At 65.2% G+C, this 129,201-nt stretch overlaps 11 protein-coding genes and 2 long non-coding RNA genes across 28 annotated transcripts in view; 7 read left to right on the top strand and 6 right to left on the bottom strand.

Moving 5' to 3' along the window:
* The window catches only part of Kcnn1 (potassium calcium-activated channel subfamily N member 1), a 22,307-nt gene extending 846 nt beyond the window's left edge, over window positions 1-21,461 (top strand). Inside the window, exons 1-10 of one of the 5 annotated variants that reach the window (XM_076553127.1) lie at window positions 4-145; window positions 1,584-1,660; window positions 9,432-9,905; window positions 10,256-10,351; window positions 11,557-11,975; window positions 13,922-14,063; window positions 15,642-15,752; window positions 17,333-17,460; window positions 18,720-18,789; window positions 20,323-21,461. In XM_076553127.1, coding sequence (XP_076409242.1) covers window positions 9,513-9,905; window positions 10,256-10,351; window positions 11,557-11,975; window positions 13,922-14,063; window positions 15,642-15,752; window positions 17,333-17,460; window positions 18,720-18,789; window positions 20,323-20,568 — 1,605 coding nt within the window. In that variant the 5' untranslated portion in view covers window positions 4-145; window positions 1,584-1,660; window positions 9,432-9,512 and the 3' untranslated portion in view covers window positions 20,569-21,461. Of the gene's footprint in view, window positions 146-1,583; window positions 1,661-7,933; window positions 8,010-8,084; window positions 8,198-9,431; window positions 9,906-10,255; window positions 10,352-11,556; window positions 11,976-13,921; window positions 14,064-15,641; window positions 15,753-17,332; window positions 17,461-18,719; window positions 18,790-20,322 lie in introns of those variants that run through there. The other 4 variants (XM_076553128.1, XM_076553131.1, XM_076553129.1 and 1 more) reach the window with 4 other exon arrangements.
* Window positions 21,462-23,587: 2,126 nt separating this feature from the next.
* Window positions 23,588-27,680, top strand: Arrdc2 (arrestin domain containing 2). The gene is made up of 8 exons (XM_076553126.1): window positions 23,588-24,008; window positions 24,367-24,433; window positions 24,581-24,728; window positions 25,294-25,396; window positions 25,479-25,735; window positions 25,883-26,045; window positions 26,364-26,515; window positions 27,049-27,680. The coding sequence occupies exons 1-8, from the start codon at window positions 23,735-23,737 to the stop codon at window positions 27,100-27,102; spliced, it is 1,218 nt and encodes a 405-aa protein (XP_076409241.1). The 5' UTR covers window positions 23,588-23,734; the 3' UTR covers window positions 27,103-27,680.
* Window positions 27,681-39,838: 12,158 nt separating this feature from the next.
* Il12rb1 (interleukin 12 receptor subunit beta 1) lies at window positions 39,839-51,257 on the bottom strand. Of its 2 annotated transcripts, none has more exons than XM_076553123.1 (16): window positions 51,055-51,257; window positions 49,749-49,847; window positions 49,045-49,159; window positions 48,454-48,623; window positions 47,202-47,338; window positions 45,613-45,679; window positions 45,198-45,323; window positions 44,766-44,848; window positions 44,024-44,261; window positions 42,851-43,024; window positions 42,431-42,565; window positions 41,517-41,672; window positions 41,002-41,136; window positions 40,642-40,738; window positions 40,447-40,528; window positions 39,839-40,193 (listed from the first exon to the last, which is right to left on the bottom strand). In XM_076553123.1, exons 1-16 carry the CDS (start codon window positions 51,113-51,115, stop codon window positions 39,975-39,977), a joined length of 2,094 nt encoding a protein of 697 aa, XP_076409238.1. In that variant the 5' UTR covers window positions 51,116-51,257; the 3' UTR covers window positions 39,839-39,974. The 2 variants fall into 2 exon arrangements, with proteins under 2 accessions (XP_076409238.1, XP_076409240.1); XM_076553125.1 differs by having other exon boundaries at window positions 49,785-49,847.
* Window positions 51,258-54,668: 3,411 nt separating this feature from the next.
* Window positions 54,669-81,955, top strand: Mast3 (microtubule associated serine/threonine kinase 3). Of its 9 annotated transcripts, none has more exons than XM_076553119.1 (28): window positions 54,669-54,731; window positions 59,492-59,523; window positions 69,400-69,488; window positions 69,564-69,636; window positions 69,773-69,793; window positions 70,403-70,481; window positions 70,747-70,904; window positions 70,975-71,050; window positions 71,466-71,675; window positions 71,953-72,054; window positions 72,145-72,277; window positions 72,565-72,623; window positions 72,979-73,064; window positions 73,210-73,418; window positions 73,665-73,803; window positions 75,437-75,569; window positions 75,652-75,817; window positions 75,915-76,016; window positions 76,227-76,349; window positions 76,894-77,003; window positions 77,148-77,320; window positions 77,590-77,834; window positions 78,006-78,221; window positions 78,350-78,576; window positions 78,744-78,866; window positions 79,328-79,464; window positions 79,552-79,733; window positions 80,186-81,955. In XM_076553119.1, exons 1-28 carry the CDS (start codon window positions 54,693-54,695, stop codon window positions 80,707-80,709), a joined length of 3,966 nt encoding a protein of 1,321 aa, XP_076409234.1. In that variant the 5' UTR covers window positions 54,669-54,692; the 3' UTR covers window positions 80,710-81,955. The 9 variants fall into 9 exon arrangements, with proteins under 9 accessions (XP_076409234.1, XP_076409233.1, XP_076409230.1 ...); XM_076553118.1 differs by having other exon boundaries at window positions 69,561-69,636; XM_076553115.1 differs by lacking the exons at window positions 54,669-54,731; window positions 59,492-59,523 and adding exons at window positions 62,056-62,253; window positions 62,349-62,438.
* On the bottom strand, window positions 59,838-61,276 carry LOC143269006 (uncharacterized). The gene is made up of 2 exons (XM_076553122.1): window positions 60,640-61,276; window positions 59,838-60,323 (listed from the first exon to the last, which is right to left on the bottom strand). The coding sequence occupies exons 1-2, from the start codon at window positions 60,761-60,763 to the stop codon at window positions 60,067-60,069; spliced, it is 381 nt and encodes a 126-aa protein (XP_076409237.1). The 5' UTR covers window positions 60,764-61,276; the 3' UTR covers window positions 59,838-60,066.
* LOC143269137 (uncharacterized) lies at window positions 81,161-85,157 on the top strand. The gene is made up of 5 exons (XM_076553823.1): window positions 81,161-81,243; window positions 81,299-81,371; window positions 82,717-82,888; window positions 82,933-83,702; window positions 85,016-85,157. The coding sequence occupies exons 1-5, from the start codon at window positions 81,161-81,163 to the stop codon at window positions 85,031-85,033; spliced, it is 1,116 nt and encodes a 371-aa protein (XP_076409938.1). The 3' UTR covers window positions 85,034-85,157.
* On the top strand, window positions 85,016-92,047 carry Pik3r2 (phosphoinositide-3-kinase regulatory subunit 2). Of its 2 annotated transcripts, XM_076553120.1 has the most exons (15): window positions 85,016-85,728; window positions 87,817-87,909; window positions 88,080-88,130; window positions 88,215-88,346; window positions 88,480-88,678; window positions 89,140-89,225; window positions 89,384-89,492; window positions 89,576-89,674; window positions 89,754-89,934; window positions 90,017-90,142; window positions 90,397-90,539; window positions 90,611-90,787; window positions 90,981-91,052; window positions 91,180-91,350; window positions 91,452-92,047. In XM_076553120.1, the coding sequence occupies exons 1-15, from the start codon at window positions 85,407-85,409 to the stop codon at window positions 91,654-91,656; spliced, it is 2,166 nt and encodes a 721-aa protein (XP_076409235.1). In that variant the 5' UTR covers window positions 85,016-85,406; the 3' UTR covers window positions 91,657-92,047. The 2 variants fall into 2 exon arrangements, with proteins under 2 accessions (XP_076409235.1, XP_076409236.1); XM_076553121.1 differs by lacking the exons at window positions 85,016-85,728; window positions 87,817-87,909; window positions 88,080-88,130; window positions 88,215-88,346 and having other exon boundaries at window positions 89,334-89,492.
* LOC143269007 (uncharacterized) lies at window positions 92,014-95,603 on the bottom strand. The gene is made up of 3 exons (XR_013045261.1): window positions 95,489-95,603; window positions 92,561-94,552; window positions 92,014-92,125 (listed from the first exon to the last, which is right to left on the bottom strand). It is a non-coding gene; the product is annotated as an uncharacterized LOC143269007 (long non-coding RNA).
* Window positions 93,954-99,272, top strand: Ifi30 (IFI30 lysosomal thiol reductase). Its single transcript, XM_006989146.4, has 7 exons — window positions 93,954-94,088; window positions 95,235-95,417; window positions 95,512-95,586; window positions 95,664-95,756; window positions 98,052-98,204; window positions 98,901-98,954; window positions 99,041-99,272. The coding sequence occupies exons 1-7, from the start codon at window positions 93,969-93,971 to the stop codon at window positions 99,104-99,106; spliced, it is 744 nt and encodes a 247-aa protein (XP_006989208.1). The 5' UTR covers window positions 93,954-93,968; the 3' UTR covers window positions 99,107-99,272.
* On the bottom strand, window positions 98,767-99,897 carry LOC143269008 (uncharacterized). The gene is made up of 2 exons (XR_013045262.1): window positions 99,625-99,897; window positions 98,767-99,540 (listed from the first exon to the last, which is right to left on the bottom strand). It is a non-coding gene; the product is annotated as an uncharacterized LOC143269008 (long non-coding RNA).
* A 1,287-nt stretch (window positions 99,898-101,184) lies between these two features.
* On the top strand, window positions 101,185-103,578 carry Mpv17l2 (MPV17 mitochondrial inner membrane protein like 2). Its single transcript, XM_076553109.1, has 5 exons — window positions 101,185-101,433; window positions 101,799-101,969; window positions 102,787-102,863; window positions 102,983-103,111; window positions 103,204-103,578. The coding sequence occupies exons 1-5, from the start codon at window positions 101,247-101,249 to the stop codon at window positions 103,240-103,242; spliced, it is 603 nt and encodes a 200-aa protein (XP_076409224.1). The 5' UTR covers window positions 101,185-101,246; the 3' UTR covers window positions 103,243-103,578.
* A 53-nt stretch (window positions 103,579-103,631) lies between these two features.
* Rab3a (RAB3A, member RAS oncogene family) lies at window positions 103,632-107,778 on the bottom strand. Its single transcript, XM_006989148.4, has 5 exons — window positions 107,619-107,778; window positions 106,365-106,592; window positions 105,597-105,715; window positions 104,884-105,008; window positions 103,632-104,303 (listed from the first exon to the last, which is right to left on the bottom strand). Exons 2-5 carry the CDS (start codon window positions 106,590-106,592, stop codon window positions 104,113-104,115), a joined length of 663 nt encoding a protein of 220 aa, XP_006989210.1. The 5' UTR covers window positions 107,619-107,778; the 3' UTR covers window positions 103,632-104,112.
* A 2,771-nt stretch (window positions 107,779-110,549) lies between these two features.
* Pde4c (phosphodiesterase 4C) lies at window positions 110,550-118,280 on the bottom strand. Of its 2 annotated transcripts, XM_076553108.1 has the most exons (13): window positions 118,003-118,280; window positions 117,040-117,076; window positions 116,893-116,963; window positions 116,436-116,814; window positions 116,102-116,195; window positions 115,805-115,941; window positions 115,630-115,728; window positions 115,003-115,167; window positions 114,824-114,923; window positions 114,470-114,624; window positions 113,921-114,043; window positions 113,429-113,611; window positions 110,550-112,571 (listed from the first exon to the last, which is right to left on the bottom strand). In XM_076553108.1, exons 4-13 carry the CDS (start codon window positions 116,448-116,450, stop codon window positions 112,350-112,352), a joined length of 1,293 nt encoding a protein of 430 aa, XP_076409223.1. In that variant the 5' UTR covers window positions 116,451-116,814; window positions 116,893-116,963; window positions 117,040-117,076; window positions 118,003-118,280; the 3' UTR covers window positions 110,550-112,349. The 2 variants fall into 2 exon arrangements, with proteins under 2 accessions (XP_076409223.1, XP_076409222.1); XM_076553107.1 differs by having other exon boundaries at window positions 115,003-115,728.
* Between the last annotated feature and the right edge of the window lie 10,921 nt (window positions 118,281-129,201).

Genomic DNA, 129,201 nt, shown 5'->3' with positions numbered 1-129,201 from the left:
ACCGTCCCCAGCGGCCGGGGCAGGGGTCCGCGCTGCGGCGGCGCGCACACCTCGGTTCTCACGCCCTTGCCTGGCCGCCTGTGCACTTGGTTTTGCTCTTGGGCCGGGACGCAGGGGCTCCAGCAGCTGAGGCCGGAGACTGCTGGTGAGTTACAGACCGAAATGGGGGGAGCGGGATGACAGGGTGATGAGGTGGGGGCGTCTCTTCACCGGAGACCTGCGGGAACCACGGGGTGTCCCTTCGTTTCCCCAGACCACCGGGAGCTGAGATTGCCCCAGAACAAATCCTGAGTCCCTGAGGAAAGGGGCTGAGCTCCAGGGTGAGGCTGGGGAGCTGGGGACTCACCCAGCGTGGCAGTCCTCGAGGTCCCCCGTAGCCCCTTCCTCGGGCAGGGGTTCCCACGTTCGGTGGGGATTCCCCAGCTGTGGCGGGTGGGAGCCTCCGAGATGACCCACAGGGTTTTCCTCTCACTTTCTCGGAGTCAGCCCCCTGAGGTGGGTAGCTGGGAGGTCCGGAGAGGGTTAGTATTCACCCAAGGTCACCCAGCAAGGGGGGGGGGGGCAGAGCAGTCACGAGCCTAGTTCCCACGGATGGGGTCCTAGCTGGGTTGTTCCCATCCTGCTTTATCCCTGAGCGTGGGGTGTGAGGCCCCTCAACCTGGTTCCTAGCAATTAGGGGGATTAAGTTAGGGTCCCCAGGGCTCACGAGAGACCTGGCTGCGAAGGAGCTTGGAGGCTGCCGGAAACCTAGGGGAGAAAAGCCCAGGGGCAGGTGTCTAGAGGGGCGGGCAGAGTGACCTTGGCAGCCCCTGCCCTCTCCAGCCACCCTCAGCTCCAAGGAACTGAAACCTGAGCCACCTACCCCGTGGCCACTGCCCCCCATGTCGCCATGGCCACTGCCCCTTGCCCACGTCCTAGGAAGAGACGTGTCACGTTCAAGTTCACAGCACCGAAGGACGGGGGACCAGGAGGGGGGACCAGGAGGTGTAGGGAAAGGGTTGCTGGGAACAGGCAGTATGCAGGGCCCGCGTCTCAGGGGTGAGGCCTCTGTCATGGGCCTGGGGGAGCTCTGAGGACCCCCAAGGCGTCATTGACAAATGAAGCATCTCATCATATTTTGGAAGAAAGTCTCATCAACAAAGCCCTGGCTGGCTTTGAACTCAAAGGTTGGCCTTTCTCTGCACCCTGAGTGCTGGGATTAAAAGCCTGGGCCACCTTGTCCAACTTGGGTTTTTTGTTTTGATTTTTTGTTTGTTTGTTTCTTTGGCTTATTAAATACGATATCTTACTTGGCCGCTCAGGCTGTTTTGGAACCTGAGATCTTCCCGCGTCAAAGGCTGGGCTCAAGCTGGGGGTCTCCACGCTGAGGGATCAATAGATCTTGAGCTGGATGGCGCACACCTCTAATCCCAGCACTCGGGAGGCAGAGGCAGGTGGACCTCTGTGAGTTCGAGGCCAACCTGGGCTACAGAGTGAGTTCCAGGACAGCCAGAGCTACACAGAGAAACCCTGTCTCGAAAAACAAAACACAGAAGGAATGCTGTGGTCCTGTCCCATCTGGTACCCACGTCTGATCCTTACAGGTGCAGAGAAGGAAAGTCACAGGAGGAATTCCACTGCTGAGGGGCAACTTGGAGGGACTGAAGAACACGGGCCTCAGGTGAGTGGCTTCCGGAGCCCCTTGACCCCCAGGGTGAATTTCCTAGTCCTGGTCACCTTTGGGGGTAGGAAAGTTGATAATTGCCAGGTCTATGGTTGCGGCCTTTCATTCTAGCCCTTGGGATTTTAGGTGGGAGACCAGCCTGGGCTACGGATTGATACTTTGTCTCAAAAACAGCAACAGAAAAGAAAGGCAGACCGGAGGCAGCTAAGTGGTGAGAGAGAGAGAGAGAGAGAGAGAGAGAGAGAGAGAGAGAGAGAGAGAGAGAGAGAGAGAGAGAGAGCTGGGGCCGGAGTGTGGATCCGCAGCACACACGGAAGAGCAGTGTGTAACCAGGAGGACGGCAGGGCTCGCTGCTGGCTACCAGCCCAGCTCCAGGCTCAGTGAGAGACCTTGCCTCAAGGGAATAAAGCTGAGAGTGATCGACAGACACCTGACACTCTGGCCTACTCAGAGACACCCCACACACAGGCAGAGAGAGACACAAACACACAGAGACACCCACACACACACACAATAAATACAGCCAGCAGGCTGGGCCCTTTCTGCTGGCGGGAAGTCCCAGCACTGGGCAGTTGGATACTGAAGGCGCCAAAGTCTGAGGCTAGCCCTGACTCTAGTGAGTTTGAGACCAGGGTGACATGAACCTTGTCCCTATAAACAACACACACACACACCCCACAACTGAAATTCAATTAAAACATTTTAAAGAATTAATTTTGACTCTTTTAAAGCATATGTCTGTGTGAGCGTCCGTGTGTCTGTGTGAGCGTCCGTGTGTCTGTTGGTGCAGGTGGCATGATGGGAGGTACGCCTCTCGATGTGGGTGCTGGGGACCCTGGGGGAGCAGCGGGTGCTCTTGCTGAGACATCTTGCTAGTCCTTAATTAAAAAAAAAAAAAAAAAACAAAACACTTTAGGCTCGGTGGCGCACGCCTTTAATCCCAGCACTCGGGAGGCAGAGGCAGGCGGATCTCTGTGAGTTCGAGGCCAGCCTGGGCTACAGAGTGAGCTCCAGGAAAGGTGCCAGGGCTACACAGAGAAATCCTGTCTTGAAAATCAACAACAAAACGTCAAGAGTTTCTTTCTTTTTATGAGCATGCTGTGCATGCATACCTGTGCATCACATGTAGTGCTGTCCTCGGAGGCCAGAAGAGGGTGTTGGATCCCCTGGAATTGGAGTCGCAGCTGCTGGCGAGGTGCCCTGTGGCCATCAACCCTCTCAATTAGATATTTTAAAAGGTCTGGGGCTGCTGCTCACTTGGTAATGCTCTTGCCTGGTCTACACCAAACCCTGGCTTCCATTTCCAGACTGCAAAAACTAGTCACATGGGAGAAGATCTGAGGTTGAAGGTTATCCTTGGCTACATAGTGAAGTTCAGGCCAGCCTGGACTATCTAAGACCCTGTCTTGAAACATGAAAGCAAGGGCTGGGCAGTGGTGGCACACACCTTTAATCCCAGTACTCAGGAGGCAGGAGCAGGCAGATCTCTCTGAGTTCGAGGCCAGCCTGGGCTACAAAGTGAATTCCAGGACAGCCAGGGCTACATGGTGAGATTCTTCTTCTTCTTCTTCTTCTTCTTCTTCTTCTTCTTCTTCTTCTTCTTCTTCTTCTTCTTCTTCTTCTTCTTCTTCTTCTTCTTCTTCTTCTTCTTCTTCTTCTTCTTCTTCTTCTTCTTCTTCTTCTTCTTCTTCGGTTTTTCGAGACAGGGTTTCTCTGTGTAGCTTTGCGCCTTTCCTGGATCTCACTCTGTAGACCAGGCTGGCCTCGAACTCACAGAGATCCGCCTGCCTCTGCCTCCCGAGTGCTAGGATTAAAGGCGTGTGCCGCCACTGCCCGGCTGAGATCCTGTTTCAAAACAAACAAACAAACAAACAAAAAAAAAACAATCAAACAAAAGGGAAAACAAAGGAAAAGCAAAATAAAAAATTTAAAGACCTACAAAAACAATGGCGAAACTCCTGCGGTTTAGGGAACGGCCTGGAGCAGCCTCGGTGCCCTAAGATGCCAGCAAACTCCGGGACGCTCGCTCTGTCCTCTCCGCGGGCGTGGAAGCCGGTTCAGAGAGGTCGGGGACCTGCTCAGTGGCGCACAGCCTGCCGCCCCCCTCAGCCTCCGTTCCTGACTGACGCCTAAGGTCAGCCCTGAGCCGGCCTGGCACACTCTTGTCAGTCAGCAGACAGAGCTGCCATGTGAGGTCCACGGCGGCACTGTGCACGGTGCAGACGGCGACCTTACAAACATCAGGGCCGGTTCTGAGACAGGCCACACCGGAGGTTGGGGGCAGAAATGCGGGTCTGCACGGGTTGCTGAAGCTGTAGCTGGGCCTCTGGGTGACCCGATGTCCAGAGCTGCGCCTGCGGGAAGCCGTCGGTGGCCCGGCACTGAGGTGGGGCCAAAGGGAGACCTGTGCATGCGGGGTGAGGGGCGGGGACTTCAGCGGCCCCGAGCCTGATGGCCACGCTTTGCTCACTGCTGGGGGGGGGTCCTTCCTGGAGCGGCCGGGAGTGCGGGCCTCCCAGGGCCTCCTGTCCCTTCCCAGGGCCTCCTGTCCCTTCCCAGGGCCCCCTGTCCCTTCCCAGGGCCCCCTGTCCCTCCCCAGGCTGGTTCTCCCCACTGAGGTCGGGCGTGTCCCGGTCTGCGCTGTCCCGAGAGTACAAGCTCTGTATGCAGGAGGGCCTGGCGCGCTGATGGGTGACTCCAGACCTCGGAGCCCCAGATACCCTGAATCAGCTCCCCGCGGTGTGCTTCTCCCCTGTGGTGTGCTTCTCCCCTGTGATGTGCTTCTCCCCTGTGGTGTGCTTCTCCCCTGTGGTGTGCTTCTCCCCTGTGGTGTGCTTCTCTCCTCCCTGTGGTGTGCTTCTCCCCTGTGGTGTGCTTCTCCCCTGTGATGTGCTTCTCTCCTCCCTGTGGTGTGCTTCTCCCCTGTGGTGTGCTTCTCTCCCCCCTGTGATGTGCTTCTCCCCTGTGATGTGCTTCTCCCTCCTGTGATGTGCTTCTCCCCTGTGATGTGCTTCTCCCCTGTGATGTGCTTCTCCCCTGTGATGTGCTTCTCCCCCTGTGATGTGCTTCTCCCCTGTGATGTGCTTCTCCCCCTGTGGTGTGCTTCTCCCCTGTGGTGTGCTTCTCCCCTGTGATGTGCTTCTCCCCTGTGATGTGCTTCTCCCTCCTGTGATGTGCTTCTCCCCTGTGATGTGCTTCTCCCCTGTGGTGTGCTTCTCCCTCCTGTGGTGTGCTTCTCCCCCGTGATGTGCTTCTCCCCCGTGATGTGCTTCTCCCCCGTGGTGTGCTTCTCCCCCGTGATGTGCTTCTCCCCCGTGATGTGCTTCTCTCCTGTGATGTGCTTCTCCCCTGTGATGTGCTTCTCCCCTGTGATGTGCTTCTCCCCCCTGTGATGTGCTTCTCCCCTGTGGTGTGCTTCTCCCCTGTGGTGTGCTTCTCCCCTGTGGTGTGCTTCTCCCCCGTGGTGTGCTTCTCCCCCTGTGATGTGCTTCTCCCCTCCTGTGATGTGCTTCTCCCCTGTGGTGTGCTTCTCCCCTGTGGTGTGCTTCTCCCCTGTGGTGTGCTTCTCCCCCGTGGTGTGCTTCTCCCCTGTGGTGTGCTTCTCCCCTCCTGTGATGTGCTTCTCCCCTGTGATGTGCTTCTCCCTCCTGTGATGTGCTTCTCCCCTGTGGTGTGCTTCTCCCTCCTGTGATGTGCTTCTCCCCTGTGATGTGCTTCTCCCCTCCTGTGATGTGCTTCTCCCTCCTGTGATGTGCTTCTCCCCTCCTGTGATGTGCTTCTCCCCTGTGATGTGCTTCTCCCCTGTGATGTGCTTCTACCCTGTGGTGTGCTTCTCCCCCCTGTGGTGTGCTTCTCCCCTGTGGTGTGCTTCTCCCCCTGTGGTGTGCTTCTCCCCTGTGGTGTGCTTCTCTCCCCTGTGATGTGCTTCTCCCCTGTGGTGTGCTTCTCCCTTCCTGTGGTGTGCTTCTCCCCTGTGATGTGCTTCTCCCCTGTGGTGTGCTTCTCCCCCCTGTGATGTGCTTCTCCCCCCTGTGGTGTGCTTCTCCCCTGTGATGTGCTTCTCCCCTGTGGTGTGCTTCTCCCCTGTGGTGTGCTTCTCCCCTGTGGTGTGCTTCTCCCCCGTGGTGTGCTTCTCCCCTCCTGCCGGCCTTCCCTTCCCACCCTGCGGTGACAGGCGCGAGCCTCCGGACCGGCTGATTTCAGAGCGTGCGTGGCTTAGCTGGGGGAGGTGGAGCAGAAGTGCGTGTGGCCAGGCTGCTGAGTCAGCGAAGTCCTCGTGGGAGTCCACGTGAGCGCGGTCAGCGTGGGAGCCGCATCGGCCCTGGGCACCAGGGGGACGGAAGGAGAGCTGGGTGGGCAGTGAGGGCCAAGGCTCCGGGAGGCGAGCAAGGGCGTCACCCCAGCCCCCGGGACCGCAGGTAGCTTGTCAGTGTCCATCGGAGAGGCTGAGATGTGGCTCGGTGGGTGGAGTGCTTATAGCTCGGTTGGTGGAGTGCTTATAGCTCGGTTGGTGGAGTGCTTATAGCTCGGTTGGTGGAGTGCTTATAGCTCGGTTGGTGGAGTGCTTATAGCTCGGTTTGTGGAGTGCTTATAGCTCAGTTGACAGAGTGCTTATAGCTCGGTTGGTGGAGTGCTTATAGCTCGGTTGGTGGAGTGCTTATAGCTCAGTTGACAGTGCTTATAGCTCAGTTGACAGAGTGCTTATAGCTCAGTTGACAGAGTGCTTATAGCTCGGTTGGTAGAGTGCTTATAGCTCGGTTGGTGGAGTGCTTATAGCTCGGTTGGTGGAGTGCTTATAGCTCGGTTGGTGGAGTGCTTATAGCTCGGTTGGTAGAGTGCTTATAGCTCGGTTGGTGGAGTGCTTATAGCTCGGTTGGTGGAGTGCTTGTAGCTCGGTTGGTGGAGTGCTTATAGCTCGGTTGGTGGAGGCCGTCCCTGGTGTTTGTGAATCCCTAGTTCCGCCATTGCTCAAATGGGGCTTGAGCACGTGCCTGTCACCCCAGCCCAAGAGGTAGAGACGGGAGGGTCGGAAGTTCAAGGTCACCCTCAGCCTCAGCGGCGACATGAGACCCGTTCTCCAGGACAAAGACAAAGATTGCTGGGTGGGCCCAGCCGCTGCAGTCGGTGAGCGGGGCCCTGACCACGAGGGCGAGGTGGCCCGGGGCAGGAGGTCCAGGCGCTGGAGGCCGCAGCAGGGTCGCCAAGGCCTGTCACCCCAGGCTAGCCCTGTCACCCCAGGCTAGCCCTGTCTGGGCCGAGTGTGGGGAGTGCGGATGTGGCCGCCACCCTGGACTGGACTCTCACTGCGGCTGCCATAGGAAGAAGCGGCTGGGCCTGGATCTGAGCTGTGGGTGTCGGTGCCGTGGCCCAGCGCGGCCACCAGCTCCGGGCCACAGACCTGCGGGGCCCTCCCCCTCCCACCCCTCCCTGCTCTCCTCCCCCCTCCCCTCCCACCCCTCCCTCTCCTCCCCTCCCCCACCCCTGCCCCCTGCCTCCGCCCCACCCCGACCCCACAGCCCTGCCTGGGGAGCCGACAGGCCTGGAGGGAAGCTTTGCCCGGGCCAGGCCGGAGCCTCCTCAGCCGTCAGCAGTGGCTTGGGGGGGCAGGGGGAGGACGGGCCGCCCCCCCCCCCCCCCCCCGGTCCTCACGGAGTCTTGGGAAACACCTGACACCGCAGCACCCTAGCGAGAAGGCCGAGGCAGGAGGATCTCAGCGAGTGAGCTCGGGATCAGCCTTGGCTGCGGAGTGGGACGCTGTGGAAAAACACAAGAGCACAAAAGCGCGGGCCAGCTGCGTGGGGCGGCCAAGCCCGTCCCCGCCGGCTCGCAGGGGTGCGGAGGGGAGGGGCTGGGTCATCCTTGGCTGCAAGGCCACTTAAAGCTAACCTGGGCTAGCTGGTGAGTTCTGGGCAGCCCGGGCTGCACGGTGAGTTCGAGGCCAGCCTGGGCTCCCTGAGACCCCAATTCAAAACAAAACCTGCACGTGGGAGCGCAGCAGGGCTGGCGGGCGGTGGGAGGCCGCAGGGGTGGGGCCCAGCCCCGACGGCTCCGGGTCCCTGGCGCCCTTCCTGCCCGCCAGGCTGGGGTTCGGGGCGGCCTGTGTGCGCCAGCGGCGGGGCCTCCGGGGCGCCGGACCCCGCGCGCCGCCGCCGGTCCCCTGGGTTCCCGGTCCTGCCCGGCGCCCGGAGGGAGCTTTAAGCGTGGGCGGGGCCTGCGGGGTCACGGGGGCGGGGCCTGCCGCGCTCAGCCAATCCGAGGCGCCGCTCGCCGGGGGCGGGCGCTTCCCCCCCACCCCGGCCGGCCGCGGCGGGGACGCGCTGGTCCAGGTCCCCGCCGTCGCCCGCAGGTACCGGCGCCAGGGCACGGGAGGTCGGCGGCCGCGAGCCCCCGGGCCCCGCGGCTGGGGACGCCGCTGCGGGCGCTGTCGCCGCGGGGTCAGGGCCAGGGACGCGGGAGAGCGGGTGCGCGCGTCCCCTGGTGAGGCAAGGTTGCGAGTGGGGGACGCTGAGTCCACGAAGTCCGTGCACAGAGTGGGTACGGCACAGCCGGTGGCCTGAGCACGTGCTCGCGGGCCGCTCCGAACCGGGGTCGGGGGCTCAGTGACGGCGCCTGGGCTGCCAGCCTGGGCCCAGTAAGCTCCCTGGCAGCCGATGGGCAAAGGGCAAGCGGAGCGGGTCACCCCGAGCAGCCAGTGGGCCTGCTGGGGAGGGACCTGGGGTCCTTCCTCGCCTCGCCCGTCCTCCGGCTGCCGGGGAGGCCACCCCGCAGTCTAGTGTTCCGGGGATTTTCCTCGTTCTCACTGTGGTTCCTGTGCGGGGTGCGGGGTGCGGGGTGCGGGAGGTGGGCCCCTCCTTGAGACTCCCTGCAAGGGGCGCCTGTCGGTCCGATTTTGTTGTATTTTGTTTTGAGCCGGTCTCGTGTAGCACAGGCTGGCCTCCAGGTCAGGTAGCACAGGCTGTCCTTGAGGTCCAGAGCGTCCTGCCTCAGCCTCCCCAGCTGCTTAGGTGGGGTCTGTGTCCGAACCCGGCACAGCGGCTCGCGCCTGCCACCCCGGCGCCTGGCGTGTGCCCAAGGCCATCCTGGGCTGTCGAGCCTGTTTTTAAAGTAAATGAATAAATGAAATCACAGAGGGACGGGGGAGAGCGAAGAGGAAGAAATGGCAGAGCTGGTGTTTCGGGCCAGGTGAGGGAAGGGCACTGGTTAGTCACCGGCCTGGTGTCCCCAGCTCACAGCCCGCCAGGACCAGGCTGGCCCTCCCCCCCCCCCCCCCCCCCGCCCCAGCTTGATTCTCTTCATGAAGTGGGAGCAGGGTTTGCCCTGTGCTGGGCCCACAGACGGTCCTAACTGGAGGCTCAAATGCAGTGAGTCCGGGGCTGGTCGCGCAGGTGAATTCCCTGTGCCCTCTGAGGAGCCTGCGTCCAGGAGGAGGCAGGGACCCAGCGTGGCACCTCCCGGGCTGCGCTTGGCACGTGTGTTGGGCAGCTGAGTCACAGCCCCAAACTGCTTCTTCATCCGCGTGGCGGGGAGAGTGGTGTGCACTGGACTTTCGGACACCGGACTTTCGGACGCACAGGCCACCACCTCACCTGCAGCCGCTTGGACAGGGTGCAGACAGGACATGCTGGTGTCTGAGGGGCTGGGGTACCCGGGACCACAGAAGGCCTCACTGACCTCAGCCCTTTGCAGATGCAGTGTGTTCTGGATTCTCCTGGGCCTCGGGATGGTCTGGAATGAGCGTGGTGACGTTCACTGTCTTCTGTCTCCGCAGGTCTGTTTGGGAGCCCCGCTACTGAGCCATGCCGGGCCCCCACAGGCCGGCCACAAGTCCAGCCCGGGGAGGCCGGTGGCCATGAGTAGCCGCAGCCACAATGGCAGCGTGGGGCGGCCCCTGGGCAGCGGGCCTGGATTCCTGGGCTGGGAGCCGGTGGACCCGGAGGCAGGCCGCCCCCCGCAGCCCGCCCAAGGCCCAGGCCTGCAGATGGTGGCCAAGGGCCAGCCTGCTCGAATGTCACCTGGTGGCCCCAGGGGCCATCTGCAGGAGCAGGAGGAAGAGGAGGAAGAGGAAGACGAGGAGACCCGGCCGGGCTCTGGGAAGCCCCCGACGGTCAGCCACCGCCTGGGCCACCGCAGGGCCCTGTTTGAGAAGCGGAGACGTCTCAGTGACTACGCCCTCATCTTTGGCATGTTTGGGATTGTCGTCATGGTGACAGAAACAGAGCTGTCCTGGGGTGTGTACACCAAGGTAGGCCCTGTCCCCCACATCTGCTCAGCCCGGGGTTGGGGGCCTTAGCTGGGCCCCACGAGCAAGGACGAGGGATGCAGGAGGGAGATGCTGGTGTGGCTGCACGCACAAGTCGCCAGGGGCTGCAGGGGTGTGTGACACTGGGCGGGTCTCTGGCCACTGCCAAGTCCCTTAGGTGGCCCCCGAGGAGCTCTGGGGACAGCGAGCCTGGAGGAGCAGGAAGCCACAGGGACAGACCCCATCTGGGCAGCACTTGGCGGGTGCCTGGGTGGCGGTGCGTGGGTGGCGGTGCGTGGGTGGCGGTGCCTGCGTGGGTGCCATGCAGTCCGCAGCGTCCTCTCTCGGTGCAGGAGTCACTGTACTCATTCGCCCTGAAATGCCTGATCAGCCTGTCCACCCTCATCTTGCTCGGCCTTGTCATCCTCTACCACGCCCGAGAGATCCAGGTTGGTACAGGGAGGCAGGGCCCGGCACAGGGCGGGCCTCTGGGATAGCGCCCCACCCTCGACCCCCCATTCCCACACCTGTCTGTTTTCCGGGGCGTTGTTTGCTGTGTTTTGAGTCAGGGTCTCAAATAGCCCAGGCTGGAAACTCCTGATTTTCCTGTCACCGTCTGGGGTGACAGCGTGCGCTCCGCTGAGACCTGTGGTCCCTCCAGTCGCCCCGTTGACGCTGGGTGACGCCCAAGCAGCCTGCATCCCCCCGCAGGCTCCGACCCCAGGTACAGGGGTGCAGGCTGAGGGAGACCCGAAGCCACGGGTGTAGCTCTGCCTTGCTGAGAAGGTTCCAGAACAGGGAGAGCGCTAAGATGAACAGAGTCTGGGCGCAGGGCGGGGGAGTCAGGGTGAGCGTTCCCGGTTGGCCTGCGGGCAGCGGAGGAGGCATCACCCGGCTGCACCCACCAGCCTGCCCTCCACGGTCCCCACACAGCTCCACCTTCCCTCCCCAGGGTCCGTACAGCACCCAGCAGTGTGGGGCAGATCCCCTCAGGACTGCAGAGAGGCTGCCTGGGGGCTGCCCTCGCCGCTGCAGCAGACGGGGTCAGGGCAAGATGGGACTGAGGTTGTAAAGGGCATTCTCCGTGGTACCGTGCTCAGACCGTGGTCAGACCGGGGCACCGAGGCCAGCACTCCACCGCGCCCGCCTCCCTCCTCTTCCCTTTCACTGTGCGTGTGTGCACAGTGGCCGTCATTTCTTTGGGTTCCGGGACTTGAACCCGGGTCCTCAGGCTTGCCAGTGAGCACCAGCTTTCAGTTAGGACGGGAACTCAGAAACCAAGCGTGCTGCATGGCTCGTGCCCCATCATCCTAGCGCTTTGGGGGCTGAGGCAGGAGGATTGCTGATGGTCCAAGGCCAGCCCAGGTTAAGACCCTGACTCCAGATGGCCAAACAGGCGAGCCAGACGGGGCGTTCCGCACCCGTCACCCCAGCATTTGGCAGACTGATGTGTGAGGATCAGGACTTCAGGGGCATCCTTGGCTGCATAGGCGTTCAGATCCAGCCTGGGCTACATGAGACCCTCTCTCAAAAATACACAAACAAAAAACCTTTGTCCAAAATCCTGAGCTGGGTGAGGCTGAGGCCTAGGCCAGCTCGCCCACTGAGGGGGGCCCCATGCTCACGGGACCCACCCCGCCATCCCTTCCTGCAGCTGTTCCTGGTGGACAATGGTGCTGACGACTGGCGCATCGCCATGACGTGGGAGCGTGTGTCCTTGATCTCGCTGGAGCTGGCCGTGTGCGCCATCCACCCGGTGCCCGGCCACTACCGCTTCACGTGGACAGCGCGGCTGGCCTTCTCGCTGGTGCCGTCGGCTGCTGAGGCCGACCTGGACGTGCTCCTGTCCATCCCCATGTTCCTGCGCCTCTACCTGCTGGCTCGCGTCATGCTTCTGCACAGTCGCATCTTCACGGACGCGTCCAGCCGCAGCATCGGGGCCCTCAACCGCGTCACCTTCAACACGCGCTTCGTCACCAAGACGCTCATGACCATCTGCCCCGGCACCGTACTGTTGGTCTTCAGCATCTCCTCCTGGATTGTCGCCGCCTGGACAGTGCGCGTGTGTGAGAGGTGAGAGGTGACTGACCGCGGGCCTCCTCCTTGAACCCAGACCCCAAGTCCCCCCCTCACTCCAGACAGCCTTCCCATCCCCCAACCCTGACGCCACGTCTCCCCCTCCGTCCTGTGGCCCTGCAGAGTAGACATCACTGGCTGAGGACTGTGTCTGCCCCTGCCCGGGGCCTCTGTGTCCCCAACCTTCTCCAGGGACCCCATGCTGGCCTCTGAAATCAGCCCAGCAGGAGGGGCCACAGGCTCAGGGCTGTCCCTCACCCTTGGTCGCTGTGCTGACACCCCACTCTTATTTCTGGGGATCTGGGGAGGACTCGGGCCTGGGGCCACCAAGTACAGGCTCAAGTTTAATGTTAACTTTCCCGCCCTATCTCTGGCCTTCTAGACCCCAGGGGGAACATGTGAGTCCCACCCTCATCTGAGCCACCTCCAGCCCCTCCTCCTGCAGCCCCCTCCCCCCCCCCCCCCCGGGACCCCCGCCACCATTGTTACTCCATCAGCCAAGAGTTTAAGATTAGCTGCGAGGGAAGGAAAATAGAGGAGGAGACTGAGGTCCTCAGGGGTCGTAGGACATGCTGGGGTGCCCACCCGCCTGACCAGGGACAGGTGCAGCCTCGTTGGCACAGGAATGCCTTGGGGGCTGAGGCCCATCCACCCGATGCCTAGTCGGGAAAGGCCTCGGTGCGAGACCCATGCTCAGCTGCCCACGCCCACTCTGTCTTCCCGTCCTCACGGGGTCAGGCTGGTTCTCAGGGAGTCTGATGTGCCCACTGCTGTCCGTGTCAGCCAGACCTGCTCATCAGAGTGGGACCTCAGGGCTCTCCTGACGCCACCCCTCTGAGAGGGAGCCCAGGAGAGGGAGCCCAGGAGAGGGAGCACGCAGCCTCCTAAATGCCTCTGCCGCCTTGCCCTGCTGCGACCCCACAGCCCTGTCCCACAGCCCTGTCCCTGCATGTGCTCTCCCCACGCCTGGGTCACACGGAGCATCCCCCACAGCTGCAGTCTGGAACGGAGACAGAGCCTGTCATCCCAGCACTAGAAAGATGGAAGCAGGAAGATCAGGAGTTCAAGGTTATCCTTGACTACATAGCAAGCTTGGGGCCAGCTTGGGCTACATGATGCCCAGTCTCAAAAAGAAAAAAAAAATCAAAAACATAACTACAGAATGATCTCTGGCCAGGCGGGGTAGCGCACGCCTTTAATCCCAGCACGCAGGAGGCAGAGGCAGGAGGATCTCTGAGTTGGAGGCCAGCCTGGTCTACAGAGCGAGTTCTAGGATAGACTCCAAAGCTGCACAGAGAAACCCTGTCTCGAAAAACAAAAACAAAAAAAACCAGAATGATCTCTGGAAAACTCAGGATTGTGGGTAAATCCCTCACCACCACCCCCAGAGCCACTACCTGCCATCCCAGCCCCGGGTGGGGTACCCAGTCTCCACAGCTCTAGCAGGTGAGATGTCAGGCTGCCTTTCCTGCAGGGCTCGGCTGTCCGGTGTCCCCACACACCAAGGCCTCAGGCTGGGGACAGCAGGTCCATCAGCACCCTTCTCCTGTCTCCTCACGTTACAGCCACCTGCTGGCTTTCTGTCCCCCCAGTCCTGTCCCTCAGGCCTCGCTGGCTGCGGTACGGGAAGTTCTGCCTAGTGTCTAGCCTGAATGCTTGTCTTCCCTGTGTGGCTGAGCCTTTCGGCCACCTTGGTACTGTCATGGGGTTAGGGAGGGCAGACTTGGTGGGTTACAACGTGGGTGTCAGGGAAGGGAGAGGCTGGAAGGACCACGGGGGGGCGGAGCATGGTGCCCCCATGCCAGTCTGCACCAGGGCTGTTATTGCTCGGCCCCCACCCCGGTCCGTGAGCACCCAGGGGAACAGTCCCCATGCTAGGCATGTGATGGAAGCCGTGGTCAGGGCAGCGTGGATGACCCAGCCCTGTCTATCCCCAATCCCAGGTACCATGACAAGCAGGAAGTGACCAGCAACTTCCTGGGAGCCATGTGGCTTATCTCCATCACCTTCCTGTCCATCGGCTACGGAGACATGGTGCCTCACACCTACTGTGGGAAGGGCGTGTGTCTGCTCACCGGCATCATGGTGAGTGCGGCCCCTGCCTGCGCCCACCCTGGAGACAGGGACCTCGCCCCTTACCTGCTCTGTGTGCTGCTAGGTTCTGTTTAGTGAGTTCTGGGGCCACCTCACCGTGCCCAGAGGCCCCAGCTGACCCCACATCTGATCTCAGCCTGCGTGGCTCATTGGCACCTCTAAAAGTCTGTCTCTAGCAACTCTAGAAGCCCAGGAAGGAAAAGCGCTCATCTTTGGTAGGTGTGGTCCACTTGGGACGTGGGATTTCCCGTTTTCACAACAGTTTTCTTGTCTGTTTGTTTGAGACACGGTCTCGCGGTAACTCTGGCTGGCCTCAGACTCAGAGAGATCCGCCCGTGTCTGCCTCCCAAGTGCTGGGACTAAGGGTGAGTGCTGCTCCCCCCAGGCTGAACAAGTTTGCTGGCCACCCAGCTGTCTGCACCCCCAGGCCGCCATTCCTGTTGAAGCACAGTGATGAGTTCTTGCAAACATAGGACCATCAGCCAGGCATGGCGGCACAGCCTGCCATCCCAGCATTTGGGAGCTCGGACAGGAGGCTGACCCACGCCACATGGGTACCTTGTGAGATGCTGCCTCAAAATAAATCAAACTAAAATTAAAAAGTTCTAATCCACGTAGACCTCAGCCGGCTCTGGCCGGGCCCAGCTCGTGTGCCCCTTTCTCCCTAAAAGGCTTCATGGCGTCTTTGCTAAGTCACTGGCCGAGTTCCTTCCAGAAGGAGAAAGGGGGAAAATAAGTATGGCCCGCCAGGAGACCCGGAGCGGAAGCCTCCCATCCCAGAGAGGCCTGCAGGGAATACAAAAGTACATTCCCTAATGGGCCAGCCCCCTTCCAGAAAGTTCTGTGGTTAACCACAATCCCTTAATGGACACAGCTTGACTCCTGTGAGGCTTGGGGGCGCACGCCTTTAGCCCCAGCACTCGGGAGGCAGAGGCAGGCAGATCTCTGAGTTCTGTCTCAAAAAACAAACAAACAAAAAAGTATGACCCCTCCAGGAAGCTCTAGCCAGCAGCTCGAGCCACACCCTTACTGTGACAGTCTTACTATGGACTCAGGCAATCCTCCTGCCTCCGCCTCTGCCCCACACTGCCTGGCTTGCTGCCAGCTTCCTGTTTGCCTTTGGGGCACAGACACTCACACTTCGGTCTTTCTCATATCCGGCCTCCATCACTTTCTCCTTGAATCTGAGGCTGCCCTGCCCGGCCTCTAGGAGAGAACTCACAGCTGTGTGTTCCTTTGCACCGATCCCTCCCTTTTCCTTTATCCTGACTCTGTAGTATTCCCCACAGGATTTTCTAGCAGCTTGCTTTGACCTTGTCAATATGACTTTTCCCAAAAGGAAGTTTCTGGGTCCTCCAAAGACCAACCTGACCAGGAATGAGACATCAGGGCGGGCTCTGCCCTCGGCCCGCTGTGCCTGGGCTCGGCAGCTGCCCCCTCCCTCCCTGGGTGGAGGGCACCCCTTGGGTATTGGCAGTGCCCTGTTTCACTGTGGCGGAGGGCCAGGGCCGAGGGCTTCTTGGAGGAGGGTGTGCCTGGCGGTGGGACTGACATGCCCTCACCCCACAGGGAGCAGGCTGCACTGCCCTCGTGGTGGCCGTGGTGGCCAGGAAGTTGGAGCTCACCAAGGCCGAGAAACACGTGCACAACTTCATGATGGACACGCAGCTCACCAAGCGGGTGAGCCCTCCCTGCAGGCCAGGCTCGGGGCAGCACTCCTGGCTGTGGGTCACCGCAGCAGCTGCCAGAGCTGCCCCAGGCCCAGCCGCGTGGCCACAGTGCTGGGGTTCGTGGGCACACTGTGGGCTGCCCTGTTCAGGGAGAGTCACTCCGGACTGTGACCGTGGCTCCGGGCGGTAGGGAGGAACCCTTCTGTGACCTGAGCTCTCTCCAGAAGCATGTTTCCTGAGTGTGCACAGAGGTTGTGTTTGGTGTACGGGTTCCCGTGCCAAAGCCCCTTGACCTACTCGGTGTTCTGGGAAGGAAGGCCTCACCCCACACGGCCTGCAGTGCCCAGTAAAAAGGCCTCCAAGTGCGCCTGATAGTCTTGTGACCACTCATGTGAGGGAGGGAAAAATCCCTTCAGAAAGCAGCTCTGCAAATCACAGACAGCAACCACTGTTCCCTCCTGGGACGTCGTCCTCAAGTCCAGGTGCCTTCAACAAACGCGTGCATCCTCCTGCTACCCTGGTGCAGTGAGATGCAGTGGAGACAGCAGTACCGCTCCAGTGTCCCCTAGATACAGCGACTCCAGCAGCCCCCACTACCCAAGGACCTGCGGCTGGCGGAGACCGCATGACTGCAGTGCCGCAGTGCCAGCAGTGATGCAGTGATGCAGCACCACAGTGATGCAGCACCGCAGTGATGCAGCGCCACAGCGATGCAGTGCCGCAGCGATGCAGTGCCGCAGTGCTACCAGCTCTATGCCAGCTGCTAGGTGCATGGCGTGAACTCTTCAGCATTTGCACATTGCCCTTTGCATCCGTGCCTCAGTTTCCCCATGTATACAATGAGTGGGAGCTGGAGCCCAGCTGGCACAGTGCTTGCTTTACATTCACAGAACACTGGGTTCCACCCCGCACCACATGGACTGGGCCTGCCATCCCGGCGCTCAAGAGCCAGAGGCAGGCGATCAAGGCCAGCCTCAGATACATAGTGAGTTTCAGGCTAGCCTGGGCTACATGAGACCCTGTAAAACAGTGACTCTCAATCTTCCTAATGCTGCGATCCTTTAATACGGTTCCTTATGTTGTGGTGACCCCCAACCATACAATTATTTTTGAGGGTACTTTGTAACTATAATTTTGCTATTGAATCATAAAGTAAATATCTGTGTTTCCCGATGGTCTTAGGCCACAACCCACAGGTTAAGAACCACTGCTGTGCCGGGCGGTGGTGGCGCTCTCCCTTAATCCCAGCACTCGGGAGGCAGAACCAGGTGGATCTCTGTGAGTTCGAGGCCAGCCTGGGCTACAGAGTGAGTTCCAGGACAGGCACCAAAGCTACACAGAGAAACCCTGTCTCAAAACACAAAACAAACACAAACAAACAAAAAGAAGCTAGTGTAGGCGGGGCAGCTAAATCCCCATTTCTAGTATTTGAGAGTCGGACCCCAGTTCCGTGAGATGGGGGCAAACACGCCTCTGGCTCACAGTGCAGGACCCCCACGGGTGGTTCTTGGATTTCCAGAGGTTTCTAGAAGTTTGCAGAAGTTTGCGGCCGGCTGATAACGACCCTAACTGTCCCCTTCTGCTCCCCAGGTCAAAAACGCCGCTGCAAACGTTCTCAGGGAGACGTGGCTCATCTACAAACACAGCAGGCTGGTGAGGAAGCCAGACCACGGCCGGGTGCGGAAACACCAGCGTAAGTTCCTCCAAGCCATCCATCAGTAAGTCGGCCCCTCCCCGCCCCTTCCCTGCGCTCCTGGCCCTCAGCCTCGCGGCTGTGCCCTCAGCTGACCCAAGCAATGTTGGTGAACGTTAGAAAAGATTCCGGAAGATGAAGGGGGCGGGGCTGAGAGGTGGTCTGTCCAGGTGGACATCCCTGTGAGTCACCTGTGCCTCAGGGATGGCAGTCGGGTGTGGGTCGCCCTCCCTCCGCGGCCCTTCCCCAAATGCTACGGTAGTTACTGAAGCCAAACAAGACTGGATTAGGGCCTGGGGGGGGAGGGCTGGGAGGGGGAGCCCACTCCAAGGAGGGTGCAAAGCCCAGGCTGAGGCAGGTTGGGGAGTAAGGGCGGCTAAGAGAGCCCCACAACCGACTAGTGTTTGAGCTCCTGGGAGATCAAATAAATGAAACCGAAAAATGAACAGTCCTGGAAAAATACCGTGAGGGCAGGCGTGACTTGGGTGGGTCCGAGTCCATCCAGCCCTGGTGGTCCTCTAGAGGCTGCACCCTGGCCCTCCGTCCTCACGGGCTCCCTCTGCTGGATGTGGATGTGTTCTGTGTGTCTGTCCGCCCCTCTGTCCTGTATTTTATTTTTGCCTGTGATGCTATGATGCTCAGCGGGTGCCAGGGTCACGCCCTCTGGGGGATTTAGCTGTAGGATGTGGCACAGAGTGAGCGGAATCCACCCACAGCAGCGCCCTCTGTGGGGAACAGCAGTCCAGGGGTCAAAGGGCACCAGGCCTGACCAGCAGCCAAGGGATCAAGTCCCGTCCGTATCCTGTGGCGCTGCCCTTGCCCAGCCTGTTTCCTTGTCAGGGAATTTTCTGAACACGCTGCCCTGGGAGGCAAAGCACCCGGCACCTGCCCCTCGCAGGCCGCGGGATGAATGATGGGCAGCTCACCAGGGCTGCCTGAAATCACTGGGTGATGGTACAGACGTGTCCCTAGGGCGTGGTAGCCCAGGACCCCCTGCCAGGCGCTGGGGAGTCGCCCGGGGACGGTGTCTGGGCACGCAGCATGTTGCTACATGGGATTAAAAGTGCACTGTGCTTTTTTCTCTCTTTTTCTTTTTCTCTGCTCTGCCGGCTCCTGTCAGGGCTCAGAAGTAAGTCGGGCTGATTGGAAGACTGGGGACCCATGATGCCCATGGGGAGGGGCACACCACGGGTGTGTCCCTAGTGGGCAGAGAATATGTCCATCCCACGGGTGGGGTGTGAACAGGTCCTTGGGCCTGACCTACCCTCACCCCTGCCTCCCCAGGCTGCGGAGTGTGAAGATTGAACAAGGGAAGGTGAACGATCAGGCCAACACGCTGGCCGACCTGGCCAAGGTGAGCATTGGGCAGGACGGGGAGGAGCGGCGGGGGACCCCGAGGGTCGAGTGTCCCATCAGAGGGGCTGGGAACCCACAAGGCCGCATCAGGTTAAATTCACGATTAATATTCCAGAGGCCCGGGTCCACAAACCGGGGACTCCCGGCCTCTCCAGAGACTGAGGGGGTCAGAAACAGATTAGGCTACATGGAGACCCAGTGCTGAATATATATGTACAGCCCAGGATTGTTAGGGCTCCACCCTGCCCACGCCCCCAGCCCCTCACTGGGGATCCTAGGCGGGGCTCCACCCTGGCCACGCCCCCAGCCCCTCACTGGGGATCCTAGGCAGGGCTCCACCCTGGCCACGCCCCCAGCCCCTCATTGGGGATTCTAGGCGGGGCTCCACCCTGACCACGCCCCCAGCCCCTCACTGGGGGATTCTAGGCGGGGCTCCACCCCTGACCACGCCCCCAGCCCCTCACTGGGGATTCTAGGCGGGGGCTCCACCCCTGACCACGCCCCCAGCCCCTCACTGGGGGATTCTAGGCGGGCCTGCACCTCACAGCCCTGTTCTACCCAGTAATATTTTCTGAAGTTGTTTAATAATTTTTGTTTTTTGAGACAAGGTGTCATGTAGCCCAATATGGCCTGGAATTCACTTTGCAGCCAAGGACAGCTTGGAGCTCCTGGTCCTCCTGCCTCAGTTTCTAGAGTTCAGGGATGTTAGTCAAGGTCATGGTGGTTCATTTCACATTGTTTATTCTAGTACTCAGAAGGTGTGGCGGGATGATTGCTTTGCATTCAAGGACTATGCATTTAGCAAGACGGCATGCCATGTCTGAAAATATACATCCATTCAATAAATAAAAATAAAACTCAATCCAGGCATGGCGGTGCACACCTTCAATCCCAGCAGAGGCAGGCGGATCTCTGTGAGTTCGAGGCCAGCCTGGGCTACAGAGTGAGGTTCAGGACAGCCAGGGCGACACAGAGAAACCCGTCTCGAAAAAACCAAAACTAAATAAATAAAAAGTCGAGCCGGTCGTGTAAACCTTTAAAGCCAGCGCTTGGGAGGCGGAGGTCTGCACGTTTGGGGCGGGTCTGGGCTCTACAGCGAGTCCCAGGACAGCCAGGGCTGGTGGATGCATCCGTGGTGATGCCCCGTCCCAGCAACTGAAAAAAAAAACAATCTGGGGGTGGCTGCAGCCATGGGCGTCCCCAAATGTCACACCTGGTACCCTTAAGAGTGGGGACGGGTGAGGTCCAGCCAGGGCCAGGATGTGGCAGCCGGAAGGACAGTGGCTGGGTCAGAGCGGCTTGAGCACCGTCAGACTCTGTCAGGTCCCAGTGCCCTGCGGCGGCGTTCGCGCCCCCTGGCGGCGAGTGTGGCGTCTGCGGCGGGACCGCGCACCTCGGGCGCCCCCTGCTGGCCGCGGTCCCACACCGGCCGGCGGCTCTAACAGAAGCGCCCCTGCCCCCCCCCCCGCCCTTTTGACCCCGTGACCCCTGGTGGCCTCCGTCACCCCTCGGTCTGTCTCCGTCTCCGCAGGCGCAGAGCATCGCGTATGAAGTCGTGTCGGAGCTGCAGGCCCAGCAGGAGGAGCTGGAGGCGCGCCTGGCCTCGCTGGAGAGCCGCCTGGACGCCCTGGGCGCCTCGCTGCAGGCCCTGCCCGGCCTCATCGCCCAAGCCATTTGCCCCGCGCCGCCGCCCTGGCCGGGGCCGAGCCAGCCGGCGCCAGCCACCCGGAGCCCGCTGGGCCGCTGCCTGCCCTCCGTGGGGTCGGACTGCAGGTGACCGTCGCCTGCCGGGCTGCAGACTGCTGAGTCCCGGCGTCGTGCGCCCGCGGCTGGCTCCGGACCTCTGCACTTGCGGGCCTCGCAGGAGCTGAGCAGGGGGCACTGGCATCGGCTCCCCGAGGCTGGACCGTGGGTCCCGCCGGCCCCCTCGGCTGTCCCCAGCCCCGGAGGGCAAGGAGCAGCGGAACCCGGGAGTAACCCGGGGGTCACCCGGGGGCTGCCGACCGCCTTCCGCTCCCATGGCCCGGGGGCGCGAGCGTCTCCCCAGACGGGGTGGGCGCAGCCTGCGGGCCCCCGGCGGTGGGCACTGCCGGGCACTGCGTCCCTGTCACATGCGACGCCCCTTCCTCAGGATCTGACCCGAGCAGGGAGGCCGCTTGGCCGCAGACACACAGCAGAGGGCGGACAGATTCCCTCGCCGTCCTGAGGTCAAGGGGCGCGTGGGAGGGTCAGACTCGGAGGCCCCGGGGGCCAGGGCTGGCAGGACGGCAGGGGCCCTCCGGGCCTTGGGGGACACTGGGGTCCCTGACAGGGAGGGTGGCCGGCCGGGACCCCGTGTTGTCTGGGGGGACCCTCGCTGGAGGCCCCGCGTGTGGGCGGAGCTGTGGGCCGGGCCTGGGTCCCCGGCCCGGAGCCCGCGGCGGTGCCGCTCCTGGGGGTGCCCACGGGGCGGTGCCGCTCCTGGGGTTGCCCACGGGGCGGTGCCCCTCCTGGGGTTGCCCACGGGGCCCGGGGAGCACGGGCTCGCCCTGCGCCCTGCAGGAGAAGAGCGGGGCCCAACGGAACCGGGAGGAACGAGCAGGGCGGGCGGAGCGCCGAGTCCCTGGCTGCACAGCGGACTTGGGGGGCAGAAATAAAGAAGCCTGGGTGACCCGGGCCCCTCGATGGTGACCACAGTTCCTCAGATCCGCGCTCGCCAAGGTCGGGGCAGGACGGGCGGTGGGCGCGCTGCAGGGGTGCGGGGCAGGGGGGGGCCCTGGGTCGCCCCGGCCTGCGTGCGAGCGCACGAGCTGGGGCAGGAAGCGGGGCGCCCGGTGGGACGAGGGCAGCGGCTTCCCCGCCCGGAGACCGACCTGCGGCCGAGGCCGGGTGAGCTCGCCGAGGCAGGAGGATTGCCAGGAGCTCCAGGCCACCCAGAGTCCCCTGGCGGGACCCCGCTTCAGCACTCAGACGTGAGGTGACACGTCTGTCACCCCAGCACCGGGGGGGAGCCCGGGGCGGGAGGATGGTTCGCGGTGTTTGAGGGTAGCCTGGGCTACAGTACCGGTCACAGGAAACAAGGGCTGCCAGCGGGGGTGACCGTAGGCCCGGCCCATCCCGGCGGAGCCCCGCGTAGACTGCGTCCCCGGCAGGCCTGTGACGCCCCGGACGCTGAGGTCACACGGGGGACCCGTCGATTGAAGTGGGGACTCCGTGCACGCGCTGGGAACCCCGGGTGGGCTACGGGGCCTCCTGTTCAGGACCTCCAGGGGCGGGGGTCCAGTTCTCAACCCTGCCTCAGTTTACCCGGCCGCGTCTGCTGCCCTGGGTCCTTCCGTGGGGCTGGGCAGGGGCTGGCGGGGTTGGTGGGTGGGATGGGAATGTCGCCCGCGGGGCGGGGGCGCGGGGCTGGTGGCGGCCTGCGAGGAGCCGAACCCCGAGCCCCCCGCTCGGCCCCCAGGCCCCCCAGGCCCCCCCGGCCCCCAGCCGGCCCCTGCCTCGGGGACCCGAGACCGCAGGCCCGGGCCGTCCGGGCTCAGTGCGCGCCCCGTCCACCAGGCGGCGCGCGCGGCCCGCCCAGGCCGGCCGCGCTCCTGAGCCCCTCGGGGAAACCGAGGCTCCGGGCGGGTCAGGCCGTCCGCAGGCGCCATGCAGCCCCGAGCTCGCAGTGCCGGGCCGTGTCCCGGATTCCAGCCCGGGGAGCACGCGCTGCACACCGCCCCCGCGGCCCGGGCCCACGCAGGTGGGATCGAGCCCGGAGACGCTGTCGGGGTCCCCTAGCGACGGGGGCCCAGCGTGGGGGAGGCGCGTCACTTCCTGTCCCCGCGATCCGCACCGCCGCCACGCGGTGTGCTTGGCCCCGGGCCCCCTTTCCGGGCCTCAGTTTCCCTGTTGTCCCCGGGTCTGCGAGGCTCGCAGCCGCCCACCGAGGCGCCTCCAAGAACCCAGCCCCCGGCGAGGCCATGCCCCCTAAGAACCAGCCCCCGGCGAGGCCACGCCCCCTAAGAACCAAGCCCCCGGTGAGGCCACGCCCCCTAAGAGCCCAGCCCCCGGCGAGACCACGCCCCCCAAGAGCCCAGCCCCCGGCGAGGCCACGCCCTCTGAGAACCCAGCCCCCGGGGAGGCCACGCCCCCTAAGAAACAGCCCCCCCGGCGAGGCCACGCCCCCTAAGAAACCAGCCCCAGGCGAGTCCACGCCCCCCAAGAGCCCAGCCCCCGGCGAGGCCACGCCTCCAAGAACCCAGCCCCCCGCAAGGCCACGCCCCCAAGAGCCCAGCCCCCGGCGAGGCCACGCCCCCTAAGAAACCAGCCCCAGGCGAGGCCACGCCCCCAAGAGCCCAGCCCCCGACAAGGCCACGCCCCCTAAGAACCCAGCCCCGGCGAGGCCACGCCCCCGCCGTGCTATTGGTGAACATTGTTCCGGTAGGCGAGGCTTCCTCGAGGCCACGCCCCTCAGTTCTGCAGGCCGGAGAGGCGGGGTTCCCAGACCACGCCCCTCACACGCTATTGGAGGAATCCCCTCAGGAGGCCGCGGCTTCCTCAGGCCACCGCCCACGAGGAGCCCTTGGCCCAGTTCAGCGAAGCCAGGCTTTCCAGGCCCCGCCTCCTCGCCGCGCTATTGGTGGAGTCTGTTCCGGGAGGCGCGGCTTTCTCCTCAGGCCATTCCTTCGCCGCGCTATTGGCCCAGTCTGCCCGAGGGGGCGCGGCTTCCTCTCTCGGGACCCGCCCCTGCTGGCGTTTTTGACGGCGCCTCTTCCGGTAGGCGCGGCCTCTGGCTCAGGCCCCGCCCCCGCCCCGCCACATAAGAGCGCGGCCGCCGCGGGCCCTGAGCGGTCCCCGGGTCCTGCGGGCCGGCGTCCTCGCGCGCGTGGGTCGAGCCCGCCGCTCCCCCGGACGCTCGGTGTTCCGCGTCGCGGGTTCGAGCCCCGCGTCGGCCTGCTGTGCGGTTTGCGCCCGCCGGCGCGATGCTGTTCGACAAGGTGAAGGCCTTCGTGGTGCAGCTGGACGGGGCGCGCGCGGGCAGCGAGCCTGTGTTCCACGGGGGCCAGGCCGTGGCGGGCCGGGTGCTGCTGGAGCTGGCGGGCGCGGCGCGCGTGGGCGCGCTCAGGCTGCGCGCTCGGGGCCGCGCGCGCGCGCACTGGACGGAGTCGCGCAGCGCGGGCTCCAGCACGGCGTACACGCAGAGTTACAGCGAGCGCGTGGAAGTCGTGAACCACCGCGCCACGCTGCTCGCGCCAGGTACGGGCTGCGGGGTGTGGGGATCGGGGCCGCGGGGAGCCGGGACGCGGGGATCGGGGCCGCGGGGAGCCCGGCCGGGCCGCGGGGAGCCGGGCCGCGGGGAGCCGGGCCGCGGGGATCGGGGCCGCGGGGATCGGGGCCGCGGGGATCGGAGCCGTGGGGAGCCGGGCCGCGTGGAGCCGGAGCCGGAGCCGGGCTGGGGGGGGCGGGAGCCCGGCCGCGGGGGGCGGGAGCCGGGCCGCGGGGATCGGGGCCGCGGGGAGCCGGGGGGCGGGGAGCGGGGAGCCGGGCCGGGGGGCGGGAGCCGGGCCGCGGGGAGCCCGGCCGTGGCCGCTGAGCCAGCCTCTTGACCCCCTAGACCCCGGGGACGTCGCCACGCTGCCCGCCGGACGCCACGAGTTTCCCTTCAGCTTCCAGCTGCCCATGTAAGCCCCGCGGTCGCCCGCGGTCGCCCCCGGCCTTTCTGCGCCCGGCCGGACTCCCCGGGACCCCCACTGCGCGCCCGGCCCGACTCCCCGGGACCCCGCTGCGCGCCCCCGCCCTCTGCCCTGAGCCCCGCTCTCGCACCCCAGCTCCCTGGTGACCTCCTTCGAGGGCAAGCACGGCAGCGTCCGCTACTCCATCAAAGCCACCCTGCACCGGCCCTGGGCGCCCGCGCGCCGCGCCCGGAAGGTGTTCACCGTCATCGAGCCCGTGGACATCAACACGCCCGCCCTGCTGGTAGGGCGGCCCCGGGTGCGGGGGTGCGGGGCCGGGGGGGGGGTCGGGGGCCGGGGGCCGGGGACCGTGGGGCGGGGGGCGGTCCCGCCCGGCCTCTGATGTCTTCGGAGCTGGGGGTCAGTGGTGCCCGGAACCTGCCGTAGCGGGGCGCACGCTGAGGGCATCCCCCTGCCGTAGCGGGGCGCACGCTGAGGGCATCCCCCTGCCGTAGCGGGGCGCACGCTGAGGGCATCCCCCTGCCGTAGCGGGGCGCACGCTGAGGGCATCCCCCTGCCGGGGCGCCCCTGCCCTCCCTCGGCCTCAGATGCCCCGATTAGCGAAGAGGGCGCCGCGGGCTTGCAGGGTTGTGCTGTGCTGGTGTGCGGTTTGCTTTGGTTCCTCCTCAGTTTTCCGCGGCCCCCCTGTCCCCCTGTCCCCGGCCTCCGCAGGGACCGCGCGTGCGCCGCCACCACGCCTGCTCTTGTTTTTAATCTTTTATTCAACCCGGGACGGGCGCCAATCCCCTGCCCCAGCCATAGAAGCTCCAAGTGTCCGGGTGCCCAAGTGACCCTCAGTGTCCCCCCAGGAGCCCCAGGCTGGGGCCCGGGAGAAGGTGGCCCGGTCCTGGTACTGCACCCGTGGCCTGGTGTCCCTGTCAGCCAAGATCGACCGCAAGGGCTACACCCCAGGTAACGGGGCGGGGGGGGGGGGCTGCTGCTGGAGCGGGAGGCTAGCGGCGGGGAAACTGAGGCAAGCCGCCCCGTGCTGCAGGCGAGGCCATCCCCATCTTCGCGGAGATCGACAACGGCTCCACCCGAGCCGTGCAGCCCCGCGCCGCCCTGGTGCAGACGCAGACCTTCATGGCCCGGGGTGCACGCAAGCAGAAACGCGCCGTGGTGGCCACTGTGGACGGGGCGCCCGTGGGCCCGGGCCACCGCGCGCTGTGGCCGGGTCGCGAGCTGCGCATCCCCCCGGTGGGCCCGTCCATCCTGCAGTGCCGCGTGCTCAGCGTGGACTACTCGCTCAAGGTACCGCCCCCAGCGCCCTGCGCCCTCCCGTTGGGGCCGGGGCGGGGGCCGGGGTGCGGGGCCGGGGGCCGGGGGGGGCCGGGCCGGGGGCCGGGGGGCCGGGGTGCGGGGCCCGGCGGGCAGTCCGCATCGCCGCTGCTCCCCCAGGTCTGCGTGGACATCCCGGGCTCGTCCAAGCTGCTGCTGGAGCTGCCGCTGGTGATCGGCACCGTCCCCCTGCACCCGCTGGGCGGCCGCTCGGCCAGCGTGGGCAGCCGCGCCAGCTTCCCGCGACCCTGGGGCCTGTGCCCCACGATGGAGTGGCCAGAGGGTGAGCTCGGCCGCCGCCAGGGACGCGGGTGGGCAGAGGCGCGCCCCGGGGTCCCTGTGCCAGCGGGGTCTGATCCCAGCACGCCGAGGCCACCTTCCGGGGCAGGGCGTGGGGACGGGCAGCAGCCGCGCCACCGTGCGCCGCTCTGCGTGAGATCTGTCCCCAAAAACAGAAGGGAGCAATAGTCAGAACCAGAGTGGGCCCAAGTCCCCGCGGAGGCAGGAGGATTGCTACAAGTTGCAGGTCGGCCAGGGCAACAGTGGCGCTGTCCCGGGAAGGTCCGGTTGTAACCGTGTCACCGTCCCGTCCTCCCCCCAGCGCCTCCCGAGTACTCTGCGGTGGTGAGGGGGACCCCGCCGCCCCCCGCCGCCCCCGGCCCCGGCCCCGGCGACCCCGCGGCGGCCCTGGCAGGGCCCTACCTGGCCTGTCTGCAGGAGTTCCGCTACCGGCCGCCTCCGCTGTACTCTGAGGTACGCTGCCTGCGCCTGCGGGTGAGCCAGCGGGGTGGACGGCCGGCCTGGGGTCCTGGGGAGGCTGAGGCAGGAGGGTCACAAGATCCAGGCCAGCCTGGGCTACGTGGCAGGGCTTGTCCCAGATAGAAAACGAACTCCTACGCTCATGTCGGGGCCTCACACCGTCCTGGTGACCCCTGACTGCGGTTCCCCTGGTGACCCCTGACGGCGGCTCCCCTGACCCCTGACGGCGGCTCCCCTGGTGACCCCTGACTGCGGTTCCCGTGACCCCTGACGGCGGCTCCCCTGACCCCTGACAGCGGTTCCCGTGACCCCTGACGGCGGCTCCCCTGACCCCTGACGGCGGTTCCCCTGGTGACCCCTGACGGCGGTGACCCCTGACCCCTGACGGCGGTTCCCCTGGTGACCCCTGATGGCGGTTTCCCCCTGACCCCTGACCCCTGATGGCGGTTCCCCTGGTTCCCCGACCAGCCCGGGGTTGGGCCGCCGCTGGGCGGCCTGGCTGACTGGGAACCCCGTCCGTCCGTCAGGAGGACCCCCACCCACTCTCAGAGGCCGTGAGGCCGCGCTGCATGACCTGCTGAAGTGTGAGCGACCTCGGTACCAGGTTCGAGATTCTCCGCCTCTGCAGCCCGGGCTGAGGAGCGGCAGGCGACTTCTGTGACTGGCCGCGCCCCGGGCCTCCAGTTCTCTGCATCCGACCAGCCAGACGTCCCTAGAGGCCTGTGGTCAGGAGAGACAGTGGGGTAAACGCTTCGTCCCGTGGAACCAGAACCAGGGGAGGCAGAAGGCTGCCAGCGGGTGTCCCAGCTGGGGCTTTGGCGTATGAACAGGAGCTCGCTCCGCAAGCAGACAAGACAGGAAAGGGTTGGAGCTCAGAGCCCACCGCCCCCATGTTAGGGTGGGGAGCCCAGGTGTGCAGGGCTTAATCACGGCCACACTGAGCAGGACAGAGGCCCAGGGACAGACGTGTGGGCAGTGAGGGTCCGGGGTTCCGGCTTCTGAGGCCTGGTGACCGGGTGAGTCCAGAGCTGCGCGTGACCCGCCCGGAGAGGCTCTGCTCAGGGACCCGGGCCGTGGGCCGCCCGGTCACCGCCGCCAGGACCCGCCGTCCCCGCGGTGACCCCGCCACTCTGTACATTAAAGGCGACTCTGGACGTGGGGACCGCGTCTCACTGTGCGGCTCGGACCCGCCCGGACCTCACCTGGGCCGCGGCTGCTCCGGTCACCAGATCGGTGCACTTGTGGTTTTCCTGCGTCAGTGCTCAGAGGCGGGAAGGGGCCTCAGGGCCTGGAACCGGGGGCTGCGAGCCGGGGGTGGGGGTGGGGGGGTGCGAGCCCGCGTGGGTGACAGAGCCCGGGTGGGTGGGGCCCGGGTGGGTGACAGAGCCCGGGTGGGTGAGAGCCCGGGTGGGTGAGAGCCCGGGTGGGTGGAGCCCGGGTGGGTGGGGCCCGGGTGGGTGAGAGCCCGGGTGGGTGGGGCCCGGGTGGGTGAGAGCCCGGGTGGGTGGGGCCCGGGTGGGTGGAGCCCGCGTGGGTGGAGCCCGCGTGGGTGCCGGGGACCCGACTGCGCCCCTGAGATCGGTGTCTGCGATTCTGAGGTCCCCAGAGTGTGACTTTCCACGTGTGGTCTGCACGTGATCGCCCCGCGCAGGATGTGAACAGTTAACACCAGCTTCAGCACTTAGCAAGCTGAGGCAGGGGACTACCTAATGAGGCTGTAGCAATAATAACATCGACTCCATTATTATTTAGCCCCAGCACTGGGGAGCAGGGGGGTCTCCTGGGCCCGGGGTCCCGCAGCCGCCCCAGGGCCGCGGTCTGCAGCCCAGGAGGGTCCGTCGCGGGGTCGGGACCCGCTGCCAGCTGAGCCCTGCGCTGTCCGGGCAGAGCACGGGGCAGTTCCAGGGCGACACCCGAGCCGGCGCTGCGACCCGATCCCCACACAGGGGTTTTCGGGGGAGGCGAGAGGGGCGGGCGGGGACCACAGCCGCCTTCCCACCGCCGGGCCTCACCCCGCGGGCGCAGGATCGGGGCCCCGGATCCGCCTGGCCAGGGCGCGGTGTGAGCCCCCGGCCCCTTCCCTGCGCGCCCCGGGTGACAGGCACGCAGGGCGCAGACACCTGCTCCGCGCTGGCAGCCGGCCCGGCCGGGCGGCCGTTCAGGAATCTGCGCCCGGCTCGGCCGCCCTCGCCGCTGCCCTCGCCCTCCCCGGGCACAGTCTGTCCAGCAGGAAGCCGGGGTGCCGGGGAGGGGGCTGCCGGGCTCTGGTTACAGGACACCCTGTCCCCGCCTCCGCCCGCCCGCTGTTCCCGAGCGCGCAGAGCCCCGACCCCGGACCTTCGCTCCCGCGCAGCTCTGACGCCTCCAGACCCCCGCTTGTTTTTATTTTTGTTCGCCTTTGAGACGGTCTCGTGTAGCCCAGGCTGGCCTCGAACTCTGATCGCCCTGCCTCCACCTGTCAGCGCGGGCTGCACGGTGTGTGCCCCCCGGGTGCCAGGCCGGCACTCTGCCCACCGCGCCCCGGCCCTGACCCCTCCGCCCCGGTTGTGATGTTCGGAAAGTCCCCAACAGCTGCGGAGGAAGCGGTGCCCGGCCGGGGCGCGGTGCCAGCCACGGGGGCGGGGAAGACAGCGGGGAAGGGCCCAAGAGAGCAATCCCCCTGCCGGGGTCTGCCCCGCCAGCCCCGCCCACCTCCGGGCTCCGCGTGACCACGGTCTCGCGAGGCCACGGGATTGGCTCCCCGGACCGACGACGGTGCCAATTAGACCTGGGGCGCAGCAGAGGCAACCCTGGGCCGAAACCCATTTGCCCCAGGGACTAAGTCGGTGGCGCGGGGTGCCAGGGACACCGGGATGGGGGCGGGAGGGACAGGGTCCCGGCCACACAGAGCGGAGCTGTGTCGGCGTTGGAGTTTGGACGGATGAAGAGGAGTTTGCCGGGGAAGGGCGTTCCAGCCACAGGGGACAGCCTGTGTGGTCCCCGGCAGACGGCAGCGTCACCTGGGGGGTGAGCGGGACTGGGGGGGTGCTGGGGGGTGAGCAGGACTGGGGGGGGCCTGGGGGGTGAGCAGGACTGGGACGGGGGGGGGGGGGTCCTAGGAGGCCCTAGGGATGCAGCGCAGGCCGGAAGAGCGGGTGTTTCCTCGGCTGTGAACCTTTGGCCCAGGGCAAGATCAGGGGTCAGCGCTGGACTGTTGCCCTCCCCGGCCAAGCGGGCGGCCCCTGGCTCCTCCCGGGGCACTGTGGCCGGGCAGGGGTGCTGCGGGGCACAGGACTGCCTGAGGAATGCAGAGTCCCCTCCCAGGAACAGGCTGTTCCCTGCGTGGGCAAAACAAAAGGCGATGGGTGGGGGCAGGTCAGAGCCCAGGGCGCGCAGGAGGCCGCCCAGGGCTGTTCTCCCGCGGCCCGGCTGCTTCCTGGAGCGACAGGGACCCCGGGACCGCGGGTCCCCTAAACACAGACCTAGATCCAGTTTGGCCACGTCCCTTTCCAGGGCCTTTGTCCTTTTTTCTTTTCTTGATTTTTGAGACAGGGTTTCTCTGTGTAGCCCTGGCTGTTCTGGAACTCACTCTGTAGCCCAGGCTGGCCTGGAACTCAGAGATCCGCCTGCCTCTGCCTCCCGAGTGCTGGGATTAAAGGCCTGCGCCGCCACCGCCCGCTAGGATGCCTCGTTCTTGCTGGCACACTTCTACTCACCCTTCAAAATCCCACGTAGACCCTTCCTCTGCTGCTCGGGGCTTGGCTTCCTCCCTGCCTCGCCCAGCGCCCCCCCCCCCTCTGTCCAGCCTGGCTCTGACCGCCAGGCTCTGGGTGTTTGTGTCTTGTACGGATCACTGTTCCTCCATCCTGATAAGGCTGAGGCGGCTCAGGGGCCCACAGGACAGAGGAAGGTCGAGGTTTCCCAAGCACGCCCACCTCCTGGGTCCTTAGACGCACTCACTGGCCACACAGGCCTGCACATAATTAGCTGTTTTGTTTATTTGTTGAGGCTTGCCTGGAGCTCATGGTTACTCTCCTGCCTCAGCCTGCGGAGAGCTGGGCTCTGGGGCCAGTGTGGGAACTTGTTGATCTTGAGAGACACACTAAGTGTCTGAATTCAGCGCTTCCACGGGCATCGCGGCAGGGCGCCGGCGCTGGCCCTGGTGGAGGCCCTGTCCCACCTTGAACCTGCAGCGGCAGCCGTGGGGACAATGTTTGCCGAGTATCAGGTGACAGCGGCAGCTGAGACTGACTGGGTCACAGGAGTGACGCTGGAGTCCAGCAGCGTGGCAGCCAGCGGACGCCCGTGCTGACGGTGAAACCCAGCCGCTGCGCTGACAGTGAAACCCAGCCGCTGCTGGCCCGGCCCGCCAGGTTGGCTGCCAGATGCCCGAGTCCAGGTGGAGAGGACGCGTGTGACGAGCTGAAGGTGCTCTGCTTGGACGCAGCCTTGTCTGCCATCTGGCTGTGCCACCCTGGGCAGTTCCTCAGCCTCTCTGGGCCTTGGCTTTCTCAGTGAAGTGCAGAAGTGTCTACCACAAAATGCAGGCTGGCAGCTGACTCCGCTTCAGATGAACCCAAGACTTTCTTTTCCTCCTTCTTTCCTCCTGTTTGAGACAGTGTTTCACTGTGTGACGGAGGGTGGCCTGACACTCCCAATCCTCCTGCCTCAGCCTCCTGGATCAAGGTGTGAGGTGCCTGGGGGAGATGGCCTGGCAGGAGTATCACAGCCTCTGCAATCCCAGGACAATTGCATGCTCTGAGTGCTTCCCATCCACAGGCAAGAAGGGGCCGTGAAATGGCTGGCAGCCAAGCCTGAGGACCTGAGTTCGATCCCTGGACCCCCATGGCAGAAGGAGGGACCTGAATCCCACAAGCTGCCCTCTAACCTGCACATGAGCAGCAAGGCATGCAGTCCCTGCCCCCTAGACAAAATAAATAAATATAATAAATAATAAAATGATTTTAGAAACATATTCAGAAGCAGGATATACACTCACACACAACTCAGTCAAGGCCTGCCAGAGGGACACACCTGGGTACGGCCCCTTCCAGAGGCGACAGGGCCCCAGGCAGGCCCTGGGGTTGTAGAGGCTAGGATGCCTTGGGAGGCTGTGTTCCAGCCTCAGTGGTGATCAGGGGCGGAGACCTGGCCTCCATCCACTGAGCCAAAAATGAATAAATAAAGAAGAAAAACCTCCTGGTTTGGAAACTCAAGCTGGAGGTCGCAGTGCGGCTCTCCTTCCCCATGGCAACCCGTGCCTGCGGGCGGTGCACAGAGCCCCAGCGAGCGGACTCGCCCTGTAACAGACTGAGGGTGCAAACCCAGGCATGCCTCAGTTTCCTTCCCCCTGGGTGAGGCAATGAGCTCTCTGACCTGGGTTGGGGTGGGTGACAAAGTTGGGGGGTAACACACTTGCTCTCTCTTTTGTTTGTTTAGGGTTTTGTTACTTTTTGTTTGTTTGTTTTGAGACAGCGTCTCATGTAGCCCAGGCTGGCCTCAGACTCACAGAGATCCATCTGCCTCTGCCTCCAGGGTGCTGGGATTAAGAAATAATGTATTGCCGGGCAGTGGTGGCGCACGCCTTTAATCCCAGCACTCGGGAGGCAGAGCCAGGCGGATCTCTGTGAGTTCGAGGCCAGCCTGGGCTACCAAGTGAGCTCCAGGAAAGGCGCAAAGCTACATAGAGAAACCCTGTCTCGAAAAACCAAAAAAAAAAAAAAAAAAAAAGAAATAATGTATTAATGGGATCGAATAATGATAGTTATCATCATTACTATTGCAACAGAGTCTCACTGTGTAACCCAGGTTGGCTTCTAATTCATGGCAATCCCCCTGCCTCAGCCTCCCAAATGTTCAGACCCAGGTGCAGTTGCCATGCTTCGGGCTGTGACAAGTCAGCCTGGAGATGGACTGAGCGTGTTTTCCTGCCGTCGGAGTCTATTTTAATCTGATCTGTGGCACCAGAGAGTCCGTGTTTCTGCTGGAGACTGGGGCCCTGAGCACCATCAGGGCATCAGGGACAGCCATGTCCCAGCAAGGCCACCCAGGGTCAGCTTCTGGGACTGCGGATGTTCTAGAACCGTATTGGAGCGGAGCAAACCCCAGCCAGGCTGTGGGGGTGCCCAGCATCCTCCACCATGACCATCTGGGACTCACGTCCCGGTAGACGCAGGGATGGGGGAGACATGGTGACCAGAGCTACCGGCAAGGACGTTGATGAGGACAGCCATGCCCGGGCCATGTGAGCCTCGGGCCTGGGTCGGGGCCCCTGAGCAGCCCCCAAGTACATGGGGAACCTGGGGGCCCCCATGCCAGCTGCTGCCTGGGTCCCTGCACCCGAACACTGGGCACAGCTTCTGGGGAGGATGGATCGACATCGTGTCTCTCAATCGCCCACTGCTGTGTTTGTGAAGCAGGGTGTCTCGCTGAACCAGGACCGTAGCAATTCAGCCAGAATGAGCGCCGAACCCAAGGGGTCCTCCTGCCTCGGGCCCCTGGTGCTGGGGGGGTGGTGAGCACCCACCTTTCGCAGCCTAACTCCAGTTCCAGGGGATATGAACTCAGCTCTCCCGCAGCAAACCTTCGACCCCTGAGCCCTTCCCCGGCTCTGTCTGTTTCTTGTAGCCCAGGCTGTGCTGGAACTGTCAATGTAGCTGAGGATGACCTTGAACCCCTGATCCTCCTGCCTCCACCTCCCAGTGCTGGGATGACGGGTGCTCCAGTAACTGAGTCCGGGGTCCAGCCGCAGGGTGCAGGGTTTGGGGGATATGTTGACAGCTGAGGCAGGTCTGCATCTCAGATGTGGCATGTGACCCTGGCCAGTGGGGGGCGGGGGGCTGGGGCATGGGTGAGCACTGTGGCCGGCTTGTTGTGGATCTGGGGCTGGCGGGTGGATCAGAGCGCGTTCCTGGCTTCTGGACATGCCTGGAATTTTCTGTGACGCGGAAAGGTTCAGGATGACCTTGAGGATCCTAGCTAGGCCGGGGCCCAGGGATCCCAAATCTGTCCCAGAGACGCCAGGAGCACAGTGCGGGCAGGATGGGCCGTCCAGGTGGACCCTGTGTGGCCTGCAGGGCCGGGCAGTCTCCGGGACAGCCTCGCACAGTGCGAGCTCTGGGCCCTGCTCCTGCCCACGTGGAGGCCGGGGCCTGTGTGGCCATGCCGGGGAGGTGTGGGTGGAGGCCTTGGTTGTTGCAGGGAGGTGGGAACTGAGGACCTTGGGGCCTTCAGGATGCTGGTGAGGGAGAAAAAGAGGAGGAAGAAAGGGACTTGACTTTGAAATATGAAGTGTTTGAATTACACTAATTTTACTTACTTACTTGTGAGGTGAAGTCCCAGGCACACTGCTGAGATCAGGGACCGCTCTCTAGCATCAGCTCTTGTCCTCCTCCATGTGGGTCCCAGGATCGAACTCAGGTCCTCAGGCTTGGCACGAAGCAGCTTTACCCATTCAGCCATACTGCCAGTCTGGGACTTGCTTTTTATTCCTACATCACCAGAGAAGTCCATCATCAAACCAGGAAAAATTCCATTCTCTACCCAGGCATGGAGGCATAGGCCTGTCATCCTGACATATGGGAGACTGAGGCAGGGGGATGGCTGTGAGTTCCAGATCACCCAGAGAACCGCAGAGTGAGACCTTGTCCCAGACAACGACATCAAAGAATTGGTGTGGTCTGCATCCAAACAGCTGGGACTGGTCAAGGTCATCCTGGGCTACACAGTGAGTTTGAGGCCAGCCTGGGCTACACAGGGAACCCCTGTCTCAACAACAACAAAAAGCTTCGAGCAGGGAGCCGAGGGCGGGCGGCCAGGGCCCAGCACTGGGGAAGAGTGAGGTGGCAAGACTGGTCCTGCTGGACCCTGGGAGCAGTTCCTCAGCCACGGTTACGTCAGAGGGAGGCCACAGGGAGAGGCACACTGGCCGAATGCTGGAATCCGGGCCTACGGAGCCCAGGAATCCTACGCAAGGTGGAGACTTTCTGTCCTGCTGGGGAGGCCACCAGCAGCCAGAGTGACGTGGGCCTGGTGCGAGGGCGCGTGCTCACAGTCCTAGGACTCAGTAGAGGCAGGAGGATGGTGAGTTTGAGACCAGCCTGGGCTACTAGAGGGAAACGCTTTCTCAAAGATCCAAGTTCAAATCCCTAATATACACTTAAAAGCTGGGTGCAAGCCGGGCTGTGAGTTCAAGGCCAGCCTGGTCTACACAGGAGTTCCAGGACAGCCAGGACTACACAGAGAAACCCTGTCTCGAAACCCCCACAACAATAAATAAATAAAAGTTGGGAGCGACTGTACCTCGGCCCTGGGAGCAGACACAGAGGGCCACGGAGGTCAGTACTGTGAGAGACACCGTCCCAAGGAACAGGGCGGGGCTGGCAGGAGACTCAGAGGGCAAAGGTGCTGCCAAGCCTGACCACCAGGGTTCGAGCCCCAGGCCCTACACAGCGGAAGGAGAGAACGGCTCCCGAAAGTTGCCCCTGGCCTCTGCACAAGCCCTCAGGTAGATCATTAAAGACAGCGAGAAGGAGGGTTGGAGCGTCAGGGAAAGACACCAGACGCCGACCCCTTCCCACCCCAGCTTCCACATGTGGGCAGGCGTGAGTTCAAGTGCACACACACATACACACACATACACACACACACACACGCACACACGCGCAGACACACACACACATGCACACACGCACGTGCACACACACACGCACGCACACACATATACACACACACGCACACGCACACACACCACACACACGTGCGCACGCACACACACGCGCACACGCACGCACACACACACCACATACACACGCGCACACACACGCACGTACACAGACACGCACACGCACACACACGCATGCACACACACACACACACACACACGCTAATTTTTAAAAAAATCAGGCCTCTTCGCTCATCACAGGATGCCTTGAAGAAAACGGACGGATACAGGGGCAAAGTAACAGCTGCTGTCTGTGATGCTCTGGCTGAGGGTCTTATGTTTTTCACAACTGTGTGTGTGCACATGAGTTCACTGCGCAAAGAGGCCAGAAGAGGGCGCTGGAATCCCCGTACCCAGAGTCACAGACGCTTGTGAGCAGCCCCGTGAGTGCTGGGAGCTGAACTGTGTCCTCTGCAAGAGCAGCTGGTGCGCTAACCACTGAGCCCCGAGGAATGAAATCTGTAATCCCCGCCCCCCCCCCCCACCCGCAGGCTCCCAAGACAAGCCAGGCCTTGTGTACATTTTTGAATTTTCTCCTTAAGATGGTTTTGTCAGGACGACCTCACCGTAAGCCAGGGGATGTGTGTTAGCTTTTGCCAAGCTCGTCGTTTGGGAAGAGGGACCTCAGCGGAGGAAACGCCGCCACCAGATTGGCCTGCAGGGCGTTTTCCTGACCATGGTGGGGGAGGGCCCAGCCATGGTGGTCCTGGGTTCTGTAAGAAAGCAGCTGAGCAAGCAAGGAAGCAACACTCCTCCATCCTCTGCATCAGCCCCTCCTCCAGGCCCTGCCCTGTGCGTGTGCGTGTGCGTGTATGTGTGTATGTGCGTGTGCGTGTATGTGCGCGTGTGTGTGTATGTGTGTGTGCGTGCGTGCGTGTGTGTATGTGTGTGTATGTGTGCGTGCGTGTGTGTGTGTATGTGTGTGTGTGCGTGTATGTGCGCGTGTGTGCGCGTGCGTGCGTGTATGTGTGTGTATGTGTGCGTGTGTGTGTGTGCGTGCGTGTACGTGCGTGCGTGTGTGTATGTGTGCATGTGTGCGTGTGCGTGTGCGTGTGTGTGTGTGTGTGTGTGTGTGTGTGTGTGAGCTCCTGGACTGTGAAATAACCCTTTCCTCCCCCAGCTGCTTTTGGTCCTGGCGTTCATCACAGCAACATACAGGAAAGCCGGGACAGTGTCTTCCTTCAGTGAAGAACCGCAGACAGCGCACACGAACGCCTATGCCGCACGCGAGGCCCAGGGTTCACACCCAAGGGAACACGGTGGGGACATGGCTGCCAGACCGGAGGATCTGGGGGAGGCCCCCGCGCCCGTTCCCGCCCTTTGACTGGTGAGAGTTTCCCCGTCAGCGCTGCCCCGTGTCCTCCCAGGACGTCCCTGTGTCCTCAGGAGTCACCCAGGACGTCCCCGCAGGCCGGAAGGCCGCATGGACTCAGGCTTCACACCGCGCACCCGAGTTCTGCCGTGGCCCCAGGTCCACGGCCGAGCCCCTGCTCTGTGCCACCCTCAGGCCCTGCACCCCTCACCGCAGGGGGCTGTGACTGGGGGTGTGTGTGACCTGGGGGGGCTGTGACGGGGGGGGCTGTGACCTGTGGGGGGCTGTGACTGGGGGGGCTGTGACTGGGGGGGGCTGTGACTGGGGGGGCTGTGACTGGGGGGGGCTGTGACTGGGGGGGGGTGGCTGTGACCACAGCCCCGGTGGCCTGAGCCGCAGGGGCGTCAGCCACGGTTCGGCGGGAGGGTCTAGAGGTTGGGTTCAGCCTGGGCTACGCGGTGCGCTCCAGGGCAGCCTGGGAGGAGGGCGGTGCTCGCCCCCAGGCTCCCCTCCGCCCTGTGCCCGCCCCGTGCCCGCTCCCTCCAGCACACGGGCCGCCCCATGCGATCTGCTGTGCCGTCTGCAAACCGATACCGGGCTGCAGCCGCCCGTGAAACCGGCCGCCGCTGGTCCGCCCACGAGAAAGCCCCGGGCGGGCCGTGTGGCTGGGCTGGCAGCACCGCCCGGCTGTGCCTCGGTTTCTCCACCCGTGAAGTCCCCGATCCTCTGCTGTCAGGGAGGGCGCGGCGCCGCACACCCGCCCGTGCCTGTGTCCACGGCCTCCCCACGCGGGGCCTCTGTCCCGGTCACCGCCCCGCATCCAGCCTGGGCCCCCGAGCCGCCTCCTCCGGGAAGCCCGCTTGGCCCTGACCCCCGGGGCCGGGCTGTGGGTGGGAGGGTGCGGCCGCCCCGCCTGCGCGCAGCGATCTCACCCCGCACTGGGACTGCGTGGGAAGGGCACGGACTCGGGGCTCGCGGAGGCCACGGCGGCCCCGGGGCTCGGGCCGGCGCCGGGAGCGTCCGTCGGCGCTGGAGGAGCCGGGGGAGAGGGGGGGAGAGGCCGGGGAACTGCGCACCGCGGGGGTGCGGGGTGGTGGGGCTGTGGAGACGTCTGGGGTGGGGCGCAGGGCCGGGGAGACAACCGGGCCCTCGCGGACCCCGAGTGGGCGGGGGTCCCCGCTCCTGTGCGAGGGAAACTGAGGCTGGGAGGACCAGGCCGCTGCCCGCCCGCCCTGAGAGCTCTGCAGACGACTGCACGGCCGCTCCTGCAGGGCCGGCGGAGGGCACCGCGGCTGTGCGTTCACAGGACGGGCAGCGCGGGCGGCCGGGGCGGGGACGAGGGGCAGGACGGAGCAGCGACCTCCGCGGACGCCGAGGTAGGGACCAGGCCTCCTCCCGGGTCACCCCTGCTTCAGTTCCCCCGCCCGGGCCACGGCGGACTCTGAGAGCTGAAGGGCCGGGTGACGACTCTGGGGGCGTGGTCAGGGTGGAGCCCCGTCTAGAATCCCCAGTGAGGGGCTGGGGGCGTGGCTCAGGGTGGAGCCCCTGCCTAGAATCCCCAGTGAGGGGCTGGGGGCGTGGTCAGGGTGGAGCCCCGCCTAGAATCCCCAGTGAGGGGCTGGGGGCGTGGCTCAGGGTGGAGCCCCTGCCTAGAATCCCCAGTGAGGGGCTGGGGGCGTGGTCAGGGTGGAGCCCCAGTGAGGGGCTGGGGGCGTGGCTCAGGGTGGAGCCCCGCCTAGAATCCCCAGTGAGGGGCTGGGGGCGTGGTCAGGGTGGAGCCCCGCCTAGAATCCCCAATGAGGGGCTGGGGGCGTGGTCAGGGCGGAGCCTGTGGAGCGCGGCCTCCCTTTCCCCGCAGACACCCGCGCCGCGGTCGGGCAGGGGAAGCCGTTCGATTCTGCGTCCCGCGCTCTCACCACCCACGCTTGTTTAAAGCCCTCGGTGCGGTCGCTCGCTGTGCACGCGGCACTCGTGCAGGTCCGGGACGTCCTCACCGGATGCCGGAGTCTCCGAGCGGCCATTTCCCAGCGCGGGCCGTGACGGCCGGACCTCGTCCGTCGGGGAGCCCCGGACACTTCCGACCGATGGGGTCGCTCCCCAGCTGCTGTCAATCACCGGTAGTGTCTCTGAGGTTTGCCAACCTATGTCAGTGCCTCTTCCCTTTTCAGCGCTGAGTAATATTCCGCTGTGTGCCTGGAGCACATTTATTTCTCTGCACACATGCGTGCCTTTCCGGTCACTGCGAACCCTGCTGGGGCGATGACAGCCATTCCGTTCCCCTTCCCTGTCTTTTTTTTTTTAAAAAGATTTATTTATTTATTATGTATACAGCATGTATGACTGCAGGCCAGAAGAGGGCACCAGATCTCATCACAGATGATTGTGAGCCACCATGTGGTTGCTGGGAATTGAACTCAGGACCTCTGGAAGAGCAGTCAGTGCTCTTAACCGCTGAGCCATCTCTCCAGCCCCCCTTTCCTGTCTTCTTACACATGGAACCCAGGTCTTCTTTCACCCCCTAACCGGGAGCCACGCCCCCGCCCTCCCCGGGTCCGGGGCTGTCACTCTGCCCCCGGCCACGCCCCCATCCCCTCATTGGTGGATCCGAGGCTGTCACTCTGCCCTCTAGCCACGCCCCCTCCCTCCCCGCGGATCCGAGGCTGTCACTCTGCCCCGGCCACGCCCCCATCCCCTCATTGGTGGGTCCGGGGCTGTCGCTCTGCCCTGGCCACGCCCCCATCCCCTCATTGGTGAGTCCGAGGCTGTCACTCTGCCCCCGGCCACGCCCCCATCCCCTCATTGGTGGATCCGAGGCTGTCACTCTGCCCCCGGCCACGCCCCCACCCTCCCCGGGGTCCCGAGCTGTCACTCGGATGCAGAAGCCCGTTGGACGCCGCGGCTTCTCCCCGCCCCGGAAGCGGACGGAAGTCTTGGTCACCGCGCGCCGGCCTCCCACGGCAGCCGCGCCCCCCGGACTCCCGCCCCGGAGCGGCTGAGTCGGGACGGCGGGGCCGGGCCGGCCTGGGCGCTGGCGTCGGCGGAGCCGTCTGGAGCCCGCGGTCACAGGCCCGTCCGGCTGTCGGTCGCGTTTATTAAGTGTCCGTGCTCCGGGCAGCCCGGCTGGGGCCGTGAGCATCAGGCCGGGCTGCGGAGGGCTCCCCGCTCAGCCCGCGTGTCCCCTGCCGGCGGTCTCCAGGCTCCCCGCTCAGGCCCAGTATCCCCTGCTGGCGGTCTCCAGGCTCCCCGCTCAGCCCGCGTGTCCCCTGCTGGCGGTCTCCAGGCTTCCCGCTCAGCCCGCGTGTCCCCTGCCGGCGGTCTCCAGGCTCCCCGCTCAGCCCGCGTGTCCCCTGCCGGCGGTCTCCAGGCTCCCCGCTCAGCCCGCGTGTCCCCTGCCGGCGGTCTCCAGGCTCCCCGCTCAGCCCGTGCGGGCAGAGGCGCCGTCACGCGGGCCGGGGTGCGTCCTGCCGGCGCTGTGCGGCCTCGGGGAGCAGCGGGCGTCGCTCGTGGGCCGGGCCGCCGGGCTCCGGGCGCCCGTGCAGCCGTCCCGCGGGCTCCGGGACGGCGGGGGCGTCGTCCGCGTCCCGGGCCGCCTCCACCACTAGCGTCCCTCGCGGGCACACCACTTCCGGGAAGTCCGCGGGGCTGCGCCACTGCCAGGCCTGGAAAGAGGCACAGCCAGGCTGTGGGCGGGGCCGGGGCGGGGAAGCCGGGTGTGGGCGGGGCCGGGCCAGGATGAAGGGCTGTGGGCGGGGCCAGGACAGAGTGAAGCTGGACTGTGGGCGGGGCCAGGGCAGAGTGAAGGGCTGTGGGCGGGGTCAGGACAGTGAAGCGGGGCGTGTGGGCGGGGCCGTGCTGGACCGCACCACTGCCGCAGTCCGCACCGAACCAGTCGGAGCCGGGAAGAACCTTTACCTGCTTGCCCTGGCTGCCCGGGAACTCCACAGCCGTGCTGGCACAGGGGGTGGGCAGGGGTGGGCACAGGCGCCAGGCGGCCCTGGAACAAAGCGCGGCAGACCAGGCCTGCGGTCCTCCTCCCCTTCCAGCCCGTCCCCGGCCCCCGGCCCCGCCCCGGCTCCCCGCTCACGTCGGGGGAGAGGGGAGGGTTACCTGCTCAAGCCGACGTACCCGAGGCTGCCCAGGAGGAGGACACTGGCGAAGCTCCCCAGGGACGCAAAAATGATGGCTAACCGGGAAATCCGCACCTCTGGGGCCGGAGAAGTCGGGGTGAGCGGCCCGGCGTCCCTCCCCACCCCCGGGCCGCCCACGGGGGACGGCAGTCTGACCCACGCCCAGCAGCCCGCGAGTCAGGGGGCAGAGGGCGGCTTCCCTGCCACTGGGGTCGGTGGGGCAGCGCCTGGGGAGGGGAACTCACAGCCTGGTTTTGAAGCATGGATAGGAGTTTGACAAGTGGGGGATCGAATATTCCAGGCCGGGCGGTGGGCCGGAGCCCCTCCCCGGGGCACTCACCGAGCGGGAAGCGCTGCGCGGGGCTCCAGGCGCCGGGGAGCCGCGCGGTGTCCGCCCGCACCCGGACCCTGTACGCCGCGCCGGCGCGCAGTCCCCGCAGCGTCACTCGCGTCTCCGTGGGCGGCACGAGCCACTCTGCGGGGGGGAGGGACGAGGGTCGGGGTCATCCCGGGGCCCGTGGGCGAGCCTGACGCCCCCGAGCGCTGGGGCCCGCGCTCGCCCCGAGGGTCCCCGGGCGCGGACCCGGTGTAAGGATCCGCCCGCAGACGGGGCTTTGAGAGGTGACAGAGTCAGGCACAGGCTGCAGGCTCTGTGCAGGTCCGGGGGAGCTGAGGCAGGGGATTGCTCCCGATCTGAGGACAGCCTGGACTGCAGAGCGGGACTCAGCCGGGTGGCGGGGGGGGAGTCCGCTATCACAGCCAATCAGCGCGGAATTAACGCGCGGAAGGCCGGAGCGGGTGGATGGACGGCCCTCGCTGCCCGCGCAGTCCGTCCCGCCCAGGGCCCCGGCGCACCTGACGCCCACTCGCCATCCTCAGCCTCGCAGCGCACGACGTATCGAGTCAGGACCCCCGGGCAGCCGCCCAGCGGGGACGGCGTCCACTCCACGGACACCGAGTCCCCGCTGTGCTTCCTCACCGACACTTGGCGCGGGGTCCCGGCCACGGAAGCTGCGCAAAACCGGTCAGCTGTGGGGCTGCAGGTGGGAAGGCCCCGCCCACCGCGACCACACGCAGACACGCCCACCACGATGACCACCGCTTAGCCCCCACTCACCGCACTGGCCCCGCCCACAGCTCCAGCTCCACCCATAGTTCTGGCTCCGCCCACAGCTCGCTCCACCCACAGCCTCGGTTACCCACAGTCCTGGCTCCGCCCACAGCTCTAGTCCTCCCACAGCCCGGCTCCACCGACAGTCCTGGCTCCGCCCACAGTCTCGGTTCCGCCCACGGCTCCGGCTCCGCCCACAGCCCTGGCTCCGCCCACAGCTCTAGTCCTCTCACAACCCGGCCCCGCCCGCAGCTCCGGCTCCGCCCACAGCCCTGGTCCTCCCACAGCCCAGATTGTGCCCACAGCCCCGCCCACAGACCTTGTATGCCCCGGCCCCGCCCACAACCCTGGTCCGCCCACGGCCCCGGCCCCGCCCACAGCCCCGGCCCCGCCTACAGCCCTGGTCCTCCCACAGCCCCGCCCACAGTCCTGGTCCTCCCACAGCCCCGGCCCCGCCCACAGCCCCGGCTCCACCCACAGCCCCGGCTCCGCCCACAGCCCTGGTCCTCCCACAGCCCCGGCCCCGCCCACAGCCCTGGTATCCCACAGCCGCGGCCCCGCACACAGCCCCGGCTCCGCCCACAGCCCCGGCCCCGCCCCTGTGTCGGTGACTGACAGTCCCCGGCCGTCAGAACACAACCCCGGGGTCGGTACTCACTGTTACCCCCGAAGTAGTAACCGGACAGGACCGTGGACCACAGCAGTGGCTTCTCGGGGTTCTTGGTGGCGAAGACCGCCACGTGGTAACAGCCCTCGTGGTGCAGGCCGGGCGCTGAGCGCCAGCGGTGCGACACTGAAGGACGGCAGAGCGGGCACTGAGGGCGCTTGCGGGCGGACGGGCTCCACACCGGGCCCCGCCCCGGGGCTGCCGGCTCCACACCGGGCCCTCCCCGGGGCTGCCGGCTCCACACCGGGCCCCTCCCCGTGGAGTCTCGGGACAGCCCGGCCAGCGCCCCGCCTCGGCCATCAGCTCGCCACCGGCGGCTGTGAACGGCCACCTCCCCGCGGGGTGCGGCCCGCCCGGGCCTCGGGTTCGGGACCCCGCCGGGGACGCCTGTCCGTCCGCGGAGTGACGTACCCGCCCCGGCCGCGCCCCCGTCCTCCGGCCCAATCAGGGCGCAGTGGGCGTGGCTCCCGCCCGGCGCCCGCCGCTCCACGCAGTAGGTGGTGCCGGGGTCCCCCGCCGCCCAGCGCACGGAGGTCACGTTGCCGTCCACGCTGACGTCCAGGGTTCTCATCTCCGGGGGGAGCTCTGGGTGTGACAAGGGGTCGCCCGCGTCAGTGACCGCGCAGGCCCGCGCTCCGCCCCCAGCCGAGGAGCCAGCCAGAGTTTATTGAGCGCCAGCTGTATGCCAGGCCGGTGCTTTGCAGGAGCCGCCTGTTTACAAAGGGACTCCGCTGGTTTGTTCTGGTTTTCTTTCCAGACAGGGTTTCTCTGTAGCTTTGCGCCTTTCCTGGATCTCACTCTGTAGCCCAGGCTGGCCTCGAACTCACGGAGATCCGCCTGCCTCTGCCTCTCGAGCGCTACCGCCGCCCATTTCACCCCCGGCGCTGAGGCCGTGCAGAGTCCCCGGATGTGCGCACCCACCGAAGCCCTGACTCAACCCAGCCAGCTCCACCAGGCCTGCGCGCCGCCAGCCCGGCCGTGGGTTCCTCGGCCCGGACACTGGCGGCGGGTCGGGGGCGCGGGTCAGGGGTCAGGGGCGCGGGTCAGGGGACCGGGGGGGACACGGCGGGGGGGGACACGGCCAGGGGACCGGGGGGGACACGGCCAGGGGACCGGGGGGGACACGGCCAGGGGACCGGGGGGACACGGACAGGGGATCGGGGGGACACGGACAGGGGACGGGGGGAACACGGCGGGGGGGGGACACGGCCAGGGGACGGGGAGGACACGGACAGGGGACCGGGGGGGACACGGACAGGGGATCGGGGGGACACGGACAGGGGACGGGGGGAACACGGCGGGGGGGGGACACGGCCAGGGGACGGGGAGGACACGGACAGGGGACCGGGGGGGACACGGACAGGGGACGGGGGGGACACGGACAGGGGACGGGGGGGACACGGCCAGGGCGCGCGGCTCCCACAGGGCCCCGAGGGGCGTCAGACCCCGGGCTGGAGGTCGGCGCGGCCCCCGCCCGGCCCTGCGCCCCGTCGGTCTTGACCTCGCCGCGTGTGAGGAGCGGGGCCTGGCGCACGCACGCTCGGTGTGCGGGATCGAACCCGGGCCCCCGCCCCGGCCCCGCACCTGAGACATTGGGGGCGGGCAGGTGCCACGTCCGGTTGGGGCTGAGGCCGAGGCGAGTCTTGGTGAGCACCACCAGGTCGTAGGCGGCCCCGGAGAGCCTCAGCGTCCTGCCCAGGGACACGGTCTTCGAGGTCCTCCTCTGACACGCGCAAGACAGCATGTGCACGCGCACCAAGTGCCGCGCCTGCGCACCAGACTCGTCTCCCCCGCAACCCTCGGGGACAGCGGGCTGCGCGGCCTGCGGAGCAGGAGACGGGTTGGGGACCCGGCACAGGCTGGAGAGCCGCGACGCCAGGGACGCGCCCTGCCTGCTCACACCGCCTGCACAGCTCCCCATACCGACACAGGCCGCGCTTATGTAGCCCAGGCTGGCCCAGGCTGACCTTAGCCACCTCCCCCTCCTGCGGCCACCTCCCCTGTGTGTGGTGACAGCTGCCGGCCACCGTGCCCAGCCAGCCTCGAGTTGACCCCAAAACCTGTGGCCCCTGCCACTCCCGCTCTCCCCTGCCCCGGCCGACCACAGCCCAGGCTGCCCCGCCGACCACAGCCCAGGCTGCCCCCGCCGACCACAGCCCAGGCTGGCCCCCGCCGACCACAGCCCAGGCTGGCCCCGCCGACCACAGCCCAGGCTGGCCCCCGCCGACCACAGCCCAGGCTGGCCCGCCGACCACAGCCCAGGCTGGCCCCGCCGACCACAGCCCAGGCTGGCCCCGCCGACCACCGCCCAGGCTGGCCCGGTCACCTGCGCCTGCATGGTCAGATTCCGCCTTCCACCTCGGCCCAGGGGCCCCACCAGGAACGTGACCTCAGGCTGGGGAAAGGGTTCTGCAGGGACAGGGGGACGGGAAGGCCGGGGTGGCGGCGGGGGAGACGGGAAGGCCGGGGTGGCGGCGGGGGAGACGGGAAGGCCGGGGTGGCGGCGGGGGAGACGGGAAGGCCGGGGTGGCGGCGGGGGAGGCGGGAAGGCCGGGGTGGCGGCGGGGGAGACGGGAAGGCCGGGGTGGCGGCGGGGGAGACGCGGCCGGGGCCTCCCCCGCCCCTGAAGTCGGAAGCTCCTTCCACACCCTCTGTGCACAGTCCTCCCGCCCCGGCCCTCCTGGCGTGGGATGATTGGCGCGTCCCACCCCGCACGGCTCTGCGGACCCTTTCCTGGCGTGTGGCCCGGGCCTCTCACCGGGTGGAACACACACGGAGACGCTCCAACTGCTCCAGGGACCCCCGGGGGCCCCCGACGGGAGCCGCAGCCGCCGCCGGATCTGCAGCTCCTGGGCCAGGCTCTCCGACGGGCAGAGGCAGGACTCTGGGGGGCGGGGTGTGGGGCACACAGGGGCAACTGGGGACGACCACGCTGCGGCTCCGCTGGCCCGGGGCTCTGGCCCCCTGCTCCTCCGCTGGAGCCCTGCCCCCCACCCCCATCCCCCCCACCCCCCTACCCACTCCCCCACCCCCCTACCTACCCCCCAACCCCCACCCCGCCTCTGCCCTGGTCTTTTACACCTCCCTCTGTGGATTACAGAATAGGAATAAACCCACACTGACACAGGGCAGGCTGTGAGCCTGCACACAGCAGGAGATGCATTAATGCTTACCAGAACTGCCGCCATGAGTGTCCTCAATCACACCTGAGCCAGAGCTATCCTGGGGTCCACAGTCACCCTAAAGGAGGAAGAGGCTGGGTGTGTGACTGGTTCTAACCGGCCCAGAGATGAGCTCTGGGGGGGGGGGGGGGCTTTTCTGTTTGGCTCCGAGCCTGGCTGGCACCGGGCAGCTGCACCTCAGTCCGAGGCCTCCCTCCAGCTCCGCCCGAGTGCCGGGCTGAGTGTGGTGCTGCCAGGCCCAGCTCCCTGACCCATTGCCTGTTTATCCGAGAGGAAAACTGAGGCCTGGGTAGGGTCATGGGGGGGGGCATGGGACTGGAGTGGCTGAGGGGTGGGTGGGGGAGGGACTGAGGGGGAGGAGGAAGGAGAGCGGAACCTGGGGGTAAAAAGGGTGATCGACCTCACGCTGCTCTGGGATGCCAGGCTGAGTGTGAGCGGACTGGGCTAGCCTCGGGCACACCGAGGTGCACACGCAAGAGGCTGGACTGCAGGGACCCGGCAGAGAAAGGCAGAGCTTGTCAAAGAAGCTTGGTGGTGATGGTGTGTGTGTGTGAGTGTGTGTGTGCGTGTGTGTGTGTGTGGAGTGTGTGTGTGTGTGTGTGTGTGTGGAGTGTGTGTGTGTGTGGAGTGTGTGTGTGTGTGGAGTGTGTGTGTGTGGAGTGTGTGTGTGTGTGTGTGGAGTGTGTGTCTGTGTGTGTGTGTGGAGTGTGTGTGTGTGTGTGTGTGGAGTGTGTGTGTGTGTGTGTGTGGAGTGTGTGTGTGTGTGTGTGTGTGTGTGTGTGCGTGTGTGTGTGTGTGTGGAGTGTGTGTGTGTGTGTGTGTGGAGTGTGTGTGTGTGTGTGTGTGGAGTGTGTGTGGAGTGTGTGTGGAGTGTGTGTCTGTGTGTGTGTGTGGAGTGTGTGTGTGTGTGGAGTGTGTGTGTGTGGAGTGTGTGTGTGTGTGTGTGGAGTGTGTGTCTGTGTGTGTGTGTGGAGTGTGTGTGTGTGTGTGGAGTGTGTGTGTGTGTGTGGAGTGTGTGTGTGTGTGTGTGTGGAGTGTGTGTGTGTGTGTGTGTGGAGTGTGTGTGTGTGTGGTGTGTGTGGTGTGTGTGTGTGTGTCTGTGTGCGTGTGTAGTGTGTGTGTGTGTGTGGTGTGGTGTGTGTGTGTGTCTGTGTGTGTGTGTGGAGTGTGTGTGTGTGTGTGTGGAGTGTGTGTGTGTGGAGTGTGTGTGTGTGTGTGGAGTGTGTGTGTGTGTGTGGAGTGTGTGTGTGTGTGTGTGTGCAGTGAGTGTGTGTGCGTGTGTGTGTGCAGTGTGTGTGAGTGTGTGAGTGTGTGTGTGTGGAGTGTGTGTGTGTGTGGAGTGTGTGTGTGTAGTGTGTGTGTGTGTGTGTGGAGTGAGTGTGTGTGGAGTGAGTGTGTGTGGTGTGTGTGTAAAAGGATGCCACTGGGGAGGAGGGGGACCTGCTCCAGCGTGGCGGCCACCATCAGACCCCAGGACTGGAACGAGTGGGAAGGCAGAGCCACCACCCCTGGGGATGAAGACCCCAGCTGGGTGGCATTGGTGGTGCTAAGGTGACCTTTGACCTGGGAAACACACTCACCAACGTCCAATTTGTTGTGGGCGTCCGGCGTCTGAACTGCACCTCAGCCTGGACCTCATCGGAAACATTCCAGTCCAGGCGTAACTGGCCGTCCCAACGAGACACTTTGATGTCCCCCGGGGGAGGGCTGGCCTTGGCTGGGGGAGACATGGCCCTGACGTGAGCGCGAACCAGAAGGTTTGCCGGTACCAGCCGCGGGGGCGCCCGCCCCGGTGAGACCCTGCACACCTAGCCGAGGCCGGCATTCTGTACCCAGAGTCAGGGGACGGGGTTTGTCTCAAATTTTGTTTTTGTTTATTCAGTCAGGGTCTCCTTAGCTGAGGCTGGACTTGAACTCATGACCCTCCTGCCTCCCAAGAGCAGGTGTGACAAGCGTGCACCCCTATGACTGACTTATGGGGTGCTGGGGCGAAATCTTAGGGCTCCGCGCATGCTAGGCTCTTGTCTACCTGCTGATTTATGTCCCCAGACAACGAATTTAAAAGATAGATTTACTAAGGCTGGAGAGATGACTCAGAGCTTAAGAGCACCTGGGAGAACCCAGCTTCGGGTCCCAGCACCCACATGGCAGCTCACAACGGTGTGTAACTGCAGCTCCAGGGGCCGCACCCTCTTCTGACCTCCCTGGGCACCAGACATGCAGGCAAAACATACACACATGTAAAAATAAAGAAATAAGCCTCACAGAAAAAAACGCTGGGGGCGTGATAAGATGGAGCCCTGCCTAAAATCCGCCCGTGAGGGGCTGGGGCGTGGCTCCAGGTAGAGTATGAGGAAAAGTCCCATCCTCGGCCTTATCCGTCCCCCCAAACAGACATCTCGCTGGAGTATGTTCCCACTGACAAGTGACCTTCTTTCTGCCCTGGTTAATTTTCTGCGTCTGGGAGTTCGCTCTGCCGTCTAGTGTCAGGGTGCGCAGTCACCCTCACTACCCTGCCCACATCCGTCCCTGAACCTGCCCACAACCCACATCCGCACGCACGCACGCACGCACGCACGCCCAGTACAGGACTCTGTCAAAGATACGCTGAGTCATGAAAACACAGTTCCGGGGGGCTCACAGGACTGTGGGGGGCAGAGGAGCCGCGACACCAGCAGGAACCTAAGAGCCCAGCACTGGGGTATCCCACGCAGTGAGACACAGCGCTGGGGTATCCCACGCAGCGAGACACAGCGCTGCCTAGAGCGCCTTGTGTCACGGGGCTGTGTCCTGGGCCTGGGTGACCGAGGGACAGGAAGACAGAGAGCTCACTCCAGTGGGACAGGTACAGGGATATCGCCGGGGACTTCAAGGTCCAGTTGCCGAGCCGAGACTCCACCCAGAGCGTGACCTTGGACAGCACAGGGACACCAGCCTGTTCCGAGAACTGCACAGTCCTGGACCGGCCCGCAGGGAAGTAGCAGCAGCGCCCACCTCCAAAGCTGCAGGAGAGTCAGTGATGAGTCAGAGGAGTGGGCGGGGGGGTGGGGTGGGGGGTGGCGAGAGAGAACCCTAAAGGGAGTCTGAGAATGAAGAAAGACCAGAGAATGAGTCCGGCATTGTTTAATCCCAGCACCCGGGAGGCAGAGGCAGGTGGATCTGTGAGTCCAAGGCCAGCCTGGGCTACAGAGCGAGATCCAGGACAGCCAGGGCTGCACAGAGAAACCCTGTCTCAAAAGACCAGAAGGAGGAATAAAAGACTAGAAAACAACATGCTCTCTCTCCACCCCTTGTGGTGACATGCTGTCTCTCCAACATCTTAGGTGACAAAGATTGCCAGGAATCACGTTGATCATGAGCTCACATACAGATCTTGGCTGTGGGGATCTGGGGGACATGTGAGGATGCGGGATGGGTCCTCACCAGCACCTCAGGAAGTGAGAGACATTGGCCTCAGAGCCGTCGTAGTGCCAGGAGCATTCGTATTCGGCTCCGGAAACCCGGTAGCAACTCAAGTTCCTGGGTCCTGACAAGGAGCCTGCGAAAGATTATGGAGTCTGAGAAGTGGGGTTCTCCCAGCAGACAGCACCCCACGTACCCAGCATCCCTTGCCCTAGCCCCGTCTCCCAGTTTTCCCTGGATTTTTTTTGTCCAAGACAGGGTTTCTCTGTGTAGCTTTGGAGCCTGTCCTGGATCTCGCTCTGTAGCCCAGGCTGGCCTCGAACTCACAGAGATCCGCCTGCCTCGGCCTCCCGAGTGCTGGGATTAAAGGCGTGTGCCACCACCGCCCAGCGCCCTGGAATTTTTTAAGCAGTGGATTTGGAATGTGTCTATTTGGTTCCTTTTGTGACATTTGTTAATAAATAAAAATGTCCCACGGAGCGAGTACACATAGCAGGTGATTTCCCAAACGCTGGACCACGTGAATAACAGGGACTTAAACCCTGTGGCCAGGCCGCACAGCAGAGGGGTTGAGGGGGCCTGTGCTCAAGGCAGTGCCCGGAAGGGACAGGGGGTGCAGCTGTGGGGGGCTGGGGACCGCCCGCAGCAGGACAGTGGAGATGCGCATGGGGACAAGATGAGGCAGAGCCCGGTGTGGCTCTCAGCCTGGAGGGGCAGTGCCGGACCTGGGGCTCCGTCTGGGTGCAGCGGCAGTGCCGGACCTGGGGCTCCGTCTGGGTGCAGCGGGAGCTTCTCAAAGCAGCAGCTGCCAGCTCTGCAGGAGGCTGAAAGACACGAGACAACGACAGTGTCACAGCACAGCGGACATGTCAGCCCGGGGAGGGCCCAGGGCGAGCAGCAGCCTGCCTGCCTCCTCTCCAGTCACAGGCCCCCGCCCCACACCCACACATCTATCCACCCGTCCGTCTGTCCTCTCCTCAGCCCTCACCCCTCTCACTACCCCGGATTCTAAGCCCCCTCGGGTCCCTGTGGCTCCAGGGCGCACAGCACGCGACAGGGATGGAGGGGGCAGGGCCGCCCTAGAGCACGCAGGGCAGCGGAGGTTGGGGCACCCGCTGAGTGCGCCTGGCTGCTGGCAGTGGGGCCTGGGGACAGTCCCCGGACGGTGCTGCCCTGTGAGCAGATTCACCGTGGTGCCCGGGCCCCAGGGCCTGCCCTGCGTGAGAGTGTAGGACAGACGGGCGAGGGTCTGCCCCACTCTGGGAGCCCCGGGATCCGGGGGTGCCGGCTCGCTCCTCATGTGTCCTGCTCTCTCTGGTGGCCCTCCGTAGGAATCTGGGGTCCCTGCCCCTCGCTGTGCGTCTCAGCACATGGTGTCCCCGGAGGCCTGCGGCCCTTTGGTGTGAGGTTCTCACCACCATCTCCGGCTGTTCCCTCCATCAAGCTGAAGTGGAGGACCAACGAGCTGCAGACCCCTGGCCTAAGAGGAATGCGGAGGCACAGAGAGGCATAGAATGTGCCCAGAGTCACACAGCAGCCATGACAGGTGTCCTGAGAGCCTGCCTGTACAGACCCCATCCATGTAAGTGTGTGTGCAGTGGGCTGTGTGTGTGTGTGCTGTGGGCCGTGTGTGTGCTGTGGGCCTTGTGTGTGCAGTGGGCCGTGTGTGTGTTGTGTGTGTGCTGTGTGTGTGTGTGTGTGTGTGCTGTGTGTGTGTTGTGTGTGTGTGCTGTGGGCCGTGTGTGTGTGTGTGTGTGTGGTGTGTGTGCTGTGTGTGTGTTGTGTGTGTGTGCTGTGGGCCGTGTGTGTGTGCAGTGGGCTGAGGGCAGAGCGTGCCACCTCACACGTGCCTGCCTGCGAGGCCTTGAGCTGTTCTTATTTATGGGCCAGGCCCCTCAGCAGAGGAGAAAAATCAAACCAGTCAGACCCCTGCTACCTCGGCCACGGAGACCCCGTCTGGCAGGCGGCACTCGCCCTGGCCCCGGACCCTGCCTACCCAGGAGATGTGGGCCCGCCCTGGGGAGGACTCACCACTCAGCCGGCAAAGCGGGAGGAAGATGAGGATGTGCAGGCCGGTCCCCCGCAGCCCCATCAGGTCCACGGGGCGCCTGAGGCTCCAGGAGCTTCTGCACCGCCAAAGGGGCCCAGCCACCCCGTCCCCACCCCGGAACACGCTGACGCGAGAAGGGGGGAAAATGAGGAGGGGAGAAAAGAAAAGAAAGAAACACTCACCGTCTCCCCTGCCAGTCAAAGTGAAAGTGGAAGCCAGGAAGACAACCACCGCCCACCCCACCTCACCGCCCACCCCACCCCACCCCCAGGGTTACCCCACACCTGGTTTATGGGGAGCTAGGCATGGAGCCCAGGCCTTCCTGCAAGCTAAGCAGAGGCCTAGAAACCGAGGCCCAGCCTGTGGGTTACATTTTAAAGTCCTTTTCCCAGTGCCTGGGGGGCTGAGACAGGGCCCGGCCGTGGATCTGTGGGCGGCCCGGCCGTGGATCTGTGGGCGGCCGGCCGTGGGTCTGTGGGCGGCCCGGCCGTGGGTCTGTGGGCAGCCGGGCCGTGGATCTGTGGGCGGCCCGGCTGTGGGTCTGTGGGCGGCCTGCTCTCTACAGACTGTCTCGAAAGAAAGAAATTTTAAGTGGTATGACTTTTCTCTGGAGATGTTTTCAGAGCCAGGCACATGCCATGTGCCTTTAATCCCAGCACTCGGGAGGCAGAGGCAGGCGGATCTGAGTTCAAGGCCAGCCTGGGCTACAGAGTGAGTTCCAGGACAGCCAGGGCTACACAGAGTTAAAAAGTCTCCAGATTTCCAGGGCTCCGACAAGGGACACAGATAATAATCTTTTGGGGAAACTGAGGCCATGTGGATGAGCTCATGGTGCTTGGGGAGGGCCCTGGGGGAGGAGCTGTCCCCAGCACAGCTGGCCCTGGGTCCGGCCTCCTGAAGGCTGAGGTCAGAGCCGCGGGGACAAAGCGGCTGTGTCTTGGCCCTGGCACGGAGCCACCTGGACCCTGTGACCCCGCGCAGACCGACTCCGAGGGCGCTGGAGGGGGGGGCACAGGAGGCCGGGGGAGGGGCCGGGTCGGAGAGGGGAGCGGAGAGGCCGCGGAGGGCAGCTGCAGGGACACACTGCGTTGGCTGAGGCAGGAGGATTGCCAGGGAGGGAGGGAGTTCGGGGAAGATTGCAGCTTGGGCTTCGCCCTCCGGTCCTCTCAGCACAGCCTTGGCTCAGAGACGCTGCCACGGCGCCCCACGTCAGAGTCGGGGAAACTGAGTCTGGAAGCCCCAGCTGGAAGCAAGGAGATGGATTCAAGGAGCTCTGGGGGCCGGGCTTGGCTCCTTTGGCCCTTCCGGCCTCCCGGCCTCCGCCAGCGTTGCCTTCACACACACGGGCGCGCGCACACACACTAATGCACACACACTAATGCACACACACACTAATGCACACACACATACACACACGCGCGCGCACACGCACTAATGCACACACACGCGCGCGCACACACATGCACACACACACTAATGCACACACGCGCGCGCGCGCACACACACATGCACACACACACTAATGCACACACACGTGCGCGCACACACACATGCACACACACACTAATGCACACACACGCGCGCGCACACACACATGCACACACACACTAATGCACACACGCGCGCGCACACACACTAATGCACACACACACTAATGCACACACACACTAATGCACACACACACTAATGCACACACACACTAATGCACACACACACGCGCGCGCGCAGACACGCACACACACACACGCACACACACACACGCACATGCACACACATGCCTCAGTTGCCTCAGTTTCCCCAACAAGCTGCATGCGAAGGCAGGCCGGGCTGAGTGGTGAGGGCCGGGTGAGGCGTGGCCCTGTGGCCCCGTCACACCTGTCCAGGTGACAGGCTGGGGAGGAGTGGGGAGCCCGGGCACCCAGCGCTGGGCCTCCCCTTACTGAGGTCGCCGCGTGGGGCGCCCACCCGTGTCGCCCTCCCTCGCACGCTCGGGCTCCTCCGGGTGGGGCCGACTGCCCGGGCGCCCCACTTTCAGGAGCACATGGGGCGGGGGCAGGAAGAAGCCGGTCACAGCCGGAAGCCACATCAGAGGGAACCGCCGAGGTCCCCGCGGCCCCGGGGGCTTCGCTTCCTGTGCCCAAAGCCCGGGGCCCGAGACGCCGCCCCAGGGGCCGCTGCGGGGAGGACCGGGCCCCGCGGTTCAGCGAGCCCCGTGCGCCCCGGGCCCGGGTGCGGGGACCGGGTCCTCCCGCCGCAGCCCCCCTGCAGCCCAGGCCACAGGCAGCCACCCGGCGACGGTGTCCCGTGCTCGGGCTGTGCTCGAACCCCGGCCCGGCCCACGAGCTGCCCCGCTCCCCTCCTGCAGACTCCAGCCCGCGCCAGGCGGGCACCCAGCGCTCGCCGCCGACGTAGTCACTGTTGGCGTTGTTTGCCGGGCGGGCGCTCCGCGAAGCCGACCCCGGGCAGCCGCGCCGCCGTGTGGCCCCGGAGCCGCTCAGGCGTGCATCCAGGAGAGGGGAAAACATAGGCCATCAAAGACGGCCCCGGTTCCGGAACAGCCCGCGGCTACCCCAGGGGAGCCGCGAGGAGCGGCCAGTGGCCCTGAGCGGCAGGGCAGCCGGCAGCGCAGCCCCGGAGTACTACTCAGCCATCAAAAAGGAGGGCGCGCCTGAAAAGCGTGACAGAGTGACAGCCGGCAGACCCAAAGACCCCGCCCACAGGAAAGGGTGAGCGCAGTCAGACCCGGAGGAGAGGGGCCGCCAGGGGCCGCGGGGCCCGACGCTGGGGTCCTCGGGGGTCCTCGGGGACGTTCCGTGCTTAGGTGGCGGTGACGGATGCACTGAGAAGCCGCGTTTGCTTGGCTTTGCGACAGTGTCAGGTAGCCCAGGCTGGCCTGCCGCCCTGAGTGGCCGGAGATGGCCCTCTGGTGCCGGAAGGGGGGTGAGGTCGGGCTGGGGAGGGGTCCCCCCCGTGGGAGGGACCGAGTGCGAGGCGCGGGGCTCCACGCCCAGCAGTTCGGGGAAGGTGACGCCGAGCTGGCCGCGCGCTGGCCGGGCACGCACGGAGCCCCGGGTTCGAGCCCAGCACCGGGTAAACTCGGTCGCGGCGGCCCCGGGGGCTGGGGCAGGGGGATGAGACGTTCAGTCCTCCGCGGCTCCAGAGGAGGCAGCCCGGGCCACTCGGGGTCCTGTGCAGAGGTAAAGACCGCTTGAAAACCACGCCGCGCGGGGGCTCGGCCCGGGGGCTCGGCCCGGGGGCTCGGCCCGGGGGCTCGGCCCGGGGGCTCGGCCCGGGGGCTCGGCCCGGGGTCTGCAGGAGGCCGGCGCCGCGCTCCGGGCCCGGGGCGGGGCCATCCCGGGTCAGCTGACCGCCAGGACCAATGACGCGCGGGGGCGGGGCCGTCTGGGGGCGGGCCTGGGCGGGACGGGCCGGACGAGGGCGGGGCCGGCGGACTGGGGCGGGGCCATCCCGAGTCAGCTGACCGCCAGGACCAATGACGCGCGGGGGCGGGGCCGGCCGGCCGGGGCCAGGGGCGGGGCGGCCGGGGGCGGGCCTGGCGGGGCGGGGCCGGCTGACGGGGCGGGGCCGGGGGCGGGGCCGGCCGCGGGGACACTCAGCCATGGACGAGCCGAGCCTCCTGCGGCGCCGCGGGCTCCAGGTGAGTCCCCGCGCGGGCGGAAGCGCCACGGTGCCTTCGGGGCGGGGAAACTGAGGCCGGGAGCGGGGAAGGCCGGGAGCGTCCGATGGCGCCCTCCGCCCGCCTGCTGCCCAGCGCGTTTTGCGCGCGATGGGAAGGGAGGGGTCTCCGTTAGACGGGTGGGGAAACTGAGGCTGGGCCCCTGTGGTGGGGAGAAGGAGCTCCAGGGTCCCCGCACCACGTCCGCCGGAGGCGCCGAGCTCCAGCGGGTGCAGCCTCTGAGGTGGACAGAGCCAGCCGCCGGCCAGGGTCGCTGCTGGCAGCCAGTCCCCTGCCTCCGGTCCCTTCTACAGATGTGGAAACTGAGGCTCTTGCTAGGCCCCCCGCCCCCGCACCCCTGAGGCTGCCGGGCTGGGATTCCGTCTCTCCAGGAGTCCGTTTGACCGGGACCTGCAGGGTGTGAGCGTGGCGGCTTCTCCGAGCCCCCGTTTCCCGGTTTACCGCGTTCGCGCCCCCGGGGAGCGAGAACGAAAGCGAGTGCCGGGCACTCCCGGTTGTGGGGCTCTGGCAGGCGAGGCCTCTGGCCTCTCTGGGCCTCAGTTTCCCCGTCTGTAACGTCTGCAAAGCTCACGAAGGTTTGCCTGGTTGGGTCTGAGGCTGGGACCGCGCCGCCGGTTGCCCTGCATCTATTGAGCGCCTGCTGTGTGCGAAGCCCCAGCGGCCTTGGGCCCCGGGCGGGCGCGGGTGGCGCTGGCCGCAGGGTGGGTGCGGCCGGGCACAGGGCCGGACACAGGGCCGCGGAGTTTGGGGAAGTAAAGGTTGAGCAAGGCGGCTGGAGCGGGCGGTGGGGCGGGTCCCCCGGAGCCCGGGAGCGGAGACCGGGGGGGGGGGGGTGGCGGTGTCGCCCGGGCCTCCGTTAGATGCGAGCCCGCCCTCGGCCTCTTAAAATAGAGACGCCGCCTCCGGGTGAGCAAACGGGGGCGCGGCTGACGTCAACAAGCGGGACCTGCTCCACGTGGGGGTAAATATTTTCAGATGACAGGTCGGTCCCACGGTACACACGGCAAAACTGAGGCCCGGTGCTGCGGGGCGCCTCTCAGGGTCAGGGAGGACCGGGGGAGCGGCTGGCGGGTGCAAAGGCCCGGGGGCGCAGGGCCCGGGGGCGCAGGGCCCCGAGAGGTGTCCGGAGCTGATGTTGTTTGTAGGGAGAACTAAGGTCTGCAGCCCGCGTGGTGGCGCACGCATTAATCCCAGCCCTCGGTAGGCTGAGGCGGAAGGGTCCCCGAGTTCAGGGGCAGCCTGGGCTCCGTGAGACCCTGCCTTGAAAAACCCAAACAGCAAAACAATCCCGAAAAACCCATTTCTCAGAGCTGGGTGCGAAGGATAGGGGTGAGCGGGCGGCGAGAAGGCTCCAAGGGTCAAGGCGCTTGCGACCAAGCCTGGAGACCTGGGTTCGGTCTCCAGAATGGACCTGGTGAGGGAGAGAGGGACTTCCACAGTCCGTCCTCCGAGGAGCCGGCACGCACACGGACACACACACACACACACACGCACACACGCACACACACACACACGTGTAGCCGGCACGCACACACACACACACACGCACACACACACACACACACGCACACACACACACACACACACGTGTAGCCGGCACGCACACACACACACACACACACACACACACACACACACACACACGTGCAGCCGGCACGCACACACACACACACACGTAGGGTAGAGACGGCCGGACAGGCTCAACGTCGGTGCCACGGCAGGTGCTGGGTCGGGCACAGCCCGCCACTCAGCGGAGACGCCGGAGTAGGAAACATCAACAATCCTACTGTAGACCCCAAGTGACAGCCTGGGTTTCAGACCAGCTCTGGGCCGCCCTCTGCAATCGGAAATTCGGGAGCCACAGCCGACCCCATCCGGAGTCTCCGCCACCCGGAGCGATGGAGGCTGACCCGCCGGAGGTCAAGGGCTCCGTTCATAAGTGCTGGAGGAGAGCCCTCTGGTAGCCCAGGCTGGCCCTGGCGCCTGACCGTCTTGTTTCCAGCAGGCCTGGTTGATGGCGCTGGGGACCGAGCCCAGGCTGTGTGCTCTGGTCGCTGCTGCTCGCCATGTAGACCAGGCTGGCCCGCCGCAGCCTCTGGGGCAGCTGGAAGACAGGCAATGCTCTCCCGTGCCACAGGCTAGCCCATATGGGGGTCTTCTTAGCCCTGTGTTCACGGGGATGACGCATGCCATGGAGCTGGGAAGCTGAGGCAGGAGGAGGCGACAGAGCCAAATCCCCACCAGCCGGGCACCGTCCAGCCGGGCACCGTCCAGCCGGGCACCGTCCGGGGTGGAATCTGGGGTGCGCCGCTCACAGCGGTCGGTTTCCCCAGTTACAAATGGGCTCGGGCGGACTCCGGCCCCGGCCCCCTCCTCCAAACTGCGGTCTGTAGGCTGGGGCTGGGGGGCCGCACTCCAGCCCCCAGGAGCCACGGAATACAACAGTGAAAGGCGGGCCAAGTTGGGGCTGTGGCTCAGTAGATAGTGCTTGTTGCTCAGTAGGTAGAGTGCTTGTGCTCGGTAGGTAGAGTGCTTGTGCTCAGTAGGTAGAGTGCTTGTGCTCAGTAGGTAGAGTGCTTGTGCTCAGTAGGTAGTGCTTATGGCTCAGTTGGTGGAGTGCTTGCTGCTCAGTAGGCAGAGTGCTTGACTAGCACGCATGAGGCCCTTTGGCCCCGGCCCCAGCACGGCTCACCCTAAGTGTGGTGCGTGCCATCCTTCAGGAGGCGGAGGCAGCAGGGTCGGGGGTTCGAGGCCGGCCTGGACTGCAGGGAGGGCCCGGGCGACGGCTGCCTGCGCGCCCAGCACCCTGGAGGCTGAGGCAGGAGGATAGCGAGTTCCGGGCCGCCAGCCCGCGCTGCGCAGAGGCCCCAGGAGAAGTAAACAGCAGGCGGGAGCGGGGCGTCCGCGTGGGCGTCGCCGCGGGAGCAGCTGGCGAGCGGGCCGGGAAGCAGATGGCGCGGGGACGCAGCGGGCCCACTTCCGGGAGCTTTCCGGGCCCGGCACCCCCCCCCCCCCCGAAGTCCTTCGGCATCTTGGAGGGCGCTGAAGATGCCGACGGCGGGTTCTGGGGACCCGTGTTTTCTAAGCGAGTTACTGGGGCACAGAGAGGTTGGGCGGTTGACGGGCGCCACACAGCAGCACCCAGATCCGGAGGAGATCGCCGTGACTCGGGGTACCGGGCTCGGCCTCCGAGTTCAGATCCTGTTTCCGGCCTGGTAGTGGGGGGAGCCGGGGGGAGACACCACCTCCGTGAGTGGACGAGACCGGAGACGCGGGCCCGGCGTGGGCCCAGCCGCTCCGCTCCGGCCAAGCCTGGCCGCCCAGTCCAGCGCCCGGCAGCTTCCGCCCCCCTCCAATCGGCTGTGGGGCCGCGTGACGTCAGCGGTTGCCATGGCAAACGCCCGCCTGGGGACGTGGGTAGCCCGGAGCCCACCGCTGTAAAAATAGTGATGTCCCCAAAGCGGCCGCCCCGCGAGTCGGCCTGTGGGGCGCGGGTGTCTGCAGAGCCGCTCCCCGGCGCTCCCGCTCTGCGTCTGGGCCTCAGTTTCTCCACCTGCATGGCAGTGTCTGCTGAGGCCGGTGCTGGACTGAACCGGCAGGAGTCCGGGCGGCGACAGCCAGGTCCCCGGGTTAGGAGTGCAGCCCTGCTGGCCTCAAGCCCACTGCGCAGCCGGGGAAACCGAGGCACGGCGTCTCCGAAGCCTTCGCAAGGCTGCACGCAGGCCTGGGAGTTAGGAGACTCGGACAGAGCTTTCTCAAAATTTGAGAAAACCTCCCTGACGCAGTTGGTGGCACAAGTCTGTCCTAGCAGCAGCTGAGAAGCTGAGGCAGGAGAATCACAATGAGTTCCAAGCCACCCTGGGCTACAGGCAGAGTCTGTCTCCAACACAGCCAGGGTCAGCTACGGTCAAACCACCGTCACCAAGCTGGCAGCCCGTCCCCTTCCCTGGGACCCACAACGACAAAGGGAAACTCATTCTTGCAAGTTGTCACACATGTCCATGACGCACGCACACACGCACGCGCGCACACACCACAGATTTTCCGTGTGTGCTCAGAAAGGACTGCAGTCCCAGTGGACCCCGAGGCCAAGGTTCTCTTGGCCTTGTGTACAGGACAGAAGCCAGCGTTGGTGTAGACCAATTTGTTTTTCCAGACAGGGTTTCTCTGTGTCGTCCTGGCTGCCCTGGAACTCACTCTGTAGCCCAGGCTGGCCTTGAACTCACAGAGATCCCCCTGCCTCTGCCTCCGGAGTGCTGGGATTAAAGGCGTGCGCCACCACCGCTCAGCTCTTTTCATTATTTTTATTACATTTATTCATTTATCGTGTGTGGGCACGTGCACACACAAACACTTGTGAACGAGGAGAACTCCCAGGGGTCGGTTCTCTCCTTCCACTGCGTGGGTCCTGGGTGGGCAGGTTGGGCAGCAAGCACCACCTACCCACTGAGCCATCTTGCTGACCCCGTTTGTATTTTAGAGTCCCCTCGCCTGCCCACTGGGCTTCGGGCGGCGTGGGAGTGGGTGAGAAATACCCAGGTGGGAGTGAGGACTAGGCTGCTGGACGAGCGTGGCGGGCCGCCTTCGGGGTGAGGACCCTAAGGCCGGGGCAGGGCACGGTGTGAGCAGGTCTTGACGTGGCTGGGCCGGGAGAGGCTGATGTGGGGTGTGGTGGGTGGGAGACTCCCTGGGCTGACCCCACTTTCTCTGTCTCGTTTCAGAAAGAGCTGAGTCTTCCACGCCGGGGGCGCGGGTGAGTGATTTATTCAATGATTAATACAACTACAACATTGCCTTTCTTTTGTCGTGTGTGTGTGCGTGTGTGTGTGTGTGTGGTGTGTGTGTGTGCGTGTGGTGTGTGCGTGTGGTGTGTGTGTGTGCGTGTGGTGTGTGTGTGCGTGTGGTGTGTGTGTGTGCGTGTGTGTGTGTAGTGTGTGTGTGTGGTGTGTGTGTGCGCGTGTGGTGTGTGTGCGTGTGGTGTGTGTGTGTGCGTGTGGTGTGTGTGTGTGCGTGTGATGTGTGTGTGTGCGTGTGGTGTGTGTGTGTGTGTGCGCGCGCGTGTGTGTGTGGTGTGTGTGTGTGCGCGCGTGTGTGGTGTGTGTGTGTGTGCGCGCACGCGCGTGTGGTGTGTGTGCGCGCGCGCGTGTGTGGTGTGTGTGTGTGTGCGCGCGCGTGTGTGTGGTGTGTGTGTGTGTGCGCGCGCGTGTGTGGTGTGTGTGTGGTGTGTGTGCGCTCACAAAACTAAAACCAACCAAACAAAAGCCGCCGTCCACCTGAGTCTTTGAGGCAGGGTCTCTCAGTCAAACCCGGAGCTGAGCAGCGTGCTCTGGCGATCTGTGATGGCCGCGGCCCAGGCCGGGATTGCAGCTGGCCGCAGCCCCCGTGGGTTCTCCGGCTCTGAACTCCGGTTCCCATCGAGCACAGCAATCACTCTAACCACTGGGTTCCCCAGTGTGCCCCTCCTTTTTCCTTTTAAAAGAATCTTCCTAGCTTGGGATCCAGGCCAAGCATAGGTGGTGGCCACTGCCTGTGATCCCAGCAGCACCCTGGGGTCTGAGAAAGGAAAACTGACAGTTCCAAGCCAACCTGAGCTACGCGAGACCCTGCCTTAAAAAAACAAATAAAAATAAAAAGCCACTATCTGCAGGGTTTTACTCCACCGTAGCAGACTCGAAAGCCTTAGGCTCTTGAGATTGCTCAGTGCGGGAGGCAATTGCTGTTGTTCTCGGTGCCCAAACGCGGTCGCACAAGTCGTCCTCCGACCTCCAGGAGTGTGCAGAGATGTGTTCCCTTCCACTAAATACATAAATACACAAAAAGAAAAAGATTTGATCCTCAGCTCTAGGGAGGAAAAGTTATGAAAAATTACCTTCTGCCCCGAGTCCATTGGATGGGCTTGCGAACCCCGTGACAGGGACTCGCTTCCTCCGGCGCCCGCCAACAGAATCCATGAGGCTGGCATCATCTGGGGAGATGCGGAGCTCAAAGAACATTTTGTTCTGTGCGTCCCGGGTTTACAGATGGATAAACAAAGCGGGAGGTGGGGCTCGCCTCCTGTTCACTGGGAGCGCACAGCCCGGGACACCCCAGCTTCGCAGGCTGCGTGCGCCGCCGTCGGAGACCGGGGCGCTCCATGTTTGATCTTGTGCTGGGCCCTCCCTGTTGGAGGAACGGGAAGGAGACGGTTCAGCCGCTCTGGCTCTCGGGTTCTTAATGGGGACACAAGCGGTGAAATGTGTGTGTTCAGGGGAAATTAAACAGAAAGCGACGGAGAGGCGCGGGGGGTGCCGTGGAGGAGGTGAGGTTTGATCCTGGAGAGGACGAGCAGCGGGAAGGGGAGGTCAGTGTAGGGACAAGAGCGTTCCAGGGGGACCGGCGTGGGCAAAGGCAGTGGGGTGGAGAACGAGGCGTGGGGTCTGAAAGTGGGGTCTCTGTGACCCCCAGTCATGCGCACTATGGCTGGGCCGGGGCGGGGCCGGACCTTGCCCTGAGTGCACCGTAAGAGCCCGGGGCGGGAGGAGCGCAGTGCACCGACCTCGAGGGTCAGGTGAGGGCCAGAGCCCTCGGGAAGCTGCCAACCCCGGCAGCCGTGCTGTGCGTGGCTCGGCCGGGGCTGTCAGGGACCAGGTCTGTGCGGCAGCGGCGATCGGAGGCCACAGGCCGACGCGAGCCGGGTGGGAGGTCCCGGTCCGCAGGGCCCAGGCCGCCTTTCCTTCCGCGCGTGGCTGGGCGAGCTGAGTGTCCCGGGACCGGGGCAAGGAGGCTCAGTCTGCAGCCTCCCCCGCGGCGTGCGGGTCCCGCCAGCCTGACTGCGCACGCGCTCGGTCGCTTGGCGCTCAGCCCCGCCCTACTGCGAGAGGCCCCGCCTCCGTCCCCACCCCCAGCACAGTTCTTCGGTGTCCTGCGTTCGGACAGTCCCAGGGGCCGGTCCCGAGGCCGAGCCCACTCGGGCCCCTGCCCCGAGTCCTGCAAATTGGTCCCATGCGCCCCGCCCATCGAACGCATCGTGAGGCCACGCCCACCGGCACAAGCCGTACTCAGCTATGCGGCACTAGGCTCCGCCCTCCTTAGAGTACGCTTTTCCCCGCCCCGCGGCCCCGCCCCGCGGCCCCGCCCCGCAGCCCGCAGCCCCGCCCGCGGCCCCGCCCCGCAGCCCGTAGCCCCGCCCCGCTCCCTTACCACAGACCCCAGAAGCCCGGCGCCGCACCCACAGCCCTTCCCATAACCCCGCCCCCAAGCCATAGCCCCACCCACACATGCAGCCCCTCCCGGGCCTTTAGTCCCGCCCCTCGGTCCACCTTCTGCCCCGCCCACGGCCCCGCCCCCGCCCGTGGCCCCGCCCCCGCCCGCCGCCGGTGCGCGCCTCCCTCTGTCCATAGTCCCAGCGCTTCTGCTCGCGCCCGGTGCCACCGGGCGTCGGTTCCCTCGGCGCCGCCATGAAGTCCCGCAGGGAGAAATTGCTGATCCCCGCGCTGACGCTCGAGTGAGTACCGAGGCCGAGCCCCGCGGTGCGGCCCCCGGGAGCCCGCGGGGGTCACGCCAGGTCGCCGCGGGGTCACCGCCGCCTCTGTCTTGCAGTCTGTCGCCGAGCAGCCAGAGCCCCTGCCTGCTGAGCCCCGGCAGCCCGTGCAGTCCGTGCAGCCCGTCGCTGGGCCTGCAGCCCTGGAGGTGAGTGGCGCCGCCCCGCACGCGCGCCCGCCCTCCGCCCGGGCCTTTCACACCCCCTGGCCGCCCCTGGCCGCCCCAGGCCGCAGTGTCACCCCCGCTCGGTCCCGACCCCGCGGGAGCTCGCAGCTGCAGGCTGGGCGCTGGCAGGTGTCCAGGCGACGCCAGAACTTGAGCCCAGCGACTTCCCGGGACAGGTGCGGGGTTCCCAGGGCCCTGCCGGGCTGTGACCTCGAGGACCCGCCGGAAACGCCTCCCTCTGGCCACACACGAGCTCAGCCAGGCTGCACTGGTCCGGAAACAGCCAGGCACCGAGGGCCGCCCTGCCCGGGCCGTGCTCCCCAGCTGAGGAAACTGAGCCTCGGAGGCAGGCCTGTTGTGACTCCACCACACCCTCCCGAGAGTCAGCACCCCTGGGTGACCACCGGCCGGGTTCAGAGGTTTCCCGAGAGGGAAGCCAAGAGTCCTGACTTACCTGGGGGCCATTCACACCTTAGGACGCACGAGCTGCTCAGCGCGGTCTGTGGTTTTGAGTGGAGGAGACCCATGGCACCATGGGGTCCACACTAATTCTAGACCATGGTTCCTTCACTCACTCAGCAAACACTTTCCAGGCGCCTACCAGCATTCCGGGTAAAAAGTGCGTAGTGGAGAACGAGAATGATGGAGACCCTCAGAGCGTCCTCAGTGGGCTGGAGGGGGTGGCCAGGGAACAGGATGACTAATGCATGTGTTCAGTGCTGGCCTCTTGGGGAGGTGACTGGAGATGTGAGCAGATGTAGGTGAAGAATAGCCCCGGGACTGCGTGTGCAGTGGTCTTGGGGCAGGGTGGGGTTTGTCTTTAACCCGCCTTTTAGTGGAATAAAGGCCTTGTGGGGACTGGGACGTCTGGAGGGACGCTGGGGTGCCTGGAGCTGGCTGGGTTTGCTGTCGCCGCACTGACTGGGGAGCAGGGAGAGAGGCCCAGGGGCGCCCTGGGAGGCAGTGCGAGGACAGATTCATCTCCGAGCCCTTGGCGCCAACCCATGGGAGGGCGGAACAGAGGGAGGGACCCTGCGTTGGGGATGCCTGCGACTGAACAGGTTTTACCTGAAGGAAATGGAGGAGGCACTGGTGGGGATCCAGGTAGTCGCAGTCCCCACCAGAGGGCGGCAGAGCCCCTGCGCCGGCGGCCACACAGCCTGGGCTTCTCTCCCCTGCACTGGACCAGGGTGGATCTGATTTGTTTAGCGCCCCTCTGGTCCAGGCGCTGTAGGGAGAAGATGCTCCTGTGTCCCACAACCGCAGATCTTGTGCAGCCCACCCGCCTCTCCATCTCCGTCTCCGCGCTTGCCTCTGCTCTGCTCAGAGCTCTGCTCCCTCCTTCTCACGTTTGAAGGCCTCACCAAGTCCGCAGGATGATGGAAGCTTCCACGAGCGCTCCATCCTTCCGTACAGCGGCTCACTAAACTGAAACCACTCAGGGCTGACTTCCTTGGGCTTTTTGCTTCTTGATTTTTCAGATGCTAGGTAAAGGCTCTGCATTTCAGCCACGCCCCCAGCTCCTCACTGAGGATTCTAGGCGGGGGCTCCACCCCTGAGCCACGCCCCCAGCCCCTCACTGGGGATTCTAGGCGGGGCTCCACCCCTGACCACGCCCCCAGCCCCTCACTGGGGATTCTAGGCGGGGCTCCACCCTGAGCCACACCTCTGATCTTTGGTTTTTTGAGACAGAGGGTTTGTTTTGTTTTGTCTATTGTTTTTGTTTGTTTGGTTTTTAGACTTTTAACTCAAGGCAGGGTTTCTCTGTGTAGCCCTGGCTGTCCTGGAACTCGCGCTGTGGACCAGGCTGGCCTGGAGCTCAGAGATCCCCCTGCCTCTGCCTCCCGAGTGCTGGGATTAAAGGTGTGCGCCACCACCGCCTGGTGAGAGAGCAGTTTTTTGGACAGCTTAGGTTGTAGACCAGCCTGGCCTCAAACTTTCCGTGATCCTCCTGCCTCAGTCTCACTAGTGTTGGTGGAAGGGGTGCGCCCTGCCGAGAGCTCTGCTCTTCCTGTGTGATTCTGAGCGCTCGTTTCCTTCAGAACTTTGAGACCCTCAAAGGCTTGGCCTGAATCTTTGTGCTCGCACTGTATGCTCCGGCAGGTATGCAGCAGGTGCTTACATGATGCTCTGGTGCGGATGAATGGGAAGCAGGCAGAGGGGCTCTGCTGTCCTTCGGGGGGAAGACCACCTCGAGTTGGCCCCCTAGGACACAGAGACTGCCCCGGGCCTTGGAGGCCAAGCACTGACGGGAAGTAGATTTACCTGTGGAGCCAGGACATGGGGCTGGGGGACAGTGGCCGCGCCCTGTGCCGGGAGGGAAGAGGTGACAGGATGGGTTGGTCAGCGTAAGACACACCTAGGCTTTTGCCAGTTAAGCTGCAGCCCCAGCAGAGAGGTCACGGGTGGTATCGGACCCTGCCCCAAGAATGCTTCCTCCAGGACTGGGGCCCTGCCGGAAAAGCCGCAGGGAGCTGTGGAGCAAGTTGAGCAAGCGGTGCACTCAGCCGCTCACGCTAGGCAGTCACCCTGGATTGGCATAGCCAGGTTCTCCAGAGCTGGAAACTGAGGCCAGGGGGCTGGGAGATGGGGCGGCCAGGGCAGTGGGGCCGTGGGGTGGGCAGGGCTCTGGGACTAAGGTCAGGGGTGAGGGAATAGCTGTGTGTGGGGTGTGTGTGGAGGTGAGCCCCCAGGCACAGGGTGAGTGGAAAGCTCTTCTGGAGGGGAGGCCTGTGGAACCCAGGGCCATCCCCATGTGGGTCCCCAGAGTCAGGAGGCTCGGAGCCTTTTGTAGGGGATTAAGACCTGAGGCCCAGAGTCACAGTAGACACTGTAATCCTCTTTGTCACATCTGGCCCCTGCAGGCCCGTCCTTGGAACTCAAAACATGTGCTCTAGCCCACCCACTTCCCTCCAGGGCCCACCATGATGTGGTCCCCAGCTTTTGTCCCGGGAAGCCACCCAGCTTCTCACTGGAGTCTTCGTCCTCCAACTTCTAAAGGGCTTTGCTTTCCAGGACAGACACGGGGATCTCAAGCACCATGCACAGCACCCTATTGCTCTTTCAATTAAACTGAGTCCCTAATGCAGCGGTGTGGATAGCTCTCTGAGCAGCACCCCAGTCCGTGATACCTTATCCTCATTCTCTTCGTTCTCAGGGCCGAGGTCATGTGCCTGTCTGCCTGTCTGTCTGCCTTCTTTTCTAGTTCTTGAGAAATATAATCCAGGCAGGCCTTGAGTTCCTAGTCTTCCCTCTTATGTCCTGTGATGAAGGTGTATGCCACCAATCCCAAGAGCGATAAGGTGCTGGGGATGGAACCCAGGGCCTCCTCAGGCCAGGCAAGCACCCTCCAGCTGGGCTACATCCCCTCTCTCTTTGAAATTACTCTTGAATTTCTTCATTGTTTCCTGTTTATTCTCTCTCCCATCTGAGACCCCTCCCCCAGGTCACCCCTGGGTGTCCCAGAGGCAGGCAAACTGTAGGTGTTCAATAAATGTTTTTCGCCGGGCGGTGGTGGCGCACGCCTTTAATCCCAGCACTCGGGAGGCAGAGGCAGGCGGATCTCTGTGAGTTCGAGGCCAACCTGGTCTACCAAGTGAGTTCCAGGAAAGGCGCAAAGCTACACAAAGAAACCCTGTCTCGAAAAAAAAACAAAAAAAACCAAAAAAAACAAAAAAAAAAAAAACAAACAATAAATGTTTTTCGAGTGAATGAATGAGTGGGTATGGGTTTGTGCTCCAGCCAGCAAGGGTGGAGGACACCAGATGTGGCAGTGTCTGGGTGTGCCTTGGGGACACCCTGGGCTCCTGCGCCCCGGCTTGCTTGGCTATCTTCTTGTCCCAGGTATGGGGCCTTGGCTTCAGATCCCAGCAAGGCAGGGATAGAAATGTCTAATGGTCAGGATGAGCCGCACTGGCTGCCCAGGGCCTGAGGGAGAAGGACGTGTGTGCGGCTCATCGCCTTTGCAGATGGCTTTTGTGGCCGCGCACGCAGGGCCTGTGTGTTGCCGCCACGCCAGGTTTCAGATGGGAAGGAAGGGGCGGCGCCGGCAGGGATGATACCCCAGGGACAGGGACAGACCCGCCGCGCCAGTGCCGCCAACCCCCCACCCCGCCGCCCATGCCCTAGCAACGCCCCGCCCTCACTGCGCAGAGCCCTAGCAACGGCCAGGTAACCCCGCCCATTCTGCTCAGAACCCTAGCAACGCCCTGCCCATGCTGCTGAGGTCCATAGCAACGTCCCACCCTCACCAGGAGCCCCTCTCCCTGTGGCTGGAGCCCTAGCAACAGCCTGCCTGTGTTGCCGAGGCCCATGGCAACGCCCCGCCCTCGCTGTGCAGAGTCCTAGCAACGGCCGGGAAACCACGCCCCCTCTGCTCAGGCTCCTAGCAAAGTCCTGCCTGTGATGCTGGGGTCCATAGCAACGTCCACGTTCGCTCCGGAGCCCTAGCAACGGGCCCGCGCCGTCCGTCAAGGCCCGCGCCACGCTGGGCGCCAGGCGGGTTCTGACTGCGCTGTCTCAGCGCTTCCGGCAGAGCCGCAGAAACGCAGGCTCCCTGGCGGCAGGCCCTGGCAACGCCCCGCCCCGCCGCCCTCCTCCATAGCGACGCCACGCCCCCCGCTCCGCCCCTCGGCTGGGCGGGGCCCCGCAGAGCTTCCTCCTTGCCGCCCCGCGCGCTCCCGGTACCCCGCGGCCGCCGGGCCGCTCCACGGGGCTCAGGCTGAATCCGGCCGATCCGGCCGAGGCCCCGGCGCGCGGGGGGAGGCAGCATGTCGGACCCCAGCTACTGGACGGCAGTGGCGGCTCCCGGACACCGCAGCCGCTTGGCCAAGGGTGCGCTGCTACAGCGTTCCAAAAGGTAGGGGCGGCTGGGAATGCGGGGTCCAGCTGGGCGCGCCCGGGATTCGAACCTGGGACTCGGGCTGCGCAAGGCGAGGACTGTGGGAAGAACGAAGCGGTCTGTGCTGGGCGCTCAGCGGAAACGTTGGCGCAGAAGCAAATACTCAGGGCCCAGGCTGACGAGTGGGTGGCGGGTCTGCAGCCAAGGCATGCCTGGCTTCTGCTCGGCCCAGGTCCTTCTCTGCAAGGTGCAAGGCCGAGTGAGAGATGGTGCCTCAACTAGACCCAGCGTCGTACTACCGTGCTGTGTGACCCCAGGGAGTCCCCCAGCCTCTCTGTGCTTGGGTTTGTCTGGATAGGCACAGTGTGAGTTGCAGGAACCATGAGTGCTGAATCCAGAGCTTCGTTTGTGCCCGGAGATGCTGTGGTGCCCTGCATGGCCTACAGGCCCATTAGAGCTTGCATACACGGAGCTGTGTAAGCAGTCGGCGTCTACTGTGTGCTCATGTGGGATGGGTCCAGGTTCTCTGAGGCGTCCAATACGGTTGTTGTCGAGGCCTGGCCTGTAAGCATGAGGGAGAGGAACCAGCCAATCTCATTGGCCGCCGCTGCAGGACGTGGGGGGCAGGGGGAGGGTGTGGCTGCCTGTGTGTGTCGTGTGCAGGGGGGGGCGCAGGAAGTCCTGCAGGGACCTTTGGGTTCCGCTTCTGCACCCACACCTCAGCCGAGGGGCCATTTCTCGGTATCCGCAGCCCGACTCCGTGTCCCCGAACTCGGGGCTGGTCGCTGCTGCTGTGTCCCACACCCGTGGCTCAGCCACTCGGGGGTGTGGCCTCCCGCACCCCGCGCGTGCGGCCCCCAAGTCCATTCACGGGCCGTGCTGGTTCTGTGGACCTTCGGGGTGCCCGGTGGGGAAACCGAGGCTCCGCGTCAGCGCCCTGGCTCCCGGGCACCCGCTGCCCGTGCCCTCTGCGGCTCTGAGGCCCCACTCGGGCTGCAGGCTGTGCCCCTCACCGCCCTGCCTCCCCCGGGCCTGCCTGTCGCTCCCTCTGACTCTGCAGAGCTGCGTTGGCGACGCTGTGTGGGCCGCTCTCCCTGGCTGTCAGCGCCACTGTTGCTGGGTGACTGGAGGGGCTGGGAGGGGGCAGGGACCTCACAGCTTCGGCTCTGCCAAGGTGGAGGCGAGACTCGGGGCCCAGTGGGCAGAAGGGGCCAGAGGCCTGGGCTGGGGCCCGGAGCAAGTGGCCGAAAGGGACGTGGGATCAGAGGAGGGAGGGGTGCGGAGTTAGAACAGGGACGGTCCTACCCGAGAGTCGCCATGCTGACTCTGGGTATTTTCACTGGGTCAGACTAGCTCTTTGTTGTCTGTATGTAGCCCAGGCTGGCCTCCAACGCACGGAGAATTTGTTATTAAAGGAGTGTGCCGCCACCCCAGGAAGTAGTCAGCTCCTTGGGGTCTCAGAGGTGGGGACAGCAGTTCCAGGGACAGAAGGAGGACCTGCTTCCCACAGCCATGCATGCTCGGGGCCATCACCGGCCTCCCCCGCCGACTCGCGGTGCCAGGCAGGGGTCATGGTGTCAGGTGAAGGAAGAAGGCTGGAAAGTCTGTCGGTGTGTCCTGGTCGTGGGCCAGTGTCCCCATGAGGCTGGACAGGCTTCCTCCGGCTGTGTTCTCAGTGGATGGAGCTGAGAAGGGAAGATTCAAACGCCATCTCAGGAGAGCAGGCGGTGAGAGCGCCCTCCCGAGTCCCAAGGCCAGCCTGTGCTATGTGAGAGAGACTCTGCCTCAAAAATAAGAGATGTTTGCGCTGGGCATGGTGGCGCACGCCTTCAATCCCAGCACTGGGAGGCAGAGGCAGGAGGATCTCTGTGAGTTCCAGGCCAGCCTGGGCTACAGAGTGAGTTCCAGGACAGCCAGCACTGTTACACAGAGAAAGGGATGTTTGGTGACCCCAGTGGGTCTCAGAACCTCCTGCTAAACCGAGGAGGCAGTGCTTGGTCTAACGCGGCCTGCAGCAGCCCGAGTGCACTCCATGCCGGGCGCCCGGTTCCGGGTCCCCTGGTCCCCCAAGGTCGCCATCTCACCCCGTCCTTCCCTCCACAGCTGCCGCAGTGGTAACCGGAAGAGCTTAGTTGTGGGGACGCCCTCGCCCACCATCTCCAGGCCGCTGTCCCCACTGTCTGTCCCAACCGGTGAGTGGGGAGACCCAGGGGAGACCCCGGCGGGTGGCTGGTCCCAGCGGCACCCTGACCGCCCGTCCTCAGCAGGTAACAGCCCCGTGGACAGCCCCCGGAACTTCTCGGCGGCAGCAGCAGCCCTCAACTTCCCCTTCGCCCGCAGGTGAGTGTCCGGGGGGACACAGGGCCGGTGCCCTCGGGGCCAGAGCCGCGCCCTCACTGATGCCCTCCCTGTCCCCCCCCTGCCCGGCTCTGGTGGCCCCCGCGGCGTCGGCCCTGGTAACCATCACCCTCCACAGCCACCTCTGTCATGGTGACAGGTAATCCCGAGTCCCGTGGAGGACGAGGGGCCGCGGCTGTACCCAGAATCACTCACTCACTAACCGCCCCGCTGTACCCAGAATCACTCACTCACTAACCGCCCCGCTGTACCCAGAACCACTCACTCACTAACCGCCTCACTCGCTCACTAACCAAGAACTGACTGGTGTGCCCAGGGCCTCAGCTCCCTTGGGTTGTTGGGGGCTGTGACCCCCGACACAGCCGACAGGTCAAAGCTTGTGTGGCGCACGCACCGGGGGGGCTTCCTGGAGGCGGTGCCTGCGGGTCCCTGGTCCGGACAGTGGGGCTCTGCGGGTCCCTGGTCCGGACAGTGGGGCTCTGCGGGTCCCTGGTCCGGACAGTGGGGATCTGCGGCGCGGCCTGCGGGTCCCTGGTCCGGACAGTGGGGCTCTGCGGGTCCCTGGTCCGGACAGTGGGGACCTGCGGGTCCCTGGTCCGGACAGTGGGGCTCTGCGGGTCCCTGGTCCGGACAGTGGGGATCTGCGGGTCCCTGGTCCGGACAGTGGGGCTCTGCGGGTCCCTGGTCCGGACAGTGGGGATCTGCGGGCGCGGCCTGCTGCCCTCCCACCCGCCCCTGTCCCCTCCAGGGCCGACGGCAGGAGATGGTCGCTCGCGTCGCTCCCGTCCTCCGGCTATGGGACCAACACTCCCAGCTCCACCGTGTCGGTACTGACGGCTGCCGGGCAGGCGGGGGGTCGGGGAGCCGCGGGGGCTCAAGGGGCGGCGGGGTCCGGGGGCGGCGGGGTCCGGGGGCGGCGGGGTCCGGGGGCGGCGGGGGCAGGGGGTCCGGGGGCGGCGGGGTCCGGGGGCGGCGGGGGCAGGGGGTCCGGGGGCGGCGGGGTCCGGGGGCGGCGGGGGGCGGCAGGGGGCGGCGGGGGCGGCGGGGTCCGGGTGCGGAGCCCGCGGTGACCCCGGCCTTCTCCCCGCCCAGTCAAGCTCCTCTTCCCGGGAACGTCTACACCAGCTTCCCTTCCAGCCCACGGCGGACGAGCTGCGCTTCCTGTCCAAGCACTTCCGCAGCTCGGAGAGCGTGGTGGACGAGGACGGAGGCCGCTCCCCGCGAATGCGGCCCCGCTCGCGCAGCCTCAGGTAGGCTTGGGCTGGGGCCGCTGCACCCTGTCGGCCCTTCGTGTCCCTCACCCGCCTGTCGCCTTTCCAGCCCTGGACGCACGTCGGGAACCTTCGACAACGAGATTGTGATGATGAACCACGTGTACCGGGAGCGCTTCCCCAAGGTGTGCGGCCCGCCCCCGCCGGGCCCGCCCCCTGTCCATCACCAGGGCCCCGCCCCCGTCCGTCACCAGACCCCGCCCCCGCCGGGCCCACCCCCGTCCGTCACCAGACCCCCGCCCCCAGCGGGGCCCGCCCCCGCCAGTCACCAGGACCCCGCCCCCTGTCCATCGCCAGGACCCCGCCCCTGTCCGTCACCAGGGCCACGCCCCCAGCCGGGCCCGGCCCTGTCCATCACCAGGACCTCGCCCCCAGCCGGGCCCGCCCCCGTCAGTCACCAGGACTCCGCCCTCTGATCGGTCACCCCAGCCCGGGCCTGCCAGCCCACGTCGCACACTTTCTACCCCGGTCACCCCGCTCGGGTCCTTCCCCTCCCGCCCTCCCGGCCCCGCCCCTGCCACTCACCCCCGCCCCCCGCAGGCCACCGCGCAGATGGAGGGCCGGCTGCAGGACTTCCTGGCAGCGTTCGCCCCTGGCGACCGCCTGGCGCTGGCTGACGGCGTCCTGGGCTTCATCCACCACCAGATTGTGGAGCTGGCACGGGACTGCCTAGCCAAGTCGGGCGAGGCCCTGGTCACCTCCCGCTATTTCCTGGAGATGCAGGACAAGCTGGAGCGGCTGCTGCAGGACGTGCGTGGGGGCGGGGCCCGGCGGGTGGCCACGCCCACGGGGGTGGGGTGTGTTTGGGCAACGCCTTCTTGGGCGGGGCGTGCAGAACCCCAGCCGCTCCCCGGGGCGTGGGCGGGGCTCCGTCTGCTGTGGGCGGGGCCGTGCCCGTGGGCGGGGCGCCTCCGCTGTGGGCGGGCCTCCTCCGCTGTGGGCGTGCCCCCTCCGCTGTGGGCGGGCTCCCTCCGCTGTGGGCGGGGCCGCGCCCTGGGCGGGCCTCACCGGTGCCCGCCGCCCGCAGGCGCACGAGCGGTCCGACAGCGCCGAGGTGGGCTTCATCGTGCAGCTGGTCCGCAAGCTGCTCATCATCATCTCGAGGCCCGCGCGGCTGCTCGAGTGCCTGGTGAGCGGCCCCGGGGGGTGCGGGGGGCACGGGGGGGGGCGGGGCTCTGGGGCCCGGCGAGAGCCAGGGCTCACGGCCGCTCCCGCGCAGGAGTTCGACCCCGAGGAGTTCTACCATCTGCTGGAGGCTGCGGAGGGCCAGGCCCGTGAGGACCAGGGCGTGAAGACCGACCTGCCGCGCTACATCATCCGCCAGCTGGGCCTGGCCAAGGACCCGCTGGAAGGTGAGCGGCGCCCAGAGCGGGGAGGATCTGGGTTCGAACCCCAGGCTCGCTGTGCCTCGGGGTCTCGCTCAGCCTGATTCTGCTTCCCCGAGACCCTGCCCCTGCACCAGGGGTAACGCTCCCTAGACTCACTAGAGCCTGCCAATCCCCGGCGCAGGGAAGTACTGGGTCTACTCCAGCGGAGGAGCACCCGGGCGGCCTTTCTAGGAGACTCTGTCATTCTTGCTACTGGACTATAGAGTGAAATTCCATCTAAAATAAAAAAGAAATGTTACCTCATTTGACAGAGATCCAGCCTCTGAATGACCTGGATGAAGACCAGTCCCCAGCCCCTGGACACCCTGAGGTGGGTTAAAAGCTGAGGCAGGCACGCTTTATCCTTTCCTGGGTGGCTGGAAGGGGGTAGGCTCTGAAGCAGATGCTGAAATGGGTGTGACTGCCCCTTCATAGAGGTCTCCCACGCATGGGCTCAGCTGGGAAGGGCACTGAAAATGTGGGTCTTGAAGGATGTATAGGAGTTTACCAGGAAACAGGCTTTATTAAAAACAACAACAACAACCAAAAACAAAAAACAAGACCCTAAGCAACTGGCGTACTGGTTTGACCAGTTTGGGAGAGAGGAAGTAGCCTGGTCAGTGAGATGGCAGCTTAACTTGGGAGCAGCTTTGCAGGGGGGACCCTGAGCTCCCTCTTATGTGTAGAGCCAAGGCCTGGGCGGTCTGTCTCGGAGGAAGCCGTGCGAGAGCGACTTTGAGACCATCAAGCTCATCAGCAACGGAGCCTATGGGTGAGTCCTGGGTGCCCGGCGCGGCCTGGGCTCGGTGCGGCCTGGGCTCGGTGCGGCCTGGGCTCGGTGAGTCCTGGGTCCCCGGCGCGGCCTGGGCTCGGTGCCGTGCGGGTGCCGCCGCTCAGCTGCCCACTCCCGCGCACAGGGCCGTCTACCTGGTGCGCCACCGGGACACGCGGCAGCGCTTCGCCATCAAGAAGATCAACAAACAAAACCTGATCCTGCGCAACCAGATCCAGCAGGTGTTCGTGGAGCGCGACATCCTCACCTTCGCCGAGAACCCCTTCGTGGTCGGCATGTTCTGCTCCTTCGAGACCCGCCGCCACCTCTGCATGGTCATGGAGTATGTGGAAGGTGCGGCCCGGCTGCCCGTCCCCCGCGTTCCCACCCCGGGCTCCGGGAGGAGCGGGGTCCCTGGAGAGCAGGCTGCGGCCAGGCCGGGAGGGCGCTGCAGCAGGTGGGGAGGCCGCTGGGCAGGGGCCCCCTGTGTGCACAGGGCCAGGGTGGAGCTCAGCCTTGCTGGGCGGAGCCTGGAGACCCCGCCCCACGGTGACCTCGGCAGCCTGGGCGGAGCCCGAGCCTGACCCAGGTCCCCTGCAGGAGGCGACTGTGCGACGCTGCTGAAGAACATGGGCCCGCTGCCTGTGGACATGGCGCGCATGTACTTCGCAGAGACGGTGCTGGCGCTGGAGTATCTGCACAACTACGGCATCGTGCACCGCGACCTCAAGCCTGACAAGTGAGCGGCCGCGGCCGGCTGGAGCTGCTGGGGCGGGGCTGCTGGGGCGGGGCTCTGGGCAGCCTGGGGCGGGGCCGGGTGCTGCTGGGGCGGGGCTCTGGGGCGGGGCGGCTGGGGCGGGGCTCTGGGCAGCCTGGGGCGGGGCCGGGTGCTGCTGGGGCGGGGCCGGGTGCTGCTGGGGCGGGGCTCTGAGCAGCCTGGGGCGGGGCTCTGAGCAGCCTGGGGCAGGGCTGCTGGGGCGGGGCTCTGGGCAGCCTGGGGCGGGGCCGGGTGCTGCTGGGGCGGGGCCGGGTGCTGCTGGGGCGGGGCTCTGAGCAGCCTGGGGCAGGGCTGCTGGGGCGGGGCTCTGAGCAGCCTGGGGCGGGGCTGCTGGGGCGGGGCTCTGAGCAGCCTGGGGCGGGGCTGCTGGGGCGGGGCTCTGAGCAGCCTGGGGCGGGGCCGGGTGCTGCTGGGGCGGAGCTCTGGGCAGCCGGGGCGGGGCTGGTGCTGCTGGGGCGGGGCTGGGGTGCTGCTGGGCGGGGCCGGGTGCTGCTGGGGCGGGGCTGGGGGGCTTCTGGGGCGGAGCTCTGGGCAGCCGGGGCGGGGCTGGGTTCTGAGCAGCCTGGGGCGGGGCTCTGCGCAGCCTGGGGCGGGGCTCTGGGCAGCCTGGGGCGGGACTGCTGGGGCGGGGCTCTGGGCAGCCTGGGGCGGGGCCGGGTGCTGCTGGGGCGGAGCTCTGGGCAGCCGGGGCGGGGCTGGGGCTGCTGGGGCGGGGCTGGGGTGCTGCTGGGCGGGGCTCTGGGCAGCCGGGGCGGGACTGGGTGCTGCTGGGGCGGGGCTGGGTTCTGAGCAGCCTGGGGCGGGGCGGGGCTCTGAGCTGAGTTGGGGCGGGTCTGGGGGCCTCAAGGGCTGCCTGAATATCCCAGTTTAACTACTTTAGCATCACAGAGGCCCTGCAGCCAGAAGGCAGGGCAGACACACACACTGAGCACCTACTCTGTGCAGGGTAGGGGTCGCTCATTTGTTTAGTGCCAGCTGTCTGTGAGGCAGGACCTGCTGGTGTCTCAGCTATTTGCCACGTGAAGTTGTGAGCCGAAGCTTCAGAACCTTGTGCTGTTTGCTCTCGGCTCAGCTGGTATATTTGGCACCTGCTGTTTAACTCGGAGCGTGATGTTCTGTGCAGCTGAAACAGTGCACACACACAGTAGTCACAAATACGTGCTTCTCACGTAGCCCAGACATGCAGGAGGAGCCACATGAGTGAAAAGCTGTGCATACAGAAAGTGAGCTTGGGGGGGGGGGAGTATTTTTAAGCAGATGTATTTACAAGGTGCATAAAAATATAAGGTCATAGCAGGACATGGTGGCACCCATCTGTTGTCCCAGTACCCACAGGACTGAGGCAGGGGGTTAGGAGTTTAGGGCTAGCCTGAACTACCTAGTGAGTTTGAGGCCGCCCTGGGCCACATGGGGGGAAAAAGATTTTTTTAAAAAAGGACGTACATGCCGACATGGGCTACCTACCTAGTGGGAACTGGTCTCAGAACAAAACAAGAGCGATACGTCCAGTGGGTGCTTCAGTCTTGGCCACCATGCAGGGCTCTGGCCCCCCTCCCGCCCCCCTCCAGCCTGGGTGTCCTGGCCTTGCCCACAGCCTGCTCATCACCTCCCTCGGCCACATCAAGCTGACGGACTTCGGCCTGTCCAAGATCGGCCTCATGAGCATGGCCACCAACCTGTACGAGGACCACATCGAGAAGGATGCCCGGGAGTTTGTGGACAAGCAGGTGGGATCCCACCCAGGGGCAAGACTGAAGAGCCCACCTGGCCAACTTCCCCAGGCCCACCTCATTTCCCTGTTCCGCACAGGTGTGCGGGACGCCCGAGTACATTGCACCCGAGGTGATCTTCCGCCAGGGTTACGGGAAGCCGGTGGACTGGTGGGCCATGGGTGTCATCCTCTATGAATTCCTGGTGGGCTGTGTGCCGTTCTTCGGGGACACGCCGGAGGAACTGTTTGGACAGGTGGTCAGCGGTACGTCTCGGCCAGGCGGGCTGACCACAGCGCTGAGCACGTGGGGCGGACTTGTTGGAAGGTGCTAGAAAGGGCGTCTGTCCCCCCCCCCCCTCAGATGAGATCATGTGGCCCGAGGGAGATGAGGCGCTTCCCGCCGACGCCCAGGACCTCATCACGAGGCTGCTGCGCCAGAGCCCAATGGACAGGCTGGGAACTGGTGAGTCAGTGGGGTGGCCGTGGAGGAGGGGCCTGAGCAGGGTTTTGAAGAGCGCGCAGGAGTGGAGTAGAAACTCTAAGACTGAGGACAGTAGCTGGGTCTGGGTCTCACCGTTTCCTTGACCACACTCCTGGGGCTGTTCTGGCCCCACCCAGTGGAGAGGGAGGCAGCCAGTGGGGGGCACACGGGGCTCAGCCTGCATGTCCACAGGGGGCGCTCACGAGGTGAAGCAGCATCCCTTCTTCCTGGCCCTGGACTGGGCGGGGCTCCTCAGACACAAGGCGGAGTTTGTCCCCCAGCTCGAAGCTGAGGACGACACCAGCTACTTTGACAGTGAGTGGGGTCCTGGGGTGCAGACCCGCCCCTCACCCCGCCCCACCTGCCCCTCACCCCGCCCCAGTGGGGCCCTCGGGTGCAGACTCGCCCCTCACCCCGCCCCAGTGGGGTCCCGGGGTGCAGACCCGCCCCTCACCCCGCCCCAGTGGGGCCCTGGGGTGCAGACCCGCCCCTCACCCCGCCCCAGTGGGGCCCTGGGGTGCAGACCCGCCCCTCACCCCGCCCCACCTGCCCCTCACCCCGCCCCAGTGGGGTCCCGGGGTGCAGACCTGCCCCTCGCCCCACCCCAGGACTCACGGCTTGTCAGGGTCCTCCCTGTTTCTCTCCTCTTATGTAAAATGGGAACGTAGCTCAGCATTGACATCTACACCTCACTTTAGATGCACACAGCTTTTGGGGACACAGTGGGACCTGCTGAGGTTGGAGGTGCCTGGCAGGTTCCAGCTCAGCTTCCTGTGCTGGCTGGGCCATCCCCCTGTCCCTGCGTCACAGCACAGGCCTGGGCCCCCAGGGTGTCCCCAGCTGCTCCCTCACTCCACAGCGCGCTCTGAACGGTACCGCCACTTGGGCTCTGAGGACGACGAGACCAATGACGAGGAATCTTCTACGGAGATTCCCCAGTTTTCCTCCTGTTCCCACCGCTTCAGCAAGGTGGGCTGCCCAGCGACCCTGTGTGGTTTGTGTCTGAGACAGGGTCCGGTCCCGCTGTCTGCCCTCCTGCCTGCCGCCACCTCCCGGTGCTGGGGTGACAGGCGTGTGTCACAGCCCCCTTCCTGACACTAAAAACCCTCACAGGTCTACAGCAGTTCCGAGTTCCTGGCCGTTCAGCCCACGCCCACCTTTGCCGATAGGAGCTTCAGTGAGGACCGAGAGGAAGCGTGGGAGCCAAGCTTGGCCCGGGACCGTGGCCGCCGGCTGAGCGCCGACCTCCGGCTCAGCTCCGACCACCGGCTGAGCGCCGACCTGCGGTAGGTGGGCTGAGGAGTCAGGGGGAGTCGGATCACAAAATCTGATGTTGAAGGAGCTTCCCACTGGCCGAGTAGAAAAGGGTGAAATGTAAGTGGTCTCTGGCAGAACGGCTCCCGCGGCCCCCTCTGTCCAGAATGGACTTAGCCAGCGAAGGCCACTCATCCTTCAAGTTCCAGACTCAAGAGAAACTGTCTCTGGAGAGTGGGGATCGGTCGGAAACTGGGGTTTCCTCTCAGTGTGGCTGAGGCGTGGCTCCTCCCTCCAACAGGCTGCGGTCCTGGACCGGCGCCTCCTCCGGCCAGCCCTCCTCCTCCTCTCTGCCCGACCGCGGCCCCAGCCCGTCTGTCCTGGGCACCATCAGCTTGGACACGATGCCCAAATTTGCCTTCTCTTCTGAGGACGAGGGAGCAGGTTCAGGGCCTGCTGACCCCAAGAAGCCCGTCTTCATCCTGGGGGAGCCCGACCCCGCGCCCCCAACCACCCCAGTGACACCCAAGCCTTGCAACCTCTCCGGTAGGTGGGCCTGAGGGGGTCCTCCAGAGCTGGCCGTCGGGGACGGGCTTTGAACAGAATCAGACTTTCGTAGTAAGGCCGCCCTGTACCCCGGGCCGTCGGGGACGGGGGCCTCACACGGTTGGGGGTCAGAGGGGAGGTCAAAGCTCACGCTCACCCTTTGTCCCCCAGCTGACACGGCGGTCCTCAGCCACGCTCGCCTTCGGAGTAACAGCACCGGCGCCCGGCACCCGACCCCTCGGCCGCTGGATGCCGGCAGAGGCCGCCGCCTGGGAGGCCCAAGAGACCCCGGGCCCGAGAAGCCCCGGGCCTCCGCTGGCGGCGGGGGCGGGGGCCGAGTGCCCAAGTCGGCCTCGGTGTCCGCCCTGTCCCTCATCATCACGGCAGGTGAGGGTCGCCCACACTGTCCCGGGTGGCTCGCGCCGGGGCGGGGTGGGGACGGGGTCTGGTCCGGTGCCCGGGGCTCCGGGGTGGGGCCTGACGGACAGAGACCCACTGTCCCGCCCCCCCCACAGACGATGGCAGCGGGGGTCCCCTCATGAGCCCCCTGTCGCCGCGATCGCTGTCCTCCAACCCCTCCTCCCGAGACTCCTCCCCCAGCCGGGACCCGTCCCCCGTGTGCGGCAGCCTGCGGCCCCCCATCGTCATCCACAGCTCGGGCAAGAAGTACGGCTTCAGCCTGCGCGCCATTCGCGTCTACATGGGCGACAGCGACGTGTACACGGTGCACCACGTGGTCTGGGTGAGCCGCACCCCCCCCCCCCAACCCCACGGATGGCCCGGGCCGCGGGACCCCGCCCTGCCCCACAGCTAGGGGAAACTGAGGCTGTAGCTCAGCAGCCCTAGGCTCAGGTTGCACCCGGGCCTGCGGGCGCGGCCTGACCTCTGACCCCTGGACTGTGCCCGCAGAGCGTGGAGGAGGGGAGCCCCGCGCAGGAGGCGGGACTGCGCGCCGGGGACCTCATCACCCACATCAACGGGGAGTCGGTGCTGGGCCTGGTGCACATGGACGTGGTGGAGCTGCTGCTCAAGGTGGCCCCCCCCCCCGCCCCGTCCCATCTGCGCCCGGGTGACTCGGCCCCCCCCCCCCCCGGGTCCCCTCTGCGCCCTGGTGACCCGTGCACCCCCCCCGTCCCCTCTGCGCCCTGGTGACTGGTGTGTCCCCCCCCCTCGGGTCCCCTCTGCGCCCTGGTGACTGGTGTGTCCCCCCCCCCCCGTCCCCTCTGCGCCCGGGTGACTCGCCCCCCCCCCCGGTCCCCTCTGCACCCGGATCTCAGGGCACCCGGGTGACCGGTGTCTCTCCCCAACCCCCCACCCCCGTCCCCCCTGCGCCCGGGTCTCAGGGCGCCCGGGTGACCGGTGTCCCCCCCCCCCCCCCGCGTCCCCTCTGCGCCCGGGTGACTGGTGTCGTCCCCCCCCCCCCGCGTCCTCCCTGCGCCCGGGTCTCAGGCCCCCCGGGTGACCCGTGTCGTCCCCCCCCCCCCCCCCCGCAGAGCGGCAACAAGATCTCCCTGCGCACCACGGCCCTGGAGAACACCTCCATCAGGGTGGGGCCCGCGCGGAAGAACGTGGCCAAGGGCCGCATGGCCCGCCGAAGCAAGCGCAGCCGCCGGAGGGAGACCCAGGATCGGTGAGCGGGGCGGGCAGTGGGGCCCCGGCCCCCGCCGCCTCGGCCGCCCTCCTCGGCCGCCCTCACGGTCACCGTGCATGTCCCCAGGCGGAAGTCTCTGTTTAAGAGGATCTCCAAGCCGGCCAATGTGCTCCACACCAGCCGGAGCTTCTCCTCCGGCCTGCACCACTCCCTGTCCTCCAGCGAGAGCCTCCCCGGGTCACCCACGCACAGCCTGTCCCCCAGCCCCACCACGCCCTGCCGCAGCCCTGCGCCCGACGCCCCCACAGGTGGGTGGGCGCACAGCCCGGTGGCGGTCCACACGGCAGAGGTAGCCGTGGCCTGGCAGCGCTCAGGGAGACGGGCAGACAAATGAAGAGTTCCAGGGCAGCCTGGGCTACACAGCAGATCTCAGCCTAGCCTCGGCTTCACGAGACTGCATCGGAGTATGAATGTGTGGTGTATGTGGCAGGAGGCAGTAGGGAGCCCGGGTGTGAGCTGGAGCTGACCTCACGTGGACTGTCCACAGTGTCTAAGGCTCAGACACAGCTTTGAGGAAGGGACAGGCCTCTGGGAGGAGGGGTAAATGGTGCCTGGTTTTGATGGATGTGTAGGAGTTCACTAGCTCAGGCCAAGGGGGTGAAGGGTAGGTGGTAACAGTGGGGGACGTGGGCAGTCGCCAGTCTGGTCGGTCCAGGCCCCACCCCCAGGAGGGACACTAACCAGTCCCTTTTGTCCGCAGACGCCTCGTCCCCACCCAGTGTCTCCCCCAGCTCCAGCAGCCCCGCCTCCCCTGCCACGGGCCACACCCGTCCCAGCTCACTGCACGGCCTGGCGGCCAAGCTCGGGCCCCCTCGTCACAAGAGCGGCCGCCGCAAGTCCACCAGCAGCATCCCGCCATCCCCGCTGGCCTGCCCGCCGGGGCCCCCGCCCCCGCCCCGCTCGCCCTCGCCCCTGCCGGGGCACATCCCCATTCCCGCGCGGTCCCCCAGGCTGCGCAGGGGCCAGTCGGCCGACAAGCTGGGCCTGGGCACCAGCGAGCGTCTGGACGGGGATGGAGGCCGGCGAGGCCGGGGAGCGGAGGCCGAGCTGGTTGTCATGAGGCGGCTGCACCTCTCTGAGCGCCGGGACTCCTTCAAAAAGCAGGAGGCGGTGCAGGAGGTGAGCTTTGATGAGGAGCCTGGACCGCCTCGGGCTGTGCCCAAGATCGCTGTGCAGGGTGCAGAGGGCACTCCTGGGACCCAGGGGCCAGCCGCGAAGGACTGACTGCCACCCCTGGCCACAGTTCCTCACGGAGCTGTCGTTTCCACAAGGTCACACCTGGATGGGTTCAGCCATCAGCCTGGGACGTGGCTGGAGGGTGCCCCCCACCCGGAAGAACTGGGATGGGGCGCCTGCGACTTGTAAATAGCAAGGCCTCACGACTAATTTATTACTTTTTATAAGCAATAGCCAGGCTGGCCGCCCTGGTGGAGGAGGCTGTCTGTCCGTCTGTCTGTCCGTCCGTCCGTCCGTCTTGGGCCCTGCAGTGCAGCTGGCAGACCCTGTTCTCTGGGCCTAGGCAGAGCACTCTGGGCGACGTGTGTTTTCTCGTTTGTTCCGTCCTTTCCACGTACGTGTTTGGATTGTGTGCGTCCCCTTCCCACTTCCAACCCGGGACCCTCCAGGGCACACAGGTTCTGTGTGGACAGAGATTGGAATCTGGGTGTGTTGGCGCATGCTTGAGATCCCAGAACTAGAGGGGCTGGGAGAGGGGCGACCAGTTCAGCGGTGGGCGGCACACTGTGTGGGCGGCGCTGTGTGAGCGGCCTGCCTGGGGCTGACCACACTCCGCCTCGGGCCCTGCATGCTTCAGCTTAGCGCAGTGTGGGAACCGGGGGCTGGGTGACGAGGACCCTCCAGACTGGGGTGCACCAGCCCACGGCCCAGTACAGGAAGTAGCTGACAACCCTGGGGGCGCTATTACAGGGAGAGAAGTGTCCCCTGCAGGGCTGGAACTGACACCCCACACCCCAAAACCATGTCCGTGTGGGCAGAGTCCCACCACGGCCAGCCAGGCCCATGCGGTCTTCCTGACTTCGGCTTTGCTGTGTGGCTCTGGGAAATGTCTTGCCTATTCTGTGCCTGGGCTGCTGTGTTTACAAGACTAACCCCGGTGACTTGAGCACTTCCAAGCACTGAGCACTCCCGGACCCCCCCCCCCCACCCCGCTTTGTGTGATCCAAGCGAATGAGGATCCAGAGGCCGGTCCCACAACGGCCCTGTGAGATTCCAGGCTCAAGACAGGTCATGAGGGAGCCCAGGTTACCCCCCATGATGCTGTGTGATCCAGCGTTCATCGGTGATGCAGCACTGCCCACCCCATCGGGGTGGGGATTCCAGGCTGAAATCCGCTCTGCACCCTCCCTGACTCCAGCCAGCACTGCCTGCTGGAGGGACACCAAGGCTGTGCATGACTAGCCCTCCGCCCATCCTGGAGCTGGCACTGAATAAAAGCCCATGCTGACATCAACTCCTGCTGTGTGCGTTTGTGGGTGGCTGGGGAGCTGGCAGGGAGAGGGGACAACTGTGGGCTCAGTGTCTGAGCTGGGTTTTGCAGGCTGTATAGGAGCTTGCTTAAGCACTTCAATCAGGCTGCGTTCCAGCTACCTAAAAGGCTGGGTTCCATCCTAGGCAGAGCAGTGGGGCAAAAATCCCATCTCTAAAATAAAACTGAACAAAATAAAGTGTTTCCAGGCATGACAGCGCACACCCGTAATCCTAACACTGGCGTGGCTGAAGCGGGAGGGTCATGAGCTCAAATGCAGCCTGGGCTCATAACAAGACAGTCTCAAAAGGAGCTGGAGAGATGGCTGAGTGGTTAAAACCACTGGCTGCTCTTCAGAGGCCCTGGCTGGATTCCCATCACGCACGGGGCAGCTCAGGGCCAGCCATCTGCAGCTCCGGTTCCCGGGATCGGGCCCTCCTGACTTCCAGGCACCAGGCACTCGCGTGGTGCAGACAGACGTGCAGGCAAAACACCCAGGCACAAAATCAAACTAGAAACCAAAACAAACAAACAAAGCCAGGCGGCAGGGGCACACACATTTAACTCGGGAGGCAGAGGCAGGTGGATGTCTGTGAGTTCGAGGCCAGCCTGGGCTACAGATCAAGTTGGTCTACAGGGCAGCCAGGGCTACACAGAGAAACCCCGTCTCGAAAAACGAACATAATAAGAACTGCAAAGCTGAGCGTGCGGCAGCGCCTGCCTCTAACTCCGCACCGTCCACACAGGGAGACCGCGTCTCGCGAGTCACAGGTCAGGTCCCCCCGGCATCTCTCAATATTTACTGTGGGTCCGCACCTCGAGGCGCTGGCACTGACGTGGGCGTGGGGAAGCAGCCGGGCCCCGGCACGGGCAGCGACAACCCTCACCGTGGCCGCAGCCCCTCGATTTTCTACCCAGGTCTTCGCGCTGAGCTAGAAAATAATGACGCCCTCCGAAATGAGCCGAACAAGCTCGGCTATTTCCGGTGCTCCCCACACCGACTGCCAGCGCCTGTCGCTATTTCCGGAAACAATCGCGCTTCCGGGCTTCGGTTCTCCTCGCTCTCGAGCGTGTGGGGCCGGAGACGGTTCGGCTGTTTCCGGACGCCCAGGGTTGCCATGGGAGCGCCTTCGCCTCTTTCCACCCGCGGCCGAACGTGCGGCCGCCTAACCGGACGTGCTTCGGCAAGTTCCGGAAGCTGTCGACGTGCTTCGGCAAGTTCCGGAAGCTGTCGGCGGCCGCCGAGTCTTCGCAGACACGCTCCCCGGGGCTGCAGGTTCACGACTTCGTAAACACACACCCGCCGTGCCGTTCGGCTCTCCCGGTGGGAGTGCAGCTGGGTCCGGCGCCCTTCTCCGAGCCCAGTTTCGACCGTTTCCGTAACCTCTCGGCCGCCTCCCCGCGGCCCGGGAGCCCCTCGGGCGCTCTCCCGACTCGGTTGCTCTCGGCTGTTTCCGGCCACGCTCGGCTGTGTCGTGGCCGACGGCAGCCGACCATTCCCGCGGGAGTACGTTCGGCTGTTTCCGGACGCAGACCCGCGTGCTTCGGTCTTCGAGCTCCAGCTCGGTGTGGGGCGGGGGAAGGACCGCCCTCCCGGCCCGAATGCGTTCGGCTATTTCCGCCCGGGGGCGGGCCCGGCGGCTTGGAACCGCGGCGACGGCGGCTGACGCAGGGATCCCGCGGCGGCGGCGACGGCGGCGGCGGCGGCGGTGGCGACGGCGCCCGCGACTCGGTGAGTCGATGGCGGCGGCGGGGACACGAGGGGCGTGGGGGGCGCGCGGAACCCTTCTCCGAGTCGAGCGTGGAGCGGTGTAGCCTGCGGAGCGGAGACGGGGTCTCCAAGGCCGGGAGGTCCCCGCCCGCACCGGGGCGGGGAGCTTCGGGGCACGACCCGGGTCCGGCCACTTCCGGTGTCCGGGGGATTTCGGGGTGCACGAGGGTCGAGCCGTTCTTGTGCGTGAGCGCGGAGACTGTGCGTGCCCGCTGGGCCCCACCTTTTGCATTGGGGGCTCCGCGGTCCACCCCCCTCCCGCGTGTGCAGACGCGCACGGCGCGGGGGCGGACAGGAGGCTCCCTTAGGAGAGGCCTCTCCGATCCTCAGTTTCCCTACCTCCAGCATGCAGGCCGCAGGGGGCCAGACGGTCAGTCACGCCAGGTACCCGGGGCCGTGAACCCCCAAGCCCCAGTAGGGCACCTGCCCCCGTCCCAAGATTTGGGGATGAAGCCTAGACCCTCCCCTTGGCACGACAAGCGCCTGCTGGGCGGCGCTTTTCTGAAAGCCCCTGTGCATCCTAGGCGGGCGACCTCCACCCTGAGGCCTTTGCCAGGACCAGCCTGCCTGTCCATGTACTGCTCTGTCCCCAGACGGGGACCTGTCACTCCCAGTCCCCCAGGAGGATGCACAGAGGACCGAGCTGCAGGCTGGAATGGGGACCCAGGCTAGGACAGCTGGAGATCGTCACCTCCTTGCATCCTGCCCTGGTGGTGTCCAGCTCCTGTCCCCATCCTGCCGTGGCACTAAGGTGCCCGTGGTTCTTCATGCCACCCCCCCTCTCTCTCACATCACCAGAGGGCCCCAGACTACGGCAAGCTGGGACACCCCTGCACCCCGCCATCCCTCCCCTGCAGCGAGCCGAGGCTTCTGCTTCCTTGGATCCCCACCCAGGCCTCAGCTCCTGCTAGGCCATGTCCACTGCTCAGCCGTCCCCACCCCTCCTTGGGGTCCCCCAGTTCCCCCGTTAGTCCCCAGGGCACCATTCCTGCACTGAGTCGAATAGGTCATGTGGTCGCTGCCTTTGTTCCTACCTTGATCTTGAGCTTGGGTGTGTCTGTGGTCCAACCTTAGCTTCCTTCTCGTCAGTGGGGTCCCCCAGATCTGTTTCCCCATCCCTGGTGGGGACAGTGAAGCCTTTAGCTCCTGGCAACCCTGAAGGAAGCTGTTAGTGTGCCCTCTGCACAGGGCAACTGGTACTCAGAAGGGACAGGGACCGCCCCAAGTTGCTGGGGTTCCGGCAGGGCTCACTCTGCCTTGTCCGTGTCCTCTAGGCTGGCGTCCCTGGCTGAGCATGGTAGCAGCCTATGGTCTGGGTTTCCTCGTCTGGTGTCGGGCACACCCTGAAGAGCCAGCAAGCTTGGGCACCCACGGCCCAGCTCGAGACAGCGTGATCTACCTGCCGCGGCCTGGCCATCTGATGGGGGACACACGCTGAGTGACTTGAGAGAACACCGGGGACACCCTCCTCGCACAGGTGACTAAATGGTGGACTCTGACAAGTGGCTTTTAGTGATGGCCAGCTAGGCATGAGCGGCCCCCGAGGTCGCCTGTGACTTCTGGAAGTAGAGCTCTCCGCAAGTCTGTCAGACGGGCAGCCCCGCTCATGGGGCCTCGGGAGCCGCCGGGAGCCACGTGACTGTGCAGACCCCACCAGACCCCGCCATGGCGGGCGCTGAGGGCTTCCAGTACCGGGCGGTGTATCCGTTCCGCCGGGAGCGGCCTGAGGACCTGGAGCTGCTGCCTGGAGACCTGCTGGTGGTGAGCCGGGTGGCCCTGCAGGCACTGGGCGTGACAGATGGAGGGGAGCGCTGCCCGCACAACGTGGGCTGGATGCCCGGCTTCAACGAGCGCACCCGGCAGCGAGGGGACTTCCCTGGCACATACGTGGAGTTCCTGGGGCCCGTGGCTCTGGCTCGCCCAGGACCTCGCCCACGAGGCCCCCGTCCGCTGCCTGCCAGGCCCGGGGATGGGCCCTCCGAGTCAGGTGAGCAGACACCTGGAAGAGGGACCTGCCCCTTCGGACCTTCAGGCGGGTCTTCGGGTCTCTGGTCAGTCGTGGGAAGGCTGTGGTGATTTACCGGGGCCTCTGTTGGGACCCTGCTGTCAGGGAGTTCAGCCCTGGAGACAGGTCCTGGTCGGGCTTCTTGTTCAGGAAGTGAGAGTGTGTCACCCTGGTGACAAGTGTGGTGAGTTGCTGAGGGTGGGGGCCCTCGGCACTGTGCACAGCATGTGCAAAGGCCCTGGGGCCGGCTCCGGAGGCAGCCAGCAGGCGTGCGTGCGGAAGGGGACTTAGGAGGAGGGCCTGTGTGCTCTGTGGACTCGGGGCCTCCTACGAGCTGCAGCCAGTGTTCTCCGGGGGAGCCTCTAACCCTGCCTCACTCGGCCTCAGCGGCAGCACATTGGGAAGCAGGGACCCTGCACGCCTGTTGCCAGACAGGGGGCCACATGCCAGTAACCCCAGCCTTCGGGAGGCTGCGACAGGAGGGTCGCCGAGAGGTCTGGGGCTGCTTGGCAAGAACTTGTGTCCAATGCAACCCGCCTGGCTGCAGCCCTCACTCGGGGTGGATCGGCAGTGCAGCTGAGGCCTGGGAGGTTGGCTCAGGCCACGCAGCATCTGGTGTCCCCAGAGCCCAGGCCTGGCCCTGAGAGCCGCAGGGCCCCAGCCCATCCGGGCTCTCGGCCAGAGCCTGTGGCTGCCCCAGTAACAGCCGCCTCCCTCCCCAGGCTGGCCAGGGTCCAGCCACCTCGTGTGCCCCGCCTCACCCTCAAACCCTCAGGCCTGAGGGCCGCTCTCTGCAGCCTCAGTTTCCCTACCAGCGAAGGCCCCACCCCCAGGCCACCTGGAAATGCTCAGCCAGCTCCCTCAGCATCCCCTGCATCTCTCAAAGGGGGTGAGGCCTTTGCCCGGTTGGCACTGGGGTCCCGAGCCGCCGGACCCCTCCCCCCACGGGCAGGGTGCTGTCCACCTCCCCTCGCCTCCTGCCTGCTGGTTTGGGGGGTTCTTTCCTCATTTTCCATGCAGCTGGGCCAGCTCCACTCAGAGAGGCCTCACAGGCCCTGGCTTGCCTCTGCTGCGTGCCAGGGCGTCCCTGCCGAGGGCCAGAGCCAACCCAGATGGGCGGGGCGCGCAGAGCCTTGCCGAGGAGCGAGCGGGACACCTGTGCACAAAGGGCCCTGCGGGGACCGGGGACCAGGCGCTGCTGGGAGGGGGCTGGGCTGGGGCCCAGCTTATGGGGTGGGGGAGGGGAGGGAGCCAGGTGGGGGAGCTCGCTATCCCAGCCCTGGGGGGACCAGGCAAGAGAATTGCCCTGGGTTTGAGGCCTGTGTGGGCTACATCGTAGGACCCTGCTTTAAAACGGAAAAAAGAAAGTCAGGAGGTGGCCAGGCCTTTATGCCCGCACTGTAGGAGGCAGGGTGGGCAGATCCCTGAGTCCAGGCCACCCCGGTCTGTATATTGAGACCCTGTCTCAAAAATAAAGCCTAAAACAAGAAAGATACTGCCATCCGGCTGTCTCCCTCGAAGTTTAAACCCGGAGGGGGTCAGCCCTGCACTCGGCTGCAGAGCAGGCCACAGTGGAGTTTTGGTGGCTGTCACAAAAATCCCTGTGAAACCACACACGCGCGCGCACACACACACACACACACACACACACACACACACACGCACACACGTCCAGCCGTACAGGTCTCAGAGAGCAGGCGTTGAAAGTTGCGGTGAAGGCTGGCTTTAGTTCTCTGCCTGTCCCAGCCAAGGACAGAAACTGTGCTGCCACCTTCTTGGTTTGGGAAAAAGGGGGTGTAGCCCGGGCTGGTTTAGAGCTGGCCGTCCTGCCCTCCACCCCCGAGGGCTAGAGTGCTGCACATCTGCTCGCACGCCTGGCCCTCATCTCTTGGGGGCCACTGTTGCTGGGCTTCTCGATTCCTCGTGGTAACTTGAGAAATCATTTCCCTCTAATTCAGCCTCCTTGTGGCCCCGGGTTCCCAGGCCAGGCCTCCGCCAACGGCAGCCGCCCGGGCTGAGCCCCGCAGGCGTAGAGGGGATGGGGGCTCATGTCCTGTCCCGTCCTTGCAGGCCTGGCGCTGGCGGAGCTGGCGGATCAGTTCTGCCCCCCTGACCCTGCTCCGCCCATTCTGGTGAAGCTGGTGGAGGCCATTGAGCAAGCAGGTGAGGGCCCGGCTGACTGGGGTGCGAGCTCAGGCCCATCCGGGGCCACCCTGGTCTCTGCACGGGAGGAGGCTGAGTCTGGATGCTGTGGGGAGGGGTGACGCCCAGTGGGGAGGTGGCCTGGGCCCCACGTGACTTGCTTAGTCAGTCTCTGGGTCTCTCTCTCCCAGGGCTGGACGGTGAATGCTACAGCAGGCCGGAGCTGCCCGCACCTCGCACAGGTCGGGTTCCCTTGCTCTCCTCGGTGACGGGAGGGGTGGGCGCGTGCCCCAGGCTGCACGATGACGCCTTGTCCTTGCCTGCAGACTGGTCCCTGAGTGACGTGGAGCAGTGGGACCACACGGCCCTGTGCGATGCCGTTAAGGGCTTCCTGCTGGCGTTACCCGCAGCCGTGGTGACTCCTGAGGCTGCGGCAGAGGCGCACCGGGCGCTGCGGGGTAAGCCCTGGCAGGGGTGAGCAGGGGGACCGGGCGCTGCGGGGTAAGCCCTGGCAGGGGTGAGCGGGGGTGTGGGGGGGGGAACGGGGTCACTGGCCTGGCTGACCGGCCCTGGCCGGCTCTCTGCCTGCAGAGGCTGCAGGACCCGTGGGACCGGTGCTGGAACCCCCAACGCTGCCGCTGCACCAGGCGCTCACACTGCGGTTCTTGCTGCAGCACCTGGGCCGTGTGGCCCGCAGAGCGCCTGCCCCGGCCACAGCTGTCAACGCGTTGGCCAGTGCCTTCGGGCCGCTGCTGCTGCGCTCGCCTCCGCCAGGGGGCGACACCGAGGGGTGAGTGGGCAGGACCCAAGGGGCGTGGTGGGTGTGGTCAGAGGTGAGTGGGTGTGGCTCCGGCGGGTGGGCGGGGCGGAGCCAGAGGGGGCGGGGCCTCTGTAGGCAGGGTAGTCCCAGCCACGGGGTGGTGCAGTTCTCTAGCTGGGTGGTGCGTTCTCTGTGGGGTGGGACCCTGCCGGCTGGGGAGGAAGCAGGGACCAGAGCTCCAGTATCTGGGGCTGGAGTGAAGGGCTGTGAGCAGAGCGTCAAGTCCAGCCCGCGCCTTCCTGCCACGCTGCTTCCCCGTTTTTTCTCACGGTGAGCATGTGCGGAGCACCGGTGGCGTGCGCCTCGCCACACCTGTCTTCCCGCTGCCGACTGTTTCCCCCGGCACCTGCTGCCCCAAGCCTGCGCACGCGGGATGGAGGACGTGGCACCCAGCTGTCGCTCCAGACCCTGACGCCCCCGCTCGCCCCTAGGAGTGAGCCTGGGCCCGACTTCCCGGCGCTGCTGCTGGAGAAGCTGCTGCAGGAGCTCCTGGATGAGCAGGATGCCGCCCCCCCAGGTGACGGCCCTCCCCCTCCCCCCTCCCCCCTTCCCCCCTCCCCCTGTTCCCGTGGGTGGGCAGCCCGTCCTCTGCAGTTAGTGCTTAGTGCTTGCATGTTTCCCGCAGGTTCAGTATGCACTTGGTGCATAATGCATGCCTGTTTTCCTGTCTCCCAGCACTGCCACCCAAACCCGCTAAGGCGAAGCCGGCCCCCACGGCCCTGGCCAATGGAGGGAACCCGCCCTCACTTCAGGACGCAGAGTGGTACTGGGGGGACATCTCCAGGTAGTTTCTCTGCGGTGGGAGGTGGGCTGCGGGTGGGGGGGGGTGGACAGGCCGGTCAGTGGCTCCTCACCCGCGTTCCTCAGGGAAGAGGTGAATGAACGGCTCCGGGACACCCCAGACGGCACCTTCTTGGTCCGAGATGCATCCAGCAAGATCCAAGGAGAGTACACGCTCACCCTCAGGTGGGGCTGATGCCCGGGCGGGGTGGGGTGGGGGGTGGATTTGGGGCCTTCTGTGGCGCTGACGCCGCCCCCCACACAGGAAAGGCGGGAACAACAAGCTGATCAAAGTCTTCCACCGCGACGGCCACTACGGCTTCTCGGAGCCCCTCACCTTCGGCTCCGTGGTGGAGCTGATCTCGCACTACCGCCACGAGTCGCTGGCCCAGTATAACGCCAAGCTGGACACGCGCCTGCTCTACCCGGTGTCCAAGTACCAGCAGGTGCCTTCTGGGGGGCGGTGTGAGCGCCGGCCGGGCCGGGGTGTGAGGTGGAAACACTGATGGCCGTGTGTGGTGCTCCCAGGACCAGGTGGTGAAGGAGGACAGCGTGGAGGCCGTGGGCGCCCAGCTCAAAGTCTACCACCAGCAGTACCAGGACAAGAGCCGCGAGTACGACCAGCTGTACGAGGAGTACACGCGGACCTCCCAGGTACCCGGCTCTGCGCATGCGCGCATGAGGTGCAGAGGGGCCCAGCCCGGGGGTCCGGTACCCAGGGCCGGACGCTGCTCCCTCCCCGTGGTGCTGAGTTCCCAGCACGGGCCCGAAGGAAGGGCGGGTTTGGAGAGCGGAGCTGTAGCCCGCGCTGGAAGATGCCCCTGGAGGAGGCGGAGCAGAACCATCCTTCGCTCCTGAGGAGGGCCTTTCGGGGGTTCCGGGAGTTTCTGAGATCACCCCGTCCCCAGGAGCTTCAGATGAAGCGCACAGCCATCGAGGCCTTCAACGAGACCATCAAGATCTTCGAAGAGCAGGGGCAGACGCAGGAACGGTGCAGCAAGGAGTACCTGGAGCGCTTCCGGCGGGAGGGCAACGAGAAGGAGATGCAGAGGTGCGCGGCTGCTGAGGGAGGGGCCGGGGACCGGGGCTTTGGGGAGCAGGCGCTTACCCCGCCCTCCTCAGGATCCTGCTCAACTCGGAGCGGCTGAAGTCTCGCATCGCCGAGATCCACGAGAGCCGCACGAAGCTGGAGCAGGACCTGCGGGCGCAGGCCTCGGACAACCGCGAGATCGACAAGCGCATGAACAGCCTCAAGCCCGACCTCATGCAGCTGCGCAAGATCCGGGACCAGTACCTCGTGTGAGTGGGGCGCCGCGGTTCCGCCCCTGCGCGCCAGGGGGCGCCCGCGCGCACCGTGGCTGTCCTGGCTCCTGGGCCGGGGAGGCCGCCGGTTCCTGGCGCCCCCCCGCGGCAGCCGGAGAAACTGCAGTCCCCCCACTCTGGCTTGCCTCAGTTTCCCCTGCACGGGAGCTCACCCGCTTCTCCCCTTCAGGTGGCTCACCCAGAAAGGCGCCCGGCAGAGGAAGATCAACGAGTGGCTGGGAATCAAGAACGAGACTGAGGAGTGAGTGGCGCCCTGCGGGCCGGGGGGAGGGGGTGGGGGGTGGGCAGGGGCGGGGGTGGGGGGTGGGCAGGGGCGGGGGTGGGGGGGCAGGAGCGCCCCGGGGCTGACCCGGCCCCCCGCCCCCCAGCCAGTACTCGCTGATGGAGGACGAGGACGCGCTGCCCCACCACGAGGAGCGCACGTGGTACGTGGGCAAGATCAACCGCACGCAGGCGGAGGAGATGCTGAGCGGCCGGCGCGACGGCACCTTCCTCATCCGGGAGAGCAGCCAGCGCGGCTGCTACGCCTGCTCGGTGGTGTGAGTTCCCGGCCGGGGGGTGGGGTGGGGCGGGAGGACAGGGGTGGGGGGGGAGAGCCGGCCTCGCCCGAGCGCCGCTGCAGCCGCCCTCTGTCCCGCAGGGTGGACGGCGACACCAAGCACTGCGTCATCTACCGCACGGCCACCGGCTTCGGCTTCGCCGAGCCCTACAACCTGTACGCGTCCCTGAAGGAGCTGGTGCTGCACTACCAGCACGCCTCGCTCGTGCAGCACAACGACGCGCTCACCGTCACCCTGGCGCACCCCGTGCGCGCCCCCGGGCCCGGCCCGCCCGCCGCCCGCTGAGCACGCCCCTGCCCCTGCGGGGGTTTTCAAGCCATAGCCCGGCCGGCCGGCGGGGCAGGAAGGAACTGCGCTGGGCTGTTTCCAGGAACCCGGCCTGGACACTCGGGGCCGGGCGGGACCCGCCCCGCAGACCCCAACTTCCCCTCCGAAGGCCGAAGTGAAACCAGGCCCGGGGTTGCCCCGCAGCTGTGCGCCCCTCTCCAGGGGGCAGGCGCAGGTCTCCGGCCGCCGCCCGGTCCTGCCCAGGCCCCGCCTGGCCATGCGTCCCCCCCCCCCCTTGGGGACAAGGACCCTGGGAGTCACTGCCCTTGGACCCCACACCTGCCTAGGCCCTGGGCAGCGGGTTTTGTACGGTACGTTTATTGATACGAATATGACACATGGTACCTGTCGGCTGAGTGTCTTTGGGGACTGGGGTTCTCGGCCCCTGCTGCAGCCTCTGGCCGGCCCGGGGTCGCGCCGTGCACACCTGTCATTTTGATTCCATTTCAACCCTCACCACCAGAGAGGTCAGGACCTCGTCCAGGGTCACACAGCATACATAGCACTGCGACTCGGAGCCCCCGTCCCGGGCTGCTGGCCTCACCCAGCTTTGACTGCCCAGGCAGGCACCAGGTCACAGCCACCCACACATCCAATCCACGACTTCCTGGTCGGGAAGAGGTGTCAACAGCCCTTCAGGCCGCCCAGGAGGGTGCCTGGTGCCCCTGGCCTGCCTGAGGGAGGAGGAGAGGCCGAACTCTGACCCTGCGCACCTGCTGAACGAGTCCCGAGGGCCGGCCTGTGCTCATTAGCAAAAAATAAAGCCCTGATGGCCCTACCCTGGGGTGGGAGCGAGACTCCGCCCAGGAGTGCTTGGCTCAGTGCTCCCCAACCCCAACTTGCCCAGCCTGTGTCCTGTTACCCGATTGTCCAAGAGCGCCCTTGGGCTCATGAGGGCAAGTGAACGGATGGAGTCATCTCGGACCCGGTCCCCGTGGGTTCCTTTGCCTCGAGTCGCCCCAGGCCGCGTCCGTAAAGGGAAACTCCACCTTGTGGTGCCAGAGCCAGGGAAGCTGAGGCAGGAGAATCACAAGCTTAAGACAAATGTGACCTGTGCTTAGTGTGGCCCCTGTGGAGCCCCTGCCCGGGGTCCCCAGTGAGGGGCCGGGGTGGAGCCCCTGCCCGGGGTCCCCAGTGAGGGGCCGGGGTGGAGCCCCTGCCCGGGGTCCCCAGTGAGGGGCCGGGGTGGAGCCCCCGCCGGGGTCCCCAGTGAGGGGCCGGGGTGGAGCCCCTGCCCGGGGTCCCCAGTGAGGGCCTGGGGTGGAGCCCCGCCCGGGGTCCCCAGTGAGGGCCTGGGGTGGAGCCCCGCCCGGGGTCCCCAGTGAGGGCCAGGGTGGAGCCCCCGCCCGGGGTCCCCAGTGAGGGCCTGGGGTGGAGCCCCTGCCCAGGGTCCCCAGTGAGGGCCTGGGGTGGAGCCCCTGCCCAGGGTCCCCAGTGAGGGGCCGGGGTGGAGCCCCGCCCGGACTGTGAGGTTCCGGAAGGCCCGGTCTTGGATCGAGCGGATCCTCAGCGGCCTGCTGTCCCCGCACGGAGTCCGGCCGCCCCAGCGGACCGCCGAGCCCCCGGCCGGGCTGGTCCCTCTCCGGCCTGACCCGGTGCGGAGGCTCCATCCCAGCCTAGCTCGCTCCGGGCCCTGCCCGGTGGCTGTCGCCAGCCGTGTGCCAGCCGTGACCACTTTACAGAGGCCGAGTCGGGCGCGTCCCCGCCTCCCCTGCCCGCGAGGCTGCAGTGCCGGGGATCGGATGCCCACAGTCACGGGACAAAGTCCTCCGGCCGCGGCTCCCACCCAAGCCCGGCCGTGGAGATGGGAAGCTGCCCTGCCGAGCTGGCTTCCGTGCTGCGGTCTAGCCTGAGTCAGCAGGGCCGGGGGGGGGTGTGCTGGGGCTGGCCAGCCTGGCCTGGGCTGGCCTGGCCTGGGGGAGTGTGCTGGGGCTAGCCAGCCTGGCCTGGGCTAGCCTGGCCTGGGGGGGTGGGCTGGACCCAGAGTCACTCCCGCTCCTCCGGGGAGGGACGAGGACGCGTCTCCTGCCCCGGCCTCTGGAGACCCTCCGGTCCCTGATCCACAGCCTCGCGTGACGGGCGGGACGCGCCGGCCGCGGGAGGAGGGGACGCTGGACAGCAGCACCGAGTGGCCTCGTGACTCGGGGCGCAGCACCTGGCCGGGGTGGGGCCTCCGGGAGAGGGGGCGGGGCCGGGGCGGGGCCTGCGCCGGCTTAAAGTCTCCCGCCGCCAAGGCGAGCCCCAGCCCTGCCGGACGTCCCTCCGCGGTCATGCCCCGGTCTCTGCTCCTGCCACTGCTGTCCGTTCTGCTGTTGCTGCTGCTTCCACTCGAGGCCCCGAGAGCGGCCAGGGCGTCTCCGCTGCAAGCGTCCTCCAAGGCCACATGCAAGGTGGGTCCTGCGACGTGGGGCGGCGGACCCGCGCGGGGACCCCACGGCCCCCAGGGGCGCGCGCCCCAGAAGTCCGCACCCCGCGGCCGGGACTGGCCGGGTCCAGGTCGTTCCCCCCGCCCCGCGGGTGTGGGGCGCGCAGCTCGCCCCTCCCCTGAGCATTTATCCACCGCCTGCGGTATACCCCGAGCCGGCAGCGGAGGGGGAGTCCGGTGGTTTCCGCGCAGACCTGCTGAGCCACTGGCCCGGCTCCACCCCCGCGCAATTCTTGTCGCCTACTGTGTGCGTTCCAGCCGAGGAGGGCGGCCGGCGTGCCTCTGACTCGGAGCAAACACATGCCCCGCACGCCAAGCGCCTTGCTCAGACTCCGGCCTCCCGCCCTCCCCGGGGACCGGAAGTCTGCGTGCAGGAGGCGCCTCCTGTGTCTAGTCGAGCGTCGGACAGGGTGAAGTTTCCCGGGGTCCCTGGAGAGGAAGAATAAATAGAGTCTGCGTGGGTGAGAGGCCCCGGCTCGGCTCCGGTGCGCAAAATTACAAAAGACAAAAAAATGAGCATGCGTTTGGCTTCAGGGTGTGCGCCAAACAGGACCGAGGCAGTAACTAGAGATGTGCACGTCTTGTTTCCTTCTCCTTTCTCTTATGTTGTTGTTTTGATTTGGTTTTTCCTCTCCTCCTCCTCCTCCTCCTCCTCCTCCTCCTCCTCCTCCTCCTCTCCTTTTGAAGGGCCGCGGTTTCACAGTGTAGCCCTGGCTGTCCTGCAACTCATTATGTAGACCAGGCTGGCCTCGAACCCCTGCCTCTGCGTCCCGAGTGCTGTGACTAGGGACATGCCCCACCCGCACAGCTGGAAATACGCCTGTCTTAGCGTTTGCCGCCGTAGTCAGGGCTGTGCATTGACTGACCGCTCACTGCTCGCCAGCCTGCCAGTTTCCGCTTTGCAGATAAACTGTGATTGCGGAATGCGATGTGGACCCCGGCGAGCCTCGGAGGGCCCTGGGCGTGCCCGGCGGGAGACCGCGCGCCGCGCTTCCGCAAAGGCAGCCCTGGCCCGGTCCGGCGCCGCCGCGGGCTGAACCAACCCTAAGCGGCTCAGCGGGGGCGACGGGGCCCGGGGGCTGCAGCTCACCAGAGGCCTCCCCCCCCCCAGGCCCACGACCTGTGCCTGCTCGGGCCACACGCGTCGCCCCCTGCACCGCGAGTCAACGTCAGCCTCTACTATGAGTCCTTGTGCGGAGCTTGTCGCTACTTCCTGGTCCGAGATCTGTTCCCGACCTGGTTGATGGTTATGGAAATCATCAACGTCACCCTGGTGCCCTACGGGAACGCGCAGGTGCGCGGGAAGCGGGGAGACTGAGGCAGGAGGGGTGCCGCGGGACGGAGACCCCAGTCACCCGAGCTCACCGAGAACCGTGGGTGCCTTGCAGGAAAGGAACGTCAGCGGCACGTGGGAGTTCACGTGTCAGCACGGGGAGCTGGAGTGCAGGCTGAACAAGGTGGAGGTGAGCTGCGCTCCGTGGGGAGGGGCGGGGGGGGCGGGGGGGGCCTCATCGCCCGACCACCCTGCCTCCCTCTGCAGGCCTGCCTGCTGGACAAGCTGGAAAAGGCAGCGGCCTTGCTCACCATCGTCTGTATGGAGGAGATGGAGGACATGGAGAAGAAACTCGGGCCGGTGAGCTGTGCAGGGGGCGGGGCGCCGCAGGGGGGAAGGAGGCGAGCCGCAGGGGGGAAGGAGGCCAGCGGGGTAGGGGTGGGGGGAGGCGAGCCGCAGGGGGGGAAGGAGGCCAGCGGGGTAGGGGTGGGGGGAGGCGAGCCGCAGGGGGGGAAGGAGGCCAGCGGGGTAGGGGTGGGGGGAGGCGAGCCGCAGGGGGGGAAGGAGGCCAGCGGGGTAGGGGTGGGGGGAGGCGAGCCGCAGGGGGGGAAGGAGGCCAGCGGGGTAGGGGTGGGGGAGGCGAGCCGCAGGGCCTCTACCGCAGCACGCCCGGCCCGGGAGCTCCCATCTCCGAGACGAACCTTTGGTCTGTGACCCGAACCTGGGACCCCCGCGGTGCAGCCCTGATAACCTGGAACCGCCATGGTGCAGCCCTGATAACCTGCCGGGGCCTTAAGCCAGAGCCAGGAGCTCGCACTTCCCAGGGCATTGTGGGAAAAAACTCGAAGAGGTGGTGCAGGCCCACCGGCCCCCAGGCTTCCCGGCCTCCTGGAGCTTCAGCAGTGCCGCTGGCTGGCGGACTGGGGCGGACGCGGGGAAGGGGCAGGAAGGGTGTCCCCAGCAGAGGGACAGCGTGCACCAGGCTCCCGGGGCACCAGCTTCGGGAACCCCACCCAGGCGACCATGAGTGTCTCTGTCCGGGGCCGCTCTGGACTGCTGGCGAGATAACGGGGTCCCGTATAACGTTAGCGGGAGCAGCCTTAATATCACACATGCCAGGGGCTCCGGAGAGAGAACTACTAACCGTGAGGACTGTTTTCAGGAAATAGAATCTCAGCACACTGAGCCCTATAGTCCACTTGCTTTAATTCCTCTGGCATAACATCCTATACACAGCTTCAGTTCTGTTCTCGTGTCTAGCTCCTTTCTTGCCTGATTTCTCTCTACACTTATCTAAGTTCTATCTTAATTCTCTCGTCTTAACTCTGCCTCATCTAGGTCCTTTTCAGCTTGTTCTTACCCACCCAGGACTTCCCCATCCTCCATCTTGTTCCTCTTGTCCTCTCTTCTAGCCCTTCAATCTACTTCTCCCCATCTCAGTTTGTTCCTCTCTAGTTCTTACCCACCTAGTTCTCCCATTCTCTTTTCTCCTTGGTGCCCTGGAAGTCCTGGTATATTAAGCCAGGCTTCCGGAGTCAAACGGAGGGGTGATAAGAACCACATAGAGAGGCAATAACCGTTAATTATCATTTGCAACCCCAAAGGGAAGTGACCAATGGGGAAATGAATTAACTAAAGGCTAAATTCGGGTAATATCTAAGAAGAGGGATCTTATGTGCTCAACTATTAAACGTGATTGGTAGAAAGTGTTAAGAATCTATAAGTTGCTAGATCAATGGGAGAAAATAAAACTCTTTTTTTTCCTGTGGCTCCTATCTGTCCAAGCTATCTGCCGTTTTTCTGCAGGGTGGGGGAAAGTGTGCTCAGTCGCTAGGCAACCTGTACAGCTAGATGCCTCTGGTGATAGTTAAAGGGAGATCTGGAACTGGAGGTAAGGTTTGGGAAAGGAGGTAGTTAAGCTTAATTGGCACACCTGCCAGGCCTTCTCAAACAGGTAACCCAGATGCATAAGTCTGTTCTTAGAGAGTACAGAGGTATCTCTAATAAGATACTTTCCTCCATCTGGGGATGGACCTGGCCGGATGCTGCCAATGACGATAATTACAGGGAGGCTTGAACTGGGGTTCTGGCTGAGCACAGCTGTCAGTGCAGAAGGTTATCCAAATATTCCTAGAAGTGGTTAGGTAAGGAGTTAGAGGTCTATAAAGTTAGTAAGGCTGTAAGAAAGGAGGGGTCTGAGCTAAATTGTGTAAAGCTATTACTTAATGTCTACCAGACCTAGGCGGTGTCTCCTTGTGGAATTTACCTTGAATCAGGAGACTTGCATGTGGACTGTTATTACTGCTAGTCCTTGAAAGTGGCCAAGGGAGATATCTGATTCCAGAGAAAGCCTTTCCTGAGGCTGTTCTCCAAATACCTGGAATGTGTATGTCCAGAGAGTGATCAGTCCACGCTGTTAGCCCTTCTTAGGGAAAAGTCAATTGGGAAAACTATGAAGGCACACATGATTTTCCTAACAGAAGACAGCTGATATGTAACAAGCCAAGTAACACCAAAAACTCCTTGGGATTTGGCTTCCTCTGGAGGAATTCCCTGATCCCTCCAGGTAGTGACTTTGCCGTAACCAGCTGAGTTCTTAGGATGTATTCCTGCGGCCTGCAGCAGGGGAACTGAGCAAAGCCCCGCTCCTCACAGTGCCTGCAGGTGTATGCTCCGGAGGTGTCACCAGACAGCATCATGGAGTGTGCCACCGGGGAGCGTGGCACGCAGCTCATGCATGCCAACGCCCAGCTCACCGATGCCCTGCAGCCACCCCATGAGTACGTGCCCTGGGTCCTGGTCAATGAGGTAAGTAAGAGGCTCAGTAGTGTCCCACAAGCTCAAGGCTCGGGGTTCAAATCCCCAGGCTGCAGGTGGTGTGATCCTGGCACAGGGGATCCATGGGGCTCCCGGTGGAGTGCAGCTGTGACATGAGCTGCTCTTCCAGAGGAACCAAGTTCAATTCCCGGCACGCCATCAAGCAGCTTCTGCATTCACATACAGACTTCTTCAATTAAAAATGATTTTTTTTTAAATCAAGATGGAAAGTGACTGGAAGATACCACATGAGGGACTGGAGAGACAGCTCAGTGGTTAAGAGCACGGGCCGCTCTTGGAGAGGACCCTGGTTTTATTCCCAGCACGATAAAGTGGCTCACATCTGTAACTCCAGTTCCGGGGGATCTAGCACCTTCTTGTGGCCTCTATCAGTACTGCACAGACACCTCCCGGCCAAACATCCCGCCCTACACGTGAAATAAGATAAATCAATCTGAAAATAATGGTTTAATTAAAAGACTCCAGAAAAGAAAAAGACACCCCATATTGAGCTCTAGCCTCTGCCCACACACAAGGTTTTTACACCCTGATCACTACCATTCCTAGTTCAGCTCAGCTGAGACTGTCCTGAAACAGTGATCCTCCTGCCTCAGCACTCGAGTGCTGAGCTCCCAGGCTCGTGCATCCTCCCCAGCTGAGCTTAACCATGTCTTCTGTGGCTTACAGAAACCCCTGAAGGACCCCAGCCAGCTCCTGAGCACGGTCTGTCAGTTGTACCAGGTGAGCTCAGTGTAAGCCAGTGGGGTGCAGCTGTGGGGGTGCAGTCTCCCCGAAGGGTCCCGACTCCTAGCCTTTCACCCCTCCAGGGACTGGAGAAGCCCGACATCTGCTCCGCCATGGCCGACCCTCCGAGGGAGGTGTGCTACAAGTGAAGGTCACTGTCCCAGGAAAAACCAGAGCCCTGAGGGATGCCACCCATCAACGAGAAAACTCACACACGTCTCCCAAAACAGACTCGGAACTCCTTCAAGAATCTTGCCTTGTTTTCAAATGGTGCTAAATTTAAATTCATTGAATAAATAATTTAGATTGCTGTGATTCATTTTTCCTGGAGTTATAGTTGTTTTTTGTTGTTTTGAGACGTGGTTTCTCTGTGTAACAGCTCTACTTGTCCTGGAACTCACTCTGTAGACCAGGCTGGCCTAGAACTCACGGAGATCCACCTGCCTCTGCAGCTCCAGTGTTGGGATTAAAGGTGTGTGCACCACTGCCACTTTGTGTTTTTGTTTTTAATGTGGGTGTGTAACCCTCCACAGGTGCTCAGACCACAGTCTCCCCGAGCCGTGCCCTGGAGCCTGGGGTTCATCTGAAAAGTCTGCATGAGTTCCTTTTTCACTGTGTGAGAAAATACAAAAGACACTTAAGGAAGGGAGGGCCTGTGCTGGCTCACCTCGTGTGGAACTCCGTAGGGGAAGTTGAGGCAGGAGCTTGAATTCACACTGCACCCGAGGTTGGGAAGCAGGTGAATGCTGGGGCTCTGTCCACGTTCCTTTCTGATTCTTACAGAACTCCAGCGCACAGGATGATGCCACCCACACTCAGGACCATTTCACCTCAAATATGAGTCCAGCCGAGTGTTTCTCAGCCCGTGTGTGTGTGTGTGTGTGTGTGTGTGTGTGTGTGTGTGTGTGTGTGTTCACTGTGTGTGTGTGTGTTCACTGTGTGTGTGCGTGTTCACTGTGTGCGTGTGTGTGTTCACTGTGTGTGTGTGCGTGTGTGTTCACTGTGTGTGTTCACTGTGTGTGTTCACTGTGTGTGTGTTCACTGTGTGTGTGTTCACTGTGTGTGTGTTCACTGTGTGTGTGTTCACTGTGTGTGCGTGTGTGTGTTCACTGTGTGTGTGTTCCCTGTTCCAGGAAAGGCGGCAGTGTACAGGCGGGCGGGATAATCCGCACTAGAATCCCAGCCTGACAACAGTGTGATCGGAGCAGTTAAAGCAAAGGCTAAAGGAGGCCGGGATCTTTGCTTCTGAAGCGACACCGAGTTGCTGTGGAGAGGACACAGGAGCCGCCCAATGACCTGGGCGGTCTTCAAAGCCAGGCGAGTGGCCGGGCGATCGGGGCAGGGGTTCAGGGCCAGCCTGGGCTCCAGGAAACAGGTCTGAAACGGCGGTGCCCACGTCCCGTGCCCGGCACCACAGCCCCGGGACCACAGCCCGGCACCCGGGATCACAGCCCCGGCACCCGGGACCACAGCCCCGGGACCCCGGATCACAGCCGGCACCCGGGACCCCGGATCACAGCCCCGGCACCCGGGACCCCGGATCACAGCCCCGGCACCCGGGACCCCGGATCACAGCCCCGGCACCCGGGACCCCGGATCACAGCCCCGGCACCCGGGATCACAGCCCCGGCACCCGGGACCCCGGATCACAGCCCCGGCACCCGGGACCACAGCCCCGGCACCCGGGACCACAGCCCCGGCCCACAGCCCGGCACCCGGGACCACAGCCCGGACCAGAGCCCGGCACCCGGCACCATAGTCCGGACCACAGCCCGGCACCCGGGACCACAGCCTCGGGACCACAGCCTCGGGACCACAGCCTCGGGACCACAGCCTCGGGACCACAGCCTCGGGACCACAGCCTCGGGACCACAGCCCCGGGATCACAGCCCCGGACCACAGCCCGGCACCCGGCGGAGGGCGCGCCAAGGTCAGCCGCGCGCAGCCGTGCAAACACTCCCCGCCCCGCCCAGTCCTGGATGCGGAGCGGGCGGCGCTGCCGGAGGCGCAAGACACACGATTGGTCGGTCCGGCTCCGGGGGCGGGACGCTGCGGCCTATTGGTCCGCTGAGCACCGGTAAAGCAGAGGACTTCCGTGTTTGTGGTGACGTAGCATAACGCTCTCTGTCGATTGGTTGATGCCCCCCGAGAGGCGGGGCCCGGGGGTTCCGATTGGTCCGTGCCGCGCAGGCCCGGCGCCGAGGCGTGTGATTGGCCCGCGCCGAGGGCGTGGCCGGGGCGGGGCGGCTCCCGAGCGGCGGTGGCCGAGGCCTGGCGGTGCGCGCGGCCATGGCTCCCGGGGGCTGGCGCTGGGCTCGGAAGGCGCTGGCTGCCGGGCGCCCGCTGTTCCGGGGCCGCGCGCTGCTCGTCACCAACACGCTGGGCTGCGGCACGCTCATGGCCGCGGGCGACGGCGCGCGGCAGGCCTGGGAGGTGCGCGCGCGGCCGGGGCAGAGCTTCAGCGCGCGGCGCTCAGGTGAGCGGGGCGGGGGCCGGGTGCACGGGGGACCCGGAGCCGCCCGCCCCGGGGACCCGCGCCGCCCACCCACCCCGGGGACCCGGAGCCGCCCGCCCACCCCGGGGACCCGGCGCCCCCCGCCCACCCCGGGGACCCGGCGCCCCCCGCCCACCCCGGGGACCCCGTGCCCACCCCGGGGACCCCCCGCCCACCCCCGGGACCCCCGCCCACCCCGGGGACCCCCCGCCCACCGCGGGGACCCGGCGCCCGGCGCTCACCCCGGGGACCCAGGGACCCGGCGTTCCCCCCCCCTCCCCCCCGCGCTGACTCTCCCCGCCCACCCCGGCGCCCCCGGCCCGCGCGCTGACTCTGCCCGCCCCCAGCCAGCATGTTCGCCGTGGGCTGCAGCATGGGCCCCTTCCTGCACTTCTGGTACCTGTGGCTGGACCGCCTGGTCCCCGCCGCGGGCCTGCGGAGCCTCCCGAGCGTGGTGAAGAAGGTGCTGGTGGATCAGGTGGTGGCGTCTCCCATCCTGGGCGTCTGGTACTTCCTGGGTAAGGAGCTGTGGCCCCCGGAGCTGGCGGCGGGCAGGCTGGCCCGGGCCCGGGGACGGCCGGCATCGGGGTGCTTCCTTCCTCTTTTCCTATTTATTTACTTTGGTTTTCGAGGCAGGGTTTCTCTGTGTCGCCCTGGCTGTCCTGGATCTCGCTCTGTAGCCCAGGCTGGCCTCGAACTCACAGATACCCGCCTGGCTCTGCCTCCCAGTGCTGGGGTTAAAGGTCTAAGTCACCTCGCCCAGCTTTTTAAAACACCCCGACCAGAAGCCTGGGGCAGAGGAGCTCAGCTACAGTCGTGGGGAGGTCGAAGCCAGAACTCCTCACAGCCCGAGGGAGGGAGGCCTGCCCGGGGTCCCGGCCGCGGTGGAGCCCGCAGTGGGCGGCTGGGTCCCCGCATCGGCTCAGGCTCACTTAGTTAGGTCCAGACAGGCGTCCCCAGGGGTCCCCGGAGCCGCTGCTGACCCGGGCCGGTGGACGGTCAGAGGTCAGGCAGGGAAGGTGTGGCCCCGGCTGGCCTCTGGGGGGTGCCCTGGGGCAGGACGGGGTCGGGAGGGGGGGACCGACCCTGGGAGGGGAGTGGGCTGTGGGGCTGTGGGGTGCAGCTGCGGTCACACAAGGCTGCCGGGGGCCGGAGGGGTGGGGTGAGGGCCGCGGCTGGTGAGGTGGTCCCGGGGTCCTGCAGGGGTGACCTTAGCACACGGGCCACACTCTTCCGACACACTTCCCCTGGCCAGCCCTGCCGAAGTCCTGCCCGCAGCCGCCGCTGCCCTTACATTCATTCATTCATTCATTCACCTCTTGGTCGTCTTCCCAGGCCTTGGCAGCCTGGAGGGCCAGACGCTGGAGGAGAGCTGCCGGGAGCTGCGGGCCAAGTTCTGGGACTTCTACAAGGTGACCCCGCCCCGCCCCGTTCTTCCTTCCACACCACGGGGGCTTCGGCCCACTCGCCCTCCCCCCCCCCGCCCTCCCCGCCCGCCCCCCGCCCGCCCTCACGGCCCTGCCTTCCCCAGGCCGACTGGTGCGTCTGGCCAGCGGCTCAGCTGGTGAACTTCCTGTTCATCCCGTCACATTTCCGAGTCACCTACATCAACGGGCTGACCCTGGGCTGGGACACGTACCTCTCCTACCTGAAGTACTGGGTGAGCTCAGCCCCGGGGCGGAGGGCTCGGCGGTCGCCCCCCACCACCACCACCACCCCGTGCCCGGCTGACCCGCCCTCTGCCGTACGCAGGCCCCTGAACCCCTTCCGACCCCCGGCTGCACGGACTGAGCAGGAAGCCCCGTGGAGGAGTAGGTGGGCGGACGCACTCCCGATGGAGGCTCCGGGCCAGGTCCGAGCCCTGGGCTGGACCAGCCGCCCCGTCGGAGTCCATGTGCAGAGGCCCCGCGGGATCGGGATCAGCACCAGCCGGCAGTCCCCTGTCGGCCTGCAGTGTGACTCGGGCTCCATTGCGGCCCAGGCAGCCCCCCCCCAGGTCCCCTGGACCCCAGGTGACAGAGACAGATGTGCCCTACAGCCCTGGAATGGGGTCTGGTTTGGCCTCAGAAAACTTCGTGCGAGGGTGGGCAGCCGTGTGGAAATGTCATTAAACTAAATCCTCTTGAATCACAAGGCTGGCTGCTGGGGGCGGGGCGGGGGGGGGGGCGGCAGAGACGCAGCAAGGTCCATTCGCTTTATTGAACGGTGTGTAGTGTTGGTAACTTCTAGGGGGGGGCACGTTTGACACTCGTGACGTCAGAACAAGGTGGGGATATCCAAAGTAGTGAGAGTGAACGTATCCCCGCATCCTATCCACCCAAAGGTCAAGTAGCCCGGGGCAGAGGCCCAGGCCAGCAGGATGCCAGCCTGTCGACCCAGTGGTCCACACGGCAGTCCCCCAGCCTCGGAGCTGGCAGGCCCGTCATCTCCGTGACATCTGGTCCCTCTTCACGACCAACAACTGGATGGGTGGCGTACGAAACCAAAAGGGGGGTGTCTTAAAGGGTGGGGAGCAGGGCCTATAGCACACCACAGCAGAGCAGGGTGGGGTATGTACAGGGTGGGACGGGGACGCGCCCAGGAGCATCCTCAATAAATAAATAAATAGCTACGATAATAAATAGGGTGATGGGATGGGGGACTCGCCCCTGGCGGGGGTGCTCAGCAGGCGCAGTCCTGGTGAGGAGGTGCCTGCTGGTCGGTGAGCTGCGGACCCTGCTTGGCGCCTGTGACCGCGGGGTCAGCAGTATCCAGCGACTCCGACATCTTCTCACAGATCACATCCACCAGACGTTCAAAGGTCTGCTTGACATTAATGTTGTCCTTGGCGCTGGCCTCAAAAAACTCAAACCCTGCATCGGGAGAATGTAGAAATGACGGCAGAGCCCGAGGGCGGCCATGGGAGGGTGAGTCTGCCGTGACCCTGCCCTCTAGAGAGATGGCCACCCTGCAGACACCCCTCCCTCCCACCTGCCGCCCAGCTGGGCTCCACAGTCCCAGCCCAGAGGCCTCCAGCACCCAGGCCTGTTTCCCTCAGCATCCACTGTTCCTCGGGAGCTCAGGACACGTTTCCTCTAGGGGGCAGTCGGGTGCCACTCAGCTGCACAGGCTTGGCTGGCCCTCAGTCTGCACCTTGAGCAGTTGGCCTACACCATCCTTCCACACCCGCATGCTGTGCCCGCTCCGGAAGTGTGGCGTGGCTCCCAGCATGCACTCCTCTGCCCAGGTTTTGCTTTCCAGTCCAAAAACTTAGACTCTTCTGAGGCCCACCAGTACCAGTCCATCAGAACCACTGCCAAAGCCTCCTGGGTAGTGGCTGGTCTTCACAAGTGTGACCCACCTGGGTTCACGCTCATGCCCGATCTCCAGGGTGTGTGGGGGGTCAGGGTCCCGGTCGAGCCCGATGAGGGCTGCAGTCCTGTGGGTACTCACCCAGGTGGTCGGCAAGCTGCCGACCGCGTTCCGAGGACACCACTCGCTCGTCCTCCATGTCACACTTGTTCCCCACCAGCAGCACCTGGGCGTTGTCCCACGAGTACGTTTTAATCTGAGTCGACCTGCGCGAGGCAGCCAGAGGCTGAGGAGAAGCCAGGGGCCGGCCCTGCCCAGGTCCCTTCCCTTCCTCATGAGCTCAGGTTGTCCTGGACCTCTCATCCCCCTGCCTCGGCCTCCCACATGCTGGGATGATGTCTGGTGCTCCACTACTTCGGATGCAGGGACGTGACAGCTGATTTACGGAGCTGCGGGTTAATCCGGGTTCTCACACGTGCGAGCCAAGGAGCTGGGACCACAGACCCGACCCACCCGTCCTGGTGTGCAGAGCGTTAAATACTACAGACCATGGGAGCCCTTGGTCCTTCTGCAACCCCAAGCCTTGGAAGCAGCCGACGTGGTTTGTCCCACCCGACTCCTGTTGTTCATTGTTTTTCAGACATGCTGGAGTGGAACTCAAGGCTTTATCCAAGCCAGGCAGGCACTCGCTCAACTGAGCTAGGAGTACTCTGCCCACTGAGCCACAAGCACTCTAGCAACCGAGCCACAAGCACTCCACCAACTGAGCTACAAGCACTCTAGCCACCGCTCTAGCTACCTCCAATGCCACTGTTCTATCTGGGATCCTTTTACTTTCTGAGTGAGCTGCTCACCAGTCCTGCACGGCATTGAAGGATTCCTCGTTGGTGATGTCATACATTAGGATGAAACCCATGGCGCCCCGGTAGTAGGCTGTGGTGATGGTGCGGTACCGCTCTTGCCCTGCCGTGTCCTGAGGAAAGAAGAGACGGTGGTCAGAAGGGATATCCTGGTGGCCCTATGAGGTCCAGGGACAGGAGTGGGCTGGGTGGCCGTTGTGCCCAGATGGGTCCCTGTACAACCTCTCATTCACTCAGCAGACATGCCGGGTGCTGCCCAATGTCCTGTGCCACACCCTGTGCCAGAGTGGGGACTCACAGCACTGTTAAGAAAACACTCATGCCGGGCGGTGGTGGTGCACACCTTTGATCCCAGCACTCAGGAAGCAGAGGCAGGCGGATCTCTGTGAGTTCGAGGCCAGCCTGGTCTACAGAGTGAGTTCCAGGACAGCCAGGGATACACAGAGAAACCCTGTCTCCAAACCTCCCCCCGAAAAAGAAAGAAAACGAGGAACTCCATGTTCTTGTGGACAAGGCTAGCCTGGTCTACATAGTGAGTTCCAGGGATACATACAGAGACCCTGATTCAAAGAAACAAAAAAGTCAAAAACGTCAAAAAATTAAACCCTGATGTGAAGCCCCTCCTCCTGGCACTGGGGAGGTGGAAGCAGGAGGATCTGGAGTTCTGGGCATCCTCGACTCCCCAGCTGCCTGCTCACACCGGACACCCAGGCGCGCTCACGCGCCAGCTGCAGGCGGGGACTTCTCCCCTGGCCCACGTACCCAGATCTGCAGTTTGATCCTCTTGTCGTTGCGGTAGATAGTCTTGACCTTGAAGTCGATGCCGACGGTGCTGACGAAGGCCGGTGTGAAGGAGTCGTCAGCGTACCGGAAGAGGAAGGAGGTCTTTCCCACGCTGCTGTTCCCGATGATCAGGATCTTGAACATGTAGTCGAAGTTCTGGTCGGAGGACTCCTTCTGCCCATAGCGCGCGTCTGTGGCCGATGCCATCTGCAGGGCGGGGCGCAGAGGGCCTGAGGGGTGCAGCAGGGCACGGCCCGGGATGGGCATGCACAAGGGTGCCAGACACTCAGTCCACCAGGACCCCAGTGTCACATGGGCCCCACAGCACAGGCCGGGCTGTGACCTTGGCAGGCGCAACACTCCAAGGAAGCTGTGAAGGGAACCCCTCTGCAGGTCCCTGGCACCCCGAATCTCCCTGCACCCCGAGAGGAGACCGAGGCGGGACCCACCTTCCCATCAGTCTCTCATTACCCTAAAGAGACCCACGCGGGAGCGCGACAGCATGAGTACCTGAGGATCCCCAATTTTCCCTCATCCTTACTCCTCTCCTGGAAGAACTGGGACCCTGAGATAGCCGTATCACGTGATAGAGACGGGCGCACACAGGCTGACATGCACAAATCGCTCGCGCGCATGCACACACAGTGAAGCATCCAAGGCAGGCTGACCCAAACCCCTGCCCTGCGTGCCAGAGTGGGGCTAGGAGAAGAAAGCCAACGCGCATGGTGTTTGCCAGCCCATGCATGTGCACGGCTCACTGCGCCCATGCACGACTGCACACGCAGATTCCCCTGCATCAGCCAGTGCATGCGTCTACACCCGGCCATTGACGAGGACACACCGCACCCGCGCGCATGGCTCCACACGCGTGTCAGCGCATACTTGAACTCGGACCCACGCACACCGCGCACGCGCACCATGCACGCACAAGGTTCCACCACCGTGCACGGTGCGCGTCCTGAGGTCACGCGAGCCTATCCATGACCAGCGGGCGCGCACACGCGTGTTCACCCCACGAGCACGCGCACGCATCAGCCTCCCGCAAGGCCTGGCCTTCCCCTCCCCCTCTGTCGCAGAGCCCGGGACCCAGTGCCGGGCAAAGGGTGAAGACTGCGGGGTGCGGGAAGCCGAACGCGAGACCCAGAGCCACCACGCCCGAGTCGCGCGCCCCCCTTCTTCCCCAGCTGTCAATCAAACGCGGGCCCGCGGTGTGTGGCCCCGGGCGGCGCTCACCTTGCCCGCTCCGAGCTGAGACGACGCTGACGGCGGCGACCCTGGCGACTGCACGGGCGACCGGGCCCCAGGAGCGGCGCGGGGCTGCAGCGGCGGCGGAGGCTCAGGCCCCTGCAGTCTTCGCTGACGTCCTGCAAAGCCGGGGGCGGCACTCTCTATGCAAACGAGGCTGTGACGTCAGAGGGCGGGGCCGGCGGCAGCCGCGGGGCCCCACTGGCCAGCGCGGGCCCGGGGGGCGGGGCATGGCGAGCCGCTGGGGGCGGGGCTCTGAGGAGACCTGGAGGTTTTATTGGCGGCCGCTCTCGAGCGACGGACTCCTCATCCAATCAGCATTCTCTGACGTCTTGGGCGGCCCAATGGGGACTGCCAGGTGTTTGAAGGGCGGGGAGGCTGAGGCCGGGGTCCAGCCCCCGTCGCGGACTTGACCCTAGCCCCCCAGCCCTTCAGAAACGTGCGGGACCCCTTCCGGGAGGCACCAAGGAGCTTGGTTGCGGGTTGAGAAAGGGTCTCATGAAGCAGGCTGGCATCGAAGTCGCCAACAGCAGAGGCTGACCTTGAACTTCTGCACCTCGCTCACCACAGTTGAGGTCTCAAAAGACCCATTGAAGAAGAAAAGACAGGGTTTTTAATCCCAGCTCTCAGGAGGCAGAGGCAGGCGAACCTTTGGAGTTGCGGGCCAGGGATTCACAGTCAGACCTTGTCTCCAAAACACAACACAGAGCTGGAGGAGAGGAGGGCGGGAGGAAGCGCCTGTCCACTGTCGGTGTGCGGGAGCCCTGGGCCTTCTCCGACGGGCCCGGCCTGGAGGCCCCGCCCCATCTCCAGGGTCCGCAGTTGTGATGAAGAAGAGCGGACCAGAGGGACACCACCGCGCAAGGCATGCGGGGCACGTCCAGAAGGGAGAACTAGGAACTCACAGTCATCCTTGGTTATAATGCGTTCCCGGCCAACCTGGGCTACACAAGACCCTCTCTAGATTAAAAAAAAAGGGGGGGGGGGGCTGAGAGATGGTTTCAGGTGTGCACGTGTGCACACACATGCAAGCCAAACACCCATACATAAAAAATCCCCCCCTCTCTCTGGATTTTCAAGACAGGGTTTCTCTTCTGTAACTCTCTCTGTAGACCAGGCCTGCCGCTGCCTCCGGCTTGCTGGGATTAAAGGTGTGCACCACCGCCCGGCGTAGGTCTTTTTAACCGGCGTAGGATATTTCTCAGTTTGGTGAGGAGCCTGCATACTGCATAAAGCCCTGGGTTCGATCCCTAGCGCAGCATGACAGAGTGGTGTCCGCCTGCTTTCTCACACTGGGAAGAGAGAGGCAGGAACAGATTTCCAAGGTCATCCTCAGCTAAATCGTGCCTTGAGGCCAGCCTGGGCTACATAAAACCCTGTCTCAAAGAACGAGTCCGGTTCTGCGCAGAGAAAAAAGAACTGATGCTGCCCTGGCTTCTCTGTGCATTTAGAGCTCAGAAATGTCCTGAGCTCTGAGTCCCGAAATTGCAATGAAGGACCCAGGAAGCAAAGGCAGTTCAGAGAGGGAGGCCACCGCACGCCCTTCACGGTGTGGACACTGGGGCCCAGGCGATCCTGTGTCCCCGGAAGCTGTGCGCAGAGATGCAGACTTCCGGGCTCTGATGTAAGACAATGCATTCCTGCACATCTTCCCGCCAAGGTGGGAACTGGGCCGGAGACGCAGCGGACCCAGCCTGGAGACTTGTCCCCCCGCGTTGGGCCCGGGAGGGTCCCATCGCCTCCACCCCGCAAGGAAGCAGAACTGGCCCCGTTTGGAGACCACACCGCCGGGTGCGGAGGCGCCGAGGGACCAGAATAACTTGTCGCCTGGATGCTCGGCCGCCCCCGCGAGGAGCCTGCGATGCTCCGCCCGCTCCGGGGCCACGGGAAGCTTGTTTTTCTGCTCCCCTCCCGCAGCAGCGAGCAGGGCATGCAGAGCCACAGACACAAATGACCACCAGTCGGTTAGGTCGCAGCGCCCCGCCCCCCGGAGGCTAGGGTGGGGACCAGGAACGGGTGTGCGGACAGAGGGGTGCGGGGAGGAGCTTGAGGCGCCCTCGCCGGGCTGGGATCTGTTCCCAAGGGATAAACTCTGGGGAGGAGCCGTGGGCCGCCTCCGGTGCCTTTTTATTTCAAAATAAAAATAGGGGCCGAGGCTCGGCGAGTAGCGCGTGTAGCTCAGTCGGTGGCGACACAATTTGTCATCTGCGCACTTGGTAGGTGAGGGCCGTGAGTTCCTCACCCTGGACGCTGAGTGAGACTCTGTCTCCTAATGTAAACATATTCAGAACGGCCAGGCATGGTGGCGGAAACCTCAAAGCCAGCAGCGCTGGGGAGGCAGAGGAGGCGGATCTCTGAGATGGAGGTGACCTTGTGAGCTCAAGACAGGCAGGGCTCCGCAGAGACCCTGTCTCGGAAACTGTGCGTGTGTGTGTGCGTGCGTGTGTGTGTGTGCGTGTGGTGTGTGTGCACGTGTGTGGTGTGTATGTGTGGTGTCTGTGTGTGTGTGGTGTGTGAAGCCTAGGAGAATGACAGGACAGCAGAGGGAAACAGCATGAGTATTTCTCACATCTTTTTGCTTTGGAGACAGGGCTTCTCTGTGCAGCCCTGGCTGTCCCGGACTCGCTCTGCTGCCTCTGCCTCCGGAGTGCCGGGATTAAAGACGTGCGCCCCACTGCCCCGCTGGACACTTTTTTTTTTTTTTTTTTTTTTTGGTTTTTCGAGACAGGGTTTCTCTGTGTAGCTTTGCGCCTTTCCTGGAACTCACTTGGTAGCCCAGGCTGGCCTCGAACTCACAGAGATCCCCCTGCCTCTGCCTCCCGAGTGCCGGGATTAGACGTGCGCCACATTTTTTAAGTTATACTCATTTATTTGTGTGGGAGTCGGTTCTCTCATGTGTCAGGCTCGGAGGCAGGCGCCTTGGCTTGCGGAGCCATCTTGCTGGCCCAGTAGTTTATTTTCTTTATACTTTTGTGTGACTTACAAATTCCCCCGCAGTGAGCACATACTACTTTAACAGGAAACCTCTAAGGTTGTCCCTAAAACATCTGGAAGGAAGAAGGAACATTCCATGCGTGACCACAGGCGGCTTTTGTGCCTCCCGGGAACAAATATCTGGAACCATAATATTTACAGAGGAAGTCGCCGGCCACCCTGCGCTGCGCTGCTGAGTTACAGACCCAGAGGGAACAGGGAAGAGAGGGGACAGGCTTATGACGCACGCCTGTCACCCCGGCCAAGCACGTGGGAGGTGGGGGCGAGAAAATCAGTTCGGTGTGATCCTCTGCTGCAGTGAGCGGGACTCAGAACAGGCAACAGGAGACCGGGGCTCAACAGAAAACAATGGTGAACAGGGCATCAGTCACGGGTGCCGAGGTCACCCGAACCCAGTGCCCACTGTCTGCGTGGACCTTCTGAGAAGCATGAGGGATGAATTGTGCCGCAGTTTCCCCACAAGGGAATGATGGGCCTGACAAGGTCTATTCTATCTCTGCAGTGCCGGAAAAGGAATGAAGCACTTCCCACATGCTAAAGCTCCACCCCTGACCACGCCCCCAGCCCCTCACTGGGGGATTCTAGGCGGGGCTCCACCCTGACCACGCCCCCAGCCCCTCACTGGGGATTCTAGGCAGGGCTCCACCCTGACCACGCCCCCAGCCCCTAACTAGGGATTCTAGGCGGGGCTCCACCCTGACCACGCCCCCAGCCCCTCACTGGGGATTCTAGGCGGGGCTCCACCCCGACCACGCCCCCAGCCCCTCACTGGGGGATTCTAGGCGTGGCTCCAGTCCTGAGCCACGCCCCCAGCCCTTCACTGGGGATTCTAGGCGGGGCTCCACCCCTGACCACGCCCCCAGCCCTTCACTGGGGATTCTAGGCGGGGCTCCACCCCTGAGCCACGCCCCCAGCCCCTCACTGGGGACTCTAGGCAGGGGCTCCACCCTGACCACGCCCCCAGCCTCTCTTGGGCCCGCACAGCACCTCACCCCCGCCCCTCCTGAGTCTGGGGCCCAGGCTGAGTCCGCTGTGCCCTGCACACCCGGTTGGTCCCATCCGTGAAGCTGTGCTGCAGGACTGCCTGGCTCCATCTCCAGGTTTCTACAGCGAGACCCCGCATGGGTCCCGCCAGCCATGTTTAGTGACCGTGTGAGCAGATCGCAGGGACACAGAGGCCTGTGGGCGCCTCCTGGGACGGTCACCTGCAGTCTCTGGAGTCAGGAGACACTGGACCTCGGGGGGTGGTCCCTGCCTCTGTTTACAACAGGGGTCTCCCCGGGGACTCAGTCTGTGTCAGGACATCTGGTCAAGGACACAGTGACCCGGGGGCTGGGGTCCCTCTGCTCACAGGGCACGGGGACCCGGCTTCCGTCTTCTGCATCGAAAAGAGTCCAAACAGTGAAGGAAAGGCAGAGAGCGCCCCAGCCCGCGCAGGCTGGAGCCGGAGCAGAGTCGGGGAGGCACCGCCCAGGCACCGGCCTTTCCAGCCAAGCTGCGGCCAGAGCGGCCCGGGTGGGAAGAGAAGCCGGTACCACGGGCGTCGCTGCAGGGTCACCAGCGCCGGGGGTGCCCGGGGCTGCCGGGGACTTCACGGCCGAGCCAGGCGGGCCCACGACCCTGTTGTTGGAGAAGGCAGACCTTGCACCCTGGGCTGTCCTGGGGGACAGGCGCTAAGTGCCGGGACCCTGAGGGCTGGGTGTCCAGCGCCCAGCCTGTCCGTCATTATCCGTCCTCCTCCTCCGCCTCCTCCAGGGTCAGCTCAAACTGGAACCTGTCAGGGCCGGGGCGCTCGCGGCCCGCGGTGAGGGTGGGGCTGCCCGGTATTCTGCTCTGATACCACTCTCTGTTGTCTTCCAAGGTGTCCAGCAGCTCCTGGGCGTCGGGGTGCACCAGGTCGGCCCAGGTTTCCCACAGCGGGTGGGCGATGTAGTCAATGAATCCCACCTTAGGGGACCGCAAAGGGCAAGTAAGTCACAGTGAAGCCTGAAATCAGCCCAATCCCAAGGTCACCTGCATGGTGTCCTGTGCCTGGAATGCTCATTTCTCAACTCCTATTCAACCTTCAAAACCCTCCTGAAAGAACTCATCTTGGTCCAACACTCAGGAAACTGAGGCAGGCTGATCTCAAGCCAGTGAGTTCTATACCAGACTTCAGACAAAAGGAGACTGTCTTCAAAACAACAAATCAGGAGTCTGCCCTAGCAAGGCGGTGATGGGCACCCCTTATCCCAGCACTGGGAGGCAGAGGCAGGTGGATCTCTGAGTTCAAGACCAGCCTGGGCTACAGAGCGAGATCCAGGACAGCCAGGGCTGCACAGAGAAACCCTGTCTTGAAAGAGTAAAAATAAAGACGAAGTGCCTGTTGAATGTTGGGCCCTGGCTGAACTCAGATATGTGACCTCAACAGGCGAGTGTGTGTTTAGCAGTTACCAGGGAAAATTGGGGAAACTGAGACCCCTCAGCAGGACAGACCCTTCATTGGGTCACCCAACAGTTCACATCTTCTAGCCAGGGCTCCCTCTGCCCCATGGTGCCCTCACGGCAAAGTGAGAGTTACCAACACCGGTACTATGAGGTGGAGGCAGGAGAGTCAGGAGTTCGAGGCCAGCCTGGGCTACAGAGCGAGTTCCAGGGCAGCCTGAGCTACAGAGCGAGTTCCAGGGCAGCCAGGGCTACACAGGGAAACCCCGTCTGGAAAAACAAAGCGCCCTGGGGCGGAGCGCGGGCCCACGCCGGCAGGGGCAGCCACGGCTCCGGGCTCCCCAGGTCCCAAGCCCAGCAGGGCGCGGCCCAGCACACACCTGGGATTTCTCCACCGAGGCCGAGTGCTTGTCACACATGGGGCTGACATCCAGGCCCAGCTCCCGCTCGCGGTCCCCCTGCCGGAAGAACTCGGCCATGATGCGCTCGGTCCACTGGCGGTAGAGCCGCAGCGGCTTGGTGGGGTTGCTGAGGTCGGCGCAGTGCACCAGGCTCTGCAGGACCTGCGGGGCGGGGCGGGGCCTCGGGAGGGCGGGGCCTCTGGAGGGAGGGGCCTCTGGAGGGCGGGGCCTCTGGAGGGCGGGACCTCGGGAGGGCGGGGCCTCGGGAGGGCGGGCCACACCCCACCGCGGCCCTAAAAAGCTCAGTGCCCAGGGGGGGAAACTGAGGCCTGCGGTGTGTGCGCCTTTAGTGGCCGCACTCGGGAGCCTGGCACACGAGGATGACGAGTTCCCGGGCAGCCTAGGCTACGGAGTGGGAATCTGTCCCAGAAAACTAAAGCGGGAAACTGAGGCTCCGGGCCGCCGGCGCACCTGGATGCGGTCAGAGTAATGGTCGAGGAGCAGCACCCCGAGGCTGGTCACCCTCTTCGTCTCCACCATGGTCTTGAGATCGGCCAGGAGGCTCATGTGCTTAGACATGTCTGTGGCCAGCACCTGGGGAGGGCACGAAGTCGCGGATGCTGCGCTCTGCACCTTCTGTGCCTCAGTGTCCCCAGCGGGAGCGAGGGCGGAAGGGCAAAGGCCCCGGGGCGCAGCTGAGCTGAGCACAGGGAGCCATGGCGGGCGGAGAGGGGAGGCAGGATCCCACCCGGGGCTCTGGAACTCCGGGGACACCCGGGGTGGACGCACGCGGGGCGTCACCCGCCCGGGGCCCCGCGCCCCGGCACAGCCGCCAGCTGAGCCGCCCGCCTGTGGGCGCGGACGCGGAGGCGGGGCCGTGAGTTCCCAAATGTAAACAATAACGGAGGGAACGCCCGTCGAGTGCGCAGACGGACCCGAGAGCCCGACCCGCCAGCAGGGCCGACGCAGAACCGCGACGGCGCCAGGGAGAAAGGGCCCCGCCCCGCGCCCTGACATCACCATGTCGATGACCATCCTGCGCAGACTCAGTCGCTGCTTGGCGCTGAGGTTCCGGAAGAAGTCGCAGTTTTCTCCCTGCAGGAGCTTGAAGCCCACGGCCAGGTGATGGTTCTCCAGCACCGACACGTCATTGTACATCAGCGCCAGCTCCGAGTCTGTGGGGACAGCCGGGCCTCGACCCCACTCCTCCCAAAGGCAGCTGGGGAGGGGACGTCACTGGCCAACTCCTAAGCATGCGGTGAAGCCCAAACTCCAATGCCCCTTCATGCAGAAAGCCATGCACGCCCCGGGCGCGCCTCCGCGTCTGCGCGCCAGGGTGAGTCACCGGCCGCGGTCTCCGGTCCCCTCACTCACTGGTGTTGATGAGGAACTGATTGGAGACCCCCGGGTGGTCCACGTCGTGGATAGCGCATGCAAAGACAGCGGCCAAGACTTCCAGATCTGTGAACACGGCCTGGGCGGGCCCTGGGCGTCAGGCCCGGGGGTGCCCACTGCACGCGCGCCCGCCCACTGCGCTCGGCTGGCCGGGGTACCTGCAGGGCGGGGGCGCCCAGCAGCACGTGCGCGGACTGCACCACGTCCGCGGCATGCACGCTGTTGTGGTACGCCACGTCGGCGCGGTAGTGGCCCTCCAGCGTGAGCAGGTACGCCCGCAGCGCGTCCGCGGGGATCCGGAACGTCTGCAGCAGGTCCCGCTCCTGGGGTGCCACAGACCGGCTCAGGCCGCACCCGACTCCTGTCCGTCCTCCGCGCCCTTCCCCGGGGGGCCCTGGTGCGTGGCCCCTGAACCCCTTCATCTTTGCCGCCTGCCCACACTTCGGGGGCCGCTGTTCCAATCCCGGCCTTTTCAAGGCCAGGACAGGCTGGGCCGGGTCTAAAACAGCTATGACGGGGCTGGAGCCATGGCTCGGTGGCCAGGAGCACCGGCTGCTCCCCCAGAGGCCCTGGGTTCGGGTCCCGGCACCCACACGGCAGCTCACAACCGTCTCTGACTCCGGTTTCAGGGGCGCGGCGCCCATGGCCAACACCGGTGTACATAAAATAGAAATAAATAGATTTATACAGCAGTTACTAGGCCCGGTCAATTCCTGTCGTCTAAGTGGCCCCACCCGCTCAGGGGAGCTGGGGCTGGACCCGCGGGTGTCGGCGGGGGGAGGGACCTGCAGGACGCTGAACACCACGGCTGTGAGCGGCCGGCTCCCGCTCAGCTCGGCCACTCGGAACACGTCCAGCCCCCACTTGTTGGTGTCTTCAAGTTCCTGCAAGCGACCAGTCAGTCAGCGGCCGCCCGGCGTCGGGGAGGGAAACTGAGGCCCGCGGCTCCGGGAGACCCACCTTGGCCAGCTGCCCCTCCTGGTCTGTGTGGACCCCGAAGCGGGGCACGGCGGCGGCGGCGGGGAGGCTGACCCGGGGGGCCGCGGGGTCGCCGTCCTCCGCGGGCAGCAGGGGAAGCTCGACCTCGGCTGGCGGGTCTGCGGGGCGGGGGGGGGGGGAACGACTCAGGGTCCGGTCCTCCCGGCCCCCACGGCCCCGCGCGTCCGCTCCTCCCGGCCCCCACGGCCCCGCGCGTCCGCTCCTCCCGGCCCCCACGGCCCCGCGCGTCCGCCCACCACCCCAGGCCCGGCCGCTCACCCAGGAAGGTCTGCGCGATGTACTCGGACACCTGGATCCCCGAGCGGCTGGTCTCCGACAGGTGGGTCAGCTCCCGGCTGAGCATGCGCCTGAACTGGGGGCGGGGAGGAGGATGAGCGGGGAGGAGGGGACGGGGAGGAGGGGAGCGGGGGGAGGGAGGGCAGGGAGGAGGGAGGGCAGGGAGGATGAGGAGGGAGGAGGGAGGAGGGGGAACAGGGAGAAGGGAAAGCAGGGAGGAGTATGAGGGGAGAAGGATGAGGAGGGAAGAGGGGAGGAGGGGGAGGAGGGAGAGCAGGGAGGAGGGAGGAGGGGAGCAGGGGTGCCGTGTCCTCGCCTTGCTGGACGCCATCTCGCCCACGGAGCGCCGAGTCTGCAGCGTCTCCAGCTGCTCCAGGCACCAGTCCAGCTCCTCCAGTGTCTCCTGCGCCAGCTGCGGCCCCGGGGCCTCTGGAGGGGGGCGTCAGGGTGGGGCCCGGCGGGGAGCCCGTGCCGCCCCCATCCTGCGAGGGGCAGTGTGACCCAGGCAGGCCCACACCCCTCTGGCGGGTAACGTGGGCGGGGGACTCTGGGTGCGGAGGCGGGTTTGGGGTGAAGCCGGCTTAGGAGCCGCGTCGGGGCGGGCTGGGGGAGCGGCTGCGCTCGGGGGCGAGCAGGGGTGCGTACCTGCGTGGGCGGGCGGGCTGCTGCGCGCAGGGGTCCCCGGGAGCGGCTGCCTGCGGGCGGACGGGAGGGCGGGCTTCAGCGGGGACCTGGCCCCCAGCACCCCGCCCGGTCCGCCGCCCTCCCGGTACCTGGCGGCGGCGCCCGGGCCGTGGGCAAGGGCGGCCACGCTGCTGCGGACAGTCCTGAGGCTGGCCAGGACCTGCGGCGAGGGCGGGGCGCGGCTGAGCGGGGCCCGGTCCCCTCCGTCCGCGTCCCCGGGGCGGGGGGACACCCACCTGGGCGAAGGGCGTGACGATCATGTCTTCCCCATGTCTGCAGGGAGGCCACACTGAGGGTCTGCTGGCTTCAGGGAGCCCTCCCCGGAGGAAAAACGACAGCCTCTGCCCGCCCCACGTTACCCATATCTAAAATGGGGAAACTGAGTCCTAAGGGCAGCCGGGGTCTTAGCGTCAGGACACAAGTAACTGTTTCCCTTTTCGTCGCAGCTACTAGGGAGCTCAAATAAAGCGTCTGTCCAGGCGCTGCCCAGGCCGGTCCCTGCACCCTGCACGCGGCGTGCGCCCAGGCTGGACCCTGCACCCTGTCCCCGGCGTGCGCCCAGGCCGGACCCTCCACCCTGTCCCCGGCGTGCGCCCAGGCCGGACCTTCCACCCTGCACGCGGCGTGCGCCCAGGCCGGACCTTCCACCCTGCACGCGGCGTGCGCCCAGGCCGGACCCTCCACCCTGCACGCGGCGTGCGCCCAGGCCGGTCCCTGCACCCTGAGCCCGGCGTGCGCCCAGGCCGGTCCCTGCACCCTGCGCCCGGCGTGCGCCCAGGCCGAGCCCTGCACCCTGCGCCCGGCGTGCGCCCAGGCCGGACCCTGCACCATGCGCCCAGGCCAGACCCTGCACCATGCGCCCGGCGTGCGCCCAGGCCGGTCCCTCCACCCTGCGCCCGGCGTGCGCCCAGGCCGAGCCCTCCACCCTGCGCCCGGCGTGCGCCCAGGCCGGACCCTCCACCCTGCGCCCGGCGTGCGCCCAGGCCGGACCCTCCACCCTGCGCCCGGCGTGCGCCCAGGCCGGACCCTCCACCCTGCACCCTGCACCCTGCGCCCGGCGTGCGCCCAGGCCGGACCCTCCACCCTGCGCCCGGCGTGCGCCCAGGCCGGTGCCGGCCACGCCGCTCCGGAGCCCTGCTCAAGCCTCCCTAACGCTCCTCTCCTCGGAAGGCCCCGAGTGCTCCAGGAGGAAGGCTCACAGTTCGCTGGCCGCCGAGGAGTTCCGGGACGCGGCCTTGGGCGAAGGCTCGAGGTCGTCGCCGTCGGAGCGGTACAGGAAGGACTCGCGCCGCTGGCCGTGCGGGCCCGGGGGGTGGAGGGCGCGGCCAGACTGAGGGTCCAGGGGCGCCCTGCCGCCCGCGAGCCCATTTTCCAGGTCAAGGCTGAGGGCAGAACAGAGGGGCGAGCAGCGTCAGGGGACAGAGGCCGCCGGTGCGCCTGGAGGGACAGCGGGCGGGCACAGCCGGGCGATTGGCCCCGCCCCCACGGCCCCGCCCCCACACAAAGCCCCGCCCACCCCGACCGCACCCGCTTCTGCCAGCCCCCGGGCCACTGAGGCCCGCCTGACACAGCCTGACGATTAGCCCCGCCCCCACACGGCCCCGCCCCGCACGGCCCCGCTCCGCCCCACACGACCCCGCCCCGCGATGCCCCGCCCCGCACGGCCCCGCCCCCACACAAAGCCCCGCCCACCCCGACCGCACCCGCTTCTGCCAGCCCCCGGGCCACTGAGGCCGGCCTGGCACAACCTGACGATTAGCCCCGCCCCCACACGGCTCCGCCCCGCGATGCCCCGCCCCCACGCGGCCACGCCCCGCGCGGCCCCGCCCGCCCCGACGGCACCCGCTTCTGCCAGCCCCCGGCCGACCGCGGCGAGTGTCTGGTCCGGGGGCGGCTCCGCCGCTGAAGACCCGGGCCGCTCCTCACAGGACCGGGGTTCGCGCCCCCACGAGGGCCCGCAACTGCGGCTCCGCTCCCCGGGACCCACGCACACGGCGCTCGCACACGGCAGCCCAAACACTCAGAACAGACACACTTCTAGAGGGAGGGGACGTGTGGGGCCGACACCGGCGCGGGGCGGTCACGGGGTCCCGCGGTGGCCCGGGGGTCGGCCCCATTCGGCTGTTTCCGCCGCGGCTCGGCAGAGGTCGGCGGTGCCGCGCATCCCCAGCCCGGGTGGAGGGCACCTGTCAGAGGCGTCGTGACGTCACGGGGGGCGGGGCTCGGGCCCCGGGGTTCCCGGGGCGCCCCGGACTCCCACCCCAGTGCCTGCGCTGCCGCCCCCTGCCGTCCCCCTGCCGGCCCCTTGCCGCCCCCCTGCCGCCCCCCCTGCCGTCCCCCTGCCGCCCCCCCCGCCGTCCCCCTTGCCGCCCCCCCGCCGTCCCCCCGCCGTCCCCCCGCCGCCCCCCCGCCGTCCCCCCTGCCGCCCCCCTGCCGTCCCCCTTGCCGCCCCCCTGCCGCCCCCCCGCCGCCCCCCCGCCGCCGCCCCCCCGCCGCCCCCCCCGCCGCCCCCCCGCCGCCCCCCTGCCGTCCCCCCTGCCGCCCCCCTGCCGCCCCCCTGCCGGCCCCCTTGCCGTCCCCGACTGGGAAAGCCGAGCAGGGGCGGCTGCAGGGAGCCGGGTTCGAATCCCGCCCCCGGGCGCGGAGCCTAAGGACTGGCGATTCCTCGGGTCCCGGAAGCTGCTTTTCTCTCTGCTCTAAACTTAGCCGGGGTTGGCGGGGTCAGGCGGCCGTTCCATGACGCGACCGGCGGCGGGGAGGCCCGCGTTCCGGCTGTGGGAACGGCGCGCGGGCCGGGCGGGGTAAACTGAGGCTCGGGCCACCGAGGGAGCCCGGACCCGCGTTCAGGTCCGGCCTGCCGAGGCCTCCCTGAAGAGCGCGGGGGTTGCAGATGGGCACCGTTCACGTCCCGGGGACGCGTGGTCCCGGCGAGGCCCTGCGGGCAGCACCGCCCCGCGCAGGCACCGCCCGCCCCCGCTGCGCCTCCGCCGCCCCCGGCCGGTCACAGCGCCCGGGCTCCCCGACCGCACGGCTCACCGGTCACACTGGTTAGCGCAGGCCGGGGTTCGAACCCCGGAAAGAACCTGGGTCCGCAGCGCCGACTCAGAAGCCCCCACCCGGCCCCACGGCCCGACCCCCGGGAGGTGCGCGTCCGTCGGGCGCCCCACCGCACTCCGCCCACGCGCGCCCCGGTTGGCAGAGGGCTGTGGTCCCCGGCAGGCGTGGAAGCGGTGAGTGGAAGGGACAGACGGACGGGGCGGACAGACGGTCACCAGGGCGCGTGGGCCACCGTGAAGCGGCGCTGCAGGCGGACGCTCCGGCTCATCGGCAGCTTCCTGAAGAGCGCGGGGGAGCCGCGCGGGGACCCCCGCGGGGAGCCGGGCGCTGCGGGGCCCTGCATGGCCGGGCGGGCGAGGGCAGCCCCGGAATCGCGGCCTTTTAGACGCTCGGGGCGGAGCCGAGGTCGGAGGGGAGGGCCAGGCTCCGCCCCTCGCGAGGCCTCTCCCGCCCTGGCACCTGGGGGAAACTGAGGCACCGCACACCTAACACTCTGTTCTCTAACTCTATTTTTAATGATATATTTATTTGCTGCTTTATTTTTAAGACGGCCTCAGGTAGCCCAGGCTGACTGCAAACTCATGGTCATCCTCCTGCTTCAGCCTCCCGAGTGCTGGAAAGAGAGATGTTTGCCACCCAGCCCTGGTTAAGGGTTGGTGCCGGTGTCTGGGGCTGGGAACTGCCTCAGTCACACCTGCCATTCCATCTCTGGGCACCTGCGGAATTCAAGGACACCCCGACTTCAAAGTGCCTCGAAAAGAGGCATGTGGGCCGGGCGGTGGTGGTGCACGCCTTTAGTCCCAGCACTCGGGAGGCAGAGGCAGGCAGATCTCTGTGAGTTCGAGGCCAGCCTGGTCTACAGAGCAAGATCTAGGACAGGCATCAAAACTACACAGAGAAACCCTGTCTCAAAAAACCAAAACCCAAACCAACCAAACACAAAAAGGCACGTGGGAGATGGGGCAGGATGGGTGTCCCCTCCTAGGGAGAGGAACCCCTGAGGTCGGGCAGCCCACGGTGATCCAGATCCGTTCTCGGGTGAGGACGCTGCCGAGATCGGACCGGTAATGGCCTTTGCCAGGTAGGGGACACTGAGGCACCCGGCGCGGCACTGGGCGTGGGCGGCAGCGCCGCAGTCCGGCTCCAGCCCCCAGGTCCCTGCATGACCCGATCCTGACATTCCCCAGGCCCTGCATCTGGACCGTTTCAACAGCCAGGCTGTGTCTCCCCGACAGCATCCGCCTGCAAAAGCCTCGCCTGGGCTGCTCCAGATGTCCACCCCGCCAGCGGGACCCCAGGCTTGGGAGACAGGGTCTAGTCACACTTGACAAAAGTGGAAACTGAGGCTCATGTCCCAGGCAAAGGAAAGACCCAGAATGCCCAATGGACAGGCTGAGGCGGTGCAGGAGGCTGGGGGGGGGGGACACAGGACACACACCTGCAGCCCGGCTCCTCCCTGCGTGTCCCCGGGCAGGCGGCGCCCAGGTTCCCAGTCACCCTGGGGATCTACGGTGCATGGCTGTGGAGCAAGACCTCGGGGGGGGGGGGGGGGGGACCTGAGTGACGTGCGCTGTGGCTGAGTGACGTGCGCTGTGCAGACAGGCCGCACGGCCCCCGGTGGGGAGCCTGGGACCTGGCCAGGAAGCCCCCCAACCCAATCTGACACCTGCTGGGAACAGGCTTCACCGAGCCCAAGATGAAAACACCATCTGTGGCGGCTGGGCCGCAGCTAATTATAGCCACCCCCAGGGAGCAGAGGTCCCAGCCAGGGTCCAGGCCTGAGGGAAAATCACCCTCAAAATCATGGAAATAGAAAGTGAAGACAACCATGAGATCTGTGTAGCGGGCGGGGGGGAGGGGGGGAGGCTAGCAGGGACAGAGAGGTTGGGCCACTTGCCTGAGGTCACACAGCTGCATGACAGAGTGAGTTTACAGGACCCCAGGTCAGTGAACTCCCCTGTCCGAGCCTCTTCCACTTAATTCACTAATTATCCATCCCTCTGCGGTGCCAGCACCAGCCTAGCATTAACATTTTATTAATGGCTTTATTAATGGCTGTACTGTAACGGCTTCATTCAGAGTTAGATCTGTGTTTTGTTAATGGCTCCAACAGTCACGTGTTATTAGTAGCTTTTAATACAGAGAAATGGCCACAAAGTAGAAGCCACAAAGCCTGGACGGGACATTCAAAGTCTGGCCCCCGTGAGCTTCGAGGGCCACACTGGACGTGATCGGCACAGACGGCCTCATGCTGGCCTGGCCCTCACCGCTGTGTGACTTCCGGGAGTGCCCAGAGACAGAAAGCCACACCCAGGCAGTGGACAGGCTCGACCAAGGCCCGTGAGGTAAGCGAAGCCGCTCTCCGGCCTCCAGGTACACCCTTCCTTCTGAACGCTGCAGCCTCACCTCTCAGCCCCTCTTCCTAGGTCTCAATCCACACCTGGTAAACAGCAGGCGCTTCATAAATGCGTGCCGCCCACTGCTTGGGTGAGGAGGCCCAGAGCACCCCTCTCCCAGCCTGCCCCGCCCCTCCCACGCTGTGTGAAGCGCATTAGCCGCCCGGCCACGCGGGATCCGCCCTCCCCCAGCAGAGGAGGCCCATGTTTGTCCTTTCTTGAAAATGGAAAACCATGAGTCACTGGAAAGGGTGGGGCAGACCTCCTGGGTCACCTGGGGATGCAGACCGGGTCCTCTGGGCTGAGGGAACCCATCTGAGCCCAGGGCTCTCCGGGGAGCTAGAAGCAGGGTTTGCTGGGTGCTCAGGGAAGAAGTAGTGAGGTCTGCCCCCGCCCCCAGGCTGGACTTCACCCGGGGAGCTTGCTCTGTCCCAGGGCTTCTCAGACCCACCAAGGACTCCCACGGTCCCGGATGACTGCGCCTGGCCCCGGAGGCGTGGCCACAGCTGGACCCCCACCCCCACCACACTGTCCTCCAGGGACACTGCGTCACCCCAGTGGAGTCTCTTGGCTCCTGTTCTAGAGGCAGGGGCTCACGGGCCGCTCCTTTCCTCCTTCTTAGACAGCGTTCCACACACCCCAAGCCGGCCTCACACTGCAGCTGCGGAGGACCATGATGGTCCTCCAGCCCCAGGGTGCAGGGAGGAGCCCCAGGGTGAGGGAGGACCGGTGTGTGGAACTGAGGGCTGGGAGCCCCGTAGTGATCTATCCACCCACACAGGCGCAGCCTCGGCCCCTCCTCCTTTATTGTTTATAATACATTCTTGTTTGTTTTGTTTTTCAGAACAGGGTTTCTCTGTGTAGCCCGGCTGTCCTGGAGCTCACTCTGTAGCCCAGGCTGGCCTCGAACTCAGAGATCCACCTGCCTCTGCCCCCAAATGCTGGGATCAAAGGTGCGTGCACCACCACACCTGACTATAATTTATTCTTAATCTTTTAAAATTAGATGTGTGGGGTTAGAATATCGGATCACCACGGAGCTCACATCCTCTTCCAGAGCAGACTGCTGAGCCATCTCTCCAGGCCCACCCTCTGCTCTTCCTTCTTTTCTAAAACAAGCTCTTCCTAGGTAGACCAGGCTGGACTCCACCACTCACAGAGATCCTCCTGCCTCTGCCTCCCGAGTGCTGGGATTAAAGGTGTGTGCCACCGCCGCCCGGCTCCCCAGTCCTTCTGAAGTGCAAGGACAGACCTGTGTTCTGGCCCTCAAGGACCGGGGCAAGTGGCGGGCCATGGATGAACTGCTTCCCAGCACCGGGGCTGTGGTCCTGCCCTTCCTCAGTAACCCAAGGGCCACCGGGATGCTGGGAGGGGGTGGTAGACCTCCTGAACACCCGCGAACATTCCAGAGCAGCCCTCCCCTCCGAAACCCAGCGGAGGACTGGCCAGGACAGTCCCGCCCAGCTGCCATCACACCATGGCCTCCCACAAGGAAACTCAGCCCGTACGGGGCTGCGTGTGGCACACTCGAGCTGGCCGGGGAGGGGGGGGCGGCAGGCTGCACCCTGCCTGCGGCGGGGCACCGCTCCGACTGTCACCTGCAGCTGCCACAGACACAGCCCGCGGCCCTGGCACCCGAGCCGCCCAGATCCACAGTAAGCCTAGGCCCCTGCACCTACCCTCAGCTCTTCCTCCAAGGGCCCCCGACGCCAGCCCAGCACCGGGTGCTCAGCCCGCCCCCACAGAAGACCTTGTCCCCCCCCCCAGACGTGGCTCCGCACCTCCAGGCCACGCCCTCGCCCCACCTCCCCGGACTCCACGCTAGTGTGTGCCGCTCACCTCAGACCCCGCCCACAAACCTCAGGCCCCGCCCACAAACCTCAGGCCCCGCCCCTCCCCACCCCTGCGGAGATCAGGATTTTACCGCCCCCAACCAGTCACCCCTCCATGCGCTCAGGCCCTCGGCCCTCTGCAGACGACGCCCGTCTGCCCCGCCCCATCTCTTCCCGCTCCCCACCGACCCTGCCTTCCCCCCCAACTCTGACACCCTGACCCGCCCACCACCGGCCACGCCCACTCCAGGCAGACCCCGCCCAGGCCCCGCCTTCTCAGCCAGGCCCCGCCCCTCCCCGCCCCTGGGGAGGTCAGGATTTTACCACGCGCTCAGGCCCTCGGCCCTCTGCAGACGACGCCCGTCTGCCCCGCCCCATCTCTTCCCGCTCCCCACCGACCCTGCCTTCCTCCCCAACTGTGGCACCCTGACCCGCCCACCACCGGCCACGCCCACTCCAGGCAGGCCCCGCCCAGGCCCCGCCCCACCACCTACCGGCGGTGGAAGGAGCTGGGCCACGAACGCCGGGACTTGGGGAGCGCAGGCCGCTCCCTGGGCTCCGGGTCCGAGTGGAAGCGCCGCTGGATGCGGATGGGGCGCCGGGGCTGCCCCCACAGGTGCTTCGGGGGCCGGGGAGGCCCTGCGCGGCTGACACCCGGGGTCTCCATGCGCGGTGCTGAAGCCAGGCGGGGAAGACCGCAGGCCTCAGCCCTGAGGCTGTGCCCACTGGTCACCGACGCTCCCGGGCACGTGAGCGAGGAGCCTAGATTCAGGGTCTGGTTCCCAGCACGCTCAGAGAGGAGGCTCCAGGCCCAGGCCCAGCCAGCAGAGGAGGGGTCCCAGAAAGACGGCAAATTGGGAGCCCCCCGCCCCGCCCAGACGTGTGCACACAAAGTCACAGGCCAGAGATCCCAAGAGATAAAAGCAGGGCACAGAGGGGAGGCCAGTACTTCTCCCGAGCATCGCTGCTGTGCCAGGACCTCATGCGTCCCCACCCCTCGGGGTTAGAGTGAAGACCCACCTTGCCTGTGAGCCAGGGCAGCCAGCAGGGCACTGCAGACACCCCAGGTCTTTATAGCCCCACAGCGCTCAGACCCTCAGCAGGACGCGAGATCTCATTGGCCCCAACACACCCCAGGGCTCCACCTGGCAACCACAATTCCTGCCTCTAACCTCCAGCTGGTCCGTCCCTCCCAGTTCCAGAAAACTCAGGTTCCCACCCTCGGCTCCCCTCCTAGTCTCAGGGGGAATTTCCCGGAGAGTGGCCGAGAGCTTCGAGGACACGTTCCATCTTAATTAGCAGAGGTGTTGGCCCGAGAGCGGCGGAGGAGATGGCCGATGGTGCCATGCCTCAGGCCTGGTGAAGTCCCCTGAGGGCACTGCGCTGGGAGGGAACTGGCAAGAACAGCCTCAGGGGCTGTTATGAGGGTATGAGACATGGAAGGACTCCACACTGAGCCTGTCCCCGGGCTGAAGACAGGGGGCCAACCAGGGACCTGAGCTTGTCCCAGGGACCCACAGGGTGGAAGAAAGAAAATCTCTCTGTCCCTCTGAGTGCTCTCTGTTTCTCTGTCTCTGTCTGTCTGTCTCTGTCTCTGTCTCTCTCTCTCTCTCTCTCTCTCTCTCTCTCTCTCTCTCTCTCTCTCTCTCTCTCTCTCTCGGTTGGGTTTTGGTGTTGAGACAGGGCCTGTGGTGGTTTGAAGGAGGATGGCCCTCACAGGCTCATAGGCTTGAGTGCTTGCTTGGTTCCCAATCAATGGAACAGCTTGGGAAGGATTAGGAGGTGTGGCCTTGGAGGAGGTAAATCACTGAGGTAGACTTTGAGGTTTCAAAAGTCCAGGCCAGCCTGGCGTGGTGGTGCACGCCTTTAATCCCAGCACTCGGGAGGCAGAGGCAGGCGGATCTCTGTGAGTTTGAGGCCAGCCTGGGCTACAGAGTGAGTGAGATGTCTCACAAAACAAAACAAGCAAACGAACAAAATGCCCAGGCCAGGCCCATTCTGCCTCCTCCTCCAGGATCAGATGTGAGCTCTCAGCTACTGCTGCACACCGTGTCCTCTGCTGCACACCGTGTCCTCTGCTGCACACCGTGCCCGCCCCCTGCTGCACACCGTGCCCTCTGCACACCGTGTCCTCTGCTGCACACCGTGTCCTCTGCACACCGTGCCCTCTGCACACCGTGCCCTCTGCTGCACACCGTGCCCTCTGCACACCGTGTCCTCTGCACACCGTGCCCTCTGCACACCGTGCCCTCTGCACACCGTGCCCTCTGCTGCACACCGTGCCCTCTGCACACCGTGTCCTCTGCACACCGTGCCCTCTGCTGCACACCGTGCCCTCTGCACACCGTGTCCTCTGCACACCGTGTCCTCTGCTGCACACCGTGCCCTCTGCACACCGTGTCCTCTGCACACCGTGCCCTCTGCACACCGTGTCCTCTGCTGCACACCGTGCCCTCTGCACACCGTGTCCTCTGCACACCGTGCCCTCTGCACACCGTGTCCTCTGCACACCGTGTCCTCTGCACACCGTGCCCTCTGCACACCGTGCCCTCTGCTGCACACCGTGTCCTCTGCACACCGTGCCCTCTGCACACCGTGCCCTCTGCACACCGTGTCCTCTGCACACCGTGCCCTCTGCACACCGTGTCCTCTGCACACCGTGCCCTCTGCACACCGTGCCCTCTGCACACCGTGCCCTCTGCACACCGTGCCCTCTGCACACCGTGCCCTCTGCACACCGTGTCCTCTGCACACCGTGCCCTCTGCACACCGTGCCCTCTGCACACCGTGCCCTCTGCACACCGTGCCCTCTGCTGCACACCGTGTCCTCTGCACACCGTGTCCTCTGCACACCGTGTCCTCTGCACACCGTGCCCTCTGCACACCGTGCCCTCTGCTGCACACCGTGTCCTCTGCACACCGTGCCCTCTGCACACCGTGCCCTCTGCTGCACACCGTGCCCTCTGCACACCGTGCCCTCTGCTGCACACCGTGCCCTCTGCTGCACACCGTGTCCTCTGCACACCGTGCCCTCTGCACACCGTGCCCTCTGCTGCACACCGTGCCCTCTGCACACCGTGCCCTCTGCACACCGTGTCCTCTGCACACCGTGTCCTCTGCACACCGTGCCCTCTGCTGCACACCGTGCCCTCTGCACACCGTGCCCTCTGCTGCACACCGTGTCCTCTGCACACCGTGCCCTCTGCACACCGTGTCCTCTGCTGCACACCGTGTCCTCTGCACACCGTGTCCTCTGCACACCGTGTCCTCTGCACACCGTGCCCTCTGCACACCGTGCCCTCTGCACACCGTGTCCTCTGCACACCGTGTCCTCTGCACACCGTGCCCTCTGCACACCGTGCCCTCTGCACACCGTGCCCTCTGCTGCACACCGTGCCCTCTGCACACCGTGTCCTCTGCACACCGTGCCCTCTGCACACCGTGCCCTCTGCTGCACACCGTGCCCTCTGCACACCGTGTCCTCTGCACACCGTGCCCTCTGCACACCGTGCCCTCTGCACACCGTGCCCTCTGCACACCGTGCCCTCTGCACACCGTGCCCTCTGCACACCGTGCCCTCTGCTGCACACCGTGCCCTCTGCACACCGTGCCCTCTGCACACCGTGCCCTCTGCACACCGTGCCCTCTGCACACCGTGCCCTCTGCACACCGTGCCCTCTGCACACCGTGCCCTCTGCTGCACACCGTGCCCTCTGCTGCACACCGTGCCCTCTGCTGCACACCGTGCCCGCCCGCCGCCCTGCTGCACACCGTGCCCGCCCTCTGCCCTGCTGCACACCGTGCCCTCTGCCCCACTGCACACCGTGCCCTCTGCCCTCTGCACACCGTGTCCTCTGCCCTCTGCCCTGCTGCACTACCCCGACTTGATCCACACGTTAAATGCTTTCTCTTCCAAGTTACCTCCTCACGGTGTCTTCACAGCAGAACAGTGACTGAGAGGGATCTCACTTCGTAACTCAAGCCGGTCTGGATCTCACTCTGTAGACCAGGCTGGCCTCACACTCACAGACATCCTCCTGCCTCTGCCTCCTGCGTGCTGGGATCAAAGCCATGCACCACCAACCGACTCCCCACCTGGTCCCCCGGTCCTGCCTTCCACCCCATCCCAAAGTGACAGTTGCTCCCAGCCCTGTTTCCTGTCTTGGAAAGCAGGGGTGGGGTGGGGGGTGTAAGCATGGTTCCCGTGCCTCTCGGCCTCACTGCAAAGATCAGAACAGATGTTACACGAGATGCCTCCACCTTCATTGGTGTGCACCATAAGAAGCCAAGCTCCGGTCTTGGTCCACACGCCAGTGCCCCCACCCAGACTCTGCTGAGCCCCTCAGGTCTGCTTCCACCCCAGCCTCAGTCAGTTCCACCCGGCCGCCCCTGAGACGAGGCCGATCTTGAACCCTTGACCCTTCCGACTTCATCCCTCCAAGTGTCACCCCCCTGGTTTTCCGGTGCCGGCTGAACAAGCCCTTTATCACCCAGAGTCTAGCTGCAGCCACACAGCCCTTTGCCCTGGCCAGGTTTGCGTCAACTTGACACAAGTTGGAGCCAGCAGAGAGGAGGGAGCCTCACTGAGAAGCTGCCTCCACGAGATCAGGTTGTGGGCAAGCCTGGAGGGCATTTTCCTAATTAGTGATCAATGAGGGAGGGTCCAGCCCATTGTGAGTGATGTCATCCCTGGGCTGGTGGTCCTGGGTTCCACAACAAAGCAGGCTGAGCAAGCCAGTGAGCAGCCCCCTCCATGGCCTCTGCGTCAGCTCCTCCTGCAGGTCCTGTCGTGTGTGAGTTCCTGTCCTGACTTCCTTTGGTGATGTGAAGGGTTCAAGCAACACAGATTCTGCCTCCTCTGGCTCACCTGGCTCCTCGCCTGCTCTGAGTCGGGTCCCGGCTTCTCTCTTTCCCTCCAGTCCCGATGGTGAAAACCACATGGGCACCAGACTCTGCCTCCCCTGAGGACCTGAGGCAGCCGGACAGTGGAGGCGGCAGCAGGGTCCCTGAGAAATGTCCCCGGATCACACCCCCTCCTAGAGGGCTGGCAGGGACCGTTCCAGAATCCACCGGCTCCTGGACTTGCCGGGAGACAGCAAGAAGTCATGAGCAG

The sequence above is a fragment of the Peromyscus maniculatus genome, chromosome 17, assembly GCF_049852395.1.
Source record: "Peromyscus maniculatus bairdii isolate BWxNUB_F1_BW_parent chromosome 17, HU_Pman_BW_mat_3.1, whole genome shotgun sequence".
NCBI classification, from domain to species: Eukaryota; Metazoa; Chordata; class Mammalia; order Rodentia; family Cricetidae; genus Peromyscus; species Peromyscus maniculatus.
The sequence above is the reverse complement of the archived record's forward strand: the minus strand, read 5'-3'. Positions and strand labels throughout refer to the sequence as shown.

Bases quoted from the DNA above. Each gene is read 5' to 3' on its own strand.
- Arrdc2 (XM_076553126.1), top strand. From the start codon at position 23,735: ATGCTGTTCGACAAGGTGAAGGCCTTCGTGGTGCAGCTGGACGGGGCG. The intron at 25,736-25,882 runs GTACCGCCCCCA...CTGCTCCCCCAG, and splicing joins GCGTGGACTACTCGCTCAAG to GTCTGCGTGGACATCCCGGG. The intron at 26,046-26,363 runs GTGAGCTCGGCC...TCCTCCCCCCAG, and splicing joins CACGATGGAGTGGCCAGAGG to CGCCTCCCGAGTACTCTGCG.
- Il12rb1 (XM_076553123.1), bottom strand. From the start codon at position 51,115: ATGGGGCTGCGGGGGACCGGCCTGCACATCCTCATCTTCCTCCCGCTT. The intron at 44,262-44,765 runs GTGACCGGGCCA...CCTGCTCCGCAG, and splicing joins ATCTGACCATGCAGGCGCAG to GCCGCGCAGCCCGCTGTCCC. The intron at 42,566-42,850 runs GTACGTCACTCC...GCCGTCCTTCAG, and splicing joins CGGGGGCGCGGCCGGGGCGG to TGTCGCACCGCTGGCGCTCA.
- LOC143269006 (XM_076553122.1), bottom strand. From the start codon at position 60,763: ATGTTCTTTGAGCTCCGCATCTCCCCAGATGATGCCAGCCTCATGGAT. The intron at 60,324-60,639 runs GTAATTTTTCAT...TTCCTTTCTCAG, and splicing joins CAATGGACTCGGGGCAGAAG to ACCCCAGGGTGCTGCTGGGA.
- Mast3 (XM_076553111.1), top strand. From the start codon at position 62,207: ATGAAGTCCCGCAGGGAGAAATTGCTGATCCCCGCGCTGACGCTCGA. The intron at 73,804-75,436 runs GTGAGCGGCCGC...CCTTGCCCACAG, and splicing joins CGCGACCTCAAGCCTGACAA to CCTGCTCATCACCTCCCTCG. The intron at 77,835-78,005 runs GTAGGTGGGCCT...TTTGTCCCCCAG, and splicing joins CAAGCCTTGCAACCTCTCCG to CTGACACGGCGGTCCTCAGC.
- LOC143269137 (XM_076553823.1), top strand. From the start codon at position 81,161: ATGCTTGAGATCCCAGAACTAGAGGGGCTGGGAGAGGGGCGACCAGTT. The intron at 81,372-82,716 runs GTACAGGAAGTA...CCGTCCACACAG, and splicing joins GTGCACCAGCCCACGGCCCA to GGAGACCGCGTCTCGCGAGT. The intron at 82,889-82,932 runs GTCTTCGCGCTG...CTCCGAAATGAG, and splicing joins CCCCTCGATTTTCTACCCAG to CCGAACAAGCTCGGCTATTT.
- Pik3r2 (XM_076553120.1), top strand. From the start codon at position 85,407: ATGGCGGGCGCTGAGGGCTTCCAGTACCGGGCGGTGTATCCGTTCCGC. The intron at 89,493-89,575 runs GTAGTTTCTCTG...CGCGTTCCTCAG, and splicing joins TACTGGGGGGACATCTCCAG to GGAAGAGGTGAATGAACGGC. The intron at 91,351-91,451 runs GTGAGTTCCCGG...TCTGTCCCGCAG, and splicing joins TGCTACGCCTGCTCGGTGGT to GGTGGACGGCGACACCAAGC.
- Ifi30 (XM_006989146.4), top strand. From the start codon at position 93,969: ATGCCCCGGTCTCTGCTCCTGCCACTGCTGTCCGTTCTGCTGTTGCTG. The intron at 94,089-95,234 runs GTGGGTCCTGCG...CCCCCCCCCCAG, and splicing joins CCTCCAAGGCCACATGCAAG to GCCCACGACCTGTGCCTGCT. The intron at 95,587-95,663 runs GTGAGCTGCGCT...CTCCCTCTGCAG, and splicing joins GCAGGCTGAACAAGGTGGAG to GCCTGCCTGCTGGACAAGCT.
- Mpv17l2 (XM_076553109.1), top strand. From the start codon at position 101,247: ATGGCTCCCGGGGGCTGGCGCTGGGCTCGGAAGGCGCTGGCTGCCGGG. The intron at 101,970-102,786 runs GTAAGGAGCTGT...TCGTCTTCCCAG, and splicing joins GGGCGTCTGGTACTTCCTGG to GCCTTGGCAGCCTGGAGGGC. The intron at 103,112-103,203 runs GTGAGCTCAGCC...TGCCGTACGCAG, and splicing joins TCTCCTACCTGAAGTACTGG to GCCCCTGAACCCCTTCCGAC.
- Rab3a (XM_006989148.4), bottom strand. From the start codon at position 106,592: ATGGCATCGGCCACAGACGCGCGCTATGGGCAGAAGGAGTCCTCCGAC. The intron at 105,716-106,364 runs GTACGTGGGCCA...TTCTTTCCTCAG, and splicing joins GGATCAAACTGCAGATCTGG to GACACGGCAGGGCAAGAGCG. The intron at 105,009-105,596 runs GTGAGCAGCTCA...TGCCTCGCGCAG, and splicing joins TTCAATGCCGTGCAGGACTG to GTCGACTCAGATTAAAACGT.
- Pde4c (XM_076553107.1), bottom strand. The intron at 114,625-114,823 runs GTGAGTGAGGGG...CTGTCCCCACAG, and splicing joins TCAGTTCCTCATCAACACCA to ACTCGGAGCTGGCGCTGATG. The intron at 113,612-113,920 runs GTGCGCCGGCGG...CCCGCCCCGCAG, and splicing joins ATTACTCTGACCGCATCCAG to GTCCTGCAGAGCCTGGTGCA.